At 51.6% G+C, this 140,256-nt stretch overlaps 5 protein-coding genes across 11 annotated transcripts; 2 read left to right on the top strand and 3 right to left on the bottom strand.

Annotated features, from left to right (window-relative positions):
• Window positions 1-11,152: 11,152 nt before the first annotated feature.
• LOC131481770 (USP6 N-terminal-like protein) lies at window positions 11,153-22,023 on the bottom strand. The gene is made up of 14 exons (XM_058671899.1): window positions 21,874-22,023; window positions 21,254-21,323; window positions 21,000-21,085; window positions 19,435-19,474; window positions 18,913-18,993; window positions 18,402-18,509; window positions 17,467-17,576; window positions 16,147-16,195; window positions 15,102-15,222; window positions 14,381-14,475; window positions 13,959-14,024; window positions 13,519-13,618; window positions 13,123-13,275; window positions 11,153-11,691 (listed from the first exon to the last, which is right to left on the bottom strand). Exons 1-14 carry the CDS (start codon window positions 21,888-21,890, stop codon window positions 11,153-11,155), a joined length of 1,635 nt encoding a protein of 544 aa, XP_058527882.1. The 5' UTR covers window positions 21,891-22,023.
• A 19,910-nt stretch (window positions 22,024-41,933) lies between these two features.
• Window positions 41,934-44,079, bottom strand: LOC118759432 (protein-L-isoaspartate O-methyltransferase domain-containing protein 2-like). The gene is given in 2 exon segments (XM_058671897.1): window positions 41,934-42,425; window positions 44,053-44,079. Coding segments are annotated over 2 exon segments (519 nt in total).
• Window positions 44,080-64,976: 20,897 nt separating this feature from the next.
• OPN4 (opsin 4) lies at window positions 64,977-73,488 on the top strand. Its single transcript, XM_058671405.1, has 10 exons — window positions 64,977-65,162; window positions 65,810-65,928; window positions 67,191-67,324; window positions 67,476-67,679; window positions 68,313-68,484; window positions 68,768-68,920; window positions 69,665-69,772; window positions 70,420-70,600; window positions 71,428-71,571; window positions 72,818-73,488. The coding sequence occupies exons 1-10, from the start codon at window positions 64,977-64,979 to the stop codon at window positions 72,854-72,856; spliced, it is 1,440 nt and encodes a 479-aa protein (XP_058527388.1). The 3' UTR covers window positions 72,857-73,488.
• Window positions 73,489-75,520: 2,032 nt separating this feature from the next.
• On the top strand, window positions 75,521-131,541 carry LDB3 (LIM domain binding 3). 7 transcript variants are annotated; one of them, XM_058671119.1, is made up of 15 exons: window positions 75,522-75,698; window positions 82,969-83,120; window positions 83,593-83,668; window positions 88,714-88,736; window positions 89,813-90,016; window positions 91,919-91,933; window positions 93,801-93,970; window positions 94,464-94,500; window positions 105,235-105,399; window positions 108,480-108,631; window positions 114,403-114,859; window positions 116,095-116,275; window positions 116,853-116,973; window positions 122,815-122,930; window positions 130,640-131,541. In XM_058671119.1, the coding sequence occupies exons 1-15, from the start codon at window positions 75,606-75,608 to the stop codon at window positions 130,727-130,729; spliced, it is 2,052 nt and encodes a 683-aa protein (XP_058527102.1). In that variant the 5' UTR covers window positions 75,522-75,605; the 3' UTR covers window positions 130,730-131,541. The 7 variants fall into 7 exon arrangements, with proteins under 7 accessions (XP_058527103.1, XP_058527102.1, XP_058527101.1 ...); XM_058671120.1 differs by lacking the exon at window positions 91,919-91,933 and having other exon boundaries at window positions 75,521-75,698; XM_058671118.1 differs by lacking the exons at window positions 88,714-88,736; window positions 89,813-90,016; window positions 91,919-91,933 and adding an exon at window positions 84,795-85,111 and having other exon boundaries at window positions 75,526-75,698.
• Window positions 131,542-138,479: 6,938 nt separating this feature from the next.
• On the bottom strand, window positions 138,480-138,694 carry LOC101534539 (DNA-directed RNA polymerases I, II, and III subunit RPABC5-like). Its single transcript, XM_004583334.2, has one exon. It carries the CDS (start codon window positions 138,692-138,694, stop codon window positions 138,491-138,493), a length of 204 nt encoding a protein of 67 aa, XP_004583391.2. The 3' UTR covers window positions 138,480-138,490.
• Window positions 138,695-140,256: the final 1,562 nt, after the last annotated feature.

The raw sequence follows: 140,256 nt of genomic DNA, 5'->3' as shown, positions 1-140,256 counted from the left end.
CAACCAGGTGCGCTTGCTCAGCAGCCAAGCCCACACTACAGTTGTCGAGGGGGGTATGTTGCCATGACTGCGGTTGAACGCTACTTTGGAGAGCTTTGGCACAGCCAGGGAAAGCAGACGCATAACTATGACATTATGAGGACAAATGCAGGGGTGAGGGTGTTTGCTGTCCCCTGGGGCCTGGCCTGGGTCCCTGGGAGCTGAGGGAAGAGAGTTGGGTGTGGCCGGCTCAGGTGAATGAGGAAGAACAGATGCATGGACCCCTGCGGCTTGCTTCCAAAGAGCCAGGTGGTGGGGAGGAGGCAGAGGTGAGTACCACCTGCACCTTGCACCCACTTCCTCCTGTGCGGCTCCCCTCCCCAGGCAGGCTGCTTCTCCAGATTTGTCTTGTCATGTTGCTACCTCCTAATGAGCCTCCATGTGCTCCTACTCCTTGTCATGACTCTGCCCCTTCACATCTGTCTCTGTCTCACACAGACACACACACACAGGTCAAGTCAGATCACCTCATGTGGAGGGCAGAAGGGGTAAGCAGGTGAAGAGAGACCAAGTGGGGTGAGGCTGGACCTGGCTTCCCATGGGCCCCTACTTCTGTTTTCGGTGGTTTCATGCATGGGAAGGAAGCCAGTGTGAACGGATATTTTAAGTCCAAGAAGGCACCCGCTTCTCCAACCCTCCTCATGACAGAAGGTGAGTGACAGTGCCAGGACAGCAAGAAGTCACAAGTGCACGGGTGGGGTGGGGGATAGTGGGGAGTGGAGATGCAGTGGGTGGAGGTGCAGCCAGGGTCTGCTGTCTTCTAGAGGTCTTTGTTGCTGGCATCTACCCGGCGTAAGAGAGGAAAGAGACAGAGAGAAAGAGACAGAGAGGAGTCAGAGTTGAGAGGGACATAGACAGAGCTGCAGGTGATCAGAGCAGGACCTCTGAGCCAGTACCACTCAGCAAAGCTGCTCCCAGATTCCCAAACCTCAGCACCTGAGGATAATAAGTGTTTGGTGTTTAAAGCCACTACATCTCAAGTTTTTTTTTTTTTTTTTTTTTTTTTTTAAGATTTTTATTAGTATTGGAAAGCCGGATATACAGAGAGGAGGAGAGACAGAGAGGAAGATCTTCCATCCGATGTTTCACTCCCCAACTGAGCCGCAACGGGCCGGTGCGCGCCAATCTGATGCCAGGAACCAGGAACCTCTTCCGGGTCTCCCACACAGGTGCAGGGTCCCAAAGCTCTGGGCCGTTCTCGACTGCTTTCCCAGGCCCCAAGCAGGGAGCTGGATGGGAAGTGGGGCTGCCGGGACTAGAACTGGCACCCATATGGGATCCCGGGGCGTTCAAGGCGAGGACTTTAGCCACTAGGCCACACCGCCAGGCCCTCAAGTTAGTTTCTTAAGAGGATCAGGCCTGGTGCAATGGTTCAATGGCTTAATCATGGTGTCTAAGCATCTCATATCAGAATGGGAAACCTGGCCCTTCGGCTGAGACGCCCTTGACTCCCAGCAGCCGCACCTGCATTGCTCTAGAGAGGGCTGACTGCCTTGGAGGGTGACATCCTACTCCATGTGGGCCACTGGGTGGGTGATAACAGGTGCACTGCCTCCTGGCCCCGCCTCCGTGGAGCTAGAGGTCCTGACCAGGCAGAGGCCAGCCTTGCCTCACAGCTTGGCATGGCTTGTTCCCTCTCCTGTCCCAAGGCTCTCCCTCCCCAGGCATTCTCCATCAACAGAGGTTCAGTTCCCAGCTTGGGCTCCTGGCTGCAGCTGCCTCCCAGGGGCAGACCCAGGGATGAGGCACATCCCTAGGTTCCTGGTCCCTGTGGGACAGACCCGAGGGGCATTCCTGGCTCCTGCTCTGGGCTTGTGGGGGGACTGAACCAGAGATGGGCTTGCCCTCCTTGTCTTTCTACCTTTCTCTCTGCCTGTCAAATAAAATAAATCAAACTTTGAAGCTTTTTTTTCTTTAAGATTTATTTCAAAAGTAGTGTGACAGAGGGCAAGAGGGAGAGACAAAACCAGAGCTTCCATCTGTTGGTTCACTTGCTTAATGACTGCAATAGCTAGAGCTGGACCAGGCTGAAGCCTGGAACCTGGAACTCCATCTGTGTCTCCCACATGGATGACCAGGCCCAAGTAGCTAGGCTATCTTCCGCTGCTGTCCTGGGTGCAGTCACAGGGAGCTGAATCAGAGAGAGAGCAGTTGGGACTCAAACCAGCAATCTGATATGGCTCGCATGTCTCTCTAGCAGAAGCTTAACCCTCTATGCCACAGTGCCAGCCCATAAAATAAAATAAAATAAAATAAAATAAAATAAAATAAAATAAAATAAAATAAAATAAAATAAAATAAGAAATGAAATGAAATGAAATGAAACGGGATTCCATGTGGGTGCTGGTTCTAATTCCGGCGGCCCCGCTTCCCACCCAGCTCTCTGCTTGTGGTCTGGGAAAGCAGTCAAGGACGGCCCAAAACCTTGGCACCCTGCACCCACGTGAAGGACCCAGAAGAGGCCCTGGGCTCCTTCCTGGCTTTGGAGTGGCTCAGCTCCAGTTGTTGCAGCCACTTGGGGAGTGAATCATCAGACAGAAGATCTTCCTCTCTGTCTCTTCTCTCGATGTATCTGAATTTACAATATACATCTTAAAAAAAAAAAAATGAGAAAGGCTGTCTGGGGACTGTCACTGTGGCACAGTGGGTTAAGCTGCAGCCTGCACCACTGGTGTTTCATATGGGCATTGGTTCCTGGCTGCTCCACTTGAGTCTATCTCCCTGCTGATGTGTCTGGGAAAGCAGTAAAGGACGGCCCAAGTGCTTGGGCCCCTGCACCCATGTAGGAAACCCTAAAGAAGTTCCTGGCTCCTTACTTCAGCCTGGCCCAGCCCATGCTATGTTGACCTTTTGGGGAGACGGAACATTTATCTCATACTTTATTCTCTTCTCTCTGTATAACTGCCTTTCAAAAACATTTTTTTAAAGATTTATTTATTTTATTACAAACTCAGATATACAGAAAGGAGGAGAGACAGAGAGGAAGATCTTCCATCCGATGATTCACTCCCCAAGTGAGCCACAACGGCCGGTGCGCGCCGATCCGATGCCGGGAACCAGGAACCTCTTCCAGGTCTCCCACGCGGGTGCAGGGTCCCAATGCATTGGGCCGTCCTCGACTGCTTTCCCAGGCCCCAAGCAGGGAGCTGGATGGGAAGTGGAGCCGCCGGGACTAGAACCGGCGCCCATATGGGATCCCAGGGCTTTCAAGGCGAGGACTTTAGCAGCTAAGCCATGCTGCCGGGCCCCAAAAACATTTTTTAATGGGCTTTTTTTTTAAATTGCAAAGTCAGATATACAGCAAGGAGGAGAGACAGAGAGGAAGATCTTCCTTCTGCTGATTCACTCCCCAAATGGCTACAATGGCCGGAGCTGAGCTGATCCAAAGCCAGGAGCCAGGAGCCTCCTCCAAGTCTCCCGCATGGGTGCAGGGTCCCAAGGTTTTGGGCCATCCTTGCCATCCTTGACTGCTTTCCCAGGCTACAATCAGGGAGCTGGATGAGAAGTGAAGCAGCCGGGATTAGAACTGGCCCTCATATGGTTTCCCCGTGCGTGCAAGGTGAGGACTTTAGCTGCTATGCTACCGCACCGTGCCATCAAAAACATTTTTAAGAAACCTTTTAAAAAAGGGCCTGGTGTGATAGTCTAGTGTCTAAATCCATACTTGCATGTGCCGGGATTCCATATGGGAGCTGGTTCATGTTCCATCCAGCTCCCTGCTTTTGGCCTGGGAAAGCAGTGGAGGATGGCTCAAAGTCTTGGGATCCTGCACCCATGTGAGAGACGCAGAAGCTGCTCCTGGCTTCTGGCTTCAAATCAGCTTAGCTCTGACCATTGTGGCCACTTGGAGAATGAATCAGCACATGGAAGATTTTTCTATTTTCTTTGCTCTGTATTTCTGCCTTTCCAATAGAAATAAATAAATAGACAAATAAACAAGTAAATCTTTAAAAATATTTACAGTATATTCTTTGGGGCCCAGCACAATGGCTCAATTGGCTAATCCTCTTCCTGCACGCACCAGGATCCTATATGGATGCTGGTTTGTGTCCTGGTTGCTCTACTTTCCCATCTACCATTCTGCTTATTGCCTGTGAAAGCAGTAGACGATAACCCAAGGCCTTGGGACCTGCACCCTTGTAGGAGATCTCGAGGAAGCTCTTGACTCCTGGCTTCAGATCGACTCAGCTCTGGCCATTGCAGCCATTTGGGGAGTGAACCTGTGAATGGAAGCCCTTTCTGATTCTTCTTGTCTCTGGAAACCTGCCTTTTCAATAAAAAAAGAAAAAGTAAATCTTAAATGAATGACTCTTTGTCCATCAACTTTAGGAAGATTTATGTATTTATTTAAAAAGCAAAGTTACAGAAAGAGATAGGATGTTCAGGATTCTGCTACTTTCTGCGTGAGTCAATGGTGCCTCTTGTTATACTGCTGCTTCCTGAAAAGGGCTTCAACAGCCAGGACTGGGCCAGGCCAGAAGCCAGCAGCTCCATCTGGGGTTCCCACGTGGGTGACAGGGACTCAGGGCTTGGACCATCTTCTGCTGTCTTCCCAGGTACATGAACAGGGAGCTGGATTGGGAGTAGGATAGTCAGGACTCAAACTAGTACCCCGTATGCGATGCTGGTGCTACAGGCAGTGGCTTTACCTGAGAAGTCACATGTTGGCCCCTAACTGGTATCTGAAGTGCTAGATCAAACACTTGTGTGCTGTTCTTGCTGTCAGTGCAGCCCCAGTAGATCGTTCTAAGTTACCGGATGCAATTTAGATGCTGTGGCCCACACTGCTTACACTCAGGGCTTACAGTCAGTGATTAATTTTCTGGCCTCCCTCTTTTGCTCAGTGGGTTCATTCCAAGTGTTTCCAGGGAATTCGCTTCTAGACTCCCTGAGGATCCCCAAACCCATGATAGTCTGTCGTCCTATATCACAGGGGTCTTTCATCTCTATGCGTTTTCTTCTTTTTTATTCCGAGATACAAGAAATTTGTCATGTAACCCTTTATCCTGATCTGTTGGGACCACCCCTGCAAATGTCAGGCTTTCTGTGCTTTTCTCACCTTCAGCGAACAGCGTTTATAGCACCTGACACCTCTTGGGGTCACACCAGCTTGGCGCCTCCTTTGAGTGCCCCAGTGGGTCTGCTTTCCCACCTATGCTAAGTGTGCCGTCTGACAACTTGTGTCCTGAGATGCCATGAGCGTAAGCAGGGACTTGGGTTTCTCAGGGTGTTGGCACCAGTACTTAAGGGTGGAGCTTTTTCTGGAAACCTGTTGGATGATGCCACAGGATGCAACATGGGGGGAAGAAATCAAGGCCTGGGAGCCCCTACATCGCACACAGTCTTCAGAAGTAAAATTGTGCCAGAGAGAGTAGAATGGAAAATACTTCCATGTTTGTATGAAATTGTCCTATTTGTGTGATACATGGAGTAAATCGAGAAATCAGTGCCATGGTTCCATGTAGTCTGTTTCCTTTTTTTCTCTCTCTCTTTTTAAAAGATTTATTTATTTTTATTGGAGAGGCAGATGTTCAGAGAGAAGAAGCTACAGAGAGAAAAATCTTCCATCTGCTGGTTCACTCCCCGAGTGACTGCAATGGCTGGAACTGAGCCTACCTGAAGCCAAAAGCCAGGAGCCACTTCTAGGTCTCCCACGTGGACACAGGCTCCCAAGGCCTTGGGTCATTGTCTGTGCTTTCCCAGGCCACAAGTAGGGAACTGAATGGGAAATGGAACAGATGAGATCAGAACTGGCGCTCAAATGGGATTCCAGCGCGTGCAAAGCAAGGACCTTAGCCACTAGGCTACCATGCCAGGCCTGTTTCTTTGTTTCTTTTGGAAAGATTTATTTATTTTTATTGGAGAAGCAGATGTACAGAGAGAGAGACACACACACAGAGCTTTCCATCTGCTGGTTCACTCTGCAAAAGGCCAGAATGGCTGGAGCTGAGTCCATTGAAAGCCAGGAGGTAGGAGTTTCTTCTGGCTCTCTCCCATGAATGCAGGGTCTCAAGGCTTTAGCTATCCTCTGCTGTCCTTCCAGGCCATTATCATGGAGCTGGATCAGAAAACAGAATAGGCAGGACTCGAACTGGAGAACTGATGCCAGTTTGCCATAATTAGCTTGCTATGCCACTGCGCTAGCCCCAATTTATTTCTTATTTGTGCTGTATGTCTATTGCAGGTTCCTGGAACGCCTTTCATCTTTGAATTCTTCTTACACTTAGTAATGAACACCAACAGACTCCAAAACAGAAAGAAAGTTCCTGAGAGTGACAAATTGGCCACTACAAACCATATCACCTACTCACAGGTAACTTGCCAGAGATAATATGTGTTGGACAGTTAATCGAAGTCATTTGTTCATGTTCCCTGGAAGAGGGGAAGCTGTGAGGTTAAGAATTTGTGATGGGGGCGCCCATGGCCCAGTGAGAAGAGGAGGTGGATTGTCAGTTAGTGTTGACGCTCTGTCTAGCTGTGAATGCCTCCTCCACCATGCTACAACACAGGAAGACAGCTTTATCCCGTGTCTGCGGGACCAACCTCTAGCTCTGTCAGCTACTCAGGTGGTAAGATTGTTTGCATCCTGGGGCTGGCGCCGTGGTGTTGTAGCTTAAGCCTCTGACTGCAGTGCTGGCATCTCTCTCTGTAAATCTGCCTTCCAAATAAAAACAAATGAAAAAAACATCAAGTTTGCATCCTCTTTGTATCTCACAATGGAGACTGTGATTCAATATGGATGTCAGGGAGGGCAGACAAAACTAGGGCAGATTGCAGGGCAGGGAGTTGGAGAATAGGGTGTTGTGAACAGTGGCTAACAGGCTAATCCATAACTTGTAAGGGCCAGCATTCCATATAGACACTGGTTCATGTCCCGGCTGTTTTGCTTTTTACCCAGCACGCTGCTTATGGCTTAGGGAAGCAGCAGAGGAGGGCCCAAAGCCTTGGGACATTACACACGCATGGGAGACCTGACTCCTGGCTTTGGATGATTTCTGCTCCAGGTATTCTTGCTATTTAGTGAGTGAACCAGTGGATGGAAAAGCTCTCTCCTTCTCTCTTTCTCTCTATAACTCTGCCTTTCAAATCAAATAAAATATATCTTGAAAAAATAAAAGAAACATATCTTTGCCATGTGACATCATTCATGTTTTGGCATAAGCTGGCACATGCTGTTCAACACAGGGGGTGATGCCCGGAAATGGCGTGTGTCTCAACAGAAATTTGACTTCTATGACCATTGGCTTAGAGTCAAGAGATAGGGACAAGGAAGCTGATTCTGGAACCTGCTTTACATGGGCACATGTGCTAAGCCATTGCCTACAGTAACTGGGGAGGTAGATGGGCAGCCTAGCACATTTCAGCCCTAGGAGTAAGGAAACCAAGTCTTAGCAGCAGGTATTGGTTAAGCTTGGCTGCCTGTGAGACCTACAAGCCCTAGGAAAGTACCAGGTTAACTGTGTGTGCATAAATGGAAGGAAATGGAGAGAGAGTATGGAATATGCAGGTGGAAGGTGGCAATATGACTGTATTCATATGTGTAAAATTAAAACAATATAACTACACCAAAACCTATAAGCTTGAGGAAAATGTTTAAACAAAGTAGACTATGAGAGCTGGGAGTTTGAGCAAAGATTCGATCAAAAGTATCCCTGTCACATCCGTCACTAGTGTCTCACAGCAGACTCCTTGTGTTCGACTGAAAAGAGCTTGGTTATCTTGTTTCATGGTGAAGATCGCTTTTTGGTGAACCGTGTTGGGAGTTCTGTGCCCCTCCTGGATATTGTTTCCCAATTCTTTCTCCAGATTAGGGGAAGTTTCCTTTATTATTTCACTGAATACATTTTTAAACTCAGCTTCTCTTTCTGCACCTTCTGGAACTCTCATAACTCTTATATTTGGCCTTTTAATAATGTCTCTTAATTCTTGAATACTTTTTTTTTTAGCTTGACCCAGCTCTGCTTCTAGCTTTTTGTTTCCCTATGGTGACAAAAAATATCTTCCAATTCTGAGATTCTTTCTTCTGCCTCATTCATTCTATTATTAAGATTTTCCACTGAATTTTTAATGTTCTCTATTGCGTCCTTCATTCCCAATAATTCAGTTTGATTTTGTTACAGTGTTGCTATTTCCTGTGTGATATATTCCTTAAATTCCTGCTTTATAACAAGTGTTTTGAATTCTGTATCCCCCATTTTCTCAATGTATTTCTCAGTTAACTCTGAGGTTGGCAAAGGCTTTTGCTCCCTTGCAGGAAGTCTTCAGTAATATTCATTGTGCCTTTGACTCTTCTTTTGGCATTGTATTTCTGGTTGATAGATTCTTCTCCTTGGGGCAGGTTTCCAAGCTCTGTCACCCACAGGTCTATGATTCAATTTTACTTATTGTGGTTGCTACATGGTTCTTTGTTTGCAATCATTTGTGTCACTCCCTCTAGCGAGTTTCAGATCTGGGCTTTTATGTTAGACTTCTACCATGGTCGCTGTAGCCCCAGGTCCTGGCTCAGCACTCTGCCTCCTGTGATACCATGGTGTTGCTGCACCATTGTCTGTACAATGTTTCTCCTAGTTCTGATTCATGCAGTTCCCAGGATTAGGGAGACACCAGATATTCTAAATAGCTAGGTTACTGGCCGTGCTGATCTTGCTGGAATCTGCTGGCTGTTAGGTTAGAGGGCCACATGAACCTATTTTGAGTTGTAAGATGCCAAAGCTGGTATTATTTTCTTTTCTTTTTTTTTTTTTTTAATAAACTTTTCCAATTGTTTTTGTTTGTTTGTTTGTTTGTTTGTTTGTTTTTTAAAGATTTATTCATTCTACTACAGCCAGATATACACAGAGGAGGAGAGACAGAGAGGAAGACCCTCCGCCCGATGATTCACTCCCCAAGTGAGCCTCAACGGGCCTGTGCACGCCGATCCGATGCCGGGAACCTGGAACCTCTTCCGGGTCTCCCACGCGGGTGCAGTGTCCCAAAGCATTGGGTCGTCCTCGACTGCTTTCCCAGGCCACAAGCAGGGAGCCGGATGGGAAGTGGAGCCGCCGGGACTAGAACCGGCGCCCATATGGGATCCCGGGGCTTTCAAGGCGAGGACTTTAGCCGCTAGACCACGCCACCGGGCCCCAAAGCTGGTATTATTTTCGATGTGGGACCAGTGCAAAGCACTGAGCTCAATGAGTTTGCTCCCAGCTCAGCACATGCACAGCCCACTCTTCTCCCTGAAGTGTCAAAGCTTTGCCATACTGTACAAAATGGTGCTTGATGTGTCAGTTGTGGAGTTCTTAATCTGCTGGATGTTAGGTCTGGGTGCTACCCATACATATTTTGGATGGAACCTGTAGGATACCATGTTGTAATAATTCATGGAGCCCAAAATGAGTTCACTCCCAGCTCGGTACATGTGCAGTCCTGTCCCATAGCCTTTGCTTCCCTGCACAAGATGGCACCTGACTCAGCTCTACTGGGGGTTTGGGCTGTGAAATCCACCCTGTTCCCACACTGCCTGTTTGAGATCTGCTGCTCTGTCTCTGCTCCTGGTCAAATCAAACAAACCAACAGGACAGGGAGTTCTCTGTCTGGGTTCACCTCCTGAGCTCCCAGTGAACTCCTATTTCCACTTGATTACTGGTGGAGTTTCAGTTGCTGGTGGAGTTCAGATCGCTGCTCGTTGAACACTGCTGCGGTATCTGGTCACTGTAACACCACACCATCATCTCTGATGCTTTCCTGTGTCTATCAGTCTCCAGGTGTCCCTCAACTGTCATTCTGTCCTCTCTTATTTCCTGGAATGTACCCTCTCTGTTTCACCCTGGCTAATCTTTCTCCATCTTTTTAAACATGTCCTCACCCTATTTTGTCGTCTTGATTTGAATACTTATTTCTAAATTCTTACCTGCTGCTTTCCCTATTGGCCTATTGTTCCTATTGAGCATCTCCTGCTATATTTCAGGTCCTTACAATGGCTTCTTTAAAATGGAGGTGCAGTCCCTCTCACCTGACCTGCTGGGCCTTTGAGGCATACGAGATGTGCAGTGTGGGAAGACTGGGCCTGTATTGTCTCTGATTCCGCATTTGACCTGTTAAAAGCCATTCACTGCAGGGATGGTAAGATGGCTCAACTTACTAATGTTCTACCTGCAAGAATGTGAGAACATGTTCTCACATTTGGAAGCCCTGCAGCTGTTGGGACAGACCAAGCCTTGGAGTGCTGGCTGATTCTCAAAGACAATAGTGATCACCCACATGCACTCCTGTCTGTTGGAAGCCAGGCAACCCGAGGTCTATAGCCCTAGCCTCCTTCCATCTGCCACACACACAAGCCCTGCCTCCCCCAGAGGGGTGGGCACAGGCGGTCAGAGAGCACTCCTTGAACTCACTGACATTTTCCAGACAAGCCCAGCCTGTGCTGTGGGCTCCTCTGGCCTTTCCTATGGAAGCCCCAGGACAGGATCCCCGATCCAGCTCTCTGCCGTCTCTCATTACCTGAGCCCTTGTAAGGCCCAGCTGCCCCCACCCCGTCCACCAGTCCCTTCTCCTGGGGAAGCTCCTGCCGTGGGCACCATGGGCTTCCAAGCCTGGCCTGGGATGAGCATCCGTATGCATACAGGCTTCCCCAGCAGGGCGGTGCAGATACCTGGTCAGCAGGTCTCTGTCTAGGGCTGAGGGCTATAGAGCCTCTGGTCACTCACCAGGAACCTGGGGACACTGCTGCAGCTGGGCTCTGGCAGGAACACAATGGAAGACACATTCCAAACAAATAATTTATTTAATTAAGAATCAAAAGGGTAAAGTCCTGAGGATTTCAGGGGGTGCAGGTGGGCACAGGGAAGTGACTCTAGGCTCTGTTTGCTGACTCGTCTTCCCACTCTGCTCAGGGAGCGGCAGGGGAGGGCCACTGGGGTGGGGGTGGGGGTACAGAAGTCCCTGAGGGAAATCTCAAGTAATGAAAAGGCCGCCTTGCTTAGTTAGACAAGGCAGGCTGTAGTCCATTCTAGTGTACACTGCGGGGCTCACCCCATCTTCCAAGCTGTTACAAATTCCACAGGCAGGAGGCAAAAAGGAGGCCTCCAGCCAGGGAGGGCAGGCTGGGCTGTCCTCCCAAAATTACGCTGGCTCACAGATACTCCAGCTTATCATTCCTGGGAGCCATCTTCAGCCCTGTGTCTGAGGCTGGGATCGTCTTCATGGGCCCTGAGCCCAGGGGCTCCATGAAAGGCAGGGAACAGGCTCTAAAGCCCTCCTGGCTGCCCAGCTCTGGAGGCGGGCAGTCTGCGCCTTGGACAGGCATCCAGAGATTGGGCAGACTATGCCACTGGAGCCGCCTCCCCTTGTCCCACACGCTGCATGGGGTCTTGGCAGGGTTGGCCAAATATGCACACCCTGAAGCACTCACTAGGGCCCCTTGGCCCAGGGACTCTGAGCTGTCTTGTTGGGCATAATTTTCCTCCTCTTCATCTATCCCCCAGACAAGGCGGTAGGTGTTCAGTTCCACCGGGGGAGTCTCAGTGAGGGAAGCCGAAGGCTCAGGTTGTTTGCACAGCGGCCCTGGGGACTGAGCCGCCTCCCCGTCCTGCGGTGTGGTGGGGACAGGAGTAGCCTCTTGAAAGTCAGGGAACAGACCCTGGCCCACACTGCAGGACTCGCCAGGCACTGCTGGAAGGAAAACAGACAAGGTTTTCTTCTCCACAGGCACACTGTGGCTGCAGGGTACACTGCCTGCACCTGATTCCTAATATCCCTGCCACTTTGTGTAACACTGAAGACATCCTGTAACTGCTGACCCCAGAGGGAAGGATGTGTGCAGCATGGAGCAGAGGGCAGTGTTAGGGACACCTCTGGCTCCTCCTGGGCAGCCCCACAGGGCAGCATAGGCCCTGACCTCCCTGCCTCAGCTCTGGGGACACATGGTATCAACTCAGGACCCAGTGATGTTCCAGTCACCTAACCCCCTGCTCCTGTGCCCCAACATGAGGACAGATGAACTGAGCATTAGTGTCCCTCCTAGATGGCTAGAATGAAACTGACCCCTCAGGTGATGATGGCAAGAGCTAGACTGGGGGGCAGAGATGAGGTCACCAGCAGGATCCTTAGGGACAGGGGATGCTCTCCAGAAAAGTGGTGGCAGGACATGCCCTGTATCCTTCGCCCTTGGGCCTCTGCCACCTGAGGACATAGCCCTGGACCTTTCTGATGGGAGATTCAGCCATCACCACCTCTCCCCAAGAGGATCCATGCAAGGTACCAGCTGGGAGGCACAGCTAGACTCCACTAGTTCCTGCACAGGCCTGCACATGGGCCTGCCTCTGCCACTCCTAGAACCGGACAAACCCACCTCTGTTCTGCAGGGCTGACCCAGGCTCAGGTCATCTATAGCAGCAGCTACTGTGGCAAGCACAAAGACCCTGCTCATCACCACATACAGCAGGGTGGTGCTCCAGGTCATGCTGCCCTCTGTGTACACAGACACATGGGCACAGGCTGGGCCTACAACCTCCACACTCAGCTGCACTCTGGGTTCTGCTTGGGTCCACAGTCCTTGCCTCTGCCCCTGCCCTGCTCACACATGTGAGATTGGATGCCCATAAAAGGGTCTTCTGAGCCTTGCTGGTGACCTCAGGTAGCTGGAGGGGATCAAACACCCAGCCAGGAGTTGGCCACAACCCCTAGGACAGTCAGGAATGTTGCTCATCTGGGTGGAAAGTGGGGGTTGCAGGTGTGCTCAGCTCCTGGGTGCAGTGAACCAAGGGCAGCTGCTCAAGCTGGACACTGTAGCTCCAGGCATGGTCTGACCTCTACCCAAACAGTGACATCAGCAGAACACCCAGGCCTACAGCCCAGCCCACCTCCCCACCAGACGCACATCTGGAGGCTGCCCCCTCCCCACAAGAGCACATCTGGAAGCTGCCCAAGGCTCAACCAAGCCTTGTGATTCAAAGCTTCGGAGGCAGAACTGAGGAGCAGGGGAGAACAAGGTGATATAGGAGAGATAAAAGGTCCTGCATGGGTTGGAAGTTGGAAGGTCTGGGCCCTCCCACTTCTAACACATCCCCTTCCCTTCTCCTACCCCATGGAGAATGGGCCCACCTTCAGGAGGCAGGAGGCAGCATAGTTTGGTTAGTTCATGCTTGGAGGCCTGCAGCTGCTTGACTATGAAGGTGTTGTCCTGGGCCCAAGCCTGCTTCAGGGTCTCCTGGAGGAACTCTTGGATATGGCCCCGGGGCATCTTAAGCAGGCGCTCTAGGCAGGAGGGTGGGTATCAGTCTGGGAGGGGCCATGGGGATGGTCCAGCAGCCATGGCTGCTCCAACCTCTGTCCCTGCCCTAACAAGTGCTGGCTGCGGCCCTTCTCAGAGACCTTCCCAAGGGGCCCAGAGCTTGCCAGGCCTCCTCATCCCCACTTAAAACCCTGTTCACTGTACATCAGGGTACACTGGCTACTCCACTCCCAGCACCCTGGCATCTTCAGGGCCTGAGCACTTACTTCGGTTCAATTTCAAGGTCATGTAGGCTGTGGTGGTGAGCATGTGTACCCCTTCCAGTATCATGATGTCCCAAATCCGTAATGCCAGAGGGAACGGCACCTGAAAGAGCAGGTATGAGAGGACCCCACCTATCCAGGCCTGAGCAGGGCCCCTGGGGGCTGTAAGGTAGGCAGTGACCCTGTTTCCAACACAGGCAGAGACCCCAGGAAGCTGCCTACATGAAGCCATAGCTCCTATGTGAGGGTCTCATCTTGCCAGTGGTTGGGGCCCTGTCAGCCACATCTGAGCCCATTGTACATTGGGTGTACAGAAGGGTTCCTGCTGTGTCTGCTGGAGCTAGGGGAGCTCAGGCATACTGTGGGCAACTTGACACGGGAGAGAGAGAGCCAGGCACTAGAGCAGGAGCTTCCTGTGCAGTGGGTTTCCCAGGGACACTTACCACATCCAGAAAACACTGTGTGAACCAGGGTACAGTGCATTCCTTGAGGCTCACTCCCTGCTTCTCCTGAAGAAGAGGCAAAAGTTGAGGGTCAGGAGCAGGCCTGGTACTCCCCCTGGCCTGAGCCCTTGGCAGGGTCCCAGGAAGTAGAAGCCCAGCAGCAAGTGCATCTGCACCTCAAAGCTGCACAGGCTCCTGAAGGGAAAGTCCCTCCGTCCCCTCTCCATCTCCTTCAAATCTATGTCACCTCTGGGGATCAAGTGCTGGAAAGTAAACCCTACCCCCACATTGCTGCAGAGCCAGGAACCAAGGGAAGCCTTGGCAGGACAGTGTCATCCTGATCCAAAAAGGCTGGAGACTGCTTTGTCGCCCCATCACTGTGAACAGAGCCCCCGCTGGAGCCAAGGAGGAACTTTACTCACCAGGTGCTGCTCCAGAGCAGGGAGGGTGCGGTGCACGAGATCTTCCAGGTGGTTCTGGAGCATCTCCAGCTTCGGGAGTCCCGGTTTGTAGAGACCTGAGTAGGATCAGCCCCCAGCCCTCGGATCAGAGCCTCTTCCCAGGAGGACTGCAGAGCCACAGGCAAGGGGTGAGGCCTTTCTGAGCATGCAGGGGTGTGTGTGGGAATCTCAAGGGGACAGGTGGGTAGACACATGGCCAGGGCAGAGGTGCCACAGAATGTGGGTGCATGCAAGACTGTGTGGGAGCGAATCCAGGCTGCCCCCAAGTGACTACTGGGAACACTGTAGCCAGTCTGGGTAGAGGATGACCATTCCAACATGCAGGAGTGAGGCCCACAAGGGATGCTGCCTCCTGAGTACTGGATATGGCTCAGTGGGAGTCTGTGTAGATCCCTGTGAAGCCCAAAGGTCAGTAGGAACATGAGTCACTTGGACACAGATGGGACACACTGACCTATACGTTCCCCCACATGACAGCCTGGACAATGTTGCAGGGCTTAGATGATAGGGACAGGGTGTATAGCTCAGTATAGGTGTTCTGTGGCAGTCCCGGCTTCTAAGGAATCCTCCAAAGGGAGTCTGTCCTCCACACCCAGGAGCCAGTGAGGGACAAAGACTCATTTATGTGGATTCATGGCTATGTGGACTTGCACGCAGTGAGTACACTTCTTTGTCAACCTACCAGACATCATGTATTTCTTGTTCTCCAGGAGTTGGACCAGAGCCCAAAATGCGTCCTCCTCACTTAGCCACATCAACAGTAGTGCCGCTATATGGCTCAGGCCATGGCCATAGCCCACCTCCTGCAAGAATCCGGAACAGCATTTAGTGACCTCCTGGCTAGGATGGTCTCATGTGGGTTCGGTGACTCCCACAGGAGGGCTTGATCACTAACTGAAGGGAATATGGAGATGGAGGAGGGAGCTCCTGGGCCTCTCTTGCCCCTGGAGGTCAGGTCTTTAAGAATTGGAGCATGAGCCAGGTTTCCATATTCCTGGAGAGAACTCTGGAGGGCCTCAGCTCAGGGTTTGCAAGAGGAAGACCAGAGGCAAGGACATGTGTGCACCCCTGGATCTCAGGGTAGGAATCCAAGCTCCACCCCATGGTTTCCCCTGGAGTTCCATTTAAGATAGGAGGAAGCAGCACCAGGGTTAGGCCTACCAAGGCCAGAACAGAGAATGGGCAAGTCATGGATGTGGATCCAGGCTGCCTGGATACTACTGCTATAGGCACTAGGCAGGGTGCCGGGGAGTAAGTCAAAAGGATGGGGAGGCCAAGACCTTGTTGGGGTGACCTGAGGAGTCTGGCAGCTCTGCTTTCCTCATGGGAAAGGTCTGAGTGGGTTTGCCAGGACATTGAAATGTGTGGAGTGGAATTCAGCCCACTGGCACCTGCCACGTATCTTGTGTGTGCCATGGCATTGAAGAATGTCACAGACCACAGCAAAGCCATACAGCTTGCCTATCCCTCCTGTAGAATGCTGGTACTCAGAGTAGCATGCTTCACTCTGCCTGCTCCCCAAGTACAGAAAGCAGTACAAGAGGAAGGCACCCCTTCTGTTCTCAGAACTTGAGGTTGAATCCAGGCAGACCATTGGCCTGACCTCTACACTTGCTGTCTCAGTTGCACATAAGAGAGCTGCCCAACAGCCTTGGCAATCTGTGACAAGGGGCATTCTGGACAGATGTCAGGAACAGGAACTGGGAAGTGCATTCCAGAATACTCACAGGGTTGTACATGCTGTAGGCCATCAAAATTCCGAATAAATCCTGCTGCCTGGAAGAGAGAGGAGCGGCAGAGCTTCCTTCCCTGCTGAGGCTCTCAGTGCAGCTCTGCCGCCCTACCCTGCCAGTCCACTGAGGGCCCAGGCCAACTTTCTACCACTTGCCCAGGGCCGTGCTCACGGCACCTGCTTGTTCTGAGCTGTCTGGTAGAGCTGCCCACCAGAATACACAGGCATTTCAGGGTATAATATGTGCACTTTTATTATCCTTGCGGTGGATTTTCAGTTTGCACAACTGAGCATCTCTGTTGAGATACACTATGAGGGTTTTCCATGCCAGAGAGAGTCATCACCCCACAAGCCAGCTCAGCCATTTAGGGAGCAGCTCCAATAGCCAACAGTTCCCCATGGGCTCTTTTGGCCAAGCTCTCCACACTCCACCGGCCTAGGCCACCCTTGCCTCGTGCTTGCCTCTGGGACCTGGACTCTTTCAGGCGTCCCAGAGTGGATCACAGCTTGGCTAGGCTTTGAGGGTCAGCCTCCTTTCTGAGCATAATGTACCTGAGACCCATTCAGGTGAGCCCAGGGCCCCATACTTTCCTGCTCACTGAATCCTCTTCTCTGAATCAGATGCAAGACAGAATGCTTGTCAATTTCCAGCTGAACATCACCCAGGCTACTTCCATGTGTAATGATTGTGGACACAGCAATGGAGCCTAGCGTGAAGGTTTACCCTTACAGTGATTTCCTCAATGGTTGGGGAACTGTGCGTGTGTGTGCTGGGTTCACGTGGGGGGTGGGTGTTTCTGAAAATCTGCCCTGCTGTGCTGTTGAGTGCCAGACCACTGCACCATCACAGCAATGACCCAGGCGTGGGTCTGTGTCCTATATTCACTGGGAGCTATGGTCCACATTGGTTTCATATCACCCTTTCCAACAGCATCTACTGGCAGCCCATGTTGGTTCAGGCATTCAACATGTGTTTATATGTTGAAGCAATGAATAATCTGTGCTTTCTAGAAGTGTCCCTCCTGAGCCTGTGTCCCTGGGGTGCTGAGAGGCTGTGCATTGCTTCTGGAAGCAATATTGTTACTAGATGTGAGTGAAAATAAATTCTCTTTCCTTGTGTTTCTTTTCTTTTCATGATATCTTAGGAAAGTGTATACAATATAAATAAAGGTCCATGGATTAAAAAGACTTTTTTTTTTTAATCACAAATGACCTGTGTGTTAAGCCTCTACCCAGTCTCCCTAGGCCTCTATCTCTGTACCCTATCCCCTAGGATTCCCCATCTCCTGGGGCCCTTGCAGCCTAGAGGTCTTACTTGATTCCATATTGGTCTCGGAACATCAGATGGTTTCGGAAAGTACACTCTACCGCAGAGTTGATTTCATGGAATTGTTTGGACTGCAGCCTGGCCTGCTCCTTAAGTTCCTGCAGAGGAGACCGCTATGGTCAACATCTGGCCAGGGGCTCCACCACGGTCCCTCTGTAAACTCCCCTGCCTGCCCACAGCATTTCTCAGGAACAGCCTCAGCCTGGGCCCCAACCAGGCCTCAGATCCCCCTCCCTGGGGTCTCAGTCACACCCTCATCAGCCTCAATGCTTCCCCCTCCAGGTAGGCCCATCTCCACCCAGACACTGGAAGCCATTTTTGGCTTTGACCTGACACTGGGCAATTAATTTCTCCAAGCCCAGCTCTCAGGGGCAGCTACAAACTCATGACTTGTATATAAGTAGGGGATGGCAGGGTTGGCAAAGCCAATCAGGCTCTATTTCTTAATGGCATCCCGGAAGGTGACAGCAGTTTTGGCCAACCCTCTGAAATTCTGACTCCTGCATTTCCCAAAAGCAGCTGAGTGCTGAATGTGGCAAGTGCACCAGCCACTTCAGGGGAGGGCCTTGCTAGGGGATGCAAGACCAGAAGGCAGGTCCAAGTGAAGAGAGGGTATGTTAACACAGATTCTGTCAAAGCTTAGGGTCTCATTCCAGGATCTTCATGCCCATCATGGACTCAGCCACTGCTCAGCACCTGCTGTGTCAAGCTGCCAAGATATACCCAACAGGGAGAAGGGCAGGCCCTGGTCAGAAGCACAGCTGTCCAGGCCTGCTTAGGTATGGAGGTCCTGGAAGCAGGATGCAGAATGATCAAGTCCAGATGACGGGGTGGCCCTAGGCCCCGACACTGGACTGCCCTCCCACTCTCCTGATAAGGCCTGAGCAGTGCAGGTTGCTTGCAGGATGAGGTTGCAGCCATACCATGTACTTCCCCGGATTCTGGGCCTTCTTTGCGTTGACATCCAGCATGATCATCCAAACTTTTCCCCGCACCTCACTGGGGATGCCTTTGAAAATTCTTTGGTGGAACTGCACGAGAGAGGAGGCTCAAGTGAGAGGCACCATGGCCACTCTAGAGAGGGAGTACAGGGTGCGTTGTCAGGACTCTATGCTCTATCAGCAGAGAGAGGAGGTGCCTGAGCTTCATGACCCACAGAGAGAAGAGGGGAGTGGCTGAGGGCACAGGCTTGCTATGCACTGTCTGCTCCCTACAGAGCATGAGGTAGCACGTAGGACCCACATTTGGGATTTTCCTTAGCAGTGACACTGGATTGTTTAGCCAGAGAGTAATCTGTGTGTAATGACAAGTGGGGTGGATGACCCATGTTTAGGAAAGAGGTTGGTTTTCCCCAGTATGTGAGAGGCAGGCCAAGGGGACCACCCATCCCTTCTCTGCTCAATGTGGTCCCCAGAGGTGCTCCCTCCGCAATACCTTCTCACTTCCACGATATTTACTATAATTTTTTAACATCTTCACCCACTTTCCAAGTCTCCTAGACTCTGTACGTTTTGGCTGGAAAAGGAGAGAGGATGGCATAAGCCCTGGGGTTGGCACTGAGAGTGGCCCTTAGATGCAGCTCAGGAGCCCTGTGCAGACTCATGGAAGGAGCCCAAGATGCTGCAGACGTGGGCCCAGATGTTGTGTCAGAGAAGCACAGGCGGCCTGGACTCTGACTATAGCACACTCCATCCTCAAGGCAGAGACCTCTGAGCCACAGTCAAGATAGTCACAACAGCCCAGACAGTTACAAGCACAGTTTGAAGTGTCCCAGAGATATGAGATCCCAGAACTGGAGTCAGCTTTGGGACAGGTGAGTGAATTCACAGCCCTGCAGGTGCCTGGAATCACTGCGGGTGCAGGACCTTGTGGTTCCCACTTCCCACCTCCTGCACCCACATACTGTCCAGCACTGCTTGCCATAGGAGGGGCCCATGGCCAAGGGCTGGTTCTCACCTTAGTCCCTGGTGCACCGCCCTGGGGCTGTGACTTCTTCCTGCAAAGAAAGGGGAAGGAAGCAGAGCTGTGAGGCCAGGTCTCAGAGCAGGTACTTCTACCTCCTAAGCAGGAAAGAACTAGCTGCATCATCTAAGCCCAGGGCACACAGAAGTGAAAAGGCAAGGCAACTGTCCTGATGGCATATGCCAGGCATTTCTTGGTGATCATTAGCATAGGGAGTCCAGGGCCAGGCAGGGACTCTTACTTTCCCTGGGGGTGCAGTGCTGTCATCAGGCCCACACTCTGGGCTGCAGAAGCTGTGAGGATGCTGTCCTAAGAAAGGACAAGCTGCCCAGGGGCAAAGGGCTCTGTTTCTACATCAACCATCCCCCAAAGTCACTCTGGAGTGGACTAAGTCTGTGTGCACCCTGGGCTCAGGACACCTGACCACCTCAACTCTCCCAGGAACCATCTCCTCCCCTCTCCCCTATGCACACTCCACCTGGAGTGTCTGCTCCCGCCTCAGTCCTCCATTGACTGAGACATTAGCCATCTCTTCCCACTTGGGCCCTTCTTTACCTTTGGCTTCACTCAGATCATGAAGCCAGAATTCCCACCTAAGCCCAGCCCTAAGATGGGCTGTTAAGACATACCCAGAGGGGCTTGGTAGCATGGCCTGGTGGCTAAGGTCCTCGCCTTGATCCCATATGGCTGCTGGTTCTAATCCCGGCAGCTCCACTTCCTCTCTATCTCTCCTCCTCTCAGTATATCTGACTTTGTAACAAACAAACAAACAAACAAACAAACAAACAAAAGACATACCCAGAAACAGCCCAGGCTCTGCCCATCCTGGTCACTTATACTCACCTCTCTGGGCCTCTCTGCTGTCCCGCACAGCTGTGGGCACAGCCTCAGGGCCTGGCTCCTGCACCCTAGCCCTGCTCTTCTCCCAGCACAGACCCAGGGCCAGGGCCCTCAGCTGCAAATCCTCCTATCCTGCTCTCTACTTTGGATGTCCCAGGCAGTTCAGAGCCCAGAGACGATACCCCGACTGTCCCTCAGGCCTGGTCTCAGCAGGACTTTGGCCTGGTCGCTGAGACCCAGGCGCTAGCTGGACAGATGTGCTTCCTTATAGGGCTTATTTCTTTTTCTTGTTTTTAAGATTCTTCTTCTTTTTTTTTTTTTTTTTTTAATTTGAAAGAGTATCAGAGAGATATTGAGAGAGAAAGAAAGAGATTGTGTGTGTGTTTGAGAGAGAAAGAGAGATCTTCTAGATCTTTTATTTGCTGAGTCACTCTCCAGATAACCACAATAGCTGGGGCTGATCCAGGACACAGCCAGGAGCCAGGAACTTCATCTGGATCTCCACGTGTGTGCAGGGTCCTAAGTACTTGGCCGTCTTCCTCTGCTTTCCCAGGCCAGCAGAAAGTAGAACAGAAGCAGAGCACTGAAACAGGAGCTGGTGCCCATGTGGGATGCTGGCATTGTAGGTGGTGACTTAGCCCCTTATACCAGAACACCAGCTGCAGGAGTTTCTGAAACCCACCCATGCCCAGACATGAGCTGGGGTGCCAACAACTTACCACAGGAACCCAAACCTGTCCAGCACAAGGTCTTCACTGTAGTAGTTTTCATCTCCGATATAAAAAATGGGCCTTCGACAGGGTCCCTGCAGTCAAAAGGGCGGACCCAGGTCAGAAGTCAAGGGTGCTCAAGGTCAAGGACAGCTGAGTCACCCCTCTTCTTTTTCTGTCCTCATGGATGGCAGGGTCAGTGATCACAGGCACAGCCAATGAGACAAGGGATCCATTCCCTCCCCCAGCCACCTGGCCTGTACCTTTTCATACAGACGGATGACCTGAGCACGCTCCTTGTCCCTCAGGGTCTTCAGGATGGCCCAGTCACGTCTGTAAGATACATAAGCAAGTGTGACCCAACACAGGTGAATCTACAGCTCTCCATGCCCCAGGATTTGTCCCCATGGTCAGGGGCGAGGACCCCCAGCAGTCAGGCAGAAGGCACCTGGTGGCCAGTTCCCAGACAACAGGGTAGAGGGGTGGTGGTGCAGGGACAGCCTCTCTCTGGCTTCCTAGGAATGAGACCCCTCTTCTAGGTGGGCATCCACACCCAGGAGTCACCCTGTCCCTTTCAGGCTTCCTGCATCCCTGGGGCTCTCAAAGCCGAACCCACTGCCCCCCACTGTACCCCCAGCTGCAGATAAGAGTGGAGCAGAATAGGTGATTGTGGTCCCACAGAGACTCAAACACACCCACTCATTCACACTCAGTGCATAACACAGTGTAGGACTGAGGGGGCTGTATACATACCCTGCCCATAGGGGCAGCCATGAAGGCTCAGTGGTGTCACCCATGAACATAGGATTGGGAGACCAGGGACACCCACCTGGGAGTGACTGTCCCCATACCATAGCACGGGCAGAGAGTAAGTCCCACTCACCTCAAATGAGAATCCATTTGGTACTCCAAATATGTCTCCTGCTTCAGCCACCAATACCTGAATAGGTCGGCAGTCGGCAGACTACTGGCCACTTTGGCCTAACCACCCAGAGGGTGCACCTCTCAGCGACTGTGACATCACAGAATGCTGCCAGCCACTCACAAGTGGAGTCTCATATGGCAGGGGGGTCAGAGTCTTAAGTACCACCTTCATGAAACACCACCAGAGATTGGCCCTGTGGCTTCTCCAGGGCCAGGTTAAGAGCTGAGGCTGGGGTGCCTTGGAACCAGGAGTGCCAGTGCCCCCCAGTGCCAGTGCCTGCTGGAAAGTTCCCATGTCCCATTAGACCTGCCCCTCTTTCACTTCTTCCTCTATAGTTTGATTCCAGAACAGCTGTAAAGGCATCTTTACTTGAGTATATGGTAGCAAAGGGAGTTCACACATGCCTGTGCTCTAACTGAAGTCCTCTCCCCCATGCCTGTTGTTGTAATGACCATATGTGGGGAACCACAGGGATCCACCTCCTGTCCTACAACTGGCCCCACCCCAGCACTGCCAACTCCAGCACTTTGTTCCCCCCATCCCTGGTACTTTCGGTGTTGGGCACAGGGAGTCCTGTTGGGATAGAGAGGAGGGGAGCGGCCAGCTGAGCACTGCTTGCCTGGACCTCAAACCAGCCTGGCTTGACTATGCAGAGCAGGAGCCAGGGCCTGGCCCTGGACACTGAGTAGAGGCTCAGGCATGAATAGCTGTGACTGCCCAGTGCCAGTCCTCAACCCATAAGCAGGTGACACTGGCCAGGTGCTGAGCACAAGGACAGGTACTGCACATGTGGGCAGGAGAGGCCTCAGGCCTGCAGCCCCTAGGGTGCTCACTGCCAGGATGGCCAGCTATGGGAGATGCAGCAGACACTGTCAGCAACAGCTCAGTCCTGCCAGCACCGGAGGCACCATCACAGTCACCACTGGTTCCACAGAGGCCAGACACCCCAGCGCGTTGGGTCCAGGCTCCTGGAGTCTGGCTTAGTCTGGGTGCCTGAGGTTTCCTCCTGCCCCGCCCCCCCTGGGGAGCGGGGCTACCTTCTATGTGGGTTGTCCCTATGTTCGTCTGTGTATGTGACACAGATATGATCAGGGAGGCTCCCCATCTAAGGAGTCACAGAGAAAGTTCAATGTTTGCTTTTCTCAACTTGGCAATGACCTAAAAAGCCAGGAAGTAGGTAAGATTCTAGTTCAGGATTGCTTTCAAAGTGAAAATGAAAGCCCCTGACAGGATGGAGCCTGAAGGTGGAGTTCCTCCAGAGTGTGCATTGGATTTCAGGAAATCTTGGAGGGTTAAGGGCTCCCTGACCCTCACTCTGTTGTTTCACTGGGAAGCATTGCTCTGGTGGATGCTTTCCCAGATGGGAACCTAGGAAGACCTTTGGCATTGCTGGTGTCTCATCAGTTAAGAAATAGCTAAGCAATTCCTGTGTTGCCTACTTGTACATGTTATCTTCTGACCACAAATAAGGGACAGATGACAACACTCCCGACACATTCATGGCATGTGCCAACATGGGACAGTGATGATATATTGACTGAGGCGGCTACGGCTCCTTAAGGCTTATCTCTGTCCCTGTACTTTCCCTCCCCTCCATCACAGCTGAACAGAATACTTGCTTGTGATCTCATGTCCCACACTTTGCATCTACATTCACACCTGCCATTTAGCACAGTATAGCAGTGAAGTAGTTGTATACATGTGCTGCCCACATGTCCTTCAGGGACAGCCCTGAAGGCTCAGTGATGTCACCCATGGACACAGGATTGGGAGACCAGGGACACCCACCTGGGAGTGACTGTCCCCATACCATAGCACGGGCAGAGAGTAAGTCCCACTCACCTCAAATGAGAATCCATTTGGTACTCCAAATATGTCTCCTGCTTCAGCCACTAATACCTGAATAGGTCGGCAGTCGGCAGACTACTGGCCACTTTGGCCTAACCACCCAGAGGGTGCACCTCTCAGTGACTGTGACATCACAGAATGCTGCCAGCCACTCACAAGTGGAGTCTCACATGGCAGCAGTTAGGATCCTAAGCCCCACCTACCTCAAAAGCCACAAGAAGACTAAATTCTTGAGCTGGTTTTCCAATTAATGAGTTTGAAGGCCTTTTAGGGAAACTTGGGGAACTCCCTGCTAGACTGCAGCTCTGGATAGTGAACACCAAGACCTGGGGCTAGGAGCAGGCCAGACCAGGCTAGGCTGCACCACCTGTTGACACATATGTGGGTATGGTCTTAGAGCATGCTGGGCAGGATCAGTCCAGAGAACACACTGACACGAGCGAGAGCCAGGACAGGGTGCAGGCCAGGCTGGGTTGGACCTCAACACCTGCCAATTGACATGAGAGCTGGGAGTGGGTCAGCCTGGGCTATGCTGCTGCACCTGCCCATGAGAGCTGGTACTGGAGGCTGGCAGGGATGAACCAGGTTGTAACACCTGCTGGCAAATGCTGAGACTGGGAATTGGAGGTTTGAGGCTAGGCTGCAGCGTCTACTGGCTCACATAAGACCTGGGGCTGAGAGTGGGCCTGGTAGGGGAATTCTGGGGACTCCCTTGCAGGGCTGCTAATTCCACTGCTGAGTGTGAGAGTTGGGCCTGGGGCCAGCCAGTCTGTGGGCAGGCCAGGCTGGGATAGGCCTCAGCATCCCCTGATGTTCTCAAGAGCCAGGATGGATGTGGGCCAGCCAGGTTAGGCCACAACACCAGCTGGCAAGTGCTCAGACTGGGTGCAAGTCATGCCAGGCTGGATTGTAGTACTCCCCAGTAGGTGCAAGCTCTGGGGCTGGGAACAAGCCTGCAGGGGAACTGTGAGAACTGCCCTCCTAGGCTGTTCTGCCGCTGGTGAGCACAAAGACCAGGGCTGGGGGTGGGACAGGCTGTACAAGGTGGTGGAACCTGTTGTCATACATGAGGGTTGGATTGGGTAAACTAAGCCACAGCACTTGTGGGTGTGCATGAGAGCCAGGTGGGATGTGTGCTGGGCTGGACTAGGCTGCAGCAGAGGCTGGCATGCACAAAAACTAGGGCTTGATATGGGTCTTGTGGGGGTTATTGGGGTCACCCTGACTAGGTCACAGCACCTGCTGATATACATGAGTCTGGCAGACTGTTTGGGTTGAATCGCAGTGTCCATCAGTTCATGCGAGTTATACTGCTGGGGCAGAACTGACCAGGCAGCTGCACCTACTGATATGTGCATTTGTTGGTGCAGGTGATGGACTGAACCTGACCCAGGCTGCTACACACACGAGTCCAGTCTGTGGTCACCCTTGCTGAGGTTTCGTGAGGGACTCCCCAGCTGGACCACTGGACTCAGACTTCAGTCACAGGGAAAATCACAAGATGTGTGGGCTGACCTTGGAGTTAATGTATCAAGACTTGATGGCTGACACTTGTGCAGTGGACAGCATGCCCAGATACACACAGGGAACATGATAGCCAGCTCATCTTGGCCAGCAGGGGATGTAGACTGCCTTGTCAGAGAATGGAAACCAGAACAACTGGACAATTTTCTTGGCCAAGTTTTGTGGCATGTTTCGGGGTCTGTGGATGCACTAAGGTAAACTTTGTCAACCAGTAGACCTTAAAATGACTTTCTCAATCTGGAGACCAACAACTTCTCAGAACCATCAAGAACAGTCAAGTAACAGCCTCTACATTTTTCTACGTATCAGGGTCTTTAAGGTATCATTAAAGGACCACCCCCTATCCCCAGTTGCTGATGTAGTTTGACAGCAAGAGCAGCCTGCTCCCCTGACTCCCCTGTGGATACAGGAGAAAAAAAAAACTGAAACAAAAAAGCTGTGTGGGCTGTGATGCTTGATAAGTGCCTCCTTCAGACACCATTGGCCGCCTCCTTGTATCCCTGGAGGACTGATATGTGTCTCACCTGCTGTCCTGAGAGAGAAGGAAAAAGCCATGTCCTACCCTGTTTGCTTAAATAAAAACACAATAAACAAACAAAGTGCTTTTATTGTTGCGATTTGTGATTATTTAAAAGAAGTTTACCTATTTTCCTTTATTCAAAAGGCAGTGAGAGAAACAGAGAAAGCGAGAGTGAGAGAGAATGTCTACCAAAGTCAGGACAAGGCTAGGTCAGGACACAGGAACTCCATCTCCCACACGGATGGGGACTCAAGTCCTCGCAGGGTGCACGTGATTAGGAAGCTGGATTAGAAGTGGAGGCAGCTGGGGGTGGCGGACCCAGTGGGACTCAGTCGCCTGGCTTAGGTCCTTGGGCTCAGCTGCAAGAATACACCCTCCTCAGTAGAAACGGCGGAGCAGTGGATGCAGACCCTGACGTAGATGGAGAACATGGCAGCCCATTTGGTACCTCGGCAGAAGAACAGAGCACATCGGACAACTCTCCCAGCCAAACAATAGCAAAAATCTTGGTGAATGGAGACTTGAGGTTGACCATATCAGCTAACGAACATTGGGAGGACTGCATCATTCTGGATCAGTGAAATTGACAGTATTTCAGAACTGTCCAAACCACTTGCACAGGACCCTCGGAACATGCACCACATCAGGTTCTGGCTTGGTATCAGGTGGCAGTTCCCTATCCCTGGGTACTGGCACATTAAGGAAGCTGGGTGTGGCTTCCTTCTTTATCTCTTCCTTTCCCCCAGAAACAACATGAAGAAATAGCAAATTTAGAAGTAATGATTTCACCCATTTATTCCTAACCTTAGATCATTTCCATCCTGATCAACCATGTAATCATCATGAAAAAAGAAGTAGAGGCAGGGCTTGATCCCAGGCACCTTGACATGGGATCGTAGATGTCCCCAGCAATGGCTTAACTTGCTGTATCACAACATTTTCCCAGGAAACTTCTTTTTAATTGTTGTCTACCAGCCACCTTGACATTGATTATTCAATAAGACAAATAGGAATGAGTGTTGTGGCACAGCAAGCTAAATCACCAACAGTCGGATCACCCCATCCCAAATCAGGATGTCTGGTTTGAGTCCCACCTCCCCTATTTATCAAGTGTCCTCCTAATGTGCACCCTGGGAAGCAGATGATAGCTCAAGTACCTGGGTCCGTGCCACCCATGAGTGACCCTAGCTTTGTCCTAGCTCTCACAGGTATTTGGGGAGGGGACCAGCAGATGAAGAATCTATTTTCTCTTTGCCTTTCTAATAAGTACTGTCCTATGAATTTTCCTTAGGATTCTGACTCGAGGGTTGTCATTCTTGTTCCCTTCATTGGGATTTCTGTTGGCTGATGTGAGATTGTACAGCCACTGGTCAGCAGAGGAAACTGGAGAGAAGTGTGCCAGGAGGCTGGTGGGGAACTGGGAGGGCCAAGAATGAATCCTAAAGGGTGCTGTTATCGGCATGGAGGTCACCATGGCCTTAAACAGAGGGCAAACATGGGAAAGTGAGGACTATTAGTGGGCCCCACTCCTCAGGTGCCAGACTCCATATGACTAGGCAGATGAAGAAGCACAGCCTTCGCCTCCATGGGAACAGCTCAAGTCCGCAGCCCCCAGGCTGGCTGTGCCACAAGTACCTTCTGGGGCTCGGCCAGTATGGGTCACCGAGGCCCAAGGCCCAAGGGGCTCTGTCAGGGGGACCCCAGCTCGTCAGGAATCTGAGCATGATCCTCACCCTATCTCCAGGCCAGTGCAGCCCTCAACATGCTTTTCCTAAAGAGAATGATCAGATGGAATGTTTTAAGAAATATTTTGTTTATTTGAAAAGCAGAGAGAGAGATAAAGAGGCAGAGAAGAATCTTCTACCTACTGGCTCACTCCCCAGTGCCTGCAGTGCCCAGGGCCAGCCCAGGCCAAAGCCAGAAGTTCAGAACACAGTCCACATCTCCCCATGTGTGGCAGGGAGCAGCCTCTTGAGCCTCCACCTGCTGCCTCCCAGTATGCACGTCAGCAGGCAGCTGGAATGGAGACCAGAGACTGGACCCAAACCCAGGGATTCTGCTGCAGAATGTGGCCTCCCAGGTGTTGTCAAACACCCACCCCTTCTTTTTTTATTATTATTATCTTTATGTAGTTGATTAGGGCACAAAGGGTCAAGGGCTACGGGAAAGTGGGTAAGACCATTATTTCCACATTTTTTTCTGTATCTGGGGTAAGGAGGGAAATAAAGGGAGAAGCCCCACCTAGCCTCCCACCCCGTCCCAGGGTCCCCGACTCAGGACATGCTCCAAGGGCACTGCTCAAGTGGTCTTAATAGTTCAACAGGTTTGAGTTGCTGCCAATCTCACCATTCCAAGCACAATAAAAATCTCTCCAGAACCCACTGGCTGACATAGTCCACCTTAGAGTCTCCATTTGCCCAACATTTTCACTGCCAACACATGGCTGGGGCAGTTGATTGGTTTGTTCTATCCTCCGTCCTCTGTTGTAATACCAGGTGTCCTCTATAGGTTCCGATGGACTGCCATATCCTCCATGTGCACCTGGATATGCTGCCCACTGCTCCATCTGAGCCTCCGAGGAGGCTCAGCTTTGACAGTTGCACTCCATGATCAAACCATGGAACCTGCAATTCTCTTCATGGTTGGGGTTCTGAGGTCAGTAGTTCGGGTGGAGGGATCCCCAAAGAAACTTCCTTTGAGGTGATCCCAGACCTGATTCTTGTGTGTGCATGCCAATACAGGGTCCGGCACAGTCTGTTACTCCAATCAGCTTATGCATATGCTGACGATTGCACATGCTGGGTCAGTTCTGTTTCCAGCCCAGTCTTCCATACAAACCAATGGGTGTTGCAGTCCAGGCTGATTCTGCCCACCACACACTTGGCCCTCACGGAAACCAGTGGGAGCTGCAGCCTAGTTGGAGCAATCCGCAATAACCCCCACAAGACCCGCCCCCTGCCCTGGTTTCCATGCTTGCCAGTATGTACAACTGGGGCCAGTCTGTCCCACATCCCATTCAGCTCTCACGTATGTCAATGGGCATTGAAGTAGTGCAACCCAACCAGCCTCACTATCCTGACCACACACCTGCTGGTGGGTGCCATTCTCTGTCTAGCCACCTTTGTCCCAGTCCTGGTTTTCAAGCTCAGTAGTGGGAGTGGTAACCCAGGAGGAAGGTGCCTACCATTTCCCTACTGGGCCATTTCCACTCCCAGAACATGCACTCTCCAGGTGGTTCTGCAGTTTAACTTGACAGAATTAACCCCCATGCCAGTATCTGCCAGCTGATGATGCAGCAAAGCCCAACCAACCCTTACCCACTCTGACTTATGTTTGTACCAATCGGAACAGTCAACCCAGCCTCGTTTTTCCCTAATTTAGCTCACATGAGCCCCACAGGTGTTGTAGCCCTGTCTGGTCTGATCTGCCCCCATCCCAGCTTACGCTCTCCAGTGGGAGTGGTGGTCCAGCAGGGGAGCCCTCCACAGCCCCCTACAGTTCTCACATGTGCTGATTGGGCGCTGTGGCCCAGTCTGGCATGGCCCATCTTGCCTCAGCATTTACCAGTGGGTGCTGTAGCCTGGCTGGGCCTGGCCCACCCCCAATTCCAGCTCAGGCTGGTGACTCACCCCTTCTTGATGGGGTTTATTACAGCTCTCAATGTTTCCTTTCTTTTAACCTATTTTATATCTAGAGACACAGACATTGATCACGATCATAGAATTCCATCATTTTTCTCTTTGAAAGTTATTTATTTTCATTGGAAAGGCAGATTTATAGAGAGAAGGAGAGCCAGAGAGAAAAATCTTCCATCCGCTGGTTCATTCCCCAAGTGGGCACAATTGCCAGAGCTGAGCTGATCCAAAAGCAGAAGCCAGAAACTTCCTCCTGTTCTCCCAAGTTGCTGCAAGGTCCCAAGGCTTTGGGTTGTCCTCTATTGCTTTCCCAAGCCACAAGTAGGGAGCTGGATTCATGTATGTCATGATCATGACTAGGGAAGGAGGGGAGATTGAGTTCCCACATCTGCTGCTTCTCTCCCCCAAATGGCTGCCATGGCAGCAGTAGGCCAGACCGAAGCCTGGGGGCTGGAACCCCATCGGGATTTCCCCTGTGGGTAGCACATCCCCAAGTCCTTGGGCCAAGTATCACTGTCTCCGTCTGACAGCAGTTGGAGCTGGGACAGGGACGCGAGTTGCTGCGGCCTGGGCATGCCGCTGGGGATGGCGCCTGCGCAGTGCTCTGGGACCCGGATGAGCGCCATGTTGGGTCCAGCAGAGTGTCCGGTGGTCGCGCAGGAGTGAGCACCGGGTCCACTACCTTGGACCTGGACGGGCTGTGAGGAACCTCCCTGGACGAATGTGGGCTGAGCCTGGGAAGCAGCAGCGTGGCCAGGGTCAGCTGGAGCAGGTGAGGCTGTGTCTGTGGGGCCCGGGAGGCTCCCAGGGCTTCTGGGGCTTGGCCTGGTGGAGCGGCCCAGGCCTCCTTCCCACAGTCTGAGTCCAGGGCCGCGCTCAGGGCCTCACAGAAGCGCCTCTGTGCGGGAGGCTCCCAGGGAGCGGCTGCAGGCATTGGTGTGCCCGGGCCTGTGCGAGCCTGAGGTTGGCCTGGTCGGGTGGGCAAGGGGGCATGGGTGTGTGAGGGGGCACGTGGCTAGAGGGGACATGGGGGACAGGGAGAGGAGGGAGGGAGGAGGGGGAGAGAGGGAGATGGGGAAGGAGAGACAAGGGGAGACAGGTGGGGAAAGGGAACCAGGGCAAGGAATGGGGTATTGGTGTATATGTATGTGTGTATTTATGCATGCTTATGTATATATACATGTGCTTATAAAGGTGTATGTGTAATTATAAATATGTGTATATTTACGAGTGTAAGTATGTGTTTTACGTAAGTATATGTGTATGTATGAATGTTTAGGGGTATGTATTTAGATGTATTTGGTTAAGTATTATATAGATATTTACATAGGTATATGTGTTTATGTGTAGCTATTTATGTAATCAACAAATAGTTACGTGCGCACATACATTCATGCAGTCCTATATACAATATGTTGTGTTAAATCTTTAATTTCCCTCTGGCCTGTATATTTTATATTTATATTCACAGTATATGTGTTATCTTGTTAATGTGCTATTTTTTAAAATATATTTTTATTTTGACTTTTGAATTATGTGGTACAATTTCGTATAGGCTGGGATTCCCCCCCAAACTCCCACCCCCATGAGATTTTTCCAATTTTGTTACAATAGTGTATAATGTGCTATTAATTGTTGAACCAGTTGCCACTTGTTTGTTGCCTCTGATGTAGAATTGAATTCAGGATGCAACTGATCTTTGTTACCTTGCCCTTCTACCTCCTGATCTTGTTCATATCACCTCTTACCCCCAGCAGCTCTTTAGTTAATCCTTTTGAAGTCCCTGTAGGTAACCATGTCCTCAGCAAATTCAGGGAGTTTTACCTTTTGCTTTCTTTCTTTTTTTTTTTTTTAAAGATTTATTTACTTTTATTACAAAGTCAGATATACAAAGAGGAGGAGAGACAGAGAGGAAGATCTTCCATCCGATAATTCACTCCCCAAGTGAGCCGCAACAGCCAGTTCTGTGCCGATCCGAAGCTGGGAACCAGGAACCTCCTCCAGGTCTCCCACACGGGTGCAGGGTCCCAATGCATTGGGCCGTCCTCAACTGCTTTCCCAGGCCACAAGCAGGGAGCTGGATGGGAAGTGGAGCTGCCGGGATTAGAACTGGCGCCCATATGGGATCCCGGGGGTGTTTAGGTGAGGACTTCAGCCGCTAGGCCACGCCGCCGGGCCCAGCTGCTTTTTAATCTGTATTATTCCCTTATGTCTCTCCTGCCTTATTCTACTAGGTTGGTCCCCTACTGCAATGTTAAATATAAGCAATGATAGTGGCTTATCTTTTATGTAATCTAAGGTCAAACCAATGTGTTTTTGGTTGTCACCATGTAAGTATACTAACCATAGGTATTTGTTTTTTTCAAATCTGCATTTGGGTAATTTGTGCATGTCTTTCATATTTTCTTTGTTTAGTCATTTACATGTATACTAGGTTAGTTTTTGTAGCTGAATTAACTGCCGTTCTTATTGCTTTCTGAATTCAGATGGTGTACCCTGTTTTCTGATTTCCAAGCACTGAGAGGTTTTTCCGGTTATTTCTGTTAATGGTTTCTATTTCATTGCATTTAGTTAAAGAATATAGTATATGATTTTAATTTTTTTTAGTTCATTAGTTTATTTTATCCAGTATGTGGTCTATGTTGGTAAATGGCTCATATGAACTTGAAATGAGTATATATGTTCTGCTATTGTTGAATTGGGGTTTCATAGGTGTGAATAGGTCCAGTTTCTGGATGCGGTGGTTGAGTTCTTCAATGTCTTTGCTAATTCTATGCCCATTAATATTATTATTTGTTGTTGGGGGAAAATATTAATAACTGCCTGCAATTATAAATGAGTATATTTCTTCCTCTTTTCTCTTAGTTTTTGTATTTTGTATGTCAGAGATCTGTTGTCAGGAGCAAGCATGTGCTTCATTCAGGGTGTTTCCTTCATGGTGAATTTGCCCTTGCTTTGTTGTGTAAGCTTCACCTATGTTTCTAGTGGTTTTCTTTGCTCTGCAAACTGCTTTTTCGGAAGTGAGTACAGACACTTGAATGTTGTTTCAAAAGATTTGGTTGCTGAGTCTTTTTCTCTTAACCCAACTACAGTGTTAGAGTTGTCTCCTTTCCTTTTGTGATTCCTCTCTGCGGGAGTGGCCTTGCTGTGACATTTAACATATTATTCCTTTACTCTGAAATTCCTTAGATTCTGTTGCTGTACATGACATTGTGCTGTGGGAGAATGGAGATAATTCTAGCTCTTTCCCAGAAATGATTGTTTTTTATTTCCTTTCTTTCCCCTCCAGTTGTTCTGATTCAAAATATCTAAAACAGTGGAGAGACGTAATGGGCACTCAAATGCTTGTCTAGGAAGAAATTTTTCAGTTATTCCATTTATGCGTGATGTTAGCTCTGTGTGGATTTTTCAAGGAAGATTGATACAAATCTGGGGTTTATCTTCTATTATTATTTTGTTGAGTATTTTTTTTTAATATTATGGAGGACGATAAATTTAATTTTTTTTAAAGATTTATTTATTATTATTGGAAAGCCAGATATACAGAGAGAAGGAGAGACAGAGAGGAAGATCTTCCATCCGATAATTCACTCCCCAAGTGAGCCGCAGTGGCCGGTGCTGCGCCGATCCAAAGCTGGGAACCTGGAACCTCTTCCAGGTCTCCCACGCGGGTGCAGGGTCCCAAGCTTTGGGCTGTCCTCGACTGCTTTCCCAGGCCACAAGCCGGGAGCTGCATGGGAAGTGGAGCTGCCGGGATTAGAACTGGCACCCATATGGGATCCCGGCGCGTTCAAGGCGAGGACTTTAGCCGCTAGGCCACGCCGCCGGGCCCGATAAGTTTAATTTTTATCATCATGATTATAATGACATTGTTCTGTATTGTGGCATGTGTTTTAAAACAAATTTTGAAAAACCTTATATGAAAGGCGTTAGGTTTTGTCAGGTAGCTTTGCTGTCAGTGGAGGTGATTTGAAGGTTTAGAATTTTTTATTCTGTTTGATTGATTACCTGGATTGATTTTTGTCCCATATCATCCTTGCATTCCTGGAGGAACTCTGAGTGGTTCACCATTTGTACACATTATATTATGCTGCTGTGTTATATTTGGTAAATTCTGTTTAGCAATTTGGTATATATACATAAATGATACTTTTTAAATTTTTAAAATTTTGTTTTTACTGTTGTTTACTGAGAGGGATGTATGCCCATTGGGGGTTCTGATAAGGGTGAGGAGGGTCAGGTATGGAGGAAGGTAAGTGAGACAAATGTTTCAAAAACTTTTTTTTCTGTTGTTTCTGCAAGACATGAGGGAGCAGGACTGCTCTGTGTAGTCAAACTGCATCAGCACCCAGGGTTAGGGGATGCCTTAGACACCCCGATGAGAAGAGGGTTCTGAGAGTGTTACTTGAGAGGTTTGGGTAGTTCTGAGAAGTTGTTGGTTTCATTGCTCTAGGGTTGAGAAAATCTTTCCAATGTCTGTTGGTTGACCATGTTCACTTTAGTGCATTCACAGACCCAGGAAATTGCTGCAAAGCTTGGCCAGGAGAATTGTCCAACCTGTTCAGCTTTCTATCCTATGACAAGGCAGTCAACATCCCCTCCTGGCCTAGATGAGCTGGATGTCATGTCCCCTGTGTGCATCTGGGCATGTTGTCCACTGCATAGGCATTGGCAACTGAGGAGGCCCGGTTCTGATAGATGGGCTTAAAGGTCAGGCAAAACATCCTGTAAATTTTTTTTTCCTGTGGCTGGAGCCTGAGTGCCCCAAGAAACCTTGTTTTGGGTGGTCTCAACACTTGATCCTTATGTGAGCTAGTGGAGGCGGAGTCAGGTTCAGTCTGTCACCTGCACCAACCCTGGAACATACCAGTGGACATAGTTCCCTGGTCAGTTCTGGCCCAGCTCAACCAGCCCACCACAGAACTGGTCCTCACACATACCAGCAAGTGCCACACCTAGTCAGGGTGACTCCCAGTAACCCCACCAGGCCTGCCTCCACCCCTGGTTTTTGTGCATGCCAGGCTGTAGTATGGGCCAGCCTAGCCCAGTCCACATCCCGTCCAGCTCTCATGTATCTCCATGAGCGCATGAGCGCCATGGCTTAGCTCAGCCTACCTGCTTCCATGCCTAATCCTCACTGATGCCAATGCCTTGTCCAGCCTGTCCTGCCCACAGCTCTGTTCTTGTGCTCACCAGTGGTAGGTACAGCATAGCAGGACAGTGCCACAGTTCTCCTGCCTGACATGGTCCTAGTCCCATGTCTTATGAGTCCCGGGGGGTGCTGCAATCTAGCCTGACATGACTCACACCCAGTTCTGGCACTTGTCAGCTGGTGCTGTGGCCTAGTCTGATAGACCCACATCCATTCTGGCTCTTGTAAAAGCATCAGTGGGTGCTGAAGCCTAGCACAGTTTGGTCTGCCTCCAGACCCAGCCCACACACATGCCAGTGGGCGCTGCAGCCTTGCCCAGCTAGGTCCACCCACAGTCCCGTCTCTTATACTCACCAGTGGAATTACAGCCCAGCAGGGTAGTCCCCATAGTTGCCCTACCAGACTTGTTCCCAGTACCCGGGTCTTACACGTGCCAGCAGGTGTTTCAACCCAGACTGGCATCGCTTGCCCACAGTTTCAGCTCTTGTTGGTAGCTTAGCCGAGTCAGGCATGACCAACGCCCTATTCTGACTCTCCTGTGTATCAGTGGGTGCTATGGCCTGACCCAGCCCAGCCTGTTCCCAGACCCAGCCACATGTATGCCAATGGGTACTGAAGTCTTTCCTGGCCTTAGCTGCCCCAGCCTCAGCTTTTATGTTCCCTAGTGGGAGCTGTGGCCTCGTAGGAGAATTATCCAAGTTTTCAAACCAGGCCCGCTCCCAGCCCTGAATCCCATCACCACCGCAGCTACAGGCCAGTGCTACAGACCCACAGAGGCAAGCTCACAATTCCCCAACAGAGTCTTCCCCTAGATCTTCTATGTTATTTAGTCCGGCCCAGGTTTCTGCCACGGACAGGTACGTTGGCCTGACCCAGACATGCCCTCCGGTTTTCCCCCTCTAAACTGCTCCATCTCAGCTCCCTGACCTACCCACTAGTACAGTGGCCCAGTCTTTGAAAGACCCCAGAAGTCATTTCTCCCCCGTTGAACCTGCCTTCACGTGATCCCACTGCAGTACATCTGTAGATCCCCTTCTGGCAATGTGTAACCCCCCTCCCCGCCGAGGGGGAAGGGTGATGTGTCCCACCCTGGCATTCTTTGTCTACCTCACATATCTTTAAGAAGCAACTTTACGGGCAAATTGGAATACTTAACACAAATTTGGCATTAACCAGGCCCAGAATGCCTGGCAGCTATTCGCTGCTTTTCTCCCAGCAGTATTAACACTTGCCCAGGTATAAGGCAGCCTGGATATTTGCCTACTGCTGGGACATAATTGCTACTTCTGTATAATTTACTTTTTAGTATCCTTTTTTATTTTGGCATCAGGATAATGCTTGCCTGCTAAAATAAGGCGGAAAGTTTTTTCTTCTTCGACTCCCTCCTTTGAAGGGTTTATGACTCATGGGTTTTAATTATGCCCTAAATGTTTGGAAGTATTCATTAATAAAGTCGTCTGGCTTTGAGTTTTTTTTTTTTCATGGGGTTTTTCGTACTAATTCTGTCTCTCTGCAGGTTACAGTATCTTCAGGATTTTTTTAAAAAAGATTTATTATTATTATTATTATTATTATTATTATTGGAAAGCCGGATATACAGAGAGGAGGAGAGACAGAGAGGAAGATGTTTCACTCCCCAAGTGAGCCACAATGGGCCGGTGTGCGCCGATCCGAAGCTGGGAACCAGGAACCTCTTCCGGGTCTCCCACGCGGGTGCAGGGTCCCAAAGCTTTGGGCCGTGCTCGACTGCTTTCCCAGGCCCCAAGCAGGGAGCTGGATGGGAAGTGGAGCTGCCACCCACTTCTGGCGCCCATATGGGATCCTGGGGCATTCAAGGCGAGGACTTTAGCCACTAGGCCACGTCGCTGGGCCCAGGATTTTTGTTTTTATTGAAATTGGCTTTTAGCAGTTTTTGTCTGTTTTGGAATGCATCTATTTTATCTGTATTGTCTAAAGTCTTAAAGTATTGGTTCATGATTTTTTCAAAAGTGTTCACTAATCTTTCCTTTTTTCCTCCTTTTTCCTCATTCTACTTGCTTTACTATTTATGCACTGGTTATTTTGAGATTTTTGATTTTGAGATCTGTATTCTTTGGACACCCACAGCAGTGTAGTTCCTCATGTACTGTCAACGTGAAAACCTGTAACGACATCCCCCCTACTGGGGACATAATGAAGGAAATGAAATATTTTTTTTAAAGATTTATTTATTTTTTATTACAAAGTCAGATATACAGAGAGGAGGAGAGACAGAGAGGAAGATCTTCGGCCCGATGATTCATTCCCCAAGTGACCGATGCGAAGCCAGGAACCAGGAACTTCTTTCCAGGTCTCCCACACGGGTGCAGTACTGGGTCGTCCTCGACTGCTTTCCCAGGCCACAAGCAGGGAGCTGGATGGGAAGTGGGGCTGCCGGGACTAGAACTGGCGCCCATATGGGATCCCGGGGCATTTAAGGTGAGGACTTTAGCCGCTAGGCCACGCTGCCGGGCCCCTGGAATGAAATTTTTTTTAGAAAAAGATTTATTTATTTTTATTTGTTTTTTAATACAATTTTTTTATTGATTACATTGCATTATGTGACACTGTCTCATAGACTCTGGGACTCCTCCCCGTACCCACCCGCCATGATGGATTCCTCCACCTTGTTGCTGTATTACATTTCTAATTCAGTCATGATTCTTTCATTGCAGGCATAGAGTCCAGCATCTTATTGTCCAGATAAATTCAACAGTTTCTTGGGGAGACCATCTGTGGTCTGAAAGGAGAGCTGGCAGAATATCATCCTGATTAATTAAAAGTCACAACATAACATGAACAACAATTTACAACATTATGGAATTAATTGACATGGTATTGAGTAACAAATATGTTAAAAAGTACAAGTTCTTAACCAAATCCTGTGATTACTTCATTGACATTTCAATTTTAGTTTATACACAGAACTGGCTGCTATACACCTTAAAATGGCTATAGGGTACTATTCAGCTGTCTCGTGTCTATTTTCATTTTAGCATTCAGCAGTTTACAGTGTTGAAGCTTAGTTTAGCTAAACTTGGCAGATTTTGGGATAGTCTAAACTGGCTTATAACTCTAACAAGGCATATGTCAACAGTTGAGGTGCAGAACAGTTTTAGGAGGGGTGTGTAGAGAAATCTTCAATACCTTAGTAAGGAGTAACTAATCTTTGTGTCCTAGCTAGTAAGGCATGTGTGAGTCCATGCTGACTGTTTCCTGTCTGGTTCCAAGCTTTCCTTGTTGTCTATCTATTCCAATGTGTGTGTGAGAGATTTATTTTTATTTGAAAGGCAGATTTACAGAGAGAAGGAGAGACAGAAAAATCTCCCATCCACAGGTTCACTCCTCAAATGGCCACAACAGTCAGAGCTGAGCTGTTTGAAATCAGGAGACCCCTCTTGATATCCAATGTAGGTGCAGTGTCCCAAGACTGTGGACCATCCTGCTTTGCTTTCCCAGGTCACAAGCAAGAAGTTAGATAAGAAATGGAGCAACCAGAACGCAAAGCTGCACCCACATGGGATCCTGGCACTTGTAAGGAGAGGATTAGCCACTTGAGCCTGGAAATGAAATCTTTATATCTAAACAGATACCCACATGCCTGTGTTTATTGCAGCCCTGCACAGAGTTGCCAAGATATTCAGTAAACCAAGCTACTTATATGTGGATGAAAGGATAAAAGCGTATGATATATGTGTCCACAGAAAAGGTGAAGGCCAGTCCTTTGATATCACGTATATGGGCCACAAGGACACTACATTAAGTGAAAGAAGCCGGACACAGAAAGACACACACAGCACTTAGTCTTACTCATTTCCTAAGCGGGATGTAGTATACTGACTGCACAGAGGGGTGAAAGGAAAGTGAGAACGAGATTTGGAGGAGCCTGTGGGAGGAAATATAAGCAGAGAGGCAGGTATTGAGGACTGGCCTCTGGGAGTGCACAAGATGCTGCAGGTCTGAAGGACAAAGGGGTGAGATGGAGAGATGAGACAGGGCAGGGACAGGACTAAGTCATGTGACTACACGTTGTCGTACTGATGCTAGTCACTCCTTCAGGTCAGGGGTCCCTGGCTGACACAGAAACAAATCTGCCTGCCCATGCTTACAAGGCACTCAGGAGCCTGGGTTTAGAGGACATTTTCCAAGAAAATTTTCCTTTTGATACTTTAAAGTATACAAAAGTTCCTATGACACCCTGTACTGAGTCAGCCACTAACAGAACATTCCTGGGAACTTTGCATCCTCGCAGGTCTCCCCTTTTAAAACCTCTCCAAGTGAGTGGAGAGAGTGTTTCATTCCCCCCTCTTTTTTTAAAATAAGATTTATTTATTTTATTTTGAAAGGCAAATTTATGGAGGGAAGGAGAGAATGATAGGGAGAAAAAGATCTGCCATCTGTTGTTGGTTCACAGTCCAGATGGCCACAGTGGTCAGATCTGAGCCAATCTGATGCCAGGAGCCCGGATTTTCCTTCTGGCCTTTCATGTACATCTTTCAGTTGAGTTCAGGAGTCCTTGTCTGCTGTTTTCCTACTCCAACAGCAGGAATCTGGATCAGAAGCAGAAGATTAACATGCTACACCATTGTGCTGCAGCTCCATTTCCTCGTCCTTGGTGCTCCACAACACCCATGTCCCCATTCAGAAGCCTTGCCTCTTGTGTTGGTGGTGGTATGTGAGGGTGCCTCACAGAGTCCACAATAAGCAGAGATAACAGAGAATGTGTATTTTCTGTGAACATTCTGAATACTTATAGCTGACCTGGTTGGTCCACTCTTCTTATCCAAATGTTATGGGAGTGATTGGGCCTTCTCTGGGTGAAACCATCAGGCTTGTGAGTTCACCACTGCTGCACTGGGGGGCACATTGTGATTCATCCGGCAATTTCCTGATCTGATCCTGTAGCAGTGGATGCTGAGCTTCCAGAGTCTCTATCTAGAGTCAGCTGCTTACACAGCAGCCAGCCAAGGACAAGCTCTCCATCCTTGTAGTTTGTAGTAACTGGCAAGGCAGAAAGTGGGGCAGGTGGTCAAGTAGATAAATGAGCTAATAGAATATAATCAAGTCATGTGCTCATGGGTGACGAGTTGTGGGTGCTTCAGAGTGGTGGTTCCAGAAGGCTGTGATGACAAGTTGGCATTTGACTGAGACCTGAATGACTGTGTAAGTGAACAAACAGGGCAGTAACATCTGTTGAGACATGGCCAGGGATTTTGTGAATCTGATTTGATTTAATCCGCCTTTTAAAACAGTACCTGATTGTCACAGAGACCCAGATCTTGCAGCTCATCTGTGACTAGATGGGTGTGAGCCAAACCTTTGTTCTCATTTCATCACCCAAACATATACAAAGTATATATCTGTATACAAAGGGGCTGGTTGTCCAGGGGTTGAGCAGCTCCCTCTCCGTATAGTTCCAGCAGGGATGACAGGACAAAACCAGAGAAAGAAATGGCTGTGTCCCTTTACCTCCCCATCTGAAGTTGGAATAGCCCTCAGTGGGCAAGGCTGTCATACGGGTAGAATCAACTGGTTCAGGGAATCTCACTTGTTTTTTGTTTGTTTGTTTGTTTGTTTTTAAAAAGATTTATTCATTTTATTACAGCCAGATATACACAGAGGAGGAGAGACAGAGAGGAAGATCTTCCATCCGATGATTCACTCCCCAAGTGAGCCGCAACGGGCCGATGCGCGCCGATCCAAAGCCAGGAACCAGGAACCTCTTCCGGGTCTCCCATGCGGGTGCAGTGTCTCCCAATGCATTGGGCCGTCCTCGACTGCTTTCCCAGGCCCCAAGCAGGGAGCTGGATGGGAAGTGGAGCTGCCAGGATTAGAACCGGCGCCCATATGGGATCCCGGGACTTTCAAGGTGAGGACTTTAGCCGCTAGGCCACGCTGCCGGGCCCCAGGGAATCTCATTTGTGCCCTCCTCTACCTGCAGGGATAGCCGGGCTCTACTGAGGAGACACAAGTATATGACAGTTTTTTTTAATCAGTTTTCACTTTTTTTGGTGATTTTTATTACTAATAGTGATTTTATGTTTTATCTTTATTAGTGCGTATTAAGCCTTTTTGTTATAACTTAAATTTACAATTTTATCCCAAAAACAAAACACGGAGATGGGAGGAGGGTAAAATCTAGAGAAAGGAAATATTATATTCTTAGGATTGTAATTACAAGTCAGAATCTGTTAAAACTAATTTTTAGAATTACAAAATCAGTAAAGCATACAGGACTCGGGGAAAAAACTGCAGCTGATTCAGAAAAAAAAAAAAAAAAAAAAAAAAAAAAAAGAACAGAGCAGTTCCCCAGCTCCACAATGACAGTTTGGATGGATGTAAGGCTTGTACCTAGGAGAAACCAGAGTAACAGTTTTGGCTGCATTAACTTCTAGGTCCCTAGGGAGACTCTGACCAAAAAGGAGAAGAAAATAATGTATTTATTTCTGTGATACTTACATCTGTATCAAATTGATCTTAACAAATAGCTGTATTATTATGAGTGTATGCATATAGCTGTCAGATTTGTTGACCACCAGGGAAAGAAAAGTATTGGCTGACTGTTGTAAAAGGGCCTTTATTGGGGGGAAGTCCATTCTCGGGCTTTTCCTCCATGCAGCAGAGAGGTGGAGAGGAAGAGGGGAGCTCTGGGAATGAGTGTGAGATCAGGCAATGGAAGAGGTTGATCCTGTAATCTGTCTCTGGGAGACAGATAAAATTCAGTAATCTGAGGACAGGAGTGTGTTGTGTGAAGCTCCTTAGGAGTCGGGAGAAGGGAGGCTGGATTGTGTGGTGGTGATGGGGCTAGAGTGATGTTAGGGAGAGACAAAACAAGTGTGATGGTCAAGGATTTCCATAGGCGAGTCAAGGGCCCCTTTGGGATATCCTTCGCTGCTTGATAGAGAGGCCTGGCCAGTACTGCAAAGCTGGGGATCCAGTATCTGAAAAACCCTACCAGTCCTCAAGAGGAAAGTATAGGGTAGGCATCCTTGGGTGGTTGGAGGTCATTGGTTAATGCTTGACCAAAAAGATGCGGGCTGTTTATGAACCCTTGTGGGAGGACAGTCCACGTAAGTTGTCACGATTGGGCAGAGTCCATATCCTCTCAGGTGAAGGCAAATAAGTGATAACAGTTTTTATGTAGAGGTATGGTGAAAAACACATCCTTGAGGTCTAGGACTGTTTGGACTGGGTCTGAATCCAAGTTTCAGAGGGCAACTAAGAATAGGGTGAGGACAGTGGCTCCTTCCTGGCATGTGCCCCAGGGACCAGCCCAGCAGACACGGCATGGTTTCTTCTTGAGCCCCTTTCTCCAAGAGACTCACTTTTCCCTGTAATACAGCAGGTAGAACTTCAGGGAATCTGGCAGGGGGAGGCACAGGACTTTCTGGCACAGGAAGTTCACAGGAGAGTCTGGCAGCACCTCCTCTTCCTTCTGTCTTTCCTCTTCCAAGTCATTGCAGCTGTTGTCATCAGAGGAGCTACAAATCTGACTAGCAAAGACCTCTTTGTCAAAAAAGGTAATCATCTCCATATGCCGGCATACTCTCCTCCATTTAAATTTGGACATGCTCTTGAGTCTGTGGCCACTTCTGCTCACTGCCTCTTGGTGAACGACCTTCTTGATGGCACTCCGGATGGCAACACATGCCAAGTCCTGGATGCTGCGAACGGCCAGTGGAGGAAGCTGGAAGAGTCTTGACTTCCCTAACTATGAGGGGCAGGGATGGATCAGTGGGGTGAAGGACACAGCCAGGATCTTCTTGGTCTCCCAAACAGAAGGACCTGTGTGTGTGATCTTGGTCAAGCACAGCTGATTCACTCAGCCAAGTCCTCTTTTCATGATTAGTTTACCACGAGTCGAAGTACCAGATATGATGAGGTAATAGGAGGTCCTTTATTCCAGCTGGGTAGGAACTTTAGTGGAGGTGGAGGGAGTAGAACAGGAAGGAAAATGTCTCCTGCCATAGTGACAAGGTGGAGACTGCTAGGCTAAGGGAAGGAAGAAAGATGGGGGACAGAGGAGATCCAGGTAAAAGGGAAGGGGAAGAGAAGGGCAGCTCTCTTCTTTGGAAGCCATCTGCCTTGCTTCTGTCTGTGTCCAGCTGCCAGTACCACGTGGTTCTCTGACGGCTGCAGCAGGCTTGTCCACCGGCTGTGGGTCACTGCCCAGCATCTGCAAGCCCAGATGGAGGGTCTGTTTTTGGAGTGGAAAGAGCTATTTAGGGACGTTGGGTCAAACCTCTCACCAGCCAGGCTTGCTCATTTTGTGTGATATGTTTGAAAAATCAAAGCAGCTGGGCCCGGCAGCGTGGCCTAGCGGCTAAAGTCCTCACCTTGAAAGCCCCAGGATCCCATATGGGCACTGGTTCTAATCCTGGCAGCTCCACTTCCCATCCAGCTCCCTGCTTGGGGCCTGGGAAAGCAGTTGAGGACGGCCCAATGCATTGGGACACTACACCCGCGTGGGAGACCCGGAAGAGGTTCCTGGTTCCTGGCTTCGGATCGGCGCGCATCAGCCCGTTGTGGCTCACTTGGGGAGTGAATCATCGGATGGAAGATCTTCCTCTCTGTCTCTCCTCCTCTGTGTATATCTGACTTTGTAATAAAATGAATAAATCTTAAAAAAAAAAAAAGAAAAATCAAAGCAGCTTGCAGCTCTTGGCCTGAACATATTTGATTAGCTGGTTCATCCTAAAAGATGGCTCCACAGGGTGAGAGTCCAATGAGGTTAAAAGTTGTGGCGTCCATCTCTGTGGCAGGGGCACCTGTTCTGTATTTAAGTCGGTCACTCCATGGGGCAGTGATTTCCTGGTGTGGCTCGGGGGGTGATTTCTGTCGCGGGCTGCTGTGCAGAGTGATTTCAGCCACAGAATGTCAACAGGCATGGAAAGGGGTCCTTGGCTTGGACCTTGGGCACTCCCCATTGCTCTGTGTGTCTGTAAGATGGGTCTGTAACACCATTTTACTTAGTTGTGTTGTGAAGATTCAACAAGAGGACCCATGTAATAAGGCAGTTAGCCCCAGGCTCATGGGGAATAAGCGAAGGAAATCCAAATGGCACTCTGTGGCATCTTTGTTTCCTTCCTCTGCCAGGCTCATCATGGCTCCTGTGTGGGGTGCCTAATTTCTTGAGAGTGTGGTCTTCAGGCATGAAGGGTAAACAGTGGGGTCTCTTCCATAGACTTATGGGAGGGTTAAAGGGGAAGCCTAGAGAGCCCTGGGACCAGTGACCCCCAACTCCATCTGCCTCTGGGACCCTCACTTGCTGTGCATGCCTGTGTTTTCTAAAGGTTTGCCATGTGTGAGGGAAGGCAGCCCTTGTGTCATGACTTGCTCAGTGACGGCTGTGTCCTGGGACTTGTCACACCCCTGAGCGGAGTTAAAGACCTCAGTCCAGGTCCGGGCAGCCTCTCCTCTGCATTGCTGCTCCCACCTACTGCACTGCTTATCTCAGTCATGGCCATCCTGGAACCTGTGCAGCCTGCCCCTGCTACCCCCTCATGCGCCTTGCTTTTCTCCTTCTGTCCCTGCTGCCCTGGTCCCAGACACCCTGGACTCCTGCTCGTTTCCTGCCCTTCTTTCCTTAGCTCAAACCAATGGTCCTCTGGAGACAGCCTGTCAAGATGAAGGTCTCATGTCCCTCAGGCCTCGCCCTGCAGAGGCCTTCCTGACCCTGTTTTGTTGCCTGCACATCACTTCTTTCTCCAGCCTTCCAGCTCATTCTGCTCTGCATCGCCTTCCCCACAGCCTCACAGCCCTAACCTCTTCCTTCTCTTAGGTGCCCTGAGCTCTCTGGCTCACTGCCTCCACCTCCAATCTTCTGGCTCACTGTTGCTTTGTCTAGAAACTTGCTTCAGAATTGTCTAAGTAGAAAACACACATATTTTTCCCACAGCCCTGGTAGCCTTAGTTCTCTCCGTTAGCTTTCTCATCTCTCCCAACTGTTTTCTCTCCCTTTTGCTTTTCCACTGATCTCTGTCAGGCTGCTGATTTCCCCAGCCCCTTGAAAAGACCATTGTCAAGGCCACCTGTCTTCATAGTTCTTGGGTGCTGTGCCCTCTCCTTGCCCTGTCACACTTGGCACAGAGTTGGGCCATGCCCCCCTCCCCCACATGACCTTGTCCTCAGTACAGAGCTCTCCTTACCTCACAGACATTCTTCTAGCCTGCTTTGCAGGGTTCCCCCTTTCCTGGCCAACTTGCAGCCATCAGCAATACCAAGGTAGCAGTCCTTGTCCCTGGACTCAGGGTGGAGACTGCAGGGGACGTGCAGCAGGGTCCTGAGTTGGCTGCTCTCTATGTCTGTCTCATGACGGCATCCCACCAAGCTACAGAGGCTAAGCTGGGTGATGCTCCTTGCAGGAGCTGGTGTGTGCTGGGCTTTGGCCAGGACCAAGCCCCATTCACACTGTGTTCCCTGGCATGGGTGTCCTAGCATCTTTTCCCAGCTCCAGGCCCTGGATGCAGATGAATTCCACTTGCCTGCAGCTGTTGGGAAGGGTCTTGATCCTCACAACCTCTCAGTAGCTGGGCTGCTTTCTTGCCAGAAGCAGCTCATGCCATGGCCTGAAGTGCTAACAGATCCCTCAGGCCACCAAGTTTGGGCTTTCAGCAGACTCCTGGCTTTCGGCTGTGTATGGGGAGGCCCTAGGAAGGTGGAAGATGTGGGAGATTCTCACTGATCCCATGCTGACTGGCTTCAGGTCTGCCGGCTAAACAGGGCAGGTGCGAGGAGCTTGGAGGAATGGCAGGGCAATTTCAGAGAGTGAACTGACACCTATGATCTAATCCCCGAGCAGGACAGGAGACCAGCCCACTGCACCGAGTCTGGAGAGGGGCGAATGCAAGGTTGTGAGCCCCAGGCTATACAGGTGCATATGGAGCCTGTTCCAGCGTGAACCTGGGGACTGCAGGGAGGAGCACAGGCTCTGCTCACCTGTGGTACTAGACATGCCACACACACACACACAGCTCCAGTGATAAAAACTCATTGTCTGTGATGGTTTTGTGAGGTTTGCAGTCTTTTTTTGCACCAGGATGCCTTAGTCAGGATTGTTCATGGGCCCTCAGGACAAACATAGGTCTTGTCCTCTCATGAATACCACCCCACCATCACCCTACTTCTGTCACTCCTCACTTTGTGGCCTGTCTGGAACAGAGTCTGGGCTGCCTCCTGCATCTGTTTTGAACATAGTAGGCCTTAGGATGGACAGAAGAGTTTTACTGAGCATTGGTCACTTTTTCTAAGTGGTTTTGTAGCTCTAGTCTCATTCAGTGTCTATAACAGTCTCATAAAATCGACATGGATCAGATGGGCCATGGGTTGGTTGCGACAGAATGTGGTCCTAAGCAGACCCTGCAGGCTTTGCCACACATAGCTTGTGCTGTGGTGTCCCCCGTACCTGCTGCTGACACGGTGTCCTTCCTAAGGGGCTTCTGCTCAGGGCAGGAGACTGCACACAGTGCCTTTGATGGTGGCAGATGTCTTATAGCCTTGCAGCCTGCAGATCAGCTCCTGTTGTGGCTGAGCAAACTACCCCCGCCCCATGTGATCCTTCCTCCAGAGTCCTTGGAATCAGCCTCACTGTTTTTTAATTTTTTGAATGTTATTTGTTTTAAATTTTTTTTACTTCTTTTTAAAATTATTATTATTTTACGATACAGTTCCATAGGCCCTAGGATTTCCCTTGTCCCGGTCCCAAGACCCCTCCCCCCACTGAGTTCCCCTATATCATTAGTGTAGTACAGTTCTTCATAAACAGTCATATGTCCATCATTGCGGGCATGGACAATGGCAGAGAGTCCAGAGTTAACAGTTTCGTTGGAAGTCCATCTTTGATCTAGAAGTAGAGATGCATACTGCATTGTAACCTCATATGTGGATATGATAGTCTCCATTACACAGTTACTGTACATCTCCTTAAATGAAAAGCCACAAAACAAAATCAACAGCAAGAAGAAAAAAAAAAAAAAGAAATTAAAAATGGCATAAAGTTTAATAGCATGCTACTGGATATGGTAGTCTCCATTACACAGTTACTGTACATCTCCTTAAATGAAAAGCCACAAAATAAAATCAACAACAGGAAGAAAAAAAGGAGTTAAAATGCCATAAAGTCAAATAACATGCTTCTGAATGACTAATGTGTCACTGATGATATGAAAAAGGAAATCAAGAATATTCTTGAAGAAAATGATGCTTCTGTATGATCTATAAGTCAGTGAAGAATTTAATAAGAAATAAAGTATTTTGAAGAGATGGAACTAAAAAAAAATCAAAATCTATGAGATATAGTTTCTGCTGATCTTTGTTGGTGAGACATGTTTCCTTAGGCAACAAGTAGATGGGTTTTGTTTTTTTAATCCATTCTACTTATCTTGATGGCTGATGAATTTAATCCATTTGCATTCAGGATTAATATGAATAGGTGGTAATTTGGTCCTGTCATTTTAGCAATGGTTTGTTCATTGATTTAGTCTTCTGTTATTATTTCATTGGGATGTTCTTCGCATTTGCCTTTGGTTTTGGTGGGTGTTATTCCTCTTCTCTGTCAGGAGAACATCTTTAAGTATCCTTTGTAGGGCAAGTTTGGAAGAGGCATGTTCTTTGAGCTTTTCTTTACTGTGGAAGAATTTTATTTGATTTTCAAAGACAAAGGAAAGCTTTGCTGGGTACGTTATCCAGAGCTGACAATTTTTTGCTTTTAGAATCTAGACTGTATCGCCCTATTCTCTTCTGACCTGTAGAGTTTCCTGTGAGAGGTCTCCTGTGAATTTAATTGGCATTCCTTTATATGTCAATTGATTTTTTTCATGTGCGTATTTAAGGATCTTTTCCTTAAGTTTGATTAAAGAGAGCTTGATTATCATGTGTCGTGCTAAAAATCTCTTTTGGTGAGGCCTATTGGGAGTTCTATGCCCCTCTTGGATGTTGTTTCCCAATTCTTTCTCTAGATTAAGGAAATTTTCCCCTATTATTTTATTGAATACATTTGTAAACCCAGCTTCTCTTTCTGCACCTTCTGGGATTCCAATAACTCTTACACGTGGCCTTTTAATAGCGTCTTTCAGTTCTTGAATACTTTTTCTTTAGCTTGATTCAGCTCTGTTTCCAACTTTTTGTTTATTTCCCCCTGGTGACGAGAAATATCTTTCAATTCTGAGATTTTTTTTCTGCATCTTTCATTCTATTTTGGAGACTCTTTTTTATATTTTTCATTTGCTCCACTGTATTCTTCATTTTTGATATATCAGCTTTCATTTGATTCATTGCCTATGTGATATATTCCTTAAAATTCTTTAACTCCTTTATTATGTGTTTCTTGTTGATAAGAAGCTTCATAACAAGTGCTAAAATTTTTATTTATTTTTGTTGGAAAGTCAGATATACGGAGAAAAGGAGAGTCAGAGAGGAAGATCTTCTGTCCGCTGGTTCACTCTCCAAGTTGCCGCAACCACTGGAGCTGAGCACATCTGAAGCCAGGAGCCAGGATCCCCTTCCAGGTCTCCCACGTGGCATGTAAGGTCCCAAGGCTTTAGGCCATCCTCGACTGATTCCCAGGCCACAAGCAGGGAGCATGATGGGAAGCGGGGCGACTGGGACACGAACTGGTGCCCATATGGAATCCTGACACATGCAGGGCAAGGACTTTAGCCGCTAGACTACTGCATCAGATCTAGCCTCACTGTTTTTGCTAGTCACATGGGGCTTCTGAAGACTGCCAGGCCTGCAGGCAGGGGTTTGCAGAGCTCCATGGAGCTGAGCCTGCCCAGGCTGTGGCCAGAGCCCCTGTAGTTTCTTAGGCTGCTGCAGGGAACAGGGACAGCTGGGCAGTGTCTGCTGCATAGCAGCCTGGATCAGGAGGACACTGCTGCCGGGGTACATGTGGGGTGGCAAGGGGGCAGAGAAGCCGGATGAGTGGGCCTGGTTTTCTAAGATAAGGAGGCAAGGGCTTGCCCTGAGGTGGGGTCCAAGAGGAGCCAGAATCAGGAACTTTCCTTCAAGTTGGTGGGAATTTGGGAGGAGCAGGTGCTCTCTGCGGAGAGCCCCTGGCATGGGATTGGTGAGCAGCACCTGAGTCTGTGTTTGCCCACCCTGGAGGCATCCCTGCTTCTTGGAGCTGTGAAGCCAAATGGTGTGTCCATGGGACTTGCCAGTCATAGTGATATATTGATGAACACTGCCAAGAGCAGTGATTAACTTGGATTAAAGTGCCCAGCTGAACACACAGCCTTGCCAACAGGTGAATTTTGATAGGAAACTGTCCTTCTCTCAATAACCTTGGATTTCCATTAGGGTTGTTGCACTTGCAACAACAGAGAGGGTATACCTAAGAAGCCGTTGAACTTGACTGGACAATAAGATGCTGGACTCTATGTTTGATATATGCTTGCAATGGGGGAATCTCAACTGAACTTGAACTGTGGTTATGCAACAAGGTGGAGGAATCCACCATGGTGGGAGGGTTTGGGGAGGGGTGGGGAGAACCCGAGTACCTATGAAACTGTGTCACATAATACAATGTAATTAATGAATTAAAAATAAATAAATAAAAAATAGTAATAGTAACTTAAACCAATATGCAACAGGACATAAAGGATAATGGGTTGTAGCTGTGCATAGGGGAAAAGGAGACCCGAGTGTTTTAGCTGACTTGAAGTTCATGATGAGTTATCAAACTGTGCAGTGAGAAAAACAGGCCCAAGGACCAGAGGAAATAGACCAGGGAAAGAGCCAGGCTGGAGTGTGTGTGTGTGTATGTGTGTGTGTGTGTGTTTTAAACATAACTTTTTATCTTGCTATTATTAATGTATTTTAAGTTTACTTTCACTGATGAAAGTAACACAGCTCTTTTTTTTTTTAATAAAATATATATTTTTTTTATTGGAAGGTTGGATATACAGAGAGGAGGAGAGACAGAGAGAAAGATTTTCAGTTCGCTGATTTACTCCCCAGGTGGCTGCAACAGCTGGAGATGAGCCAATCTGAAGTCAGGATCCAGGAGCTTCTTCCAGGTCTCCCATGCAGGTACAGGGTCCCAAGGCTTTGAGCCGTCCTTGACTACTTTTCCAGGCCACAAGCAGGGAGCTGGATGGGAAGTGGGGCCGCTGGGATGTGAACAGGTGCCCATATGGGATCCTGGCATGTGCAAGGCGAGGACTTTAACCTCTAGGCTACCATGCCAGGTCCATAACACAAGTTTTTAATTGCAGTTTGGTGAAGTACCTAAAAACTTCATTTTCGTGTGGGGTTTGGCACAGTGGCGAAGCTGCCACCTGGGACTCCCACTTCCTGATTGGAGACAGTAGGTGATGGCTCTATGCTTGGGAGTTTCCCACCCACATGGGCAGTCTGCTTTGAGTTCCTGGTGCCTGGCCTGGCCTGGCCCAGCTCTGACTGCTACAGAGACTTGGGCAACCACTGAAGGGAGATTTCTGTCTCTGTGTCTCTGCCTTTCAAACAAGTAAGTTTTCATTCATTCTCATTCTCGGTGGTGTTCCTCTATGATGGATACTTTAGGCCGTTTCTTTGTTATTCTGAATGCATGACACAAGAGGTGCTTCTGATACTCTGATTTCATTATTTATTTTCCTAAGGGGGAAGATTAGGTTTACTGATTTAAAGTCTTTCTTCCTTTCATTAGCTGTTTCTAGCATCCAAACTAAGCCCTCACTGCATTTATTATGGTGTATTTACTTTGTTTTCATTGACCCCAAACTATTCTTAAGCTTCTTATGTGATTACCTTCTTAACTCGTTGGTCGGTCATTGAGGGGTTTTGCCCTTCACATATTCATGAACTTCTGAAATTTTTTGTTACAGATTTTTTATTTCACCAAAGCTTTATGAACATAATCTGTATAATTTTATCCTTTCAGTTTTGTTGAGCCTTATTTTATGTGTAGTATGTGCCTGGGCCACCCAATCTAGAGTCACCTCTGTTGCTGCCAGGTGGGTGGAGGCAATAAAACTCCGGTCAGGCCCCTTCCAAAGTTGCCCGCTGCCCCTGCTGGGTATTCAGGATCAAGATGGCTCTGGGCAAGCCCCAACTGTAGTCACTTGTGCTGCCCCTGGGTGGGTGGAGGCAATAGGACCCTGTGTAGGTGAACTGACTCATTCTTAAGTGAGTTCAAATCTTCTGGTTGATCCTTCTATGGCATCACAAATTCTAGCTACTCTGCTTGCCACCTCTAAGATTTTTATGTAATTCTTTTTTAAAAAGGTTTATCTACTTACCAATATTCCTTAATTGTCTTTAGTTGAATACAGTTTTCTTGAGTTATTTGAAAATATTTCTAAGTATTTAGTGAAAGACTTTTTTGTATAATAATTCCAACATGTGCTTGTCTCTCACACCCAGAATGTTGGCTATTAAATACATTCTCCTTTTTTCTGAATGCCTCATACATTTTGTTGATAAGTGGACATTTTAGGTGACTGGTAGGATCTTCGGTGAGCTAAGTGTATGAACTGTGATTTCCACCCCATTGCTCCATGTACATAGTTGTGGCTGATGGGATGGAGGGCAGCCTAGATTGGTGACCCAGGATTTCCCCCAGCAGCTGCCTAGAAGTGACTGGTGGGATTTTGAGTCGAGCTGCTACTCTGATCAACTATGTTAACATCATCTAAAGAAATTAGATCGTTTAATGTATTAACTTTTGGAATTAGATCCCTCTCCTTCTCTGGGGTGTGTTGCTGTGTGTGTGTGTGTTGCTGTGTTTGAGTGTGCATGTTGCTCTATGTTTGTTCGGTGATTTCCTGCCCCTAGGTCTCTGAAGTCTATATTCCAGCAGTCTACCCTCCCATTGAAACCTTCTCAGTTTCCTAGTAAGTAACTAATGATTGGTCGGATATCTCTTTTAAACAATACGTTTTTCAACCCATCCAGAGGGATTCTGTTATGTGTTTTGTGTGGCATACTTTCCCTGGTGAGACAAACACCTTTCCACTCTGGCTATTCAAGGTCTGTGAGACCTACAACCCTGGCATTTTGTAATCTCTCTCCCAGCTATATACATGTAGATGAGCCCACCCATACAATTCTCTAAGCCTCCCCGCTAGGAATACAACAGCGCTCCCTACAAACATCTCATTTTCCTCATGTCTCCTTGAAACATTGTGCCAACTGATGTTTGTCCCAGGGATTGTTGCAGACCTGTGATGCTCAACAATTGCTGCTGGTTGTTTTTGACAAATGCTAACTTGGAAACAAGTCAGATAATGGCACTGCCTTATGAAGGAAGGTCTTCCGGGGGCAATGAGCCGAATCAAATGGTGACGGTGCCCTGGGGTTGGAGCTCCTGGAAGAGTTCCAGAATCCCACCTTCACCTCTCACAGCTGCAAGGACACTGACTGTCAGCTACCTGCAGTGAGAGGCTGCTGCTCTTTAAGGCCACTCCAGAGTCAGAGAGACATTGCTGGGACTAGGTGATGTCAAAGCAATACAGATCCTGATGCCCTTAGAACAGTTTCTGCAGCTTTTTCCCGTAATGTATGGTCTTCAGTTGTTAGAAGCCTTCGATTAGCCTCTGGACATCGGAGAAAGTTGTTTTTGACAATCACCTGCCTGAGTCCTCCTTGCTTTTATGAAGGAGTTTATTGGCAGAGGCAGGAACTCTGTCATTCCAGAAGTTCCCTTCAATTAAATCAGACATCTTCATAAAGACCTTCTGCATAGCCGGTGCTAGATCCTGTGGCAGAGTGATGGACAATATGTAAGGTAGGGTGCACACAGAGCAATGAAGCATTAAATGGATGAAAGGACATGCAGGGTGAGGTGGTGGTTTAGGGCATGTACCTGTTCCTCCTTCCTTGGGGAAAGGTGTGGCCAGGAGACATTGTGAAGGAGCAGGCTTTGCACACAGATAATTGAATAACCCCATTCTTTGTGAGCGTTGCTTTGGAAAGATGAGAGGGGAGGAGGACATTGGGATCTTGATGTCATGAGTTCAGAGGGTATCTTTTATTTTCTTTTTTGGAGAGGCTATTGGAATCCTTGGCAGGTGTTGGAGAAGGCATCTGACTTGTTCTGATGGAAGTTGGGGGAAGTGACAGCCATGGTTGGGTCTGACTTGCCCGTAAATGTCTCTGTGCTAGAGACTTGGTCCTCAGTGTGGTGCTGTTGAGCTGGTGTACGCGTTGGAAGGCAGGGCTTGAGGAGGGTGGTCAGGTCTGGGAGATCCAGCCTCACAACTGTGTTGCAGGAGTGGGTTAGTTCCTAGGAGAGTGCGATCCCTGTGGTGAGAATGAGGCATTACACATAAGTGAGCCTGGAACTGCTGCCCGAGTCCCCCATCTGCACTCACCACTCCTGCCTGATCTGCCACTGGGATGCCAGCTGCTGTGAGGCCCTCCCCAGAGCCAAGCAGGTGCCAGGACCGTGGTCTTGAACCTCCAGAACTGTATGCTAAGTAAACATCTTTTCTTCACAAAATTCTCAGCCTCCAGGATTCTGTTGTGACAAAAACACAAATAGGGACTAAGACTAGCCCCCCACCAGGTGTGCAGGGTACGTAGGAGGGTGGAGGAGAAGAGAGACGACACCCTGCAAGAGAGAGCTGCTGTCCTGGTTTGGCTGGAGAGGGAAATTCATTCATTTATTTGAAAGAATTAAAGAGAACTCTTACATCCACTGGTTCATTTCTCAAGTAGCCACAATGGTCCACGGGCCAGTCCCAGGCCAGGAGCTTCCCCTGGGTTCCCAAGTGGGTGCAGAGGCCCAAGGACTTAGGCCAACCTCTGCTGCTTTTCCAGGCCACAAGCAGGGAGCTGGATCAGGAAGTGGAGCAGCCGGGACATGAATCAGTGCCTGTATGGGAGGCTGGTACTGCAGGTGGAGGACAGCAACCATTTAAAAATATTTCATAGATGTGGGTGTGAGGTCAGAGTTCTTAAAATCTAAGCTATTTTCAAGAATGCAGCATATTGATAGGAATGATTATTACCATGAGGTACAATTGCCCTCTTTTATTCACTCTTCCTGTCTAGCTGAAATCATGTACCAGCCCATCTCTCCCTGACCCCCAAAGGTCCTCTGCTCTGATGGGGCTTGAGCTCCGAATCAGTTTCCCTGTCATGGGTTAGACAGACACCTACTGAAGTCTCCGCTCAGCTCATGCCTTCCTCTGCATTCCTTGGAGTTTTGCCCTTTGTGCAGACAGCTTGGTAGGAAACTGTCCCAGGGCTTCTCCCTCTGCTGACCTCTTCTCTTGGATCCCACTGAAATTTCGGCTGCTGTTAAAACCCTAACCTTGGACCTCTCGTTTCTCATTCAAGCATGTTGGCCTCTGTCTGCTTGTATTCTGTTGGTGCACTACTACCTCACAGGGTGGTTCAGTGATAGGAAGGTGGAGTCAGGAGTCTGAACAAGTCTCAAACCCAGGCACTCTGATAAAGGATGTGATTGTGCCAACAGAAGTCTTCACCACTGGGCCAGATACCCACCCCAAGGTGTACAGCTGTCCATGTTTCCCTATCAACTCAGTGGGGAGGCAGCAGCATGAAGGAGGGAGACCATGAGGCTGCTGAGGACTCTGTCTCTATGATGGCTGAAGTGAGCAGAGGGGGTGCTATTGGTGGCAACACCAGCATGGCCATGCCAACTGGTAGACCACTGGTGTAGTACAGCAGATAGGAAGCCAGCTCACCATTCTGGGAAAAGCATCTAAATACATAGTAGCCTATGTGAGCCTGCAGAAGGCTGGAGCTGAGCTCCACACAGTGGACCCCGGCTCCTGGGATATCCCAGAACAAGATCTTGTACTTCTATAGCACCACCTTACCCTGCCTGTGACCTTTCCCTTGTCTCAGCACCTCTGTCCTGTCTTCTTATTACTGACTGACCATGCATTCTGCGAACACCTTTCTCATTCTTAGTGTGTGTTTGTGACAATCTGAAAGCATAGAGAAACAAGACATGTGGCTACACTCTATTTTTTTTTAAAGATTCATTTATTTTTATTGAAAAGTCAGATATACAGAGAGAAGGAGAGACAGAGAGGAAGATCTTCCATCTGCTGATTCACTCCCCAATTAGCCGCAATGGCCGGAGCTGAGCCGACCTGAAGCCAGGAGCCAGGAGCCTCTTCTGGGTCTCCCATGTGGGTGCATGTTAGGAGCCACAGACTTATGGGCCTTAGACTTGGCATACCTGACAGCCTGTTGCATTGCAAAGCCTGCCTTGGGCAAGCAGGGCCACAGCAAGCAGGATATTAGGTCAGAACATCCTGTGTAAAGCAAGAGGAATAGAACCTCCACCCTTGTTCCTGTTCAAATAATTAGTTCCTCCCCTGTTTCAATATAGATGATTAATTCCTCCCCTGTTTCAATATAATGATTAGTTCCTTCCTTGTTTTAATGAAGATAATTAGTTCCAGGAAACCCCTCCCCTTCCCCTCCTCCCCTAGAGAGGAAGATATATATATGAGGAGTAAAATAAAGAACATGAGGCACTCTTTTCCACCGATTACAGGTGTCTGTGTGTTTCTTGGGCCAGCAGCCCAGGACCTAGCAGCCCAGCATTCCCAGTCCACCCTCAGGGTTTGAGCGTTGGTGTCCTGCAGGTCGGAACAGGTACTGGGTCCCAAGGCTTTGGGCCGTCCTCGACTGCTTTCTCAGGCCACAAGCAGGGAGCTGGATGGAGAGTGGGGCTGCTGGGACATAAACTGGCACCCATATGAGATTTTGGCATGTGCAAGGTGAGGACTTCAGCCACTAGGCTACTGCACCAGGCCCACGTGACTGCACTCTTCTATGAATTGTGCACTGTGAGTCAGATGAACATGTCACCGAAATGCTCAGGTAAGATTCTGCGTGGCCCCTGGGCCTTACACTGAGCACTTCTTTCCAAACATGCTAAAAACTGAAATCTGCTGGAGCGATGCTTTCTCTTCTCTAAAGTGGTTCAAAGGCATTGGTTTTCCTTTCCGTATACTTTTGTTAAGTCATTCAGACAAAAATATTTTTCTATGAGGCTTTACTTTTGGCAAAATGCTTAGGATAGGGTCTAGGGCATAAAGAAAATGTACTCTCATACTTTCATAAAAGAATCTGAGTTTAGCTAGAATACATGCCCAAGGGCAGCCAAAAGATAAACAAAAAAAGAGATGGGTTTGGACAAAACTTCACTTTCTAGGCATTAGAACACATTGTAGGGCCTGGCGGCGTGGCCTAGCAGCTAAAAGTCCTCGCCTTGAACGTCCCAGGATCCCATATGGACACCGGTTCTAATCCCGGCAGCTCCACTTCCCATCCAGCTCCCTGTTTGTGGCCTGGGAAAGCAGTCGAGGATGGCCCAATGCATTGGGACCCTGCACCCGTGTGGGAGACCTGGAAGAGGTTCCTGGTTCCCGGCTTCGGATCGACGCGCACCGGCCGTTGCTCAGTTGGGGAGTGAATCATCGGATGGAAGATCTTCCTCTCTGTCTCTCCTCTGTGTATATCTGACTTTGTAATAAAAAATAAATAAATCTGTAAAAAAAAAGAAGAACACATTGTAGATCCTTTACAGTCAAGCAGTGTGGCATAACCTTAGGCAGGGGCAAAAGGTGGGAGAGGATGACTCATTAGAGGACCTGGAAATGCATGCAGTGTGCATGAGGACATCCAACCTGGGTGGTTGTTGAGTGCGGTGATGACGCAAATGCATAGTTTGGACGTGGTGTTGGCACCAGAGCTTGTGACTGAAAAGAAGGCAGACATGTGTGGGCCACCTCTGCTTGTGGGATATTGTTTGACTTCAGTTTCCTGCGGGACCATGGTGGGAATTGCCAAGCCAGTGTGGTGGGATGGTGCTGCCAGCCCAGTGGTCTTACAGATGACCTGGTCTCTCTGCTGGGTATCTGAGGTTACAGCAATGACTGAGGCTGTGGCCCTACTCTTCAGGGATGTGGCAGCACAATGAGGTGAGGTCTGTGCCCGAAGCATGGACAAGGGAATGTCCACATTCTTGTCAACAAGCCTGTTGAAAGTGAAATCAAAAGTGGAACTCAGTGACACAGTTTTTGGAGTGGGCATTTGACCTATTGACCCAGTGGTGAATACATTGGCCAAGATGTTCACAACTGGTATATAATACCTTGCACTGCTCCTGACCCCAGGTTCTGCCAGTGCAAACCTTAAAAAGCGGTTTGTGATGGCTCAAGTACTGAGACTCCTGTCACCCATGTGGGAGACCTGGCGCTGTTTCTCCCAACTTCAGCCTGAGCCCTTCCCTAGCTGGCCATTGCAGACCTCTGGGGAGTGAACGGTAGGTGGGAGCTCCATTTTTCTGTGTTGCTCTCTCTTTCAAATAAGTTGGTAAAAATTGGCATCTGCACATAGTGCTCTCATAACATTATTTCTTATGAAGGTCTTCAAAAAGTTCTTGGAAAATGAGAGTGTGATAGCGTCACCTGGCAAATGACAGGTAACCTGGTTTGAAAGGTGAGCATGTGGCTTCACTGCTGGGGTTGTTTCTGCAGGGAGGAGAGTTGTTCCTCACTGGCCCTCCCAAGCATGTCCATCCCAGAGCAGATCCCAGGGAGGCCATCAGAAGTACTTAGGAGGAGCCTGTGGGAACCAAGTGGTCAGACAGCGACTAGCCAGGCAGGGCAAAGGGACAAAGCCAACTGCCCATGTCACCTGCAATTCTCACCTCAGCAGCCAGAAGGACCCGGTGGCCTTCTAGCTAGTCTAGTTTTCTGGGTACCTTGTTGGAGCCTGGCTTGGTCTGGTGCAGTTGTTCTACATGAGTTGGTTCTGGAAACATCCCAGATTGGCAGAAGGGTCTTTAAGCGGGCTGGCCAGGTTGACCCCATGGGCTGGATGGAGTCTTTTCCTTTCGTCCTTCAAGTAGATGTTTGGGAGTTGGGATCCAGAGGTGGCTTGCCTACCCCTCTGAGGACATCTCCAAAACTGAGCTGTCTTGCAAAGCACACAGCCAGCTCATGAGGCACCCATGCTTTGTGCCTCCCCTTCCTCTCCCTGCCTCACCCCTGCCTCTCTGGGCTTCACCCACTCTGAAAAGTGTGGCAGCTCAGCATAGGGCTTGGGCTGTTTCCCAAGGTGGCCAGGCTAGACCAAGGTTCACTCTTCACACGTTGTGTCAGTACTGAGAGTCTCCCTGTGACATTAATTTTGGCTCCCTGTTACTTAGCACCTCTGCCTGTTTGCTGGGCTGTGTGGGGTCCTTGACTTCTCCTTCTATCCCAGCCCCAACAGAGTCCTCAGCAGGTGGGCTGGTTCCCAAACAACCCAGGTCGACAAATAGCCCATTCCATAACAGGAGAGACAGGTAAATTCAAGGAGTTTCAGGCCTTTGTAGTCAGTGCTAGAAAATTCTAAAAACCGAGGAAGGCAGTGGTGACGAGGTTCGCTGGGGTACCAAGTAGTACCTACTTTCCTGGAAAGGGCAAGAGCAGGGGGTGCAGTAGCCATTGGGTGGCATCTGCGAGGGGCTTGTTGGGGGCTGGTGGGTCAGTATGAACACAGGCAGGAGTCAAGGCACAGAACACTCTGGTAGGCTCTCCAGCGAAGGCTAACATTACAGTTTTGACCTAAGGAGCTTTTCCCTGTTCCTGAAAAGAACCAAGCTGAATCTGGGGTCCACCTGTACTTGCTGTGGGCCCAGCTAGTCAAATCTCTGTCCCAGGTCCCCACTTCACGCAGAGGAAAGAACTCTAGATGGAGATCCATATAAAGATGCACACAGTGAGAATGGGGCTTATTATACTTCTGGCCACTCCTCCTTTTCACTACTCTGCTTCCCCCAACACTGTGAGGCATGACTGAGAGCCCTTCCCACCCTGACATGTCAGCACTCTGGAATTTGAAGTTTCATTCATTTTGAATCCAAAGCAGCAAGGGTGGTGGCTGCCTCCAAGCTGGCTAATGGTGCCCCACGTCAAGGGACCCCTATGTTGGTGAGTCTCAACTTCCTATCAGATTGAAAGCCTTAAAATTTCCATGCATTCAGTTAACTAAGTGCAGGAGGCAGGAAAGGAGCTGCTTGAGCCCAAAGTTTCCATGTAGTCATTAATCTGAAGTATCATGAAAGGAAGCAGGAGGGGCCAGATGCACTGAGCCTCCAGAGGCATTTCCTTGCTGTCATAGCTTTTGAATGACATGGGAGGCAGGAGGGGCAGGGCATGAATGAGGGGCCCCTGGAGCTGGTTTCAAGGGAGGTAGGAAGGGCAGAGCCCAGAACCTCCGTTTTCATGCTATCAATTAACTTGGCAAGCAGGTGCTAGCTAATTAACCAGCTGCACACCACCACAAAAGGGATATAGAGTAAGGCTCAAGCAAGCTTCTCCTGGCCTCTCCCAGAATGGCTTCACTCACCTGCAGCCCTGGATCTGGGGTCTGGTGTAAGCATGGACTAGCTGCAGCCAGGACTGCAACCAGGGCGGGGAGTAAGATGACTCTCAAGGAACTGCATGGGAATCTTCCGCTGGCTGGCCCTCCATGGGATCTCACTTGTTCCTAAGGAAGACATTGTCACTCAGCATGCTGGCCTTCTCCTGAAGACTGGCCCTGCTTCAACTCCTACAGACCTCTGCCTTGGTATCTTTAGCAGGCACTGGACCCTGAAGGGTCTACACCACCTCTTCCGGGTCCAGCCGGAGGTACAAGTTTATGCGTCAGGTCCGATGCAAACTTTGCCCACCTCTGTAGCTGCAGTAACCATCAACTAGTCCTGGTGTTTGGGGTGAAAGTGTTGGGCTTGTAGACTTGTGGATTTGGAATCACACAGTTCAGATCCTTGCTTTTATTTTTATTTTTATTTTTTAAAGATTTAATTTTATTACAAAGTCAGATATACAGAGAGGAGGAGAGACAGAGAGGAAGATCCTCCTTCCAATGATTCACTCCCCAAGTGAGCCACAACGGCCGGTGCTGCGCCGATCCGAAGCCGGGAACCAGGAACCTCCTCTGGGTCTCCCACACGGGTGCAGGGTCCCAAAGCCCTGGGCTGTCCTTGACTGCCCTCCCAGGTCACAATCAGGGAGCTGGATGGGAAGTGGAGCTGCTGGGACCAGAACCGGCGCTCATATGGGATCCCGGTGCGTTCAAGGCGAGGACCTTAGCCACTAGGCCACGCCGCCGGGCCCGATCCTTGCTTTTTTTTCAAGTTGCCAGATCAAGGCAGTTGGTTGTGATTTGGGCTTTTCATTCGGCGCAGACCATGCCACTGCTAAGCTCAACTGGGTAAGTCCAGTACAGGGGGCTGCTTGGGTGGGTGGGAGAAGCCACTCTCAGAGCAGGATCCTCAGGGGCTCATGAGGGCAACCCAAAAGAAACTCCTGGGGCCCAGCACGGTAGCCTAGTGGCTAAGGTCCTTGCACTCACCAGGATCCCATATGTTTGCTGGTTTGTGTCCTAGCTGCTCCACTTCCCATCCAGCTCCCTGCTTGTGGCCTGGGAAAGCAGTTGAGGATGACTCGAAGCATTGGGACCCTGTGCCTGTGTGGGAGACCCAGCAGAAGCTCCTGGATCCTGGCTTCAGGTCAGCTCAGCTCCAGCCATTGCGGCTGCTTGGGAAGTGGACCAATGGACGGAGGATCTTCCTCTCTGTCTCTCCTCTCTGTATATCTGCCTTTCAAATAAATAAATAAATAAGTAAACAATTAAAAAAAAAGCAGCAGCAGCAGCAGCTCCTGGCTTTAGCCTAACCCAGTCCTAGCTATTGCAGGCACTTGGGGAGTGAACCAGCAGATGGAACATATCTTCTCTGCCTTAGCTCCCCTCTGTAATTCTGCCTTTCAAATAAATTAAGTAAATAAATTGAAAAACATTTTTAACATAGAAAGAAACAGGTAGATTCCCCTAGCTTTGGGATGAGCCAGCAAATGGAAGATCTCTCAAACGTTTTTAAAAATAGGGGCCAGCATGGGATTGGAGGGTCAAGCCTCATGCTGCTGTGTTGGCCTCCGATATGGGGAGCCAGTTCGAGTCTCAGCTTCTCCACTTCTGACTCAGCTCCCCGGGAAAGCAGCAGAGGATGGCCCAAGTCCTTGCACCCATGTGGGAGACCCAGAAGAAGCTTCTGGCTCCTGGCTTTAGCTTGGAGCTCCAGTCCTAGCTGTTGTGGCCATTTGGAGAGTGAACCATCAGGGAAAAAAAGCTGTCTATGTCTCTGTCTCTCCTTTCTGTGACTTGGCCTTTAAAAAAAAAAAAACAACAACATAAAATACCAAGGGCTGTGGGTGGTCACAGAACATCTGCTATGGGCTTCCTCCTGCCTGTGCAGACCACCAGAAAGGGCTCTGAACTGTCAGGAATCAATGTGGGTGGCCTCCTGCCTGCTGGCTAGCTCAGACTTCCTGCTCTGCAGGGAGGGATGGCTGGGACGTAGGGTGCCTACCAAGCAGGTACACTGAGGAGCAAACCTGCTTCTCCTGCAGTCCCAGCCTGTTACCCAGAGGTATCCAAAGTACGCAGTCCTCAGGCATGTCAGCCTGCCTCTGTGTACCTCAGTGGGACTCTTCTGGATGCCAACCAGGAAATGTCGAAGACCCCAAGGAATGCATTTGGCTTTTCCTGCTCTGGAGGGGCTGCTGGCTGTGCCCCAGGTATGTGGAATACAGAACCGCCCACTGGGTGGGTTTATTGTGCACCACATGCCTCACTTGGGTGTGTAGTCAATGTTGAGTTTAAACATTTATTCTTTGGGCCCTACTCATGTTTTCCTCCAACCCTAGGCTTCCTGATTCCTTTGTCTTTGCCCTTCTGATCCTTTGACTAAGCTCCAAAAGGAGTGGGCCATTTCCTCGGGCTTGGTTGTGACTGGGTCACTCCTCCTGGTTCTTAGCATGGAGCTAACTCAGGGCCAGCCTGAGACATGGTGTTCCCCTGTAGGGATTTAGTGAGTGCATGACAGTCACTTGTAGCTATGTCGAACCCTCGCCTCCCCAGTGGGACTCCCTGAGCCAACACACGGATGGCAGCACCAGCACTGGGAATCGCCAGGAGCACTTGGCTCAGGAATTTGGATCAGTGCCATCAGTGAGAAAGCCAGGCGCTCTGTAAGGATAGGAAACCATCTTACTGTCTCTGTACCCACTCTGTCCCATCCCACACACCTCAGAGCTGGCACTGGCTGCTCAGCAGGGAGCACCTTGGAGTGGCAGGGAGAAAATAAAGGACCAGGTGGATCTCAGATCATGAGGCAATTAACAGGACCACTGGGTCACTTGGCTGACCCCAGGAGCAGACCAAAACTGGTAGGGTTGGCAGGGGGAAGCGTCTCTAGACCCAGGGCTTGGGGGAAGGGCAGGGACACTTGTTCTGTAGCATGAGCAGCAGGAGCAAAAAAGGGAGAGGAAGATTTGCTGTTTCTGCACATCTGGTTCCTCCTCCTAGCCATGAGGAGGAGGGTCCCAGCACAGCAGCCTTATCCCTTAGGTGAGCAGCTGGCCAGGTGCCTATAGGACTAAGATGGTTGAGTTATTTAATCTTCTAGCAACAGCTTCCAAGAGTTTCCCAGAAGTCTCTGGGTAACCAAATCACCTCTGCTGGGCCCCGGACGGGGAAGCTGATCCCAAGGCAAAGACAGATGAGCCTGGCACGGGGCTGGCATTCCAGGGCTGCTAGCTGGGCTGGCCAGGGAGACCTGACTCCTGGCTGCTAGCTGCTGGGCCAGAAATAAAGAAACGCAGGCGCCATGTGTCTCCTTCCCTACCTGCCCCTTCCATCATCAGCATTGCTCAAGACGGCTCTCTGGCTTGGAACTTTTAGGGGCCAGAGACGCTTGTCAGTGAAGTCAAAGTGGACTGGGTGTAAGATCTCAGTCCCCAGATGGTAGCCCACACTTCTGCCGAGGGCCCTCACCCAGCCATCTGACCTTTAAGGCCTCACACCATGTGTTCTGCTCACCACCAGGCTTGGTGACTCCCCACCCTGGGGGCCTTGAGGAGCCTGCAAAGCTTTTCCCACCTCCTGCCTGGCCAACAGGGTGTGAAGAGCAGGGCAGAGCTTTGGGGCGGGCCTGGGCCCTGGTTCCCAGTGCTCACACCACCCTCTCCTTCTGGGGGTGGGTAGGGGCAGAAAGTACCTGAAGGCCTACAGCCTCCCAGGCCACGTGGTGCCCAGGCCTCTCTCCCTGGCTGGCACTGCAGACACGGGAGGCTTCAAGCGCAACCACACCTCTGAGCTCAGGGAAACTTCCATGAAGGAGTGAAAGCACCTAGTGGCTGCAGGGTGTAGGGTCAGGGGGCAGAACTGTTTGCTGACTCTTTGCTGCAGGTAACAACATCCAACCCACCATCTGAGCAGCTTCCCTGTAGACCTGGCTGATACAAGGTACCTGCAGAAGACAGGAAGGAAGCTATGCCCCCTGCTCTGATCACTGCGGGGCCACTCCAGTAAGGCACCCTGCCTGACAGCCCCGGTCCTGGGATCCTTCCTGTCCTTGCTGCCTAAATATACCCTTCCTCTTCCTGTAGTTTCAGCTTTGGGGGTTAGCACCATATACTTCTGTCGCTAATCTTAATCTCTAGCCACCTCTGCCAACAGTCTCCAGGGGACATTGGTATCGCCCATCCTTGGCCATACTTTTGAGAAGCAAGGAATAGGGAGGGCTTGCTTTTCTTGGCACAATGGCTGGACAGCAGGCAGCCAAGGAGAGCAAACCATCCTTGTCTGAGGTCCTCCCTGGAAGCTCAGCTCCAGGGGCCGCTCTATAAAGTGCAGATGCCCCCTTGATGGCCGTAAACGGGCCAGGGAGCTGTGCAGGCATATTTAGGGGTGTGCCAGGAACTGTGCCTCTAGTGGTCTCAGGAGAGGCCAGCCTGGTCACCCTTTCCCAAGATGGTGATTCCCAAGGGCAGGTTCCACTGTTGCTGTTCCCTCCCCTGTCTCCCCCACCCCACCCCGCCTGGTGCTGGCAGCTGATGCTCAAGCTCCTTCCCCTCGACTGGCAACCACACCCAGAAAGACCACTGGGTGCCTGTGCTTGTTGCTCAGTCCCAAAACAAGACTGGGTAGCCACCTGGGTGCCAACAGCTACACCTCCTTCCTCTCCAAAGAGCTGGTGGGAAAATGAACACAAATGTGTCATGGAGATGTGTCAGGTTGCTCCCCGCTGAGAAGAATTGCAGCCCCCACCCCAACGTGACAGACCCAGCAGTGGGCATGTTCACTTTGCCATTAAGAACAGAAAGTAGTGCCACCTGGTCAGGGTGACCTGCAGGGGAAGGGGCTCAGCTCAGCCCAAGGATCTGATCCAAGAGACAGGGTTCGTTGGGGCAGTCTTGGGGGTACCTAGCCTGGGGGTCAAGAGTAATGGCTTAAGGACTTGGATCTATGCCATCCTTATGGTACACTGGGATGGAGTTCTACGCTTCTGGTTTGAGCCTGGCCCAGACCTGGCTGTTGTGGCATTTGGAAAGTGAATCAGTGGGTGGAAGATCTGTGTCTCTATCAGCCTTTAGAATAAAATTAAAACTGATTTTTGAAAATCAGAGCTGGCATGGTGGCCAGGCTAATCCTCTGCCTGTGGCACCCGCATTCCATGTGGGTTCTGCTTTGTGTCTGGCGGCTCCATGTCCTGATCCAGCTCCCTGCTTATGACTTCAGAAAGCAGCAGAGGATGGCTCAAGCCTTTGGGCTGCTGCACATACACGGGAGTCCTGGAAAGAGGTTGGCTTGGCTCAGTTTTTGCTTTTGTGGCCATCTGGTGGGTGGACCAGGGGATAGACAATTTCTCTGTCTCTTCTCTCTCCCTCACTCTGTAAACATGCCTTTCAAATAAATAAATAAATCTTTTTTAAAAAGTTAAAAAGTTTAAGTATGTTGTGGGCTCATGTGGGTGGGGCATGGAGTCAGGGCTGCTGTGGGGAAGGTGAGGCTGAGTGCCACAGGTTCTCCTGCTCAGAAACAGCCCTTGTGGCAGCGGTGGTGGGAGTGGGCAGGGGGGAACAGGGGAGAGCAGGGGCTGTTGTTGGTGCTGGAAAGAGGAGAGAGTGGTCAGAGGGGAGGACGACGTTTTCTGCCCAGGAGCCAAGCCCACAGAGTCCCCTGAAGCATGTGTGTGTGTACATGCATTCACACCACCGCATTACCAGGCCCTTGTGGATACACACCCAGGGACCTGGGATGGAGGGAGCTGGAGGCAAGGAGTGACCAAGCTTGTGCAGCCCAAGTGCACTACTTAAAGGAGCTATGAGCCGCGGGTCTGTGACACTGGCTCCTTGGCACCTCTGCAGTATCGGACTGCCCCACCAGTCTGGACAGCAGCAGCGCCGGGCTGGGTTGGCAGGCAGGCAGACCAGGTGGGGGTGCCAAGGATGAAGGAAGTGAGGAGGCTGGTGCAGTGAGAGTACTGGGTTCCCCACACCCTTGATTTTTCTGTGGGCTCCAGCAGGGAGGACCTGGTCTCAGGATGGATCCTCCTTCAGGCTCAAGAGTCCTGGCCAGCCCAACCCAGGAGCCCAGCAGCAACAGCAGCTCAGCGGCCCCAGCCAACAGATGGGACAGCTCGCAGAACAGCCCCTCCAGCCTGGGCCAGCTGTCGTCCAGCAGCCCAACGGTAAGCCTTGGGGAGTGTGCATATGCACTGAGCCCTCTTGTAGTGATGATGGACCTGAGGAGTCTAGGCTTGGCTGTGACCCCTCCAAGCATTTTACTTTGCCCTCTCAGCATGTCCTCCATGCCCTAGCTTTCTTTCTAAAGGGAATCTCCCTGCTGTTCCCATGCCAGGCATCAGGGTTAGCAGCATCCTTGTATTTTCCTTTGAGCTGTGGATGGGGTGTGGGTCCCTAGACGAGATGCTCCACCCAATTGCACCATGCCACCAGTCTACAGAGGCCCTGAACTCCCTTAATTGCTTTAGATACTTGGGATAGCGTCCAGATGGCAGGGAAGCACCCAGGAGGTCACCGTGCCTTGTGTCTGAAGGTTGCCCCTGCCATCTCCTTGCTAGTCAGGCTCCTGATTGTCCTGCTGATCTCCAGCGATTGATCTGAGCCCAGTGATGGATGCCTTCTGCTCCATGCCGTGGTGTAGGAGCTGGTTTCAATTCTAGGAAGACCTGCATTTCAGTTCCAGCTCCGCCACTTGCCAGCCGTGTGGACAAGTGGTCTAGCTGCTCATTGCCTCTTTCCTCCCTGCCTCCAGGGAACCCTAGCTCTTTGTGATTAGGGCTGTGTTTGCAGGTGACAGGAGATAATGTGATAGCATTTTCACTCTGCTTCTTTGCAGGTGCTTGTGGTCCAGGACCCCTTCCCCACAGTTGATGTTCCAGACCATGCCCACTACACTTTGGGCTCTGTGATCCTTTTGGTGGGGCTCACTGGGATGCTGGGCAATCTCACAGTCATCTACACCTTCTGCAGGTGCCTGGTTGGTGGGGATAGGGGTGGGAATGGACTCAGGGCAGCGTGGAAGGGCTAGAGTGTCAGCATCCAACTCAGGGCAGTGCTGAGACTTCCAGGCTCAGATTTCAATGATCAAGCTCAGGGATAGGGCTGAAAAATTAAGCAAAAGATAATAATAATAATAATAATAATAATAATAATAAAGGCCCAGGGAGGCTTAAATGACACATGTCTGTTGTGCCCTAGCCACAGGGACCATCCTCCCTCTGCCCTTACACAACAAGCTTGGGGACCTCACATTGTCTGCTACCAACCCTGGCAATCTCCTGCTGCCTCCCAGTCCCTCTCGCCCTGGCAGGCTGAATGGCTGAGATGGATGGATAAATGGGTTCAGATGTTGGTGACTCTGGATTCACCCCCTGTGAGTGGAAGGGCTGGGTAGGTCATTTATCTTCCAAGCTCCCTTTTCTGGCTCACCTAGTGGAGCTGGGATTTCCTCTTGGGACTCAAGGTCATGATGACTGCATAAGTCCGGTCTGATCTCTGCCCTGCGGAGGAGCGTCTAAATTCTGACCGTGCCTTCAGCTGAGCTTTGTGATCTTCAGCTAGTCACAGTGTGAGGGGGAGACTCCAGGTTCTTGCCTGAGCAGTGGGGCGGGGACACTCCTGCCTCCCTCAGGGCTAGATGCAAAAGGTTTGTGAAGGTGCTCGCTCGGAGAGGGGGCAGAGCAGAGACAGCTGTGCTGGGAGGGACCAGGCTACGTGAGACATGGAAAGAAGGGGGAGGGTGCTGTGGAGAAGCCCCTGGGGAGACCCTGGCCTTGAAAGTTTTATCTGAGGAGAGAGTGAGTCTTGCTGAGGGAATCCAGAGACAAGGAGCAGATAGGTAGCCCTAGGCCTGAGCACCAGCTTCCCCTGGGTAGGGTTCGGAGATGCCTTGCTCACCTACTTGAGTCCTAGGGAGTCACCCTGGGGGTGCCCGCTCAGTCCACATGACTTGGCTCCCATGCTACACAGCAGGCAGCTGCTGGACAATGAGATTGGTCTATGGCCCAGCAGCTTCTCCTGGTCTGCATGTACACTTGTGTGCGAGGGGACATGTGGGTTTGAGACACATGTGTGCGCATATACGTGCATGTGGGTCTGAGACACGCCTGTGCATATGTTCACGTGTAGCTCTGAAATACACATGTGTATATATGTGTGCACGTGCATAGTCATAGGGTAAGGGAGACTCAGTCCTTCTGGAAACCCCTCCTGACAGCACCTGATCCTCACAGGAGCAGAGGCCTGCGGACACCTGCCAACATGTTCATTATCAACCTCGCAGTCAGTGATTTCCTCATGTCCTTCACCCAGGCCCCTGTCTTCTTCGCCAGCAGCCTCTATAAGCGGTGGATCTTCGGGGAGACAGGTGCATACTTGGGGCTCTGTTCTACTGGAGGGAGGAGGGAGGTCTTGATAAGGGGATATTCATGCTGGTGGGAGGGGGCAGCCCAGAGGAGGAGGACACTGCCACCCTAAAAGCTCCCTCCTGAGCGCTCAGACAGGGACTGTACCTGCAGGCTGTGAGTTCTACGCCTTCTGTGGGGCCCTGTTCGGCATAAGCTCCATGATCACACTGACGGCCATAGCCCTGGACCGCTACCTGGTGATCACGCGCCCACTGGCTGCTGTTGGCATGGTGTCCAAGAGGCGGACAGGTCTGGTCCTACTGGGGGTCTGGCTCTACTCCCTGGCCTGGAGTCTGCCGCCCCTCTTTGGCTGGAGTAAGTGGCATGGCTTGTGGAATTGCGGAAGTGGCAAATAATCTGGAAGGGATAATAGAAGGGGAGGTAGGTGGAGTCAGGCCTGCCAGGTTGGGATAGGGTAAGGGGGTGGAAGGAGAGGTCAACCCAAAGCCTGTTTGAGCTTGGAGTCAGGTGGATAGTCAGGAGGTCTGAGGAGCAGCGGGGGAAACTGAGGCTACCCCATCAACAGCCAGAAAGTCACCAGGACAGCCAGTTTCTGGGTGGGGTAAAGCAATAGGTGCATAAGGTGCCAGGTGTGTGGTGGCAAGTCAGACAAGCCAGGGGCCGGCAAGTGAGGTCTTAGTGTACAGGACAGATTGCATAACAAGGCCAGGTCAGGCCACTGGCTGAAGTCTGGGGTAGAGGGCTCACAGTGAGGCTTCTGTTCCATTCACAGAAATGATGGTGGAGGATGAGGGGTTGGCCAACTGTATCCTGAATCAGCATCCCCTGCAGAACCCTCCCTGCTTCCTAGCTGCCCTGACTTCCACATAGATGCCAGGGCAGGATGCCAGGCAGGACTGGCAGGTGCAGGGGTCTCAGGTCTGTGATTAGGGATACCCTCACCCCTGGGGACAGAGCTCCATCTGAGCTCCCACCTCGGGCTTCCAGGTGCCTACGTGCCTGAGGGGCTGCTGACGTCCTGCTCCTGGGACTACGTCACCTTCACACCATCTGTGCGCTCCTACACCATGCTTCTCTTCTGCTTCGTGTTCTTCCTGCCCCTGCTTGTCATCATCTACTGCTATATCTTTATCTTCAGGGCCATCCGGGAGACTGGCCGGTGAGTGCGGGCCCAATCCCACCCCTGCCCCCGGGCTCCCCCACACCCACGTACCCAATACCAGAGCACTCCCAGCTCCAGGCAGGCAAAGCCAAGCTAGGTAGTCTGGGCCAGGGAAGTAGCAACAGGGAAGGCCCTCTTAATCAGCTGTTGTTTTCCACAACTGAGATAGTGAAGAGGGCACCTTGGGGGACCCATCAGAGGCAGGGATGCAAGCCCTGGCACTTGCTGCAAGTCCAAGTGACCCTGGCGCTCACTGCAAGCCTGCTGTGACCCTTCCTAGGGCCTGCGAGGGCAGTCGCGAGTCTCCACAGCGGCGACAGTGGCGACGGCTGCAGAGCGAGTGGAAGATGGCCAAGATTGCGCTGCTGGTTATCCTTCTCTTCCTGCTCTCCTGGGCCCCCTATTCTACGGTGGCATTGGTGGCCTTTGCTGGGTGAGCAGGGGCTCGGGGGCTGGAGGAGGGGTTAAAGTGGGGTTGGGGGCAGGGCGGGAGAGGGACCCCCTGGTCAGCCCCTCCTTCACGGCGAGATGGTGCCACAGCCGCCATCAAGCCCAGGTCTGGCCTCACAGTCCCTCCCAAGGAGTGGGGAGGCTGTCCCAGATTCTGGAAACACACCAGCATAGGCTAGGGAGATCTGAGTGCCACACCCAAAAGTGGCCTAGGGGCTGCTGGCCTTGCTGGGACCACACAGCTCCCCCTAGAGGTTTTGGTTTCCACTGCCTGGAGCAGTGGAAGTTAGGAGGGTGGAACAGACAGACAGGGGTGCCGTCACCTCCAGGAATGGGTCTCCCATGGTGAGCACCTGGAGACTTGGACATCTGCAACTGCATGGATGCAGGCTAGACTTCAGCAGCACATTGGATACATGGGAACTGTTATAACTTTGCCCTACTGTGTGAGCTTTCTCTGAGTTGGGTACAGTGAGTCTCAGAGTGGGGAAGGGTGGTGAGAGGGCTAGGGTCAAGGTCAAGGACAGTGGTACAGAATCCCATCTTCAACCACCTCTAGCCTCCCTCTGCTCTCACCTGGACCAGAATCCTCTCTGGCCCTGCTGGTCCCTCCCTAGGGGCTGACTTTACTGCTTTGGGCCTGACTGGTTCTAGCTCAGAGGCCAAGGGTTTGTAGGAGTCGGGGGGAACAGCAGCTGGCAGGAGACCCACACCTTTTCGGTCCTAGGCATGCGCACAGCCTGACCCCCTACATGACCTCCGTGCCGGCTGTCATCGCCAAGGCCTCTGCTATCCACAACCCCATCATCTACGCCATCACACATCCCAAGTACAGGTGGGACCTCTGTGTGTAGGGAAGGGGACAACTGTCACTGATACTGGGTTTGCAGTTAGGTCGAGCCCATCACTTGCCCCCAACTTCCCCGGGGAGCTCCAGTTGAAGGGAAGCCAGTGCTGATCCTGGATCTTCAGAGCCAGGAATCAGGTGACCAGGATGGCTGGTCAGCCTTATTGCCCTCCAACACCAGCTCCCCAGTGTGATGAAACCCTGGACATAAACTCGAGGGTCTTGTGTGCTTGTCTGCCTAGTGATGTCAGGCACCGAGCCCTCGCCCACAACAAGCTGCAGACTTCAGCCTGTGCTATGCAAACTGCTCTCTGAGTTGTGGCTGTGCCTCAGTCTGTGAGGGTGGGGCCTGATGTCCACCAGCTGGCCCTGCTACCCTAAGCTTCTCCCCCATGCTCACTGCCTCAGCATCCATCAGCCTGGGAGCCAGTTGGTCTGTGCTCAGCAGTTGTCTGTTGAGCCTCATCACCTCCCACAACCTGGGTGTCTGCCTGCCTGTCTGTCCTTGTGACCCCACTTCCTCAACAGCTCTCTGTCCACTAACCCCACATCTGCATCCATCTCGTCCCTCCTCTTCTGCCCCATGTTCATCTGCCCATTCCCCCACCCTAACTGGCCACGCATGTGCCCCTCAGGGTGGCCATCGCCCAGCACCTGCCCTGCCTGGGGGTGCTGCTGGGCGTGTCGGGCCAGCACAGCCGCCCTTCCCTCAGCTACCGCTCCACGCACCGTTCCACGGTGAGCAGCCAGACCTCCGACCTCAGCTGGATCTCAGGCCGCAGGCGCCAGGAATCCCTGGGCTCTGTGAGCGAGGTGGTAAGGCTGCTGGTTCCCTAGGGCCTGTGGGAGGGGGGGCTCGGAACCCTGAAGACCCTGGGAAGCACCCTCCTCCCCAGTATCTTGCCACACCTCCATAACCACCAGGAGCCCAGGAGCCCAGAGAGGGTGTGGACTGGTCTGAGGTCGGCCAGTGGTAGGGCAAGGCCACCTCTTTCCCATGCTAGCACCATCCTTACAGATGAGTGTCCTGGCACCAAATGGACCCCCAGGGAGATGTGGAAGCAGCTGCTGGCAGAGGAACACTTGTCCCTCAGCACTGAGGCCCCCCACTTCCTGCATGTGCTAAGGGGTACAGCGGAAGGGACACTGTCTGCACCAGCTTGGGCAGGCCACTTACTTCTCTGTCTTGGTCACCAGCCTGTCATGCCCCCTAGGGCCATTAGCTCTGGTCCCCACAAGGTTCTCCTGCCTTGTGGTCTCTGTCCTTTTACTTCTGCTTCCTGAGCCCTCTGTAGCCTTGTTGACAGCCATGGTTGTCAGGCTGGCTGCCCATCTCCTCCCAAAGGCTCAGGGAGGAATGGGGGATCCCTTCCCTGAACCATTGCAGTGAACAAGAAAGGGTAGATCTTCATGAAGACCACTTATCTGTCTCATGACAGGGGCACTCCCAGGCGCACAAGGTGGGCATGCAAGTGCAGGTCACGTGTGTGTGCATATACACATGTACACAGCGTGGCACAGGTGCACTCAATTTGCAAGGATTTGAGGCAAATAGTGTCCTGGGGTTTCTTTCAAGGGCTGGGGGCAGGAGCAAGGCCACAGACTGGTCATCTCGGCTCTCGGTTGCTCTTCTACTTCCCCAGGGCTGGGCAGACACGGAGGTTGCGGCTGCGTATGGGGCTTCCCCATTGGTGAGTGGGCGGTACCTCTATGGTCAGGTTCTGGAGAATGAGGAAGCCAAGGCTGCTCCCAGATGCCATGGACCGGGAGCTGAGACTCCCCGGAAGGTGAGTGACTTGTTACTTGCTAGTGCATAAAGAGAAAAGGATCAAGGGCCAGTCATCCAGGAAAGTGACCAGGGAAAGGGGCAGGCCCCATTGCTTGGACTGTCACCATGAAATCCCAGGATATGCAATGAGTGCACCCCCAAACTATCTGCTGTGTTCTGTGTGCGTGACAGCCTGTGCTTGCGAGGGCTGGGATCTGTGAGCCGTGTATATGCTCACCATGAATGTCCCGGGATCCGGGTCACTCAGGATACTTGCAGCTATTAAAAGAAGGCCAGCTGTCAGCCCGAGTGCCTATGGAACGGAATGTCGGTGGCCATGGGAGAAGGCCGCATTCCAGAACGCTGCAAACGCACATGCACAGGCGCCTCAGTAACCCCTCCTCTCCATGCCATCAGGGCACCTGCCTTCCCTAACGCTTATCCTCTGTGTCTGAGAGTGGGGAGTCCCACACCGCTCTCTGCAGTTGGGGGTGAGGCTCTGCTGCCCCCTACCTCCTTACCACCTCCTGCGTTCTCTTTCTGGGAGCATCAGGCTCGAGGTATCCAGGACGCAGGCCTATCTGCCCAGGCAAACGATGACACTCGCCAGTGCCTGAGGGAGACTGAGACAGGTTGGGGTACTGGTCTAGCCATCAGCAGGCAGCAAGCAGAGATCTTGGGGCCACCCGTGTGAGGATGCTGAATTGTTCAGGCTGAGGAGGCAGTGGTGTGCAATGTAACGGGACAGTGGAGGCTGCTCAGCTTGTCCTGAACAGGAGCTGGGCATCTCTCAGGGACCCGGGGAGCAGCCACTATGTCCCCCTGGGCTTAACAGAGTGGGACATTGGTGAAGGGAAGGTAGGCGGGAGATAATAGGTGCAGTGCAGAGGCCTGAGCAGCAGCTAGCCAAAGGGTCACCAGATCTGAACTCTAGGGGAGCTGAGAGCCCCAGGCAGGCCTGGGCCAGCTTGGTGGCTGGTGCCCTGGGCAGGCCCAGGTGGACAGAGTCAGCCTGCAAGGCGAGCACAAGGGAAATGGTACTGTAGGGCAGGCAAGATGAGTGGCTCAGGAGCCCCTGGATGCATGAGGGAAGGGAGAAGAAGAGGGGAGAGTGGTTGAGACATGTCTGCAAGCAGCTCCTTGCTAGAATTGTGGTCTCCCAGGAGACACAGTCCACACCTGGGTACTTCTAACAGCCTACCTTTACCTCTTGGAGACACAGACAGTGCTTGGAGTGCTAACAGGTACGTGCTGTTTTGTTTCAGACCAGGGGGCTGCTCCCCAGCCTGGATCCCAGGACCTAGGACATCCATCGGCTCTTCTCTTCTGGAGCACGCCCGGCCCTCTTCTCCTGACTCCCTCCCATGTCCTAGGTGTCCGACACCACCCCCCCAGCCACACACACACATTCAAATCCAGGATTACTGCTGATGTATGGCCCTGAGTAACTCCATGCTGCACTCCCCATGCCTAGCAGCCTCACCAGCGCCTACTCTTGCCTCCAGCTCAGCAACTGTCCAACTCCCCTCAGACACTGTGTGCTGTGTTTGTCCCCACAAGGGGGGACAATGGTGATGGCTCCAGGGGACACGCCAGCTGTTTATGCACCAGGCAGCTCCAGCCATCTGTGTATCCAGGCTGGGCACTTCAGTAGCCCTGGAAGACCGACTCTGTAGCTCTGGCTCCTGTGGTTGGGAGAGGCAACAGCACAGTGCTCGCTTTCTTCATATGCCTGGATTCTCCCTGCTGCCTTCCTGTCCCATGCACAGTTCCCATGCATGCAGGATATGTGGGTACACCACCTCCCAAAAGTCCTCAAGCTCATGCTCACATACTGCCCTTGTGCTGTCTCACATCAGTGCTCCAAGTTCAACCTAGAGCTATGTGGATGTCCAGGATACGGGAGAATAAAAAGCATAGAAAGCCTCCTGTGTGAGTACAGTCTCTACCTGTTGGTGCTAAGAGAGGAGAAAAAGCCAGGGCCTGGCCTTAACGCTTCTTGCAGCTTCTCTTTCTTTGCTCTCTCATACCCCCTAGGGACCCTCCCTCCACAGAGCCTACCTCAAACTGCAGGGAGGCAGGGTGGAGCGGAGGAGGGTGCCAGGCCAGGCCAGCTGCTGGCCCCTCCCCAATGAGCTGCTGAGCTCCGCCCCAGGCACGGGTGCCAGCTGCTCTCCAGCTGGCTCTAGGCCTCCCAGGGGAGGCAGGGGGAGGGAGGCTGGCCTTCCCCTTTAAGAGCATCCTTCTGCTACCCTAGGGACGAGAGCATCAGGCAGGAGGGAGCCAAAGTCCAGAGAAAGAACCCACAGCTTCAGGTACAGCCTCACCTGAGACTCCTTGAGTAACTTCTACCTCCCCCTGCTGCTGGTTCCTCCCCTATCTTGGTGGGACAGGTGCTCCTAAGAGAGATGGGACGAGGTTGGCACTAGGGATGGGTGGCTGTGTGGGGCCAGCCAGGGCTGGAAGGACAGGTGGGTACGGGTGTTCCAAGGTGAGAACACAGGTCCCTTCCTAGCCTGAACTTTTTCATGACCTTGGGACAGTAAGCAGACTGCCTCATAACATGATGTTCCTGTTGTGCTCCTTGTGTGCGCCTGGCCCTGGAGTGTGAAGCTGGGGCAGGGTGGGGGTCAGGGGTGCTGGCTGCTACCTTGGACTGAGTCCTCAGGGCCCATTCAGGTCAGAGCATGCCCAGAGAGGGCCAGCAAGCAGATGACCTCGCTGCCCCTTTCGGGGTCTCAGTTTCCTCAGCTGGAAAGCCAAGGTAAGCTGTGATCTATCTGCATACCACCCAGGGTCTGAGGGCCTGTTAGGGACAATCTGACCCCAAATTCATGTGAGCAGGAGTCCCTAGAGGTCCCTATGCCCCCATCCAGGACATGCTATCGCTGGGGTGTGGACTGAACACACTGGCTTTTTCTCCCTGCTCCTCTGGTCCTGTGTTCTAGCTCTGAGTAAGTGACATCTTCCTGTCACTGTCATCTCCTCCTTCCCCTGGCCACCCCATCCCTGCCATTTCTGCCCAAAGGGCACGGGGCCTGGTGTGAGGCTTGGCAGCTGTGGCTTTCCATGCTGCTGTCAAGTTTTCCAGGGCACAAATGAGGCAGGAGAGCCAGGAATAACCAGCTGGGCCCCCAGAGAGCCTGTAAATGGCAGAGGGTGCAGCTGCCTCCAGACCCTGGCCAAGGGGTATGGGCAGGAGCACAACCCCCTCAGAAAGGGCTCCGGGAGGCATCCCAAGCTGCTGGGAACACATTATCTGGCAGGCACCCCCCCTTGGCATGAGCCCAGGCTCCAGTGTGGCCTCGGGCCACTCCCAGTGTGACCTTGGAGAAGTCATTTGGCTTTCCAAGTCTTGGCTTCTGTGGGCCAAGGTGGCAGCCTCCTGTAATCCCAGGGGATAGCGGCGGGCAGTGCCCTGTGCTGTGGCAAGAGCCCAGAGCTGCTGCTAATCGTGATGATCATGTTCAAGGTTGTCTAGCCCTGAGCTAAAGCTCAGCCCCAGTCAACACCAGGGCCCCCACGCTAGACAAGGCTTGAGCTCAAACCCTTAGCAGAGTGCAGGATAGCCAGGAGCCTAGGGGAACAGACTCTGCCCACAGGTTGTTCAGCCCACAGTCTCCCAGGGCTCTACAGGGCTTGCGGGGCTGGGGTGCAGACATGGGGCGAGAGGCCAGGGTGTTACCACTCACCTGGCCAGGCCTCCCTTCCTGCCCCGTGGGTGCTGGACACCCCTCCCCAGGGACTATATTAGCCGAATGAGTCACAGTGGACCAGCTGGGAGGCCACGGGCAGGCGGGCGGGTGCAGTGTAGGGTTACAGTCCATTTATGGGCGCAGCAGAGGGCACATATCAGTGTCGATGGCATTCCCTCCCAGCTATTCTTAGGAGCTGCTCTGGAGCTCCACATCGCCTCGCTGGGCAGCAGGGGACAAAGCAGGCAAGCCTGGCTGGGGCCGAGGTTGGGGCAGTGGGGGTGGGCTGTTTGAGGGTCCTCTTACACGACTCCCTCTCCCCTTTGTGTCCACAGGGACATCTGCCATCAGTGCTAATATGTCGTACAGCGTGACTCTGACCGGGCCTGGGCCCTGGGGCTTCCGTCTACAGGGGGGCAAGGACTTCAACATGCCCCTCACCATCTCCAGGGTGAGTGTACACTGCCCTCGGCCTGCTACCCAGAGAAGGCCACCCATCACTGTCTGCCTGTCTGTCCTCCCCGTGTCCAGTTGGCGTTGGCCCTCTGGAGCCAGCTGGCCTGTTAGCAGCATGTGATGTCACGGGCAAGTGGCGGGTGTTTTGAGCTGAGAAGGAAATGCTGAGTTTCCATGAGAGACAGGAAAGCAGTATTTAGAGGTTTCCCAAGCCACCCCTGCCCCCCAGACCTGGAGATTGTCCGGGAGGTGGGCGGCTGCTTTGGGAGACCAGCATTCCTGGCGCAGAGAGAGATGACAGGTGATTGGCAGTGGACGGAATGCTGACTTTGCTGTCCCTCTCTTGTGGTGTGAGGCTTGGCTGGATGGTTTACTAGATGCCAGCACCTATTCTAGCCCAATCCTGAGACAGCAATCCCTCCTCCCCCTGGCGCCGTGAGGCTCTTCTTCCCACACCTGCCTAGACATCTGCCTAGACTCTCCTGAGGCTGCTTTGCTTGTGTGTCTCATGTCTTGGTCCCCCTGTGCTCAGCTAGGGACATGGCCCTTGCTGCCTGCAGGGTCTGTGATCAGGGATGGCGTAGCATGTGTGTGGGAGGGTGTCTGGGTGGCTGTGGCCTGGTCTCTAAGCCTGCACAGAGGCTAGAAACTGCACATCCTGTCTGGGAAGCTCTCCCACTACTCTGGCCCCATCTTCAAGGCCAGGACCTTGAACCTGGAATATGGCTGGTGCTCAGTCCATCTGTGTCTAGTAAAGTGATTCTCAGGCCACTGAGTCTCTGCAGAGCTGTGGCTGGAGGTCCCAAGGCCAGACCAGCCTTACCAGTGTTCTGCCTAGAGACACACAGGGGGAAGGACGAGCCTTGGCCCTGAGGTGGTTGAGCCTTGGTGGGGTTGGTCTATGCATAAGGGGGGCAGGGTGAGCCCCCCAAGGCTGCTCTGAAGCATCATGTGTGGGCTGGTATGTCTAACTGTGCCCACCCGGGGTTATAGGGAGATCATTTCTTTTTCTGGGACTGGGGGACAGGGCTGCAATGGGTGGCATGGAAGACTGGGAAGTGTTTAGCAGAGGGGCACGAAGGCCAGACTTGATTCTAGAACTTGATGGTAGGCACTTGGGGGTTTCCAAGGTCAAGTCCCACTCAAGAGTACCCTGGAAACAGCCTCATTCCAACCACAAAGCTGTGTTCCTTGGAGGCAGTGCTGGCCTGACCCTCCCCCCTGCAGTGGGCACCCTAGCTCATTCTCTCCCCACTCTCTGCCTGCGAGACCCACTGCCCTGGAGATCCCTGGTGGGTCTCACACCCAAAAGTCTTGCATACCCTGCCTCATGATGTGGCAGCAGGGTCTGTTTGAACCCCTGGAGCTCACTGCTGTCTAGACCCTGTTTGGTTCCTCCACCTACTGCTGGCATGTAGTGGGTGGAGCCTGGGGGCCCTGCCTGGTTCTGAGTCCATGGGTCCCCCAGAACCACCACCCTCGAGCCTCCTCCTATGTGTGCTCTCTGCCCCATTCTGTGGGTACGAATTAACCGCCGAGCTCAGAGGCACCCAGGATAGCCAATGACCTCACCCAGGGCCTATGCACCACCTGACCCTGGCAGGCCAGGGGCTTAAGTGGCCAGCACAGAGGCCTTAAGCTAGACAGCAGGAGAATGTCCTCGCTGCAGGGAGGGGGTGTTGGGACATACTGGAGCCAGTGACTTGGGGCACTTTTAAAAATAGAAGCCACATCTTAGGCAGGGTACGGGGAGGGCAGAGATGGGTGGGCACCATGGCTTCTTTCAGGAACATGGCACTACTGCTTCTCACCACGGGCCAGTGGACACTGCCTGGGCATTCTCAGTTGAGTCTTTGCTGTGGGGCTTTGTTGGGAAGGGAGGAGGGCTAGCAAAGCTAACCCCAGAGAGAGCCAGCATCCCCAGGGCCAGGATTCTTGTGCCACCCAAGTGCCCATGCTCCCTCTCCGTCAAGGGACAGAGATGGCTTTGACTTTGGGTGGAATCCAGTCTGACCCCTGGCTCCAGTGCCTGCCCTGGCCCCTCTGACCAAACTGGGAGAAGCCTGACCCCATTCAGCTATAGGTACACCTGCTACTCCTCAACTCAAGACACCTGTTACCTGAGGTGGGAAGTGGGGGGTCACAGGAACACCTGCACTCCCACTAACACAGTGTCAATCTGGGCCAAGAGGTGGCCTCACAAGGTCTCCCTCCAGGGGGTCCCAGGCTGGGAAACCCCACCCCTAGGACTGGAAACTGGGCGGCTGAAGAGAAATGCCTTTATTTATCCTGGACAGGTGCTTTGGCTTGCAACCTGACCTCTCACCCCAGCCAATCCTTCAGGAAGTAGGGGATGGGTGGGAGCCACTGGGAGACAGGGAACAGCTCCAAGTCCCTGAGGGATGGCTCAGCTCTGCCCCCTCTGGCTGTGTCATGTTAGTACAGTCGTCTCACCTGGGCTTCCTCCAGTTCTCTAACCTGTCTAACCTGCCAGCTGTTCTACCAACTACCTGCAGAAGGACTTTTTTCTGTGGCTGTTGGGAGACCTAACACCTCCACCACTTTGCTGGTTCGGGTTTCAGTCTTTATTGGTCTTCTCCCAGTGACTATGCATGCAGAGTGTGCAGGCTGAGGGTCCCTGGGGAGGAGCAAGGGGGAAGGGGCCAGGCCTAGCCTATTCTGGTGGTGGCTGTGCCGACAATTCCTGGAATCCTGAGGCCACTGGAGGCCTCGTGCTGTTGCTTGGGCAGCTCCTATTAGTGCTGACAGGCTGTGCTGTTTATAGCAGCCCCCTGAAGGTCAGGGGCACCTCCTCAGGGCCCCTCCCAGCCAGCTCTCTCCATCCAGCAGGGTGAGAGATAAGGACAGAGACTTCAGCAGCAGCCAGGGGGAGAAGCCAGCCCTGCCCCCAGCTCAGAACCGTCTCCAAGCCCACTTCAGAGTCTGAAGGCCACACCCCCTGGGGAGCTGACCCTAGACCCTCCCTGCAACCAGACTTGTGGGATTCCCCTCCTCAGTTTCCTAAGTCTCATCCAGCGACTGTCCCCGTCCTGGAAGGCTTCAGGAGGCTCTGCCCACAGGGCTGTGTGATCATTGCTAGGACCCAGGCGAAGCTGCAGGAAGGATAGAAGGAGCAGGCCAGAATAGGGTGTGGGTCCAGCTAGCAAAGGGAGCAGGAACCACTCTCCTGACCTAGGCCCAGAGAGCTGGGTTTGAGAGGGAAGTTTCCAGCCGAGACAGCACCTGCGGGTCACTTTGCTGGCCACCTGGAGGTGGAGGTGGAGGTAGAGAGGTCACAGCAGAAGCCTGCAGGAGCAAGCAAGGCTGAGAAGCCTTTGGAGCACAGAAGAGACTGGTGGCGGTGGGGCTGTGGAGAAGCAGTAGATCCAGGGAGAAGGTGAAGGCTGGGTTCAGGGGGAGGTCAGATGGGAAGGCAACAAACATGATGGTGATCCAGTTGTATAAGTCACAGGTACTGTGGAGGGGAGCAGGCTGAAGTGTGCTGGCAGAAAGGGACTGTTGGGAGCTGTACCCTTCATGGAGGAGAAACAAGGGAAGAGCTGGCCTGGCTGGGTCTGCAGCCCATCCCAACCTGGGCCACCCAAGGACCCTGGACACAACTTTGCTCCCATTTGCCCTGACGCCCAGGCCTTTCCTGGGAAAACAGGCTTGCTCAGGACTGGTTATCATCAGGGCTGATCTCCCTCTCTGCCCACTCTGACTCTTAGTTCCCAGGGAGCCTAGGGATGGAGCCATCAGCCTTAGGCCTCTGGCAATTCCTGTGGGAGGGAGCCTGGGTCAGAAGCTGTGGTTTGTAGTTAATTTCTCAACCTTGCACCTTGTGTTCAATCATGCAACCCTGCAAGAATCCCAAGAGAAAGTGGAGGTTGCTGACCTGGGGCATGAAGGCTCCAAGTCTGAGACCCTACTCCTCCCTTGGTTGCTTCAGCCTTTTCTGTGTGGTCCTGTGGGCTGCCCTAGAGCCTGGCCCAGCCACCCTGAAGAGCACCTGGGCTTGGGAGCTTTGGAGATAGGACTTGGGTCCCCCACACTGAGGGCTGTCTAGGTTCTACTTGCGGGTGAGAGATGCTGTTGGTGGAGCAGTTTGGGAAGTAGAGTGAGAATGAAAGACTCCTTCCAAAGTTTACACACACACACACACACACACACACACGAGCAAGAACCTTCTAAGGATTCAGATGCTCAGGCCCTTTCTTGGGACAACAGGAGCAGGAACAAGAAGGTTAGACAAGAGTCCCAAGCTCAGGGCAAGGTCCAAGGGTGACCCTGCCCCACCCCCACCTGAGCAGGCTGCTCCTGCAAGTGGAAGGAAGGCATCTAATGGCATCCTTAAGGCATGCTAAAGATCTCTGCTTCCTTCTCTGAGGACACCTGAGGATACAATAGAGCATTATCCCCTAGAAGGGGAGATCAAGAGTCCCACCTCCACCCTGAGGGTTACTGGGCCTGCTCAGGGCAGCCAAGGGCCAGACCAGCTGAGCCCTGATGAGCACATGCAGGTGCAAGGGAGAAAAGCACCAGGGGTAGGCTGGAGCCAGCTCAGAGATTCCTCTGTGGGTTGCTTGGCAGCCAAGCAGGGCCGACAGGGCCTGAGATCTTCCCTTCCAGGACCAAGAATCACCCCAGCCCACTTCTGAAGATTGGGAAGGGGCAAGAAGGCCCAGAGAAGGCTGTACTGCCAGAGGAAGACGGTCAGTCCCAGCTAGACTGGCCCCAGTGGTGGCTTTGCCCACACTGTCAGAATCTTCTGGACACACCCATCCTGTCTGGCAGAATCTCTTCCATGGCCTTAAACCCTTTCCTTCTAGGTGGGTCTGCAACTGATCCTCCCCATTAGCTTCAGAGTGATGTTCCCCCATCCCTGTAAGTTTTTAGAAACTACATGTGGGAGTGTCCTGGCTGTGTGGAGACTTTTCCAGGGAGTGATCTGCAGTTAACTATAACTACCCCTGCAGACTAGTCCAGGTGCTGCAGAACTCACCTGAGTGGGACCAGTCTGGGGGTGTAGCCGTTTGGCTTTGAAATGCTGGTGCAGCAAGCTGGGCCAATGCCTGAGTATGTAATGAAGTTAAGAGGAATGTTAAGGTGAGAGTGTGGTGGGGGAGCGGGGAGAAGCATGTAGGTGTTCACTGTCCAGTTTTCTCTGCTTGAGCATGTCTGGGGTAACATGCTGGGAGTCATTACATAACCCTACCAGGGAAGCCAGTGGTATTTGGAAATTACACTTTCTTCAGAGTACCCAGCTGGACTGCTCAGTCTCGAGCCTCCTCTTGGTCTAGAAAACCACATTGCTTGTCTTGACTTTTTTGTTTGTTTGTTTGTGTCTTTTCATCTCCTACTGTTGAAGGCAGTGACCCACTCCTGCTTTGAGCACAGAAACCCTGTGGCAATGAATCTGGGGATATGGGCTGCATGGGCCAAGATTACCTCAAGCAGAATTAATAGCTGTTCATCTCAGTGCCAATACTTTTGAAACCTATGGATTGGACTTTTTTTCTCATAATATACATTTTCCATGCACCTGTTGAAGAGTATTCCTATGTTCAGAAATCCCTGGGGCCTAAAATGTTTGCTGTTTGATAGCAACTGGCAAGAGCTCCCCTGATCCTGCTTGCTTTACATGGTGTAGGATGGGGATTTGGGCCACTGATGTGGTGGCACAGACACCATTGCAGGGTCCATCTGGGAAAACAGGGTTCCCTGGTTGTGCTGGAATTTTCCCAAGGGGGGCCAGCAGGAGACTTCCACACCTATCTGCAAAGCTAGGGCCTAGCCAGAGGCCCATTCAGACTTGACACTCAAGGCCAGGGGCTCTCCCCAAATCCTCTCTGGGTTCCTTCTAGGACTTGCCCTGATTCTTGCTTTGGCAATATTAGGAGCTGGTCTTGTCCCTGGGTTGTAGCCAGGAAGGTGAGTGGGCTGTGCTGGGAGACGCTAGGAAAACTGGCTGGGGGGATGTGCTACATAGGCAGGGTCAAGGGACACTCTAGCCACATTTTGTACACAGAGTGTTTCAGAGGCTCCTCCTTCCTGTGATGTCACTGGGAGCGGGGCCAGCAAAGAATGCCATGTGATGTCATGGATGCGGGGGTACTGATATCACCAGGGGTGGGCCTTCGAGCCTTTTTAGGTGACCTATGTTCTCTGGAATTTCGTGTGTCCTGTGCGCGGGGTGTTTCCTAGGTGGAGTGTAGTGACACTGGAGATAGGCTTTGAGACTCTAAGATTCTGTGATGTCAGTGGAAACTGACCCACACACCTGTACCTCCCTTTCTGGAAGACTGTAGCAGGTCTCTGAGCCCTATGCCATACCCGTTCTTCCAGCTGACCTGGCTCTCACAGCCATGGTAGCACCTGCACTAGGGTGCTTTTGTGGGGGGCATTTGTCCTACCCGCTGGCCTCTTGGTGTCTCCGGGTGCTGCTGAGTCTTAGCTCCTGCAACTGTCTTCCCTCCGGGAGCCTGGACAGTATCCCATGGACTTGCAGAGTACAGGGTGATAGTATGCTAACCCATACAACTAACAGCTGGCTAGGCACAATGGCTCAATTGGCTAATCCTCTGCCTGTAGGCATCCCATAGGGGCACTGGTTCATGTCCTGACTGCTCCATTTCCCATCCAGGTCCCTGCCTGTGACCTGGGAAAGCAGTAGAGGATGACCCAAAGCCTTGGGACCCTGCACCTGTGTGGGAGACCTGGAAGGGGCTCCTGGCTCCTGGCTTTGGATCAGTTCAACTCAGCTCCAGCTGTTACAGCCATTTGGGAAGCGAGTCCAAGGGTGGGAGGTCTTTCTTGGTTTCTTTCTCTGTAAATCTGCCTTTCCAGTAAAAATAAATAAATCTTTAAAGAAACAAATAGCTGCCGCTTCACCGTCATTTAGCACACATGAAAGCTGATTTCTCACTCATGCACTGTTGCACGGCATGCTGCTTAACTGGCTATCCTCCAGGCAGTGACTGCGGAATCTAGGTGCCTTTCAGTTAGTGTCCTGGCTGTCATCCTTCATCCTCTGTGTCCAGAAAGCCACCAAGCCGACTGGGTGGGCATGCACTGCTTCTACCTTCATGCTACACGCCAGAGCTAGTGGTCCCATGACCACAGTCAGACACAGAGGGCTAGCAAACAGGATGGCCATAGGGCAGCGGAGTGACCAGAACACCTGACGACTTAATACAGCCTGATGACTTCCCTGAGACCACCCCATTTACACTCACTTTCCCCCTCCACTTCTGCCATCCAACCAGATCACTCCAGGAAGCAAGGCAGCCCAGTCCCAGCTCAGCCAGGGTGACCTCGTGGTGGCCATCGACGGTGTCAACACAGATACCATGACCCATCTGGAGGCCCAAAACAAGATCAAGTCTGCCAGCTACAATCTGAGTCTCACCCTGCAGAAGTAGGTGGCTGCCCTCCAGGCAGGGGTGGGGAGCAGAAGCTGGGTTGCTGGAGGGGAAGGTGGGGGACGCCAAACAAGAGGCTGTGGTGTAGCCATCACACACACCCAGCCTTGGGCCTTGAAACTTGCAGGGAGGCAAGTCCCAAGTACTAGAGGTTGACAACATTGCCACCTCTCTGCACCTGCCAGCACATGGGCAACTGGGCCTGGAAGCCCAGTTCTTTGCCTAGGCAGCCTCCGAAGGACACAACAAAGGCTGTGGGGTGCTGGCCAGCATGCCCAAGAGCCATGACTTCTCCAGTCCACTCAGACCCAATGCCTTCCCCAGGGCAACCCGGGCCAAGGAATGGGCAGTGGGTCACAGCCCTCTGACCTAGCTGCCCTGCATTCTGTTGCTTTCCCCTCCCAGAGAGGGGCTCCCCTGTCCCAAGGCCCACTAGCCTTCTCACCTGTCGCCTTCTGGCTTCTGTAGGTCAAAGCGTCCCATTCCCATCTCTACGACTGCACCTCCGGTTCAGTCACCGCTGCCAGTAATCCCCCATCAGAAGGTAAGTGCTGACTGTTGGTGGCTGGGGTTCCTGAAGCATAGCCCTGGCCTGTGCCTGCTGCAACTGAGCCTGCTGAAGGGGTCAGGCCACTTAGGGGAAGCTTGGATGCTCCCCAGGAAGCACTGATTCTAGGGTGCCTGCCTGGTGGGAGCTAGCCACTACCCCAGGGCTTGTGACTGAACACCAGTCTTGGGTCACAGCACAGCCTCCCACCCAGACAGCGCGCATGGATCCAGAAACCTCTGACCCTTTTCTGTTTGAGAGAATAAGGACTGGGGTGATCATGGCAAAGGCCCTCCTACTTGAGTCAGCCACCAGGAGGAGCTCCCAGGTGTCTAGGGGCTGCTGGCCTCAGAGTATTTCCTACATTGTAAATCTCACTCCCACTTCCATTCAGTCACCTGTACCAACTGATGCCCCCGCTCTGCACCCCTGCAGCCTTAGAGGCAAACATGGGGTACAGCACAGCACAGTCCTGGCCCTAGACTGGGACTCAGTTCTCATAATTGAGTCCCAGGCTCTATTTGAACCACCCCTAAACAGCTGCAACCCCAGAGGGTTCAGCTTCTCTCCTGTAACCCATTCTCCTTGGTGTCATTGCAGACAGATTTGGGCTGGGGAAGGGTAGAGAAAGCTGCCAGGGGGTTGGGATGCGCACAGGATGGGAGAAGAACCAGGTGGGACCGAGTACCAGCCCACCTCTTCCTCAGCCATCCTTTCTGCCCCTGTGCCCTGCCTGCCTGCTTCGCAGTAACCCAGGGACCAAGTAAGCGGAGGCAAGACAGGGGCAGACACAGCATGGGGGTGTTCCCATGGCACCCTGGGCACCACATCTCTTCTCTGGGCTATCCCAGGGGTAGCAGTCTTGGCTTGGTTTTCTGTCCAGGTTTTGCATTCTGTCCAGCTGGATGCCAGCCTGCATGCCATAGGTCTCCTTCTCCTGTGGATAATCCTCTCCTGTGGCCCTGCAGGTGCTCAGGGCAGCGAGCTGCAAGGGGTGGGTGGCAGGCTGCGGGGGCACTTACACTAACACTTTGGTTCTAGGTCCACACAGAAGCTCTTGAGTGTGTGTGGCTTCTAACTGCTGTCTTCTCTCTCCCCTGCATGGCGCTGCCCCCTGGGCCAGGACCCTGCTGTGGACACGAACGGCAGCCCCGAGGCCAGGGCCGGCCTGGGCACCCCGGGCACGCCGCAGCTGGGGTGCGCCTTCTCCCAGGCCTCTATCTGCTCGCCATCTGTGGAGGTCTTGGACCCCAGTCCTTCACAGGGCAGCCCGGGCACCAAGACCAGCTCAGAGGGGGCCCCGGGGGCCCAGGGCTCACGCCAGCCGAGGCAGTATAACAACCCCATTGGCCTGTACTCGGCAGAGACCCTGAGGGAGATGGCTCAGCTGTATCACATGAGCCTCCGAGGGAAGGCCTCAGGTGCCGGACTCCTTGGAGGGTAGGTAACGGGCACGTGTGGTCTGGGGCCCTCCCGAGGCCAGGGTGCTCGGTGGACGCCCGGTCAGGTGGTCAAAGAGAGGCACTGGACTCCATCCCACCAGCCACAAACACATGCGCCAGCACAACTGACCACAGCACAATCCCATTGCCCTCTGCCGGAGCCAGCCACGCTGCAGCTTCAAACAGCTACCCAGATGCCGGGTCAGACTTGGCTCAGGGGAACCAAGGCCCTGAGAAGCTGAAGTCCCAGTGTAGTGGTTTGGCTGTTAAGTGGCCTGCAGGCACCATGTGCGGCCTCCCAAACTTTCATACCAGGTCACACCCTCCAAAAACGGGTCAGTGCCTGCTTGCCTATTGCCTTCAGGAGCTCCAGGGCAAGTAGGCACTTTGGTCCACACTCCTCTTGGAGCCCTGAGGCAGAAGCAAGATGGAAAAGTGAGTTCTCTAGAACTGGGAGTAGTCCAGGAAGACTGGCTAGGGGAGGGAGTGCCTGAGCTGGGTGGGAGTGACCCTGGCCAAGGCAGGGCAGCAAGGAAACAGTAGCCAGAGGAGAAGGGGGTTGCAGGAACTGGGAAGTAGCAACCCCACAATAGTCTAACGGCTGGGACGCAATGGGCCAGGGGTTCAGACTGTGTAGGTAGGCCTTGGAGTAGGTGGTGGAGGATGAGGAGCCCTTCACACTCAAATGTCTCCTCCTGAGTCCACAACTGCACCATTATCTGTGCCTGGGCGGGGGGGTGGGGTGGGGTGGGTGCTGGATGCAGAACAAGCCAAGTTAGGGCAGCACAGCCTGGTGCTCTGCCCAGCATGTGGTGGGAGGCCTGGCATAGTGCCCTGGGGTTGGGGGAGGATAAAAGAGACACAATGTGCTGGCACACCTTCCCCAACATGGGGAGCCCCATGTGGTCACTGCCCCGATTCATCCAGCTGGTGCACGTGGGAGTCCAACCAGGAGCCCAACACCCTGCACAAGGCATGTTGGGCCCCACCAGCTTGCTGCTGGCTGAGTGCCTCACTGCTTGCCCCTCTATGCTCTCTGAGCTCCTGAGTGAAGCTGGCCTCTGGCAGTGGGTGGCACTGTTGGCCAAGAGCAGCTGAGCTATGTGTCCATTCTGCTGGCTTTCTTCCTCAGGGACTTCCAGCCAGAGAACTCAGGGGTAGACTAGTGGAATAGAGCCAGTCTCCTTAGCCTGCCCTTGATGAGCTGGTAGGTCTGCCGATTTGGGAAGATGGGCTGCAGTGGCTGGGACCCTTGCCTCCAACCCTGGAGGCCAGCTGCAGTGATGAGAGCATCTCCTCTTGTTGAATCCTCTTTCCAACCTGGAAACAGCCAACAATCACTTGTCTTTGTCTCGCGGTGAACACAGAGGGGACATGATTGCCCTCCTCCTACAGAGGGAAAATGGAAGTTTAAATAAGGTAAATAATATATTCGATGTCACACAGCTTGAAAGTAGCAGCTAAGACTGGCACCTGAGTCTAACTGACTCCACGTGGCAGGGAGACCAGGACCTGTCAACCTGCTGGAGGGTGGGTGGCGCGGGAGTCAGCCTCATTCTCTGCTTCCTTCAGGAGCTCCAGGGCAAGCAGATACTTTGGTCCACACTCCTCTAGGAGCCCTGAGGCAGAAGCAGGGTAGAAAAGTGAGTTCTTTACAGCTGGGAGTAGTCCAGGAAGGCTACCTAGAAGAGCCTCTCAGTAGTACCCACTTGTCTGTTTAAATAATCACTTGATAGGCTGAGCAGCAGGCCTAGTAGTTCCTTCTAAGGAAAGACAGGCTAGCATGGCTCAGCCCAAGCCAAAGCTGGTGCTCCTGTCCCAGGCAAGGCAGGCAGGAAAGGGCCAGGGTCTCTGAGCTGGGCTAGTCCAGGACAGCCTCGGCCAGGCCTAGGCCACCACCTGGGGCCACATGTCTAACCTCTTGCAGGCGCAGATTTGGCCACAGCTAAGTTGCGTGTGCATCCATTGTACCTGTATCCCCTATTGAGGCAGGCTTAGACTCAAGAGTCCTGTTTAGTCTATACAACTCATTGAGGCAGTGGGCATCATCGATTTCATGAAGCTGAGATGGACAACAGGAAGAGTGCAAAATCAGGGCTGATTTTTGTCCATTTCCTGGGGGAAGCTTCTTGCCTGACTCCCTGGGCAGCTCAAAGCCTCTGGGAGGCAGGGAGAGGAGCATATGGGGTGACCTAGGTATTCCTGCTGCCCCCTTCTCCTCACCCTTTCTGGGACCGGCCCCAAAGGGCAACATCCCACAGGCTACCTGGGCAGGTCTTGCCTCTGGGTTATCCTCTCCAAGAGCTGGTACTGGTGGCTGTTGAGTTGTGTCTGCCATGGGCATCTCAGCCTTGGGTTCTCAGGCAGAAGCTGAGTAGGGCACAGGAGCCAACACCACAGAAGGAGCCTGTGGCAGAATGGGGGCATCCCCCTTCCCACCAGGCCAACACTGCCCTCTGTAGAGGGGGGCACTGGACTGCCGAGGCAGCGGGGGAAGGGAGTGAAGTGCAGAAACTGACAAGGCAGCTGTAGACGCTGGCCAAAAATGGAGACGAAATGAAAGTTCCATGTTGGCCCTGTCCTAATATAGCTCCACTCAAGGGCTATTTTGAGCTTGGGAAGACACAGGGAGTTTTATCAACTGGGAGACAGTGCGGGGTAGAGCTAGGCAAGGCAATGAAAGAGCTCCCTAGGGAAAGGAAAGGATGGAGCCCTGGCTTTGGCCTGACTCCCCTGGGGCCTGGCTAGGTGCCAGGATCCCCCAGCCACAGCTTCTGGGGGACAAACACAGAAAGGCAACAGAGTCTAGGGACAGAGAATTCTCCCTCTCAGTTCTGGACAATTTGCATTTAAAGAGATCTAAAGTGAACTGTGTACCCTCTCCAAGGAGAGCTTGGTGGGTGAGGGGTGGGAGGGCTGCAGGAAAGGGGCAGGGTTCCCGCTGTGGGGCTCAAGCTGGGCTGCCTTGGCTTGTCTAGGACCCACACTTCTCCCAAGACACCTCACTCCTTCTCGGAGCTGGGGGGGAGAGCACAGTGTTGTCAGAAGTGGGGGTGTGCCATCACCCCTTATCCTAGGTCCAGGAGAAAGAACAGCTCCTGGAGGCACAAGTAACTCACTGTCTACCAACTCCTGACCTCTAATACACAGCCTCCTAGTGCTGCTATGCCACCTGCTGGGGAAGCACATCTCCAGGGCTGGCTCCATGAGGCAGGACTGAGCCCAGAGCAGCAGCCAGGCCAGGAGGCAGCAAGGACCTGGCACTCAAGTTGGCAGGTGCAGCGCACCCGGTCTCAATTCCCAGCTGTTTTCTGGGGCTGCCTAATCAGGTTGTCTTGGTGAGGGGGTGAGGCAGGACATGGTGAACATGAGAAGCTCACAGGGTGGGGGTCCTTGCTATGTCTGACCCAAGCCCTGGGGGCCCTCGATTCCTGACTCCAAGCCCTGCCCTGCTGTTTCCTTCCTCTCCTTGCACAGTAAGGCTTTGAACGGTTTTGCCTCTGTGTGAGCCAGCCCAAGGAGGGTCCTGGCACTCAGACCCCTGCCCTCCAAGGAAGCCCCCTCTCACAGCCCTGTCTTTGCCTTTTCTCTCTGCCCCAGGTGGTAGCCAACTCACCAGCCAAGTTAGTATCAAGGACAGCATGTGTGTGCGCTGTGTGCTTGCCTAGCATGCACCTGCGTGTCTGTGTAGTGTGGACAGCGTGTGCATGTGTGAGTGCGGATGCCTATGTGTGTCCCTGGGTGAGCCTGCATGTGTGTGGAGCTCAAGTATGAAGAGGGGCCTTTGGGGGGTGAAGTGGGAGGTTTTTGTCTGGTGGTTCCGACTTGTGCCTCATTTGTGCTGCAGCTGCTTAAGCCTCTGTAGGCTGGCTGGGGTGGTGCAGAGGAGAGGGGTGGAGACGAGGAATGCTGCACTGCTCTGGGGGACCTCATCTGCCTGAAGATTCTCTGTCCTGCCGGGACCTCCTCCAGAGGTTGCACCTGACCTTGTCTGCATGCTGGAGAGAAGACACTCCCCAACCTACCAACGATGGGAACTACTGGCTAATGGGACGCACAGCCAGGTGGACTTCCAGGGGCCCAGGAGGCCTGAACTCCACTCCAAGGAAGAAGTGCATGCAGTGAAGCCCTGACGGGGGTAGCCAGCAGGATGCGGCACCCCTCATGGAGGGACCTTGCTCAGCTCTGCAGGGGCAGGTCTGGGGGCTGCTGCTTCTCGCGTTTGGGACGCTCTGGACTCAGCTTGAGCTGCCACTGCCTCTCACATAGTCCAGCTCCTACCCCTGTCCCCAAGCCCCCTTTCCACCCTCCGCCTGGTTCCTCTGGCCATGTTTGCCTCTGTTGCCTGGGGTTGTGTATGGTGGGAGATCTTGCCATGCCCAGAGCACCTGCTAACCCTGGAGGTGTCTGGGGCTGAGCCAGGTATGCATGCACTGGGAAGGCAGAGCTGGGCCAGAAAACCCCCCACACAAACACCTTAGGAAGGGGCCCAGGACTGACTTGATTAGACCTGGTCAGCCCACTGTGGTCACAAGGGTATCCTACTTGCAATCAGGACCTTGGCATTGGGAGATCTCTCTCCACACACACACCCACTGTCTGCCGTGGCCTTGACCTCTGGTGTAACCACCACCTGTTCGCTTTTCTCCTCCCCCTTTTCCCTTTCCCTTGGTTGGCACCTTATGCATACCTCCCCCAGCGCCGACTACCAGGAACGTTTCAACCCCAGTGCTCTGAAGGACTCGGCCCTGTCCACTCACAAACCCATCGAGGTGAAGGGGCTGGGCGGCAAGGCCACCATCATCCATGCCCAGTACAACACCCCTATCAGCATGTACTCCCAGGACGCCATCATGGATGCCATCGCTGGCCAGGCCCAGGCCCAGGGCAGTGACTTCAGCGGGTAAGCCCTTCCCCTTCTCCACACTCCTGCTGCAGCCAACAGATCCGGTGTGCTTCCCTCACCTCTGGTATCCCAGAAGCCTGCAGGCCTACACCAGGGCCTTGCAGAGCCTGGGGTCCGCTCTTCAGAACTCAGCTCCTGGTCTGCCACAGGACAGAAGGTGGAGAATGCAGCAGCTCCTGCAAGTACTTTCCATGGCCTCTGAACTTCCCAGACTCCACATGGGGCTACTTGAGAAGGAGATGGCGTGTAATCCTCTTAAGGAGAGAACATTCCAGAGCTCCCCCATCTCTTGGTCAGGCCTCTCATGACCAAGCCATCCATCTGTTCCTGGTTGCGGAAGGGCAGGTGTCACACTCTTTAACCTGGGAGAGTGGAAGACGCAATGTGTTTCTTACTTGGGACAAGGTCTCAGCTCCGGCATTGGTTCCTGACTTGGCCTGTGGGCTGTGATTGGGGTATAGGCATGGAACAAAGGAAAGCTGGCTGAAAAGCACAGGTGGTTAGAGCTACTCAGGGTGCTCACTGCACTCTGACTTGCTGCCTGCCACTCTGTCATGTCTCTTGCACACGCACACACAGACGTCTGTTAGTTTTCCACTTGGGAATACCATCATGTTCTCACATACAATTGGCTCCTTGGGCAACTTTTTTTTTTAACAGGAGCTTACTGATTTTCAGTTTTTAGAACATTTTTAAATTTTATTTTTGATGATGTCTACACAGGTGATTAAGGTGGGAAGGATTGAGGGTTAGGGGAAAATTGGTAGCCCATTTTTTTCAAATTTTGTTTCTTCCTGTATCTGGGAGAAGGGGGGAGACTAGAGAAGCCATACTCAGTCTCCCAACTGAGTACCTAGGGATGGGGACAGCCACCCTGTCATCCCAAGGTCCCCAATGTAGAGTGTTTTGAGGGTTCTGTTCAAATGGTTTCATTAGTTCTGACATGCTTCAATCGCAGATCCAAGGATGAGGAAATCCTTCCAAGGTCCATTGGCTGACATGACTTGCCCAGCAACTTATTCCTGCATCAGAATCGCCAGCAACTCAAGGAAAAACATCTTAAAATGACACACTCACCCTTCCCCTGCCCCAAAGCTATGGATAGAGATGTAGTAATGGGTGCAAAGCATCCTGTTACTGTGCCTGGTGTTTCCAGACCCCAGGCTGCAAGGGGCAAGCTCCACTCTGCTGGGATTGCGGTACATCTTCTGGGCCACCAGGAGGTGGGAGCCACCTGCTGCCTTGGAGCTGGCAAATCTCAACCCAGCCAGACTCAGAGCTGCTGTGGCTGTTGGCAGACAGAGTTCTGGGCCACGTAGGTGAATAGAAACATCCCATCCTTGGAAGCAGAAAATACGACTTTGTGCATTGGCCAGCAGTCAGCTCCTGAGGACCCCGCCTAAGCCCAGGAGTGCACAGGCATTTCCTGCTGACATTTGTTGGCCCCCTGTGCATGTAACAGTCACCTACATGTTCCTAAACACATAGCGGTCACCCGAGAACCGCTCCTCACTAACTCGCTGGCATTTGGTGGTAGCATGAGGGGCATCCATGGTCTTAACTGACATGCTCCTCTCTAATTAATCAACTGATCCAAGGACCTTCCCAGTCTCCCTCCTGCCCGCTCCCTTCCCTTCTGGCCACTGAGCTGCCTCAGGGTTGAGGGGAGGAGTCATCTTCCTTGTCTTGGCCAGGCCATCATAACCATGTCCCCGGGGCTGCTGTTGGCTGCTGTGGTTCCTTCCTCACTGATGATTTTCTTTTTCTCTCTCTCCCCTTCCTGCGTCTGCCCCACTCCCCATAACTCATATCTGACCCTAACCCCGCTCTCTGTGTGCGCCGCCTCTGCCATCCCATGATGGACGCGCCCTCACGGCTGGCTGTCCCTCTGCTTGGCAGGGCGTCGCCACTGGCGTAAGTAGCTCCCTCTCACCCCACCTACGTGTCTGTCCCATCGTCCTCAGCATCGGCGTCTGTGGGGTCGTGCGTGGGCTGGTGTGCGAGGTTGCCAGGGTATGTGCCCAGCATGCTCTCTTCACATGCTTTCTCAGGCCCACACCACACCCTTGTGGCCTATGCGGGTGAGAACCCGTTCCCTCAGATCATGTCATGATAGGCACAGGTATCAGAGTGATGACAGCACGAAAGCATGTAGACCTCCAGGGTGGTAACCACCTGGGAGATGGGTCTGTGGGAACCAGCACCTGCCAGCCCACTCACGACAGGCTAAAAAAAATGAGCCAGATGAGTGAAGCAAATGGCAACCTTGGTTGTGTGTAGGGGAACATGAGTGGCAAGAAGCACAGACTCAAGGCGTGGTGGCTGCAGAGGGTAGCATTGGCCTGGAGTCCCAGCATTGCAGCTTTGCCCTTCCTCCCTCAGCCTCCTCAGAGAGTTCCCTCTGCGCCCTCCCACGGCAGCACAAGTCCACCATCTTGGTGCTGTCTGCCAAGATTGTGCTGGAGGCCAAGCCAGTGAGATTGAATCCCAGTGGATGAACTCTGCCCAATCCCAGCAGCGGGGCTTTCTTGAATCTCTAGAGCCAGGAAGGCAACAGAATAGACCCTGGTGGGAATCCTTACAGGGAAATGATGGCAGGTGGCTTTCCATCTGCCCCAGAGCCTGGGCTCTTGTCTATACCACCCCACACCTGTGGCACAATTCTCACTTTCTACTTCCCTCTCCCAGGTAGGGAGCCAGAACCAGGAGATGCAGTCACACATTTCACCCAAGCACCTTGACCGTCCTTCCTCCAGTGATAATGAGGTCCTACCTTCTCTTCTGGTTCCCAGCTAGAACCTTAGAGTAACCTGCTGCCATCCTCATGGTATCTGCATCCAGCCCCTGTAGCTCTCCCAGTTGGGCCAGAGCCCTGGAAGGGAAGGCAAGGCAGCCTACATGGGGGAGGGGGCAGAAGTAGCCTTCCTGAGTGTTTGCGACTCTGGGGAGGGCCTGATGACAAGGATGCTGGCAGCTTAGAAATGCCCAAGCTCTGCTTCCATGGGACCCTGAGCTGGAGTCAGCTGGAATGAGTTGCCTGGTCTCTGGGAGGGTGGGCTGGACATTCTGGAGCCTCGCCACAGTGGCCCCGAGGGTCCTTTCTGGCTTTCATTCATTCATTCATTTGAGATACTTTCAGTATCTGCCTTATGCCAAGACCTAGGAGTTTAGGGGGAAGTGACCAGGTATCACCCCTTCACCACAACCAAAGGCTAGGACTGAGAGCCAGGGCACTCCCTACAGTCCTATTTCCAGCTCTCCCAGGGCCAAGTGGTTATGATCATGCTGCCTCACTGTCTTCTCACCTCCACTTCATGGCAGGCCCACATCTCTGGCAAAGCCTGGAGCCCCAGGTTCGCTCCTAGGCAGCTTCACAGCTGAGTGCAAAAGAGCAAGGACAGAGGACAGGCTCTGAGCAGGACCCTGAATCCCCATCCAGCTGTAAACTCAGTCCAGCCCCTAGGGGGCAAGGGGGGCTTTTCCAGCCTGAGCCTGCAGGTGGCAATGGAGGAGGAGGTAGAAGCAGAGAAAGACAGGAGAGATCCAAGCTCCTGGCCTTGTTTGAGTGATAGGATCCACTGCCTCACTGTGACCACCCTGAGTACCATGGCCCAGGCCACACCCATGCCTCAGCTTCTCAGCTAGCCATGGGGGCAGGCCTGGTGGACACTGGGGAAGGGGAGGGCCTGGGACTGGTGGGGTGGAGGGTGTGGGGTGGGCGAGGGTGGCATGAGCCAGGTTCCTGCCCAGCTCCCCACCCACGGCCCTCCTGATATTGCAGGAGCCTTCCTGTGAAAGATCTGGCAGTGGACAGTGCCTCCCCTGTGTATCAGGCTGTGATCAAGAACCAGAACAAGCCAGAGGATGAGGCCGACGAGTGGGCCCGGCGCTCCTCCAATCTGCAGTCACGGTCCTTCCGCATCCTGGCCCAAATGACAGGAACAGAATTCAGTGAGTAAGGGCCTGGTGAGGTCGGGGGGAGAGACCAGGAACCTGCTGGGACCAACTGTTTAGTCCTGGGACCCATAAGAGCCCCAGAATCAAGCCATTACCCTGGGCGATGAGTGGGTATTGCTGGGTAGTTGGCAGCTGAGTAGGCTTTCCTAATGGCAGCCTCTACTGCAATAATCCAGGCCTCCAACAGGGGGCAGCACACTAGCCTTGCAGCCCCTAAGCAGTGTGACATCCCCAGGAGATTGGGACAAAATCTAAAAATTCTGACCTCCCTCCCAGTTGCTGGCACCACATCTGTCTTGCCTTTCTCCTTCCCACAACACAGACTTCACCTCTTAGAGTTGCGAAATTGGGAATGCGGAGGGGAGGTGGTGTTGTAACCACCCAGGGCCCTGGCTAAATCCCAGGGACTCAGCGCATGCAGAGCTCAACGGCTTTTCTTTGCCATGCTCCCTGGGAGTCCTTCTGACCAGGTCCCTTTTACCCACAGTGCAAGACCCAGATGAGGAAGCCCTCCGAAGGTCAAGGTAAGTGCCCGGACACAGGCTCTATGGCATGGCCCCTCTGACCCCATCCGTCCCTGGACAGCCCCACTGCCACACAGCTCTTGGAAAAGATCCTCTCAAGTGCATGTACTTGGAAAACCAAGTCCGCAAAGCCCCTCCCCCTTCTCAGCAGCTGCTGGCTGGCGGAGGAGGAAGCTGTCCTGGGCAGTGTGCTGGAGGCTGGGAGCTGAGTGTGTCCCCGCCCCCTAGGCCCTAGGCTGCAGAAGTGAGGCTTCCCTGGCCCTGATCCTGGCCAGGGAGGGCAGGGCTGCTTTGGCCTCCCAGGGGCTATTGAGAGAACAAGGGCACCTGTCTCTGTGAGGGCAGTGGGCCAGCGCCTTGCCTGCCACTCAGGGCCTAATTCCCCTGCAAGCGTGAAGGCTGGGCACCTGGAGGCAGGCATGTGGAAGGCCACATGGGGCACACACACACCTGAGCCCTGGGCGCCCGTGTCAGCACTGTCAGTGTGGCCCAGCTCAAAGCCCAGCTGTGGGAAGGACCCGCTCTTGGCTGGAGGAGGGACTGGTGCAGGGCCTGGGGTTGGGAGGGGAGGGGCGGACATGACGTTCTGGAACTCACAGGAACCCAGGAGGCCTTTTCCTGGTGAGGCATGGGGCTTAGGTATGGCAATGTATTCATTGCAGCGGTCTGGGATGATCTCGGGTCGGTGCACACTGTGGCATTTGCTTTGTGAGGCGCTGGGACTCAGGGGTGTGCACCCATGCGGGGCCAAGGTTTACAACTTGCTACCGGGCATGCCATGGCTGCAGTTCTGCAGGGAGGCGACGGGCCTCTGGGGCCAACTTGGGCTTGGTGTGGATTTTATCTCTGAGCCTTTGTCCTTGCTCCTCCTACTCTTTGGCTGGGCAGCCAAGCCTATAGTGTGGTCTTCCCAGCTCTGCTTGGCCTCTGCAGGCCTGGCAGCATCCTTGACCCTTCAGCGTCTGCTGCATCTAAGCAGGGAGCAGAGTGATGTTGAATTTAGCTCAAAAGCAATGCTGTTCTCAGTGTGGCCAAACTCTCCACGGCCCCTCCCTCTGTGCTCCATGCCTGTCTTCGCATGCTTCTCAACTCCGTCCTGCCAACAGCTGATGCCTTCCATCCGAGGCCAGCAGGGGGCCCCCTCTTCTTTTCATAGAACTGCTTGGTCTTAGCACCCTGCTGGCTCCTATGTCTCTTCCCTCTAAGTGTAATCAGAAAGGCAGGGTACCCATAGTGGCCGCTGATGAGGCACTCCCACAGAGAGGTTATCAACTTGAAGTCACCCGGGGGCGGGGGTAGGGCACCAGGCCTTATTGTGGCCCCTATAATCCTCTCTCAGAAGCAAACCCTTGAGGATTTTTGCTGCTGGTCCCAGCACTCAGTTCCTCCTTGGCCGGGGTACCTAGCTCAGCCCTGGTGCAAGGCAGGAGGTCTGGAAGGAAGCCCTAGAGGAAATTCATCCTGCTTCCTCCCTCAGTGCCAGGCAGGCATCCACCTTCCCCCAGGGATCTTGGGCTCCAGGATAGCAGGTTGTCGAAAGCCCCTTGTTCCTGTCTATGGTCCTGGGTCTCATCTCTGGAGGATTATCTCCCCATGGCATCCCATGCAGTGGGGTGAATATGCATGGTGGGTAATTCTGTTCCATTCTGCTAGTGGTTCAAGCCGGAAGCAACGGCTGTGGCCATGGACATGGCTGGGACCCCAGGCTCACCCACATGGTCACTGAGCAGAGCGAGGGAGCATGCTGTCCCTACACTGGGCTCAGGTTGGCCGCACCTCTGTTGACCTCCAACTGCCAATTGGAAGCTGTGGCCACAGGCCCTTGCTGATCCCGGAGTTGGCACAGGGTGGCCACCACTTCCTTCTTTCCCTCCTAGATGAGTGAGGCAGCTGAGAGCCTCTTAGATAGGCTGAGTTTCTCCAGGGAAGTGTCTCTGTAAAGCTGCTTCTAGTAACACCAGGGATGTGGTATGAGGAGAGTCAGGTGATCTGTGCCAGGTGAGGGGCATGAATGACCTCCAGGGCAGACCCCTCTCCACTGCCCGAGTCCCAGGGTACCTCTCAGTTCTCCCCTCTTCTCAAGTCCTGGTTCCTGGTGGCGAACCTGTTGTCTGGCAACACCCCAAGCTGCCTCTGAGCCCCTGGTGCCCCTGGTGCCCACTGCTGGCCAGCTCCAGGCAGCTTCTCATCTGTGGGAACCCAGTCTTTACAGGTGAGACATCAGCCATGTTCTTGGCTGCCTTCCCAAGAAAGACCTGCCCACACCTGAGGCAGTTGGCCTGCTGTCTAGCAGGTGTAGGTGAGGCTGTGGTTCTTGGTTTCCCTTGCAGTAGCAGAATGCAGATAGGTCTGAGCTCCCAGCCTCAGAGAGGTCATACCAGCTTCCCTGGAAGGTCAGATTTGACACTGGGCAGCCCTGATGTGGTGGAGGTGCGGGGCAAATCTGCCTGCATACCAAGTGGGGCTCCAGCTGATCTGGAGTATCATCTTGGTGATAATACAAAACCCCACCCAAGCCCCTCCTGCAGCCAGTTCCAGGCCTACCTCTGATAGGAGCCAGGGATCACTGACTGCCTGTAGCCCCGGCCGGCCCTCAGCAGGCACACAGCTGCCCCCTGCCCTCACATACGGGCAGCTGTGTACCTGCCCCAGCGACCAAGCTCACATGGTCACCTGTCCTGGTGCTGGCACAGCCCAAGGAGGCATCATTGGCAAGAGGCAGGAATAAGTCACCTGGGTTCTGTGTATTTTCAGACCTTGGAATTTTGGCACCCTTGCGGGTGGAAAGCCACAAATGGCAAGTCAGGACGTCCCCTAGGTTGCAGTGGGCTGGAAGTGCCCTTTGCTTCTCTCTTTCTCTCCTTTACCTCTCTCTCTTGCTCTCTCTCTCTATCAGCCTCTTCAGGATCTTCCTCTCCCTACTCCTTTCCCTGGCCATGAGAACTTCCAAGGCACAGTGACCTCAGTACACTCACTGGCTCCTCAGAACTGTCCCAACCTTGTCCCTGAGCCATGACAGCAAACTGTCACCCAGATGCGGTGGATCTTGCTAGGACTTAAGATTTATAAAGCTGGCCTTGACCGGTTTTGCACCTGTGTCCTCCTGGGTGGCATTTGTGGGGTGGCCATGGTCACTTTCTGTTGCTGTCAGCAGGGCTGTATGGGTTCTGCCCCAGGACCTTGGCTCATGCTGTGTCCAGCCCTTCATCCTGAGTGCCAGAGAGGCAGATGTGTGGCAAGGAAAGAAGGCAGCATATGACTTTCAGACAGCAATTCTGCTGCTCAGTGTCTCTGGCTTTTGAGCATTCATGTGACATCTCTGGGTCTTGACTTCCCCTGGGTATAGGGGAAGGTTGGACTAGACCAATGGTTAGAAATGGGTTCCTTTGTCAGTCTCACACTGAGACCTGTTGATGAAAGCTTTGGGAGGAGAACCAGAATCAACTGTGGGAGTGTGGGGACAGGGGGACTGGACCTGTTGGCTGTCACCATGTGGAAATGTGTTGCCTCGTCTTCTGTCTTTAAGGCCCTGACATGAGTGTCTGAATTTGTGTATGCTAGAAGTTTCTCTTTTACACTAAACTTGTCTGAGATCATTGCCAAGCCCTATACAATTGTAAGAAGTTCCTCAGGGAGCTCTCCCAGGTCTTACCCACATCCCCCAGTGCTGATGCCTATGAAACCACAAAGAGCAGGTGCCGTAGGTGCAATCAAGCTAAAGAATATTCGTGTGTCACTAGGCCCTGCACTATGCCTCATAAAACCACACAGCATTGCCTCTCCGTCACCTCTGACCACAACTGACCCACTCGATTCTGCATCTCAGTCATTTCATCATTATCAGTAGATGTATATAACATGGGACCATTGCAGGATTGGCTTTTTTATCATGTAGCATCATTCCCTGGGGCACTCAGCCAAGGTGTCAAGTATACCGGTACAGCTTGAGCACCCCTAATTCCAAAAAAAAAAAAAAAATCCCAATCTGAAATACTCCAAAATACAGAATGTGGGGGTGGGGGAGAACTGCTGTCCTAATGTCACAATGGCAAATCCCACACCTGACCTTACATGGCAAGTTCCGGTTCGAGTGCATGTGCCCTAAACGTGGTGTATAAAAGCTAACACTAGTTCCAATGCTGGGAATGTGAGGTGTCTATGAAGTATGCATGAATTTCCTGCTTAGACTTTGTTCTCACTCCCAAGATCTCTCATTGTGCATATATTTGAAAATATTCCAAAACCCAGGAGTCTGAAATCTTGGTTACTTCTGGTCCCAAGGGTTTCCAAGAAGGGGTGGTCAGCCTATAGTTCATTCATTGTTCTTTGCCATTCAACATCTTCTGGCTAGGCTCTGGCTGTTAATTTTTAGGTCAAGTTTTAATACTACAGGTTCAGTGCACCATTTTAGTGGCCAGACATGATCTTGGACCAGTTTGCACCTCAGATCTGGAGGATGTTAGGGTCCTAACCCCTACCCCCATCCCCCCACACCACCACAGTCCAGCCTGCAGGACCTAGGATTCTGGCGTCTGCAGTGCTGGCCTTTCTCAGTTGCTCTCTCCCCTTCCACATCGACATTTTAGGCTACTGCTTACTGCTTTGTCCTGGATCTCTGGAGGCCCAGCTGGAGGGAGGGGCTGGAAAGTCCCCCATAACTGTGACAGTGGCCTTGTGAGCATGTGTTGCATTTGTGCACACACGTGTGCCTGGGCTGTGCTCAGACCTGGGTGGGCAGGGGGCAGTCGGTGCTACGTGAGGGCTTCTCTTGGAGGGGGATAGGGAAGGGCCAGCAGAGAGGTATCAGGTCTACCCACTAGGGGTGGGTGCCCCTCCTTTTTTGATGCCCAGCTGGAGACAGAGACTATGCTAGACCCACCTACCTTGTTGGTTCAGTCCCGAGAGCCCACAGCCAAAGCAGCCCTGCTCTGCCCTGCCCTCAAGATGCTAGGGAGCCTGGGCTATGCCTGGCTTGCCCTCAGGCCCACCGGCCAGGCCCCATCCCCTTGGTCTGTCCAAGGCAGTACTTAGATCCCCGGGGCCTTGGTCTTTCCCCAACCCAGACCTGCCCACCCAAAAATACCATGTGCATGGCAGAGCATCCCCAAGCCAACCTTGTCCCTCCCTCCCTGCCCCAGCTGTCACTCAAGGGAATAGTAGCCACATCCCCTAACCCCTCTTTTTCTTCCTCTCTTTTCTCTCGCTTTCTGTCTCTCTGTCTCCGTCTGTGCCACAGGGAGAGGTTTGAAACGGAACGTAACAGCCCACGTTTTGCCAAATTGCGCAACTGGCATCACGGCCTTTCAGCCCAAATCCTTAACGTTAAGAGCTAAAAAGGCAGCCAGGGACCTTGGCCCTGACAGGCTGGGCCCCCTCCTCCCCTCTCCCCTTCCAACACACAGATCTGGCGTGTGAGCCCCCACGGTGATGCTTGACCCTGTGTGCTTGTGCCGGGGGCCTCTCAGGGAGCCAAGGGCACTTCCCTGTGCTGTGCCCAGCCTAGAGCTGATGGCCAAGCCCAGGCCTGTGCAGCTCTGCACCCACCACCCCCTTCATGCCCTGCAGTAATCAAACCTCCGCCCTGCCCTCACCCTGCACAGACCTCAGCCATAGCCTGGAAAGGATATGTCGGGGTTTGCCTGCGGGACACCCCAGAATCAAGGGGAACAGGCTGGGCTACCACTCAGAGTCCCACCTCTCTCATTCCTGGCCTCATGCCACCCTGCCAGGAGTTACCTATAGATCAGGTCCCAGGAAGAGTCGTACCCCCAGGCCTGCGAGCTCACTGTCTGCTCTCTGGAGCCCCCAGGCAGCCCAGCACTGAACTAGCTGTTGTCAGAGGAAGTGGCAGACTAGGCAATGATTCCCCCACCCCCTGGGTGCAGTGAGATGGGGCGGGTGCCCTCCCTGCTGTGCTGTGTGTGTGCAGCTCCCTAGCACTCTGTCCTGTACATAAAAGCTCCTGCTGAAATAAAGAGGATTTGAAACGAACTGCACGGAGCCCCCGTCATGCTGTGCCTGTGTCCAACCTGCCGAGACGGGCCGTGAGGTCAGTGTCTGGGTCACAGGAAGGCCAGGGGCACTGCTTGCCCCTGATTCCCTATCTCTGGGGCCGCAGACCCCAGGGAGAGGAGGGTGGAGGGTCAAAATCCATGCTGGAGCCTTATGTGGGCAGCTTAACCTCCCCCAGGGCAGTGTGGTTGGAGGTTGCCTGAATGCCCCGGACTCTCCTTCTTACACCACCTGCAAGCCGCAGGCGGAGTCATCCTCCTCCCTGGCAAGACACTGCTACTGGCAGAAGGCATGCCCCACCCTTAGGGGAGGGAGGGGCTCCAACTGGCACACCTGGACTGCAGGAAGTTCCCAGGGGAACTCTGGGGGTGGGGGCCAGTGTGGGGCACAGAGGGAGTCCTGGATGGGTCTTGCTAAGGCTCTGGGAGGATGGGGAAGGTCTCTGTTAGGTTTTGCTCTTGGTCCCACCCACCCCCTATACCGTGTCCCCTACCCCAGATCTGTGATCTTGGCCTTGTCCTTGTCCTGAGTACTGGTCAGGAGGGCTAGTCAGGCAGCAGCTGTACACTCTGGCTGGTGCCTACACACCTTCCATCCCTGCAACCCAGACTCTCCCTGATGGTGTGGAGTCCCAGGCTTAGAACAGGAGAATCATGGCATGGAGCCAAGGAAGGCGGGCACTGAGGGCCAACCTTCGGGCCTCCCTAACACCTCTGAGGCCAGACAGCTTACACGCCTGCTGCCTGGACATGGCTTCCTCTCTGCCTCCAGGGATCTGGAAGGTCTGGCTAGCTGGCCTCTGTCCTGTCAGCTCCCCTTCCCACACTCTATAAAGACCCTCCTTTGATTTCCAGCTTGCCTGGTATTTGCCCAGGCCTGTGTGTGCAGTGCCTTGAGGGTGGCCCCAGGTCGGAGAAGGGTGTGGAGGACGGTGCAGGCAGAATGGATATCCTTGTTCAGCACCCCACACCTGTGGACTTGGCTGCACTTGGCTGCTGCTGTAGGTGCTAAAGGAGTCAGAAAGGCCAGGGTTGAGCGTGTGGAGTCCAGAGACAGAGAGGTCTCTCCACAGCAGGATCAGCGATGCCTTCCTGGAAGAAGAGGTCTGTGTGTGTACTTGGCCTTCAGGGAAGGTTTGGAGTAGGAGCTGTGTGCAGATAGGGACAGCTGGCTAATGCTCTCAGGAGAAGCTGCAGAGGTGCAGATGTAAAAAAGGAATGTTTCAGAATGTTCCAGTTGATCATTTTGCCTTTGACAAAAGGAATGCAGAGGAGGTCATGGTCTTTGGTGGTCTGGATGTGGGATGTTGGGTATGTTCTGAAGGCCAACCTAGAGCTAGCAGAGGTGGTAGGGTACCTTCACTGATGTCACTTACATGGACCATCGTGTCCCTGGAGCTGTGCAGGTCAAGCAGCCTTGCTGCCAATAGGGGTGACCAAGGGCTCCCAAGAACTAGAGTCTCCAGGCTGTGAGATGGCCTGAGGCTACGTAGGAGGCAGTGAGAACTCTTGCAGCCAGTTTATGCCTGTTACTGGATCATCACCCAAACAATGGGAACTTTCCATTAATATTGGTGGCAGCAGCACCCCAAACATGGTGACTACTCTCTTAAGAGTCACAACGCCCAGTCACAGTGTCCCAGCTATCACCAACAGTTCCCCTGGAGTCCTATGATCAGAAACCCCAAGCGTCAGGACTACTATTAACACCACTCCCACAACCCCTGCTCCCAGACATTGCTGTTGTCACCAGTAACAGTCTCTACTGAGTACGCATCCCTGTCCTCGCCAAGGGCTCCATAGCAGAGCAAGAGCTGAAGGCCAGGCCTCCAGCCACATCCAGTTGACCGCCAGCCTTTGGGTCTACTTGGGCTTGCCTGTGAATCACCACCCAGGCAGGAGGCAGCCCAGGCTGCTGTCCACCTCCGAGGCATCATCTTTAAGACCCAAAGCAGGGAGTTCGTAGAACTTCAGGTGAGAACCCAAGATTCTACAGGATACTTTCCAAACAGCTCCTCTGCCTCCTCCGCACCCCTGGCAGCTTGGTGTCTGCACACAGCGACCCTTGCAAGGCTGTGGCTCCACAAGAACCTCAAGCTGCAGACTCGTGCATGTGTGTGCCCCTAAACCCCTGGTGGTGACCTCTGCCCTGGCCCTGTGGTCTGTCCCGGTCCATTTGGAGCTCTGGCCGGGGAAAGCTGCAGGTAAGCTAGCGACAGCAAAGAGACTGAGCCAAAGGGACCGGCAAAGCCACATTCTGACTTGTCTCACAAAACACCAGCCCTGTCGCAGAAATTTTCACCATCACCTCTGTCCTCAGCTATCTGCTGGCCCAAACATGATGAGGCCAGGGAAATCCAGAGTCCATGTCCCGTGTTAGCCCGGGGGCTCCTGTATCTGACGATGAAAGCAGCCAGCTCAGAGTCTGTAGCGACCGTCCATAGAAGGGCCACCGCCAGGCTTCCCAAGGCTTCCCCCTCTGACCCTTAGGCCAGGGAACCCAGCCTGGGTGGGATGTGGCCACAGCCCATGCCTGTTGCAGATAGTTCCCACACAATTCAGGGCTGATGCTGGTACTCTCTTTCATGGGGATGTCAACCAGTAGCCTTGTCAGTGCTCCAGCTGTATCCTTCCATGCCCTCTTGATCTACTTCATGCACTGGCTGGACAGTGCTGTGTCAGGTGGATCCTGGGCAGACCTGGCCGGCTATGTCAGTAGCACCTTGGAGCTTGTTAGAGACTGAGAATCCCAGCTCCATGCCTAGACCTCCTCAGCCAGAAGCTCCGGTTTGCACAAAATCCCTGGGTGATGATCCACAGGCATCTGAAAGTCTGGCCAATGTCATGATGCAAGCTCCAGCCCTGCTCTGCCCCCTGACCACTGTGTGAGTCTCGGCCAGAACAACCTTTCTGAGCCTCAGAATGCCCATGCAAGAAGCCAGGCTTGGAAAACCAGTGGCCCAGGGAGATGGAGGGGATTGAGTAGAGGATGGGGGTAGGGATGGGGTGTGCTCATTCTTGGACAGACACTCAGCAAAGGGAAACATCATAATTCTAACCAGTGCCCATCAGAGTCACACCTTGTGGCAGGGGCGGGGCATGACTAGGTGAGGGGAAGCATCTACTTAACCGATCACAGGAAGACATTTCTTTCTTTCCAGGGATCAGATTCTCCCATCCGTAGCAATAAGGTCTGGGACATGAAAACATCACTGAGCAACTGAATTCCCTGGGTTTTCATTCTGCCACCTGTTAAGTGGAGTCCATGATATCCACCGTGGAGGGCTGTTGTGGGAAATTCAGAACATCATAATGAAGCAGGCACACAGAGTGAACTCAGGAAGTGAGTGACAAAGGAGATGCTGAGCAGAAGGCTGCACCCACCCGTGGAGGTCCGTTTCTCCTGTGGCTGTTGAAATACAAGTTGAAGGGCAGAGAATGCACATTTCCATTTAAAAATTCATTTGTTTATTTGAAAGATAGCAAGCTAGAGTACCTGTCTGCTGGTTTACTTCCAGGTGTCCACAAAGCCTGGGGCTGACCTGGAGTGGGAGTTGAGTGTCTCCCACGTGCAGGACAGAAACCGTTCCTCACACAGTCTGCCTTAGCAGGGAATGGGAGTCAGGAGCCAAGGATGAGAATCAAAGCATGGGGTGCTGATGTGGGAGCACAGTGAAGCTCCAGGCACCTGCATTTCTTTGTTCTTTCTAGAATTTAATTTGCCTTCTGCCCCCCTTTCCCAGGTAACACATGTAATCCCATGAAGTCCAGGCTCTGGCTGCCCTTGTCTTCTCGGAGTGTTTCAGGGGTGCCGTGCCCACAGGGTGCCCAGGCGTTGGGGCTGGGACGCATAGGCATCTCATCATCAGTCGCGGTGTCTTCTGGCATCTCTGAGCTAACCAGCCCCTCCTACACATACATACCTGTCCACACTGAGCATCCATTTCTCTCGTCCTCTCTGGCAAAGCCTCCAGATCTGCAAGTGCTCAGGGCCATGTCCTGTCCACACCTCGGCCTGAGTTTCTTGGGCCGTCTGGTCCCTCAGCATGGGAATGGGGAAGCCTGTGGCCCTGCTGCTTCCCCAGGGTTTACTCCTCAAAAGGACACAGGTGCCTCTGTCTTGACTCCCGTATATCCCACTGCCCTCTTCCAGCTGAGAGAACTGGCCAGGTGGCTCTCACACATCTTGTAAAGGTAGCGTTAGGGCCCTGAGTTTTTCTCAGCTTCATATTTGGCTTCTCAGAACTCCAGTGGCTAAGCCCTAGATGCTCAGATGTTGGCCTCTGCTCTGTTTGCTACTTCATCCCTCCCCAGAGGCCATGCAGTGCATGCCCCAGCTCAATGGGGAAAGATGAAAGCAAGAGGAAAACAGAACAGATAGGACCTGGTGGCTAATCCACCCTATTTCATCACTGCATGGTGTTCTGCTGAGAATGAAAACTAAGTAAGTTTGGACATTTTGGGAAGAAAAATATCTCCCACACGGAGGGTATTCTTCTGGGGTCTGAGCTGTCCCTCACATGCTTCTGGAGGAGCTCTGGCCTTGACCCCAAAGGACACACCCACTGGAGGCTTCTGTGCTGTGCCCATGGTGCTTCCTGCTCAGCCCACCTCTGCCAAGACCAGCCACCTTCACACAAAAGGGGCTGCTTGCAGGGTTTGAGGGCCTCGTGGGGTCTAGGGGCCCCTTTGACTTGTTGTCTTTTTCGGTCCGCCTCATCAGCACCCCCATTGAGCATGCTCCAGTGTGCACCAACCAGGCCGCCACCCCGCTGCTGCCTGCTTCTGCCCAGCTGCCTGCTGCCGCCTCTCCCAGCCCAGCCTCGCCGCCCCTGGCTGCAGCCACTGCCCACGCAGCCCCTGCCTCAAGCCCTGCGGATGGTCCAAGGTAAATGCCCACAGTGCCAGCCCTGACTGCAAAGATGGGGCGCAGGAGAGGCCCTGCCCAGAGATGTTGCCCTGTCCCTAGGGACACATGCTCCAGTGAGAGAGGTAAAAGTCCCTCCTCTCTCTCTCTCTCTCTCTCTTTCTCTCTCTCACACCCATGCACACACACACACACACACACACACACAGAATCAGATGTAGAAAGGGGAAATGTGCATTCAATTCTGATGAAAGAGAATGAAAGTCATTCCTGGGGACTGGGGAGACCAAGAATGGCTTCTTGGAAAGAGGGAGCCTTGAACTGGGCATGGGAGAAAGGTAAGGTTTGCTCAGCTGGAGTTTAGCCACTAACGTGCTCATCTCTAATACATTTCCTTTGCTTGATGAAGAAGTATAACAGCATGATAGGCACCAGGTACAGTGGGATTCAGTCTCTGCTGTGCCACTCAACTGTGACCTCAAGATAGTGACCTAACCGCTATGAACCCCAGTTCCTCTCATGCTAGGATGTTTGGCATAGGGTCATGAAGAAACAAACATGCGTAAGCACTTAGACCAGAAAAAGGGGCAAAAGGACCTGGGGGCCCTCCTGTACATCTGCCAAGGTGAGGAGCAGGTACAGGGGGGTCTGAGGCAGGCTGGAGAGGTCACTGTGGAGCAGGGAGGAAATGCCACAGCCAGGGCTGCTGGCCCAGCTCCCTGGGTTTCCAATAAGTCATCCAGTTCTGGGTTTCCAATAAGTCATCCAGTTGGTACCAGAGGTTAGCAGCCAGATTCCCAAGCTGCCTCTCTTCAGGAGAAGTGCCTCTCTGGGTTGGGGTGCATGAGTCCATGATTGTAGGCTGTGGCAGGACTGAGCCAGGCCCTTCCATTCCTAGGCTTCACAATGACCCCATGTAGTTCCAAGCCCGGTCTTTTCCTAGTGCAAACTCAAGTCTCACAGGGGAGCCCAGCATTGGGCCACCAGTTTTCCTGGTGACATTTAACAAGCTACATCATGTAAGGGCCTTGCAACTTATGCAGAGAGGAAATTGTAGAGAGCAAGAACTCAGCACCAGAGCCTGTGGCCCCAACCCTGCTCAGGGGCAGGCGCTGGCACCAACTCCAGGCCTCCATGTCCCAGTCTGCTTGATGTGCAACCCTTTGGGGGCACTCTCAACAGGGCAAGTTCTTCTTGCCATTTGCCCTGCCGAGACAGCGTGAGGCCTCTGTAGAATTTGAGGTGGGTCCCAGAAGGTTTCATAGCAGGACACTGGGCTGGAACAGAAGAGGTTAAATGGTAGTGTTCTGAGCCCAGTTGCCAGCCCTGCGCAGTACATAAACTGGCCTGGAGCTGGAGCTGGAGGGAGTTCCTGGGAGGCAAAAGGGGATGACTTTAAAATGCTTCCTGGGCATTTTTGGTCTATGCCTCCTGTCCCTGAAACAGGACCCCCAGGTCCCAGGACTCTGACCCAGAATCCCTTACTGGTGGCAGAATCTGGCTCAGAATCCTTGACCCTGACCCTTCTCTGGCCACAGTGGAAGCCAAGCATCCGTTGGACTGCCTTGTACTGAGCCCTTCCCCAGTCCACTGGGCTATCCACAGATGGGCCCAGAGAGGCAGGACAGTGCTTGATTCCAACAGAAACTTGGCAAATTGGACAGCGCCTGGAACCCTAGAGAGGAAGGCATGCCCTCTCTGCCCCCTAAGGCTAGGAAGAGTCAGGGCCTATGGGGAACACGCAGAAAGATGACAGGAAGACGGAAGCCAAAAGCAAGGGGTGTGGGAGGAGGACAGCGTATGTGGGGTCTTCAAAAAGTCAGTGGAAAATGCATGCTATAATATATGTATTAAAAAAATCCAAAATATTATGTATGCATTTAGCAACTGCCTGCGCTGAAACAAACTTATCATTTAAGTGCACCTGGTCCACAGACTTTTTGGAATACCCCTGATATTTGCAGGGCTCCCTTCAACATTGTCCCCACCAATGACCTGTTTGTTCTGGGTGTAGGTGTGATTGTGTGGCCCTGGTGGCACCCAGTGGCTGCAGGGCCACACGAGTTCCATGCAGGCACACAAGCATGGGTGAGTTTTGTAAGGTGTGCATTCATTGTATACCAAGGGAAGAGTTTCATAAGCAAAAGAAATTGGAAGACACGGGTCAGCCAAGGTTAATTAAACTCCAGAGGTTCTTGGAGCCGGGAGCCTCTGTGAGGCAAGAATCTGAGCTCGGTGTTTCCTGAGGGCAATGAACTAGGCACCTTACAAACATAAGCTTATTGTGGAGGCACTCACACACATTGTCAGGGAGTGCTCTCATCTGCTGGTCATGCCCAAATTCCTTCCATGTCTGGGTGAGGGATTGTAGGAACTCTGTCCAGATCTCCTATGTGAGCAGCAGGGGCCCTCCTACGTGAACCATCACCACAGCTCCCAGGGTCTGTGTTAACAGGAAGCTGGAGTCAGGAGTCAGAGCTGGATGTGGACCCCCATGGGCATCTTAACTGCTATGGCAAATGCTTCCCCTAGGACACATCTTCCCCCCTCTCTGTCCCATATAGTCCCTGAATCCCAATGGGAAAAGACTGTTAGCATGCCCTTTTACCACTAACTGCTGGAGGAAGGCGGCAGGAATTCTGTATAGAAGAGTGTGTGTGCACATATATATGTGTGTGTGTGCATGCATGTGCGTGTTTGTGTATATGTATGTGTTGAATGGAGCAGTTGAGAGACCTTTTCATGAACTCCTTCCTGGGGCTTTCTTGCCTAGAAACCTGAAGCTCTAGGACAGCTCTGACCACCTCTGTCCCTCCCAGTGTCCTGCTTCAGGTTCTTCCACAGCACCCCAGCCCCTCCTGGGCATTATCTCCCATGGGGGGTGCTGGCCTTCCTCCCTCTCTCCCAGGGCAGAAGCACTAGTCACCCCAGGAGAGTTCCCTTCCCCACTCCCAAGACTCCCAGCCTTTCTTCCCCAGAGATATTGCACTCAGCTTGTTCCCTCACAGAGGGACTCCTAAAGATTGGGAAGCCAATCTGTTCTAGGGGTAAACCCAGGGCCCCCTGGGGCCATCCTGTTGTAATTCTCCCCCACCCCTCAGTTCCAGACCCCAGGCCTCTGCCTACAGCCATGCAGCGGCTGCCTCTCCAGCACCTGCCTCCCACACCAGCTACAGCGAGGGCTCTACGACTCCTGCGCCCAAGCCCCGGGTGGTCACCACTGCCAGCATCCGGCCGTCTGTCTACCAGCCAGGTGAGACACTGAGTGGGAGGGAGGCTATCTAAGCCAATCATGGCCCCTGGTGGTTGGCAGGGTTCCTGGAGTGAGGCACAGCCCTCCTCCCTGCAGCTGTGGGCCAGAACCCACGGAGCTCACATCTGTCCTTAGGGAGACAGGTGGGCGGTGTCTGGTGGGACTGCAGCCTCCTAACATAGCAAGAGGATGGTGCTGGCTGCAGATGCTGTGATTCCAGATGAGAGCAATAGAGGGTTTAGAAGGGAGACACTGTTCTCCCACATCTGGGGATGACCAGAGCCAGAGCCACAGGCAGCTATGATCACGTACCATGGGTTAGGACAACACCTGATATCTCCACCCTTACCCCCTGAGATGAGGACTCATACCCATGTCCACCTCTTTGTAGGCAAAGTCAGGCCTTGTAGGCAGAGCTTCCCACCAGCTGTTTAAGGAACCCGAGAAGGGAGTCTTCAGCGGGTGTTTTACCAGGTGGTGGTGCGGGAGGAAGTCCCCAGGCCCTGGTCGCCCAGGTTGTCCCACAGCACTCAGGCCCCTGGGTTTGGTCTTCCTGGCCTCTTCTACACTGGAGTGCCTCTAGCAGGGCAGGGCTGGGGCAGAGTTGCCCTACTATGTGCCCTTGACTTAGGCCCAGCCCAGAAGAGACGCTGCTAAGCCACAGCACAGAGAATGAAGGCATAGACAAGTGTATGAATGTCAAACTGTTGGTGAGGGGACAGCTGAGAACAGGCAGAGAACAAGCCATGAGCTCTGCATTGTGAATATTCAGGGACAGGGCGCACAGGGTTCCCAGAGCGGCCCCTTGGTTCCCACTCCACCAGTGGGCAAGGCAGTTCTGACGGGCACATCCTTTTGTGCCGAGCCTCATACTTTTAACACAGGAGGGATCTTCAACAAATGTCTAGAAGATGAGTATGGAGAGATGAGTATGGAAACAAAAGTCATGAATTTTTAAAAATTATTGTATCTGAAAGAGTTACATAGAGAGGAGGAAAGAGAAAATGTCTTCCAACAGCTGGGTTTACTCCCAAATGGCCACAAGAGCCAGGATTGGACCAGGCTGGAGCCAGGAGATAGAAGCCAGGTGCTTCACCCAGGTCTCCCACGTGAGTGCAGGGGCTCAAGCACTTGGGCCATTGTCCACTGCCTTCCGGGCTGATTAGTAGGGAGCCGGGGCAGCCTGGACTTGACCTGGTATCCAGAGGAGATGCTGGCGCTGCGAGCTCAGGTGGAGGTAACACACCACAGCGCCAGCCCTTCTCTCCCTGCTTTCCCTGCTCTCCCTGCTCCCCATCTAATTTTTAAGCAGATCTCTCCTAGGGCAGTTTTAGCACAATGGAATGAATGTACCCTGAGCATTACCAGGCCCTGACAACTGGCATGACTTTGCCATCCACCTGCTTCAGGGTAAAACCGAGGCTACGAGGAAGTCAGCAGCTTGTATGACAAAGAATGAGGGGAGAGGGACAGGGAAGGCTTCTCTGTATCACCGAAGAGGGAGGTTCCAGGGAGCCCTTCTCCATAGCCAGAGCAAGGAAGTTCCCTGCCTGTGGCCTGGGCCAGGTGCCAGGACATACTGCCTCCTCTGCTTCCCAAATGGAGCGAAAGGAAATACAGGCCAGGGAAGGTAGGTAGGGTTATGCTGGAGACAAGGCTGCTGTCCCCTGCTCAGGTGAGCAATTCTGTCCTGGCCCCAGGGGAAGGCCCTTCTGGCGTCCATCCTCCATCACCCATCACCCACTGGCTGTGCCAAGCAGGCCCGCCAGGGGGCGGCAGGACTCCAGGGGCGTGTGCTCACAGCTGGGCAGCCAGGTCCGCCCCAGGGCCTTGGTCTCCTCCTTCCCGGCATGGACTCAAGCAGGCTGCCCGCCAAGACAGTGCTTGAGCCTCAGGCCTCCATGCTGCGGTTCCCAGGCCGCATGCAGACGTTAACTCATTCCTGCCTGCAGCGAAGGAGGCAGCCCTGCCTCCCTCCATCTCCTGCTCTCAGGCCAGCAGAGTTGAAGTGGCATTCAGGGCGGCTAGCCAATAGTGCCAGCTATGAGCCCAGGGCGCCCAGCAGCAGTCTCTCACCCTCACCCTCCCAGCTGAGGGTGTTGTTCGCAGCTCAGCTCCTATCTCTGGCGCGTGGCCTGGGCTCCCTGCAACACCTTGACCCTGGGAGGGGAGGCTGGGCGGCAGTGGGGAGCGGGTTGGGAGGCCTTCCTGGCCTTGCTCACTGTCTAGTGCTGGGGTCTCTGTGGACTCCTGCAGCCATTGGAGGAACTTGGGGCAGTCACTTTGGCCTGTGGGCCAGAGAACCGGGCTGGGCCAGGCCGGGCCGAGTGAGTCAGAAATCACCTTATTTAATTACACCTTGCCAAGGCCGCCGGAGTGCGATAGGGGCCTTTTGAACTTGCCAATTAGAGATGAAATACCGCCTTCTAATTTGGACGGGTTTAATTCCGTCATGCAGAAATAGCAGCAGCCCCCGGGGCTTCTAGAGGAGCAGCAAGCAAATGACGTCTCCCTCAGAGCACTTCGGTGAGGCTGGGCCTCACTAGAGGAGGCGGCTGTGGTAGGTATGCCTGGCCAGGGAAGTGGATCAGCAGGGATCTGCATCAGAGCAACTGCCTGAATGCCAGTTCCAGCTACAGATCTCTTCCTGGCTGGCTGGCTCTGAGTTGGTCCCTCTTGTGTAAAATGGGCTAGCAAGTGAATGCCTCATACGTGGCTTGAAATAAAGCCCCTAGGGATGTAGGCAAACCTGGCCAAGCCAAAGCCAGGGCCAGGAGTCTCCTCTGGGTCTCCCTTTGGCAGGGGCCCAAGCATGTGGGTCATCCTCTACCTCTTTTCCCAGGTGAATTAGCAGAAGCAGGGCAGCTAGGACTCAAACCAGATATAGGATGCCAGCATCACAGCCAGCAGCCTTACCAACTTTTGTTGCTATACCAGCCCCTTGCGATGAACCTTTCATGTTTTACTTAGATCAGTTTATTCAAAATAGCACTTCAGTGTCTAATCAGGATAAAATCATTACTAGTGAGGTATTTCATATTCTTATCAGTGTGCATTTCACACTTAACACTAACCACATTTCAGGAGCTCAACAGCCACCAAGGACAGCATGGGTTTAGGATGTTCTGAATCTCTTCTTGTAGAAAACGTCTTTACCAAGAAGAGGTGGAAGTCTCCTCGGTGTGTACTAGGAGGGTGAGGTTGCCGTGTGTGCCGCTGGACCACCCCCGCTTCCCGTTCCCGGAGTCTCCCTGTCCTCAGCCTTCTGAGACTTACCTTACTCTGGGCTCTAGAGAGCTATGCCAGGTTCCTAGGGAGGGGTGAAACCTTTAACACTTCACACATTTACAAAATGCTTGCACTAGGTCACTCCAGTAGGTCCCCGCCACACCCTGTAGGCAGGTAGAGGTGTCCTGCATTCCGTCAGCACTGAGTTATCTGACTTCAGGGTGTCATCTTACCCCCTCACCCCCTCACCTCCCATCTGCCTGGGCTGGGCTTCTCCAGGTGAACACCAGGTAGATCTCAAAGCTTTACTGTCCTCCCTCACTTTGGGTGACACATTGTACCTGGTGCTAGGCTCAACACTTTATATTTATTTTCATTTTTATTAGAAAGGCAGAATACAAAGAGATTTTCCATCCACGGGTTTCCACCTCAGACATCTGTAAAAGCCAAGATTAAATCAGGCAACACTAGGGACCAGAAACTCTATCTTGGGTCATCATCTGCTGCCTCCCAGGGTACACAACAGCAGGAAGTTGGGTGGGAAGCCAAAAAGCTGGAACAGAAACCAGGCACTCATAAGTTGACTGCAGGAGTACCAAGCAATGGCTTAAACTGCTAAGTCCAGTGCTTCCCAGCACTTCCGGTTTTTCATTTTCTCTTCATCTTCAGAATAAGGGAATAACTGAGGTCTAACAAGGTCAAATCACTTGCTACAGTATGCGCAGTCAGTATGAAGTCTCCTGTTGAAAATGACCACTCATGGGCCTAGCTCAATGACTCAGTGGCTAAATCCTCACCTTGCAAGTGCCAGGATCCAATATGGGTGCCAGTTCATGTCCCAGCTGTTCCACTTCCCATCCAGCTCCCTGCTGGTGGCCTAGGAAAGCAGAAGAGGTCGGCCCAAAACCTTGGGACCCTGAACCCGTGTGGGAGACCCAGAAGAGGCTCCAGGTTCCTGGCTTCGGATTGGCTCACCTGCAGTCATTGTGGCCATCTGGAGAGTGAACCAGTGGACGGGAGATCTTTCTCTGTGTATCTCCTTCTCTCTGTAAATCTGATCTGCCTTTCCAATGAAAAGAAATCTTAAAAAGAAATTTTGAAAAAAAGAAAGAGGAAGAAAATGATACCTCAGTGGCATCATGCACCAGGGTTTTCTGGAAGGTAGACTCACATTCTATACAGAGGAAGCCAGGCACTGGAAAGAGTCAATTCAGAGCTTGACACTGTTCCATTCCTGGTTCAGCCCCAGTGACCTCATGGGTAAAGGGGATAACAAGGACTGACTCAGACAGTCTCCCATGTGGCTCCCCACCCCTTAGCAAGTGGGAGGAAGATTCCTTAGGGAGAAGGTTTTGCCTCTAGAAGCCAGCATCAGTCTCAGTGTGACTTCCAGGGGCAGGGCTGTGTAAGCTTTCACCCCTTTGTACCTTCACTGCTGCGAAGGCAGGCCTGGTCCCTACCCACCCCCCAAAAAATGAAAGGTGCAGCATTGGCGTGGCAGGCTCAGATCCACCCTGGGGGAAGGAAACCACAGGTGGGAGCAGAGTCCACCTGCCCAACATGAGCTTAGGAACCAGGGTGGGTGGAGGCTGCCCCGCATGCTTACTGGAGTTGAGGATCAAGGGCTTCTTGGCAGGCTGTGAGCTGGGATGGGACGGCCGGCGCCTGCTGTGCTGGCAGAGCAGACTCCTGGCTGTTGTGTGTCATGGGACGAGACAAAGCAAGGGGCCCCATCCACAAGGCGACAGAGTGTCCAAAACAGTTAGGTTTTGAGGACTCAGGTCTGAGAGGGCTGTGGTTAGTGGCTGGCTGTAGTGCTCCTTTCATGCTGGGAGACCTGAAAGTGTTTCCACGCTCAAGGAACAGGAGAAGGTGGCATCGGAAATGGGGCAGCCAGTGCATTCTCTTCCAGCGCCCTTGCTTCCAAAGCAGGGTTAGTCAGCCTCTCAAAAAACCTGTGTCCACCAAAGAGACGTGCATGGGGTTGCAGGGATCCCCCAACACACACCAAGAGGTTGCATCTCTGCCCAGGCTAACACTGACTCCTCCAAGACATTCCGCCCCCACCCCCTGCCCAACCAAACTAGGATGGAATCCTCTCCCCCACCTTCACTCCCCCTGCAAATCAAGTCAACCTGAGTTTTAAGTGATTGTAGCTAAACCTGAACTGGAAAACCCAGCATCAAGGGGTCAGCTTTGTCTTATTGTCTGGCCTAGACCGGGCTCTGCAAATGCATTTCGAAGCTTCTTTCTTGCAGTCACATCTGAGCTGCCCTACTCCCACTGCCTCTCCCACAGGCTAAGGGCGGGCAAGGCCTGGGAAGGCCCACCATGCACGGGGTGGGTATTTATACCCACATTCCTCCCCAGGCTGCCCTGCACTTGATTCTCATCATGAAAATCTGGGTATCAAGAAGTTCAAGGGCATATCTCCCTGAAAACACTGGAAGCTCCTGCTGTTTTGCAGCTCTCTGGCTAGGGCCAGAGAAAGTGGAGAGAGTGGATTCTTAATGTGTTTTTCTTTGGGTGTTTTTGCATTGCAGTGCCAGCAGCTACCTACAGCCCATCACCAGGAGCCAGTTACAGTCCAGCCCCCTACACCCCCTCCCCTGCCCCTTCCTATACTCCCTCCCCTGCTCCAGCCTACTCCCCCTCCCCTGCCCCAGCCTACTCCCCCTCCCCAGCACCAGCCTACGCCCCCTCACCTGCCCCCAATTATAACCCTGTACCTCCAGCAGCTTCGGCAGCAGGCTACGGTGGGGGCACCCCAGAAACTGCCAGCCGTCCCCCCTGGGTGACAGATGACAACTTTTCTCAGAAATTTGCCCCAGGCAAAAGCACCACTACCATCAGCAAGCAGACCCTGCCGCGGGGGGCCCCAGCCTATGCCCCTGCAGGTTCCCAGGTACCCCCTCTGGCCAGGGGCACCGTCCAGAGAGCTGAACGCTTCCCAGCCAGCAGCCGGACTCCACTCTGCGGCCATTGCAACAATGTCATCCGGTACATGCTATTGTGTCTCTGTGTCAGGTGCTGAGAGGCAACAATGCTGGTGCTTGCCTACTCTGAGCCCTGCCTGCCGCTATGGAGGCAACTGTCTGGGCTGGCTCCTCTTCCCTACCGTGTTTGGGGGTGGTGGTAGGGGGATGGGAGCACGCTATGAGATCAGAGAAGAAAAACTCCAGCACAGCAGCCTGTGCCAGGAGCTCCCCCTGGGGCTAAGGCTGGGTGCTGGGAAGCTGCAGTTTATGGAGCATGTTACAAGCTGGCTGACAGTGAGGGTTTTGACCCAGCTTTCCTTTCGAATGGCTTCTGGGTCTTTGCACAGACAGGCCTCTGAGGCCCAGGACCTTCGTAGGTGTCAGCCACACTAAAGGGAGAACAAGTCATTTCACACATAACAGCCAGGGGTGCTGAATGGTGCTTGTTTGCATACTTGCTGGGTGTGGGAGTGTGTGTTTATTTAAAATTAAAATGATATATCCTCATTAGAGAAGAAATAACAAATAGAGAAAAGCAAGAGTTAGCACACAAAATGCTCCCACTGTGTGACTGATTGGGACTAGACTCCCTAATTTGCATCCAAGTCTCCTGCTTAACAGCCCAATGGCTTTAACTGCCCAGTGCCTCAATTTCCTTACCTGAAATGGAGTACCATGACAATACCTATTTAAGATTGCTGTGAGGATTAAATATATTAACCTGCATAATTCTTCTTGTATAAACACTTAATCTATGTTAACTGTCAGCATTATTGCTCTTCTTTTTTTTTTTTTTTTTTTTTTTTTTTAATTTCTTTGAAAGGCAGAATGGCCACAATGGCCAGGGTTGAGCCAGGCTGAAGCCAGGGGCCTGGAACTCCATCTGGGGTCCCAGTATTTGGGCCATCATTCTGCTACTTTCCCAGGTGCTTTAGCAGGAGCTGGATTGGAAATAGCACTTGTTTGGGTTGCCAGTGTTACAGGCAGTGGCTTCAGCCACTGCACCATAACACCAGTCATTATTCTTCTTAAATCCATAGTGGCCAGCTAAATTCTGAGTAATATACTCACCTATCACCTGCCATGGACAGGTGATTCTCTTCATCATGAGCAATGCAACACTGAGCACTTTTTTGCATACAGCCTTCTCCGAACTTCACAGCAACTTGTTGACAAGTCACAGAAATCAGACTCTTGGGTGTTAAGGATGAAATAATCTGCCTGCAGCTCATTCCGTGCTGTTTCTGTTTCCCCAAGGGGCCCTTTCCTGGTAGCCATGGGTCGCTCCTGGCACCCAGAAGAGTTCAACTGTGCCTACTGCAAGACCTCCCTGGTAGACATGTGGTTTGTGGAGGAGCAGAATAACGTTTACTGTGAACGGTGTTATGAACAGTTCTTTGCCCCACTTTGTGCCAAGTGTAACACCAAGGTCATGGGGGTAAGTGACTCCGATCCTTGTCTTTGTCCCAGCCCGGATCAACCTCTCCTCCTCCCCCTCCTTCCCCTCTCCCTCCTCCTCCTCTGCCTCCCACTCCTCCCCCTCCTGCAAGATCGCAAGGTCCCATCAGGAAGCCATGAAGTTGCTGCGAACAAAAAGCAACTTCAGTTCCATCCTTAGAAGGGAATTGTTTGGCCACTAAAGAGCCAGGGATCAAATGAACTTGAAGCAAGAGATGATTATACGCCTATGCCACACAGCTTGTGAGACACCTGCAAAGCGAGTTCTTGCTTCATAGCCTGACCTCACCATGCCCCTTTAGAAACATAGCAGGGATAAGCTGGACCTCTCTCCTGGCTTGTACAGGAGGATCCAGTTACCACAGCATATGTGAAAAGGCATGGAACTTGGATGCAGCCAGCCTGCTCTCCCCCCAACCCCAGGCCTTTTCTCAGCATGCCCCAGGTCTGCTCCCTCCTGACAGGCTCAGATGGTGGCCAGGACCTCAGCAGGAAACCGTGTCTGCTTCCACCTCTTTCCTGGACCATTCTGTCCTGAACCCTTGCTCTTTCTCCAGGAAGTGATGCATGCCTTGCGGCAGACATGGCACACCACCTGCTTCGTGTGTGCAGCATGCAAGAAGCCCTTTGGGAACAGCCTCTTCCACATGGAAGATGGGGAGCCCTACTGCGAGAAAGGTAGGAATGTGCAATGCCATGCCAAGGCCATCAGTGTGGGAGGGCAAGTAGTAGAGGCAGGACCTGTATTCCACCTTATCTGGCAGCAGGAACCCTCTGTGTTTCACACAGAAAGTTGACTGAACTAGTTTCCCTGCTCACTTGAGTCAGCTTTCCTGGGGTGGGGACAGAGTATGCAGCTAATGCGATCACAGATTGACATCTCACAGTCACTTGGGTAACTGTCTGAGCTATTCTGATTGGAGATCGTAAGGACTGAAGGACTGTGGTCCCAGGCCCTATGCCATCATCTTCTTCAGGATGGCTCAGTAGCCCATCCTGGTTTCCCATATGGGTGACAGGAACCCAAGCATTTGGACTGTCGTCATTCACTGCTCTCCCAGAGGGATGCTGGTGTTGCAAGGAGTGGTTTAACCTGCTCTACAACAATGCCAGCATCAATAAATAAATAAATGAATCTTTTTTTTAAATAAAAAACATCACAAGCGGGGGGACAGCATGGTGGCTTAGCTAGCAAATCCTCCGCCTGCAGCACCAGCATCCCATATGAGTACCAGTTTGAATCCTGGCTATTACACCTCCCATCCAGCTCCCTTCCAATGTACTTGGGAAAGCAGCAAAGGATACTGCAAGTCCTTGGGCCTCTGAACACACACGGAAGACCCAGAAGAAGTTCCTGGCTCCCAGCTTCATACTGGCCCAACTCTGGCTATTGCAGACATCTGTAGAGTGAACCAGCAAGTAGGCGATCTCTCTGTTTTTCCCTCTTTCTTTCTGTAACTCCTCCAAATAAAAAAAAATCTTAAAAAAACAAACCAAAAGAAAAGTGAGAAAGATGAAGACATTTCACTTCCTCAAGGGAAAAATCAAGACAAAACATTCCCCTGCTTATAGTAAATTATGAAAGAAATTTTGTGGGTTCCTACACTGTTGAGTTTTCTCTCCAGCTCCAAAGTTAATTGAATGACTTTGAACAAGGCACGTAGTCATTCTGGGCCTCAGTATACAAAGCTGTAAAAGAGAGAAGTTAACACCTGGCTTAATAATGCTGATTGGTAATTACTAGAAGTTCTGTTCTGCCAATGCAAGTTGCTGTTATTCATTTACTAAAAGCATTACGTAACTCCCATCATTTGTGATAGGCCACAGTTTGTGCCTGGGGCTTAATGAGAAAATAATAAATTTCCAGTGTCAGTGCTGCCTGTTTCTCTTTGTTAGAACACCCCACTGTCCTTCTCCACCCTCCCCCCAGAAAACAACCCCAACAAACTTCCCAAAAATGCTATTTTGAGTAAGAAAGTGTGGGAAGGAGATGGCAGAGGGTTGCGATGCCTCAGTCTGTTTTCTGTGGCTCTGACAGAACTGCTGTGACAGAGACTGGGTCACTTAAACAGAAGGGAGAGTTTGCCTGACTCCTGGTTCCAAAGGCTGATATAGCCAGGGTGTGGCGCCGGTGAGGGCCTGGTGTTGCATCAGTCCATGGCAGAAAGTGGAAGGACAGGTCATACACAAGGGGTGGCCCTGCCTTCTTTCTTTCTTTTCTTTCTTTTTTAATATTTTTATTTGAAAGACAGACGTACAGAGAGAAGGAAAGACAGAGAAAATTTTCCATCCGCTGGTTCACTCCCCAGCTGGTCACAACGGCCAACGCTGAGCTGATCCAAAGCCAGGAGCCCGGAGCTTCTTCCGGGTCACTATTGAGCCATCATGCCAGTGTCAGTCCTGTCTTCCAATAACCTGCCCTTGTGATAACTAATCCAGCCCAGGAAAGCCAGAGCTCACCATGCATAGTGCATAAAGGGAACTGATCCCCCTACAGGTCCCACCTTTAGGGTGGCCTAAAGGCCACAATGGCCATCAAACTTCGATGTGACTTTTGGAGAGAGACCCACCACAATGGCATAGGTGAAGATAGTGGGCAAACAGACTTCCTGTCAGATCCAGGGACCATGAGAGACCCACGTGAGCCACTTCCAGGTTGTGTGACTGTTGACAAGGCACTCAACTCTTCTGGGTCTCTGTCCCCTTGCAGAGGTTCATCTTAGCAGAGCACCTGTCCAGGGCACACGGGCAACATACGTGGATCTGTGGCTGCCTGTGGAGCACAGTTTGAAACGCACTTTCTGTGATGGATGTTTGACCAAGCGATTAAGACGCTGCTTAAGGCAACTGAGTAGCTGGGTTTGAATCCTGACTTCTCACAATTCTAGCCTCCTGCCAGTGTGCACCCTGGGAGACAGCAGGTGATGGCTCAAGTGGGTAGATTTCTGCCACCATGAGGGAGTCCTGATTTGAAGTCCTAGTTCCCAGATTCAACCTTACACTCCTTGCTGCTGCAGGGACTTAGGGAAGAAATCGACAGATGGAAGAACTTTGTGTGTGTGTGTGTGTGTGTGTGTGTGTGTCTTTCTGCTTTTCAAAATAAATAATCATTAATTTAGAAATCGAAATAAATAATTAAAACTCACTTCCATAAGCAATGGAAATTGTCAATACTTATGGCAAGAAAATAGCACAATATAGTTTGTGTCTTATTTAGAAATTGTATTTATTTACTTATTTGAGAAGAAAAAAGCCAGAGCAGGGAGAAAGCCTTCTGATCTGCAGGTCTACACCCCAAATGCCTGCCCAGGTCTCCTGAGTGGGTGGCAGGACCCCAGCTACTTGAGCCGTCACGGCTGCTCCCGGGGTCTGCTCCAGGAAGCTTCAGTCAGGAGCTCGAGCTGGCTCTGAAATCAGAGCAGGCATGCTGACACAGGATGTGGGCATTTGAACTGCTAGGCCAAACACCCACACATAATTTCTATTTTAGAAAGAGCACAAAAAGTTCAATATGTTTATTGGATGTGAAAGTGAAGAAAGGAGGACTAGATGATCCAACAGTTAGGTAAAGTCAAGCCTGGAAGGGTTGTCTGCATTGGGATTGATAAATACATCCACATCACCCTGAGGGGATGTCACCAGTGTCCTGCCATGAGACTTTATGCTTGCTTCTGAAGCTTGTCATCATTTCTTAAAATGAGTTCTGAAAAAAAGATGCATTTATTTATTTGAAATTCAGAGATAAAGAGAGAATAGACACAGAGAGATAGTCCATCTGCTAGTTCATTCTCCAACTGAACACAACAACCAGGTCCTGGTCAGGTGGAAACTGGGAGCCAGGGACTCCATTCTGATCTCCCTTGTGGGTGACATGGGCCCAGCTACTGGAGCCTTCATCTGTTGCTCTCCCAAGTGCATTAGCAGGGAGCTGGATGGGAAGCAGAGTAGCTAGGGCTTGAACCAGAGATTCAATATGGACTCTAGCTTTGCAAGTGGTGGCTTTTGCTGCAACTTTTGCGGTATCACAACTCTGGTCTCATCATTCTTTTTCATTATAATTAGAAAAAAAACCCATAGTATAAAAGTCACCATTTTATGCTATTTTTAAGTGCTCAGTTCGATAGTGCTAAGCATATTCACCTTGTTATAAAGCAAATCTTTAATGCTACTTTCCAGAAGAAAGAAAGAGCTACATGTAAGTGAAATTGAACAATATTTCTCTTTGTGTGACTGGCTTAGCATGATATCTTCAGGCTTCATCCTCTGAGCGTCAAGGATGAATTCCAGGTGTACACCAGACTGACAGAAGCGTAATTTCACGGGGTACCTCTCCAGGCCTGGATGACTGAGATTCAGTTAGGTTTGGGAATCACAAATGTTTCTCCAACTGTGGTCCCAGGACCATCAACATCAGCCTCACCCAAGAACTCGTTAGACATGCAGATCTTCAAGCCTCACCCCAGACCTGAAGAATCTGAAACTGGCGTGTGGAGCTCGGCAATCTGGGTTTTAACAAACTCCCCACATGATTCCAGTGGTTTTGAAGCATTGCTCTCAGAAAACACTAAGTTCTCTTTCAAACACAGTGTCTGTGAATTGATGATGGAAAACCTTTTACCATGGCTATAAAATCCATTAAATACAAGGGTATTAATTCAGTATGGGACATAAGAGAGAGAGTCAAAGAAAATTACAAAGACCTACAGGGAGAAATCAAGGAAGGAATAAATAAACAAGGAGCTGGATGATATGCCCAAAGGGAAAGGCCCACGCACTGACTTAATTCAACACCAGTGACAATCCCCTTTTGTAGAATAAATGGAGTAAAAATAGCAACTTTCAAAAGACATATGAGGGTCAGACTTGTGCTGTTTTTAAAATACTTGTTTGTTTATTTAGACAGCAGAGTGTGAGAGAGACAGAAAAATCTCATCTGTTGATTTACTCCTCCAAATGCCTGCCACAACCAGGGCTGAGCCAGACAGAAGCCAGGAGCCAGGAACTTCAGCTGTGCCTTCCACGTGGGTGGCAGGTTATACTACCAGCTTCTAAACAAAGTGACAGTTGTCTAGATCATACAGAATCAAGTTTAAAACAGAGAAGTCAATCAGCAGACGAGACTAAACATTCCAGAAAAAATATTCACGCCATTATAAGAGCCTCATCTGTGAAAAGCCAGCAGAAGGAATCACTGTTTACTAGGGCTGTTTCAGCCATTCATTTGCCTGTTCATTTATCTTCTGTTAAACATGTGTTGATCATGCATGGAAGTGAGCCCAGCAGGATCTCTGCCTTGTAGATCCTTGTGCAAACCCACCAGCATGGGTGGGTGACAAGGTGGTGACAAGTAGCATGTACACGAACAGGAGACAGCGGGTGGGTGGGGGAGCGATAATGGTGATTGGGTGAGTGAGTGGAAGCAAGCCAGGGTGGGGGGTGGATGGATAATGAGTGGGTAGAAAGAAAGAGGGAAGAAAAGGAAAGGAAAACCTTCAGGAAGACCAGCTCATCTCTCTTGTTTGAGGTGGGGAGGATTTTCTGGAAAGAAACCTGACTCAGAAGACTGCAGAAAGTTTATCCTCCAAGCCCAGAGTCTGACTGATACAATCCGGGGAAGTGCAAGGGAGGGCACAGGTGTGCGAGAGACTGATTGGGAGTGATGAGGAAGAAGTTCACAGGGGTACAGGAGGTGCCCTCAGGTGGGGATGGCCCAGCATGCCCTGCTCACTGACAGTGAGCCGGATGCCAGCTGTGGCTTTCTGGAGGCAGCGGAACAGCGTCTCCTTGGCCCTGGGAGAGAACTTGAGTGTTCTCCAAGAGAAGGAGGATCAAATACGAGCAGAACAGGGGAAACCCTGCATTACACAAGGTCTAAACAAGACTTCTTTGATAAGTGTAACATATCAAAGCCCAGTGGCCAACAGCTGAGGAGCTGAGGCAGTGGAGAGGCAGGGAAGGGAACTGCGCTCTGGAGCCTGGCGGGCCTGGTGTGAGGGAGCCTCCCCAGTCGTTCTGCTCATTTTTCAGATGGGAAGAGCCTCTTTTCACAGAGCTGCTGTGAGGATTCACCAAGAGGCAGCAGGCACTTAGAGCCCAGCTCCCTTCCTTCCAGGCATTCTCAGTAGAGACTGAGTGAGAGCCCCCTGGTGTGGCTGGTGTGCACCAAGCCCTGCACATTGCTCCGTGGGTCTGGCTCTGGAATGATTCTGATGGTACGCTGAGAAAGTTGACACCCCGAGAAGTCAGGTGACTCACCCCAGGTTTGAACAGTTTCATTATCAATCCAGGGTTGAGTCCAGCATTTCTTTCTTCACCAGCATAAGGTGGTGACAAATTCCAGGACAAAGTATGGGAAAAGAAAACAAATACTCCTGTATTTTTGACACCAAGTCACCTGTACTGCTCCCAGTACATTAATCGGGATGGGTTGTCCTGGTCTTGGGTCCATGTGCCTGGGTTGCTCCTGCCTGCCTACCTGCCTGCCCAGGAGCCAAGTGCTCACTCTGCCTTTCTTTGCAGACTACATCAACCTGTTCAGCACCAAGTGTCATGGCTGCGATTTCCCCGTGGAGGCTGGAGACAAGTTTATCGAAGCCCTGGGGCATACCTGGCATGATACCTGCTTCATCTGTGCGGTATGTTTGTATCATCTGAGAGAAGGGGAGCAGGGGAGGAGATGACCAGCCCTTGACATCTCTTGCAACTCTAGCACTCTAATCTGGTTTTCCAGTGGGTTTATTTAGAGTCAGAAATGAGACAGCAAGATCTCCCATCCAGCAGTTCACTCTCCAGATGCCCACAACTGATAGTAATGGCCAGGGCAAAGCCTGGTGTTGGGAACTTAATTCAGGTCTCCCATGTGGGTGGAAGGGACCCAAGCACTTGGACTATCCGCTGCTGCTTACCAAGGTACACATTAGCAGGAAGCTTGGATCCAGGGGTAGAGCTGGGACTTGAACCCAAGCACTCCAGTGTGGGATATGGATCCCCAAATGTGGTGTCTTAACCACCGTGCCAAATGCCCACCCCTCTGATCACGTTTAAGGTCTGGAAAATACCCTTATGCCTTGATATGTCAGTCAAAGTTTTACTACTAATAATTATTTATAAATAATATTGCCTTGTCACTTTTCATTTCGTTATGGACAACAGAGTGTCCTAGGATTTAACATACCACAAACTTGTCTCACCAGCAAAACTCAATACATAGGGCAGCAAATAATGCCTGGGTTTACCAAGAGGGCAGGTGGCTTCCTGTGGCTATGCATTGCTTCAGACACAACAAAGTGAGTGAAAGGGTTCTCTGCAGATTTTCACCATGAACATGAGCGTGGGGCCTATTGAAGGATCATATGAAAAACTGAACAATTTCTCTAAGATTTTATTTATTTGAAAAACACAGTGGCAAAGAAAAAGAGAAAGAGATCTTCCATTCATTGACAGACTCCTCAAATGGCTCCAACAGTCGGGCCTGGGCCAAATTGAAGTCAGGAGCTAGGAACTCCATCCGGGTCCCTCATATGGGTGGCAGGGGCTTAGGCACTTGAGCCTTCTCCTTCTTTTTCTTCTTCTTCTTCTTTTTTAAGATTTATTTATTTATTAGAAGATTTTCTTTATTTTTATTACAAAGTCAGATATACAGAGGAGGAGAGATAGAGAAGATCTTCCGTCTGATGATTCACTCCCCAAGTGAGCGCAACGGCCGGTGCTGTGCCGATCCGGAGCTAGGAGCCAGGAACTTCCTCCAGGTCTCCCTCACGGGTGCAGGGTCCCAAGACTTTGGGCCGTTCTCGACTGCTTTCCCAGGCCACAAGCAGGGAGCTGGATGGGAAGTGGAGCAGCTGGGATTAGAACCGGCACCCATATGGGATGCTGGCGTGTTCAAGGCGAGGACTTTAGCTGCTAGGCCACGCCGCCAGGCCCTGATTTATTTATTTTTATTTGAAAGTCAGACTTACAGAGAGAAGGGGATCTTCCATCTGCTGTTTCACTCCCCAACTGGTCACAGTAGCCAGAGCTGAGCCAATCTAAAGCCAGGAACCAGGAGCCTCTTCTGGGTCTGCCACGCAAGTGCAGGGTCCCAAGGCCTTCCATTCTCAACTGCTTTCCCAGGCCACAAGCAGGGAGCTTGAAGGGAAATAGAACTGCTGGGATACTAACCGACTGCCATATGGGATCCTGGCACATGCAAGGTGAGGACTTTAGTCACTAGACTTCCAAGCTGGGCCCTTGAGCCCATCTTGTCTGCCTTTCCAAGCACTTTAACAGGGACCTGGGACTGAAGCAAAGCAGCAGGAACTCCAGCTTGCTCTCTGGCATGGGGTGCTGGTTTAGCAACAGCTAAACCCCCTTAGCCACAATGCCAGTCCCCTAAGCTTTTCTCTTGATGGAGCTTTAGAAGATTATTTTCCTCAGTGGTTACTGTTGATATATAGCTGTTAGGAAATGAGCACTAGCTTAAATGTGTGTGATTTTTTTTCTGCTGAACAGCCGGGTCATTGTTACTATGAGATTGGTGTTTTCGTTGTAAGGACTTCAGGTTAGGGGTGGGTGCCCAGGCATGAGCCGACAACATCTAGACTCCAGGTTAGAGTAGGCTCATCATTGCCGACAAAACCCATCTCTGACTTAGATTTGGGAAAATCAGTGTGTTACTCTTGGCTTTTCAAGTGAATTAAAAGTTAATGAGGTTTAGTTGAGAGACAGAGATAGGAACAAATGGTTGCCTGCACCAGCTTGGGCTGGGCTGGACTGAAGCTGGGAGCTAAGAACTGAATCTGAGCGTCCCTCATGGGTGGCCAAGACACCAGTACTAAAACTGCAACCTGATTCAACCCAGGGTACCCATTGGCAGAGGAGAGTTTGGAATAGAGTTGGGATGTGAATCAAGGTACTTTTACATGGGCCACAGATGCCCCAAATGCCCCAGCCAGGGTATTTAATGACTGGGCCAAATAACTCCCCTACTGTTTTTTTTTTTTTTTTTTTTTTTTTTGATCGAGTTGCCCAACATAAATTTCAAGAATGTACAAAATATTTTTTGATATTTTGAGAACTCTCTGTCTGCTGGCTCACTTCCCAACTGCCCACAACAGCTAGGGCTGGAGCCAGGAACTGGGAACTGGTCAAGTTTCTCAAGTGAGTGACAGGAATCCAATTACTTAAGTCATCACCGTGGCTCCTAGGATCTGCATTAGCTTCCAGCTGGAGTCAGGAGCCAGAGCTGGGAATCAGACGCCATCTTGGACAGCAGTGTCTTAACCACTTGGCTAAATACCCACTCCCATCTGTGCAGTTTACACTTGAGAATCTGCTAGAGATGTCGTAAGACAGCCCTAGTCACAGTGTTTCCTGCTATGTGTCTTGGGTTCTATACTCTATTTGTGCCACTGGCTTGGGAGGGCTGCCAGGACCATCTGATGGCTTAAACCACAGTTCAGAAGACCAAAGGTCTAAAACCAAGATGCTGACCAGAGGCAGTGCTCTCTTCCTAACTCCTGGCAATCTCCAGCTGCCCTGGGAATTTCTCAGCTTGCAGATGCCTAATTGGCAGCTCTGCCCCATCCTCACGTGCTGGTTGCCCGCTATACATTTGGTCTTTGTGTAGCCTTCTCTGCACATGTGTTCCTCCTTATCGGCTCACAGGAACGCCACCAAAGTCCATTTAACTCTCCATCTGGATTACGTCTACCAAGACTCTGTTCCCAAATAAGGCTATTGTGATGTCCCTGTGCTAGGCAGGTTACAGGTCATGTGGATTGGGGCTACAGCATGCACTCTTGGAGAGATACAGTCCCTTAGCATTCTGAATCCTTAGGTCTTTTAGCACATTTTTAGTTGCCTTTTAGGGTCCTTGAGATGCCCCTCCTCCAACATAGGTTAGATATGCTGCCTGCAGGTTGTTCTGTGCACAGCCCAGCCAGGCATAGCCTATGGTTCTCCGACCCTTACACCCAAGCTGTGGCTTGTTGGATCCTGAGACTCTGCCTGCAAATCTGGTTTTCCACCTTCTTTAAAGACACCCCCCCCCCAAAAGAAAATTTGGAAGCAATGCAGGCAGCCAGATGCCTTGAAAACAGGCTGGTGAGAGGGCAGAGCTGCATGAAGAAGGAGCCATGGCGCAGAGGAACCTGGCCCACTCCTTTGAGCCTGCTCTGTCCAGCTAAGAGTGACAACAGCATTAACCCTGGGGAAAGACCAAGAGAAGCACTAAAGCGCAAGTAGTTTCTGCTGATTTCCTGAGCTACAGAGAATGGAATCCAGTCCGGTGGGGGAGGCCTGGAGCAGTGGCCAGCAGATCCTGTCCTTCAGAGAATTGGCATGGAGGTCTAAGGCCTGTATGCCCCCCACTGTGCCAGTATGACATGGCAAAACAGAATGATCTGGGAAGAAATCTTTTGATTGAAAAACTTTGAAGTTTTTTGTCGTCTGTTTATCAGTTTATATTCCAAATCACTGTAAAAATTTTCAAAGAATTTTTTTGTATTTGAAAGGCAGGGTTAGAGAGAGAGAGAGAGAGAGAGAGAGACCGACCTTCTATCCACTGGTTTGCCCCACAGATGGCTACAACAGCTGCAGTTGGGCTGGTCTGAAACAAAAATCTAAGAGCTTCTTCCAGGTCTCCCATGTGGATACAAGGCCTCCACTGCTTTCCCAGGCCTTTATCAGGAAGCTGGATAGGAAGTAGAACAGGCAGGACTAGAACTGACACCTGTACTGGATCCAGGCACTGCAGGTGGCAAGTTAAATGTGCTGTGCCAAAGTGCTGGCCCCTCCAGAGTTACCTTTTTGTCTTCCCCAAGCCTCATTCTCCAGCTAGATCCCAAACTTCTGTTTTCTGGGACTTGTCTCCGAGTTGTCCACAGCAGCCTGTTACAAGGCCTGATGTGTTTTTTCAGCTCTTTATTGCTGATAGAATTCCTGAGTCAGGATCGCTTTATAGAGAAAAGAGGTTTATCTAACTCACAGTCCTGCAGGTTCAAGGACATGACAGTGACATCAGCTCAGTTCCACTGCCCATGTTTCCTCCCCACCAGCTCCCGCTGTATCACATCATAACAGATAGCAGTGGAGGGAGACCAGGCAGGTTGAGGGGAGCCATCACCCGACAGGAAGCAAGAAATGGAGACCTGGTAGGGCAGGACTCAGGATTCTCTGACAGGGGTCTCTCTCAAGGACTGGCCGGGATCCCAGGAGAAGCTGCCTAATCTATTTATTGGTCATGTCCCTAATTGACCCATGACTTCCATCAGGCCCCACCTTAAAGGTTCCATCAACTCCCAACAGCACAAAGTTGAGGACCCAGTGTCAGGCCCCTAGGGAAACAAACCACATCCAAGCCATTGCACTGGGCCATCAGAGATCTGCCCCTGGGGCCATCACAATGCCCAGTGCCCCTTGCCTTTCCAGCTCTCTTGGGGTGAATCTGTGCTCGGTGAGTCATGTCAAGTCTAGAAGGGTGCTTTTCTAATCCCCACTGCTACCTGTAGATAGGGACTCCGTCTGCATCCCTCCTTTTGAGGTCAGCATACTGGGTGTGTCCTCTGGCAAACTACCACACTGAGGGGGACACCTCTGTTCTGACCTCTACTTCCAGAGTAGTTTCATGTCACAGCCCCTGTTGGCTGGGGGCTCTCAGAATCAATCAGCAGAGACCCAGTAGACAGAAAGTCCTACCTCTACATTTCAGAAGCTCTGTGACATGAACAAGATATTTGGGCTGAGTCCAGCTTTTCAATTGTGAAATGTGAGAAAGGCATATCTATCCCCTAAGGTCTTTGTGAGAATTGAATGAGATTGTGTACAGAGAGTAGCGTTCTGCCTGGGCCACGGTAGCCTCACCCAGTCTGGCATTGTGGCATAGCTGATAAAGTCACCATCCACTACTCTGCCATCCCATAAGGGCACCACTTTATGTCCTGGCTGCTCCACTTCCAATCCAGCTCCCTGCTGAAAGCAGCAGCAGATGGCCCAATGTTTGGACTCCTGTCACCTACATGGATGGAGTTACAGCCTCGTGGCTTCAGCCTGTCCCAGCCCTGGCCGTTGCAGCCATTTGGAGAGTGAACCAGGGGATGGAGGATCTGTCTGCCTCTTCCTATCACGTTGCCTTTCAAATAAAAAAAATAGAAAAAAAAATATTAGTTTCTTTCTCTCTATGATGTCTTCAAACTGTATTCATAGGTTATTACCATGGGAATATATAATTTGTCTCTTTTTTTCATATATTTTCCTGTAGGGGTTTTTCTGTGTTTGATTTGTCTTCTTTTGTGGTGATATTGTATTGGAAAATAATCATAAACAATTGCACCATAAATTTAATCATCTCCCAAGAGGAAAGATTTGGTAGTTTTCCATTCCATTTTTAAAATATCTCTTTCTTTTTAAAAGTTTTTAAAATGTATTTTATTTTGTTTGAAAAGGGGAGAGAGAAAGAGACAGCGAGAGAGAGAGAAGGAGAGAGACACAGAGAGAAAGATTGCAAAAAAATCTTCCATCCACTAATTTACTCCCCAAATGCTGGCAATATCCTGGACTGGGCCTGGCCAAAGCCTGGAGCCTGGAGGTCAAGCCAGGTCTACATGTGAATGGCAGGGAACCGAATACTTGAGCCATCACCTGCCACCTCTAGAGATACGCGTCAGCAGGCAGCTAGCCAGGGCTTGAACAAAGACACTCTGACATGGTTGCAGGTGTCCCATGTGGCAGCCTAATTGCTGTGCCCAGTGCCCGCCCCGGGTTTTCTGTGTGGGAGCTCTCTCTCGTGTGTGTGTGTGTGTGTGTGTGTGTGTGTGCCTGCCTCCTGGCTGACTGTGTGACAGTGTCTTCCTTAAAGGAGTGACAGAAGCAGAAGCACATGTTCCCTTCTCCTGTGGTGTCATTGCTGTAAGGTAAGTCTTCAGGGCGGCATTGTGAGGCTGTAGGGTCGGCATATCTCCATGGCCCTTGTTCAGTGCAGCCATCTGCCTTACAGAACACCTGATCCACCTGTCCCTAGCAGCTTACACATTCCCTTCTGGCGCTGCTGAATGAGGACTGATTCTTCTTTTTTCACTTTTTAGCCCGAGTCATGGAAGGTTAAAGGTGAGAAGCCATTGACTTACTCAATTTGCTAGATTATTAGATGTCTAGTGGTATCCATCTCAGGGAAGTTGAAATGTTTTTTTTTTTTCATTATTAGTGAGAATCATCTTTTCTGAACTATTGGTTAGTTCACTTGAGATGTTAATTCTGAGTATTGGCTTTTGAACTTGTACTGGTTTCTTACATACTTCGGACAGCATGAACTGATCATCTTCATTATGCACGTTTCCTCTCTATTGTTACATGCAGTTCATTCAGTTCTAGTTCTTGTTCTTGGAGGGATTCACTTTTTTCTTTTTAGATTTTATTTTTTGTGATTTTACATAGTTGAGAAGGATGCATGCTCATGTGGACCACTGATTAGGTTGGGAAAGGTCAAGGAATATGGGGAAAGTGGATGAGATGATTTGTTTCTAGTTTTCTTTTTCTTCTTGTATCTGGGGGAAGAGGGGAGAGAAGGGGAGAAGCTGCATTCAGCATCCTAACCCCATCAGTCCTGGGGATGGGGGACAGCCTCCTGATGTCATCCCAAGGTCCCCAGTGTGGAGCATGCTTGAGATTGCTGCTGAAGTGGCTTCGATGGTTCTGAAATGCTGTTGATTTCACCACTCCAAGGATGAGGAAGCCCTTCCAAGGTCCATTGGCTGACATAGTCCACCTTAGAGTCTCCATTTGCCTAGATACTTGCTGTCCACACTTGGCTGGGAGAGTTGTCCAATTTGTTCTGCCTTCCATCCTCTGCTCTGGTACCAGATGTCCCCTGCAGGCCCAATAGACTGCCAAAGAAGGATTCACTTTTAAATAGTCAAGTCCATATACCTTGTTTTAATCACTGAGAGATTGCTAGTGGAAGGTAGCATGCATTTGACCTAGCAGTTAGGCACTGGTTAAGGTACTTATATCCCCTATTGGAGTTCATGGGTTTGAGGCCCAGCTTCCCTCCTGCTGCCTGCTCATGTGGACCCTCAGAGGTGATGGTCAAGCAACTGAGTTCTTTCCACCTATGTTCAAGCCCTGAATTGAGTCCCTGGCTTTGACTACCTCTAGTTCTAGCCTTTGTGGGCATTTGGGAAGTGAACCAGCAGGTGGGAGCTCTCTCTCACAGTGTGTGTGTGTGTGTGTGTGTGTACGCGCGCACCTGTCTCCTGGCTGGTTCTTTGTGATAATGTCTTCCTTAAAGGAGTGGCAGAAGCAGAGGCTTACATCCCCTCACTGGGTGGGCAGCCAGCCTCCCTCACTGCCGCTCTGTTCTCTGTTCCAGGTTTGCCACGTGAACCTGGAGGGACAGCCATTCTACTCCAAGAAGGACAAGCCCCTGTGCAAGAAGCATGCCCACGCCATCAACGTGTAGGGGGCTCAGTGTAGCCTGTGCGGGCGAGACGAGGCCCGCAGCTGCTCCTGCTGCTGGCAACAGTGGATTCACAGTCTGATGTGTCTTTTTGGGGGAAAGGGGAAGGAGGAAGCGATTGAGCCCCTTTGAAGTATAATTTTAGTCCTTCCTTCTGTACACAGATTGTACATTTGCATAGTTCAGACTAGAAGCCAAACGAACATTCTCCACCAAACTAGCAATTAATCCAAGACTCTGTGGTGTTGTACTTCAAACGTTTAGGACAGAATTCCAAGACCTCCAAAGTGAATCATGAACAACGACTTTCCCAAAGCCCTAACACCCTTTGCCGCGTCCTCCGTCTGCCCTGGTGTAGGGACTGAGCTCAGTGTGGTCAGTCCATTGGTCTGTTGTTCGCGGAGACTCAGAAGCTGAGGTCTCCCAAACCCCTCTGGCAAACAAGAGTGAGTGCCAAACTCTCACTCGCTGCAGGTTATTTTTAGAGCCATAGCTGAGAGCTTGTTAGTTAAATCCGATCAGGCTTTCCTCACCAAAAAAGGAAGTGTTATTCCCCCGACCAGCTCTCGGAGCGACCTCTGTGCATCGGGCCTCAGACCCCGCACAGGCTGGAATTGTTGGACAGGAAGTCCTGGCGTGTCCACAGCACTGTCATCCGGTGGGGGCCACTCGCTGGGCAGCGGCTTGAGCTTGGGGAGGGCTCCCTCTCTGGCAGTGAAACACCCCTACATCCCCGCAAGTTTAAGGTCCTGCCTGAGTTGTGCTGGAGAGTGGAACTGGCTTCTTCCCATCTGGCTTTGTGATGTGTGAGCAGGCTCTGGGTTGAGTATCCATGCATGTGTCTCACCCCCACCCCAACATGCAAACCACCTCCACATGTCTGCCCCAGCACCCTGGGCCCACCCCTAACTAGCTGCGTGGCTCGTGAACAGGCAGAGTCAGGCAGTGTTCCAAGAGGGTGGGTGGCTAAAGAGCTCACACTCTTCCTGATTTGCTGGCACCTTCCGCAGGAGCTAAGGAGCAGGTGGAACCTCTGCACTGTCCATCTCACAGGTCCATGGTAAACCCTGGGTGGTTGCTGGGAGGAACAGATGGACCAAGATCCATGCTTTGGCCATTTGGGCCAATATTTTGAGAATGTGTGCAACTGAGTCTTTTTATGGAAGTAGGTGTGGGCCCGCGAGCTTCTCCACCGTGTCAGTGACCGCGGGAGCTGAGGTGAGCGTGGCCCGGCTGTTGGGTTGCTGCGGAAGCTGCTCGGCTCTGCCCTTTTTAGGAAGCAGTTACTCAGTGAGGCAGCTGTGGCACCAATGCCAGCTGTGTGCATGGATGGCTCCCACTTGGGCGCAGCATCCGGGCGCCCTTCCAACTCTGCTACTCTCTCCTCACCCCTGGTTGGTTTTTTTTTTTTTTTTTTCTGCACATTTGAAAAGTTTTACCGGAATGCATTAAAACTCTTGGCTTTGCTTTTCTGGGAACTGAGGCTTCCAGGAGACTACCAGTCTACTGGACTGGGGCTCTTCCCCCTGCGAGTGTGACAAGGAGGCAGCTACTTGTGTCCCTGGCAGGAAGCCTGCATCCCCCACCTCCTCTCCCGCTCATGTGAAGCCACCGATCCCCCCCACCTCCCTTCCCCACCCCCAGGAGGACCCCACCCCCTCTCCCATCCATGTGAAACCACCAATCCCCCCACCTCCCCTCCCCAGGAGGACCTGAGAGGACCTACACAGTCTCCTGGCCCACAGCACCTCCTTACCTTTGGTGCTTGGAGAAAGTGAGGGCTAAGCATGGGCAGTCAGTCCACCAGCTAGGGGCACAACCTGGGGATTTGTGGGGAGAGGCAGACACATACCTTGAAGCTGGCTGTTGTTCCTGAACAGTTCAAATGCAGAGTCAAGGAGGCTGCTGACTGCACAGAAAGGCTCCAAGCAGGTTTGCTCCTAAAAGAATCTGTCAGATGATCAGAGACCGTCTCAAGCAGAGAACAAACTAGTCCCCTGGAGTTTCCCCAGTCTCTTTCTCACACCTACCCTCCACAGCACCATTCACACAGGTGTGGCCCTTCAGAAGAGAAACGAGCTTTCTGCAAGCACTGCTTCAGTGTAGTCCTTTCTTGAAGCAGCGTTTTCACATGTCAGACCTAGCGTGTGTGGATTTATTGGGATGCTCACTGAAGATAAACCATCTTAAAGGTGGCAGGAAGGACAGGGAGTTCTGAATGTGGCTTGCTGTGTGTCTGCCGCGTTGTCTTGAGTTCCAGATGGCCACCATAGATGTCATGGCGGGACCAGTGGTGTCCCACCAGACACCATTCATAACACTCTGTTGGCAATGGGGAGACCACTCTGGACTTCCAGTTCTCCGTTCCTCATTGTTGACTTGAACTTAACATTTGTAAACAGTAACTTCTGGCCCCTGAGTGACTCCCATCTGCACTGTTTGTGTTAGGAATCTAGCTTTTATAATGTTAACTTTTCAACCCCAGTACACTTGTGTTGGTATTTTTGTTGGTGTGGGGGGGTAAGATTTCAGAAGTGGAATGTAGCATGTTAGGGATGTGCACAAAAGTATTTTGCATGTTTTTTTTCTTGTGTGAATTCTACTTTTTAGCAAAAATAAACCCCCCAAAACAATATACAAGTGCAGAGTTCTCTGTGTAACATTTTTTCATGTGACATCAAAAGCAGCTTACTTCTACATGGCCACGAGTAAAAACTGGAGACAAAACAAAGCATGCAGTGAGAAGACGCCCAAGTCCCTTGCTCTCTTTTTCAACAACAGCTTCGATGTGGAAATAGTACAAATGTTTTGCCTTTAAAGGGAATTTCTCAGATAAATAATAAACTGAAAACCAGGCTTTGCCTCCTTAGGAGGGTATTTGGAAATATAAGGAACACAGACTTGAAGGATAAATATGTTTTGGTGCAAAAAAAAAATTGTTGGGGAACCACGTGTCCTCTTATTTCTTTTTATAAAGGTTTACTTAGCTACTTCGTAGTCAGATATTTCAGATTTATTTATTTTATTGTGCTCTTAGTGGCTTCATTTGAAGTTGCTGGTGTTCCTTCCATGTTACTTATTTTTAAACAAGCTGAGAATGAAATCCTCTCCTGGCTATTTTTTTAAGTGAAAAAGAAAATGAAGATCCTTAAGAAAAACCAATTCATTCTCTTTCAAGGTGTTTTTCTCTTGGCACTACTTACAAATAAAAGGTGTTAATATGTGTAATTTTTAGCACCTGACTCATTTTGGAAAGCTGTGCAATTACTAATGGATATTTTAGTACTTTTTAAAGCTACGGCAATTTAAAGATACCTGATGAAGAAAACAAAAGCCTCGTAGACTCAAAAGCATGTATACATGGAGGGGGCCTGAGAGATTTCTGGAGCTTTTCCAGATGAAGGACCCAAAGCCTGGAAAGAGGAAGTGTTCCCACGTCACTCGCAAGCGGCTGGGGAGGCGGCAGCAGGTGCCCTGGCTCAGTGTGGACTTTGGCATGAGCAGACCAGGCTCTACATGGAGGCTCTTGAGCAGCACCTGAGTGGTGTTGGGACCATGTCTCCCCGCCTGTTTATCTACTCCTACACGGGGCTGATAAGAACACTTGCCCCCCAGGATGTCTTGAGAACCACCCACAGTAACTTTTGAAAGAAAATTGACATCCAAATGTTAACACTCCTTTTTCCCAATGCCAGTGAAGATTCATTGGGACAATAAGAGGCAATAAGGAATACACAACCCAAAACTATGAACCATAAGAATGAGAGTTTGATCTCATTAGATTAAAGCAATGTTTGTACGTTTTAAGATTTATTTTTTAAAAAATTTTAAATGATTTATTTATTTGTCTTTAAAATCAGATATACAGAGAGGAGGAGAGACAGAGAGGAAGATCTTCCACCCGATGATTCACTCCCCAAATGAGCACAACAGCCGGAGCTGCGCCGATCCGAAGCCAGGAGCCAGGAACTTCCTCCAGGTCTCCCACACGGGTGCAGGGTCCCAAGGCTTTGGGACGTCCTCCACTGCTTTGCAAGGCCACAAGTAGAGAGCTGGACAGGAAGTGGAGCAGCTGGGATTAGATCCCATATGGGATCCCGGTACATTCAAGGTGAGGACTTGAGCCGCTAGACCACCACACTAGGCCCCAATGTTTATACTTTCTTCACTGAAGAACAGAGGACAGGAAAAAGAAATTGTTCATTTTTTTAGGGATTTATTTTATTAGAAATATGGATTTACTAAGATAAAGAGAAAGATCCTCCATGCACTGGTTCACTGCCTAAATGGCCACAATGGCTGGAGCTGGGCTGATCTGAAGCCAGGAACTTTTTCCACATCTCACATGGAAACAGGGACCTGAGGCCTTGGGCCAGCCATCCTCTACTGCTTTCCCAAGCCACAAGCAGGAAAGTGAATCAAAAGTGGAGCAGCTGTGACATGAACCAGTGCCCATAAGGTATCCCAGTGCTTTAAGGGGAAGGAGCCAGTTGAGCCATCATACCGGGCCCTTATGTATTCTTTTTATAAATACTAGGTGCCAGACATCACATTAAATGTTGAGATTGTGATGTGAGCATAATAGGCAAAAAAAAAAAAATTCTCCGCTCTCATGGAACAGATGGATTAGTTCTAAGGAGAGACGTGTGACTGTGTGGAGCTACGCTAGAGGCAGGCGTTTGGCTTAGCAGTGAAGCTTCTGGCTGGGACGCCTTTGTCCCACACTGCTTTGCCTGGGTTCCATGTCTGGCTCCCGCTGCTGGCTGAATCCAGCTGTCTGTTAATACAGACCCTGAGAGGCCACAGGTGATGACTCAAGTGCTTGGGTCCCTGCCAGACCTGGAATTGATTTCCTGGTTGCCGGCTTTGACCTCAGCCCAGTCTCAACCATAGCTGGCATTTGGAGAATGAACAAGTGGATGGGAGTTTGCACATATGCACTCTCTCTAGCAAATAAATAAGTACCTTTAAAAGCTGCTGCATAGAATAATCCTAGCATGAGGCTGGATGTAGATTCGCTAATGATCATGATGCGTGTGAAGAACGGGTTCTGAGCCATCATTGTGTATACTGTTTACCCTTCAGACAACTGGCCCATGCACCAGGAAGATGTTTGAGTCCTTGGTCCCTCAGCAGAGCTGTTTCATTTATGCGAGCACTATGCTGCTCAAGTTTGGAAGCACTGCCCCAAGTACTGATTTAGACTTTGCTGGGACCACCACAAGGTCAGTCTTCTCCAATGTTCTGCTCACAGATGGAAGCCATTCAGATGACCTGGGCAGTGCAGGTGCTCCTCAGTGGGGAACAGAGGCATACCCTGACAAACCCATCATTACGTCAGCATCTGCATAGCCCCCAGTTGGTAACCCCTGTAGCTTCATGAAAGAGGACTAACCACACATCATTTTTGCATCATTTTAAGGAACAGGGATGAAAGACAGTAAATTAAACTGTCTATGTCACAGATCATCTACAGGATTTTCCATGCCACCCACATGCCCCAAGGAGCTTGGCTCTGATGTAGGGTGGAGGATAACACAGACAAGGCCCCTACTTTGATAGAGCTTATGCTTAAGGGAAAACTTGGGTAACCAAAAAGTAACGCATAGTCAATAAAAACAGGCCAACACTGTGGTGTGTAGTAGGTTAAGCCTCTACCTGTGGTGTCAGCATCCCAGATGGGCTCCAGTTTGAGTCCCACTGCTTCACTCTCAATTCAGCTCCTTGCCGATGAGCCTAGCAAAGCAGCAGAAGATGGTCCAGGAGCTTGGACCCCATTACCAGCTTGGAAGACCTAGATAAAAGCTCCTTCTTTCAGACCAGCTCAGCTGCAGCTGTAGCAGTCATTGGAAGAGTGAAACAGTAGGGCCCGGCATGATAGCATAGTGGTTAAAGTCCTCACCTTGAAAGCACAGGGATTCCATACGGGCGCCGGTTCTAATCCCAGTGGTTCCATTTCCCATCCAGCTCCCTGCTTGTGGTCTGGGAAAGCAGTTGAGGACGGCCCAAAGCTTTGGGACCCTGCACCTGTGTGAGAGACCCGGAGGAGGCTCCTGGCTTTGGATTGGCTCAGCTCCAGCTGCTGTGGCCGCTTGGGGAGTGAATCATTGGATGGAAGATCCTCCTCTCTGTCTCTCCTCCTCTCTGTATATCTGCCTTTCCAATAAAAATAAATAAATCTTTAAAAACAAAAGTGAAACAGTACATGGAAAATCAATCCATCTCTTCTCTCTCTGCACATCTTTTCAAATAAAAACAAAATTAAAAAAAAAAAAGAATCAGAGACAGCAAGGGTTATGAGAACATAAAACAGGGTGATGTGCTGGCAAGAGGTAAGCAACTTAAAAAAAACAAACAAATTTATTTGGAAGAGCAACACAGAAAGAGAGAGAGAGAGTAAGCAAGATCTTCCACACACTGATTCACTCTCCAGATGACTGCAGTAGCCACATCTGGCTCGTGCTGGAGTAAGGAGCCAGGAACTCCCATCTTGGTCCTCCACCTAAGTGGCAGGGGCCCAGGTGCTACCCTCTGCTGCCTTCCCAAGCACATTAACAGGAAGCTGGATTGGAAGTAGAGTAGCTAGGTCTCAAATTGACACTCCCATATGGGAGTCCCATATGACCTGGTGCTCAGGGGAGACCCTGAGGAGAATGATGGAAAACCCTCCCAAACATGGGAAGAAGGGTGATCTAGACAGAAGGGGAAATAAACAGAGTGGCATTAAAGATTTAGTAATCTCTTGGGCCCGGCAGTGTGGCCTAGCGGCTAAGGTCCTCGCCTTGGGCGCGCCAGGATCCCATGTGGGCACCAGTTCTGATCCCAGCAGCTCCACTTCCCATCCAGCTCCCTGCTTGTGGCCTGGGAAGGCAGTTGAGGACGGCCCAAAGCCTTAGGCTCCTGCACCCGTGTGGGGAACCTGGAGGAGGTTCCTGGTTCCTGGCTTCAGATCGGCGCAGCTCTGGCTGTTGCACTCACTTGGGAGTGAACCATCGGATGGAGGATCTTCCTCTCTGTCTCTCCTCCTCCTCTATGTATGTCCGTCCGCCTTTCCAATAGAAATAAATAAATCTTTAAAAAAAAAAAAGACTTAGCAATCTTGGCCCAGCAGGGTCTTAAGGACTTGAGCCATCTTCTGCTGCTTTCCCTGGCTGTTAGCAGGGAACTGCATCAGAAACGGAGCAACTGAGACACAAACCAGTGTCCATATGGGATGCCAGTGTCTCAGGTGAAGGATTAGCTGGCTACACTACCCCCACCCCATGCAAATTCCTCAAATCACCTTTTCCATTTGCACATTAGCGTTTCCTTTTTCTTAATTATATAAATTTTATTTTTGAGAATTTTTACGTAGGGTTAAGGACTAAAGGAAAGTGGGTGATACCATTGTTTTCACATTTTCTTCTTTCCTTCCTGTGTCTAGGAGAAGGGGAGAGATAAGCAGAGAAGCCACAACCAGCCTCCCAACCATCCCAGGGTCCCCGTTGTGGGGCATGCTCCGAGGGTCCTGCTCAAGTGGTTTTGATAGTTCAACAGTTGCTGCTGATCTTTCTACTCCAAATTACAATGAAATCTCTCCAGACTCCACTGGCTGACATAGTCCACCTTAGAGTCAGACGCATTTCTACAGATATTTTATTGGGCACCGTGTGAGTCAAGTGATCTACTGGCCATGGAGACCAGTGTCTCCCACCCCCCACTGGGAGAGCTCCATGCAGGACATGGATGTCCATGACCAGAGGCAGCAGGGGGCCAGGCCAGTGGTCACTTCTCCAGGGGCGCGTAGTTAAGCAGCTTCTTTATCAGGTCCACAAGCAACAGCAGCATGAGGAGGCAGCAGTAGTGCTTCAGGCCCAGGGTGTCCAGGGTGTCTCCCTCGGTGTACTTGGCCTTCAGCAGCTCCAGGGAGGGTGCCCACTTGTTGCTCATGACCTGGCAGCAGGTGAAGCAGCACACGAAGAGGATCATGGCAGTGACTCTCTGGCTGTCTCCGGCTCTGGGTTCTGCTGGGCCTCGACTCACCACGTGGACTGCTGACTGATTTATAGCCCAGCTTTTCCTCTGTTTCTAGCTCAAGGCCAATTTGTTGCATCAAGTAGAAATATAGAGACTATTTCCATTTCAAACCAGTCTTTATTTATTAAAGATTTATTCATTTTTATTGGAAAGGCAGATTTACAGAGAAGGAGAGACAGAAAGATCTTCCATCCACTGGTTCACTCTCCCAAATGACCATAACAGCCAGAGCGGATCCAGTCTGAAGGCAGGAACCAGGAGTTTCTCCCAGGTCTCCCATGTAGATGCAGGATTGCTAGGCTTTGGACCATCCTCCACTGCTTTCCCAGGCCACAAGCAGGGAGCTGGAAGGGAAGTGGAGCAGCCAGCAAATGAACTGATGCACATATGGGATACTAGTGCCTGCAAGTGGAGGAATTAGCCAATTGAGCCGTTGCACCAGGCCCGTGTTTTCCTTCCAATGGAGCACTTAAAGCATGAAAGCGTCCCAGCATTTGTGGAAGTACTGTTAGAGGGCACCCAGTGAGCCTAGGATGGAGGAAAGAATGCAAGTGGGAACAGGGATCCTACCTTGCGTAGGTTCCCTGCAACAGAATCCCTTCCATTGTATTTGGACCTTTCTGGTGAACTGCAGAAGGAAGCATTGGAGAAGCAGGGGTTGATGGGAGAAGGGCCTGAGCAACATGACATCCATGTTATATGGTGCTATGTTTAAAAAGATGAATGTCAGTATTAAACTCATTTCGAATTAGAAAAGTGCATCTTCACAAATGCTTGAAGTCACGGGTCTCTAAGTCTCCTTCCTCCAACATCTTGTTAAACAAGTCATCCAAAAAGCTTGCTGGCCTAGGAATGTCTCCCTAATTGCAACCTGGGACTCCCACTCCTCTGAGAATACTCCAGTCATCCTTCCCCTGAGAGCCGTGAGGTGTAGGCTCTCTGGTTCCTGTAAAGCTGCCATGGACTCAGGCTGGTGGAGTGAAGGACGCAGTGTTTGCAGGATCCCAGTGCTGCGGCTCATGCTCTGTGCTGGGATTTCACACTGTGTGTCCAGGGCTGTCCACTGAAGTTTGGAGGGCTAGGTAGCAGACTGAAGAAATGGGCCCGCAGCTCCTGCCAGCCAATGCGTGCTCACCTTGCTCCATCTCCTAGTTAATGTATTACTGCCGCACCAGCCCAGGTGCTGCTGCATGGTGTGGTAATGTTAAGTTGCAGGCTTAAGAGGAAGGAAATGCTGTTACTGAGGCCCCAGGCAGTGGCTAAGACCCAAGCATGGATACCAGGTCCTTGTCAGGTTGTCTGAAATGACCATGGAATGTCGTCACACCTGAGTTGTCCGAATGGGACTAGGAGAAAGGAATGCGGTTGGGGCATGCATTTTCTATCAGTGTGGTTCTTGGCACTTAAATATTTCTATTTATATTTATTATTATTATTATATTTATTTTGGACCCAGCACAATGGTTCAGCGGCTAAATCCTCACCTTCTAAATTGAAGAAGCTCCAGGCTTCTG

The sequence above is a fragment of the Ochotona princeps genome, chromosome 13 (assembly GCF_030435755.1).
Source record: "Ochotona princeps isolate mOchPri1 chromosome 13, mOchPri1.hap1, whole genome shotgun sequence".
In the NCBI taxonomy this organism is placed as follows: Eukaryota; Metazoa; Chordata; class Mammalia; order Lagomorpha; family Ochotonidae; genus Ochotona; species Ochotona princeps.
The sequence above is the reverse complement of the archived record's forward strand: the minus strand, read 5'-3'. Positions and strand labels throughout refer to the sequence as shown.

Coding starts and splice junctions, on each gene's coding strand:
- LOC131481770 (XM_058671899.1), bottom strand. Junction 15,223..16,146: donor CCTACAGCATGTACAACCCT/GTGAGTATTCTG, acceptor GGATTCTTGCAG/GAGGTGGGCTATGGCCATGG. Junction 14,025..14,380: donor CTGCTCTGGAGCAGCACCTG/GTGAGTAAAGTT, acceptor CCTCTTCTTCAG/GAGAAGCAGGGAGTGAGCCT.
- OPN4 (XM_058671405.1), top strand. CDS start 64,977: ATGGATCCTCCTTCAGGCTCAAGAGTCCTGGCCAGCCCAACCCAGGAG. Junction 67,325..67,475: donor GTGGATCTTCGGGGAGACAG/GTGCATACTTGG, acceptor CTGTACCTGCAG/GCTGTGAGTTCTACGCCTTC. Junction 67,680..68,312: donor GCCGCCCCTCTTTGGCTGGA/GTAAGTGGCATG, acceptor TCGGGCTTCCAG/GTGCCTACGTGCCTGAGGGG.
- LDB3 (XM_058671118.1), top strand. CDS start 75,606: ATGTCGTACAGCGTGACTCTGACCGGGCCTGGGCCCTGGGGCTTCCGT. Junction 105,400..108,479: donor AGCCCTGCGGATGGTCCAAG/GTAAATGCCCAC, acceptor CCCACCCCTCAG/TTCCAGACCCCAGGCCTCTG. Junction 116,276..116,852: donor GTAACACCAAGGTCATGGGG/GTAAGTGACTCC, acceptor CTCTTTCTCCAG/GAAGTGATGCATGCCTTGCG.
- LOC101534539 (XM_004583334.2), bottom strand. CDS start 138,694: ATGATCCTCTTCGTGTGCTGCTTCACCTGCTGCCAGGTCATGAGCAAC.